The following is a 144,179-nucleotide window of genomic DNA, read 5'->3' on the forward strand; positions in this document are numbered from 1 at the left end:
ACTCTGCATTTTAATCCCACTGAATACAACAATAAAGTTCTTTTTCAAAAGTGGGTACTTGTCTACTGCAACTTTGTTCATGCATGTATGGCGCAAAATGCATTTTATCATTTTAAGTAAGCACAAGGGGGCTTGCTCTTGTCCCCACATTTGACCAGTCTATCAGTCATGCAGAATATTTTCGCTTCTGATCAAATTGGCAAATCAGCTATTTAAAAACTTATTGTTGCCAGTGTCATAATGTAGCTGACTGTTTCTGGTTTTGACACTAAGCACTGATTCTTGTGAATAATGCTGGATGTAATACAATGCAAGGAAAGTGTAGCTTGAATCTCTGTATACCCATGACTGTATTGCCACCCATGGCTCCAATCTGCTAATTTAATTTGCTGATGATACTACATTGATTAGCCTTATCTCAAATAATAATGAGGCAGCCTACAGAGAAGAAGTCATCACCCTGACAGTACATACACAATGCTGGAAGAACTCAGCAGGTCAGGCAGCATCCATGAGAAAAGAGTAGCCAACATTTCGGGCTGAGACCCTTCATCAGGGTCTGATTTCTGATGAATTCCTGATGAAGGGTCTTGGCCTGAAATGTTGGCTACTCTTTTCTCATGGATGCTGCCTGACTTGAGTTCTTCCAGCGTTGTGTATGTATTCTTTGACCCACAGCGTCTGTAGTTGTATTTTTGTGTTTATCACCCTGACAGTGCCATCAAGAAAACGTTTTTCCCTCAATGTCACAAAAACAAAGGAGCGGGTTGTGGACTACAGGAGGAATGGAGACAAGCTAACCCCTACTGACATCAATGGATCTGGGGTTGAGCGGGTGAACAGCTTTAAGTTCCTCGGCATCAACATCACCGAGGACCTCGAGTGGCCTGTACATACCAGCTGTGTGGTGAAAAAGGAACTTCACCTCAGACGGCTCAGCAAGTTTGGTATGGGCCTCCAAATCCTAAGAACTTTCTACAGGGGCACAATTGAGAGCATCCTGACTAGCTGCATCGCTGCCTGGTATGGGAACTGTACCTCCCTCTGCAGAGAGTGGTGCGGACAACCCAGCGCATCTGTAGATGTGAACTTCCCACTATTCAGGACATTTACAAAGACAGGTGTGTAAAAGGGGCCTAAAGGATCATTGGGGACCCGAGTCACCCCAACCACAAACTGTTCCAGCTGCTACCATCTGGGAAATGGTACCACAGCATAAAAGTCAGAACCCACAGGCTCCAAGATAGCTTCCACCAGGCCATCAGACTGATTAATTCATGCTAATACAACTGTATTTTTGTTATATTGACTGTCCTGTTGTACATACTATTTATTATGAATTGCACATTGCAGATTTAGGCAGAGATGTAACAAAGATTTTTACTCCTGTATATGAAGGATGTAAGTAATAAAGTCAATTCAATAATGTGTAATATTTGGGGCTATTATTCATGTAGGCTTAAGGTTCACCTTGCATCTCATTCACATATGGAGAGCTTAGTTGGCTGCTCATAAGGCAGTATTCTGCTTAAACTTTCCCCCGATAACCAGAATTGACATTTTGCTCTTGTCCCAGATTGTACTAGTCTAGATTTCTAATATTCAAACTTGACTATTGCAAACAGGTAGTTCTGTGCCTGTAAATGATCTCCCTGCCCCAGTTAAAATGCTTTCTGGCAAGTGTATTACACTTCCATATCAACTCCTAATTTGAACTTGTACCTGTGCTGATCTTCAACAAGGAAGAAATGGTATTGCTGATCTGCACTCTAGTTTCTTAATGAGCAAGTCAAGGACCTAGCTGCAGTTTAGTCTTGGTATATTGATGCAAGTGAATCTATGGGATATGAGAGGTGAGTCATGACTAGACTGAACTCCGGCCTCACCAAGGACCTGGACCCATTGCAATTTGCCTATCGCCACAATAGGTCAATGACTGATACAATCTCAATGGCTCACCACATGGCTTTAGACGACCTGGACAACACAAGCACCTATGTCAGGATGCTGTTCATTGACTATAGCTCAGCATTTAATACCATCATTCCCACAATCCTGATTGAGAAGATGCAGAACCTGAGCCTCTGTACCTCCCTCTGCAATTGGATCCTTGACTTCCTAACTGGAAGACTATAATCTATGTGGATTGGTCATAACATCTCCTCCTCACTGATGATTGACACTGGTGCACCTCAAGAGTGTGTGCTTAGCCCATTGCTCTACTCTCTCTATACCCATGACTGTGGTTAGGCATAGCTCAAATACCATCAATAAATTTGCTGATGATACAACTATTGTTAGTAGAATCTCAAATAGAGACGAGAGGGCATGCAGGAGTGAGATATGCCAACTAGTGAAATGGTGCCGCAACAGCAACCTGGCACTCAATGTCAATAAGATGAAAGAGCTGATTGTGGACTTCCGGAAGGGTAAGACGAGTGAGCACACACCAATCCTCATAGAGGGATCAGAAGTGGAGAGAGTGAGCAGCTTCAAGTTCCTGGGTGTCGATCTCTGAGGATCTAACCTGGTCCCAACATATCGATGTAGTCATAAAGAAGGCAAGACAGCAGCTATACTTTATTAGGAGTTTGAAGAGATCTGGCATGCCAACAAATACACTCAAAAACTTTTATAGATGTACCGTGGAGAGCATTCTGACAGGCTGTATCACTGTCTGGTATGGGGGTGGGGTGGGGAGGCTACTGCACAGGACTGAAAGAAGCTGCAGAGGATTGTAAATTTAGTTGGCTCCATCTTGGGTACTAGCCTACAAAGTACCCAGTACATCTTTACAGAGCAGTGTCTCAGAAAGGCAGCATCCATTATTAAGGACTCCCAGCACCCAGAGCATGCCCTTTTCTCACTGTTGCCATCAGTTAAGCGGTACAGAAGCCTGAAGGCACACACACAGCGATTCAGGAAGAGCTTCTTCCCCCTGCCATCTGATTCCTAAGCAGACATTGAACCTGTGAACACTACCTCACTTTTTATATAGATAATATTTCTGTTTTTTGCATGATTTTTCATCTATTCAATATACATATGCTGTAATTGATTATTCGAAAAATAGAAAACCTGCAGCATAATACAGGCCCTTCGGCCCAAGATGCAGTGCTGAACATGTACTTATTTTAGAAATTACCTAGGGTTACACATAGCCTTCTACTTTTCTAAGCTCCATGTACCTATCCAGGAGTCTCTTAAAAGACCCTATCATATCTGCCTCCACTGCCGCCGGCAGCCCATTCCATGCACTCACCACTCTGCATTAAAAAAAAACTTACCCCTGACATGTACCTACTTCCAAGCACCTTAAAACTGTACCTTCTCGTGTTAGCCATTTCAGCCCAAGGAAAAAGCTATCCACACGATCAATGCCTCTTAACATCTTATACACCTCTATCAGGTCACCTTTTATCCTCCGTCGCTCCAAGGAGAAAAGGCCAAGTTCACTCAACCTATTCTCATAGGGCATGCTCCCTAATCCAAGCAACATCCTTGTAAATCTCCTCTGCACCCTTTCTATAGTTTCCACATCCTTCCTGTAGTGAGGTGACCAGAACTGAGCACAGTCCTCCAAGTGGGGTCTGATCAGGGTCCTATATAGCTGCAACATTACCTCTCGACTCCTAAATTCAATTCCACAATTGATGAAGGCCAATGCACCACATGCTTTCTTAACCACAGAGTCAACCTGCGCAGCAGCTTTGTGTCCTATGGACTCGGACCCCAAGATCCCTCTGATCACTGCCAAGGGTCTTACCATCTATACTATATTCTGCCATCATATTTGACCTACCAAAATGAAATAATAATTATTATTTAATTTATGTTTTCTTCTTCTTCAATGTTAGGTATTGCATTGAACTGCTGCTGCTAAGTTAACAAATTTCACGACACATGCTGGTGATAAATCTGATTCTGATTATGATTATGGTTGAATAGTGATAAGCAACAAATATTTCGGTAAATTCTGGATTATTGATATAGAGAATGAGTTTAAATCTCACCAAGGCAGCTGAGTCATGAATTGAAATCAAGATCTTTTTTAAACTTTAAAAAGTTTGCTGTCAATAAGTGTAACCATAAGACTGGATTATTGTAAAAACCCATCTGGTTTGTTAAGGTTCTTCAGGAAACCTGCATTACTTAATTCCAGACCACTGGCTCCCTAGATATGACACAATTGGGGATAGGCAATATATGTCAGGATTTTCTAAGGTTAATTTTGTATGAACAAATAAGTAATACAATTTGTGCAAAGAGCTTGATTAGAATGATCCAACTTGAAACTGTGTAAAATTGAAACTAAATGTAATAAATGCCATTGCATAAATTTATTCTGTACTTTTAAAATCTTCAGGTTTGATTGCAGAGAACAATAATATCATCAGTTTCAAGCTTCCACAATATCCTTTTGTTTCAGTTGTTTTTGCACTCTGTGAGAGGCTGGGTTTTTGCCTATTTGAATGGCCTGGCACCGAAGGCCAACAAAGAATACCTTGTTTCTCTCTGCCCCTATAACTCTTGTTTATGAATAGATTCAGTATGCCATAATTTAAGCCACCATCTCTGCTGCAAATCTTTTGTTCAAGTTTCAAGTGACTTATTTCCTATCCATCTTTAAAGTGGTTGGCTTATATATGAGGTTGTTTAGGTGTAAGCTGCTTATGCTTGCATGAAGAATTTCTCTCCGTGTCAAACGTACTTGAGTATTGTATGTAAATGTTATCTATAAATCTATCCAGAGGTGGTACAATCATTGTCTTGCTCAGAGTGAAATGTACCAAAGATATAGTTGAAATTCTCAGTGTGGACTTTGGCCTCTTTATTCTATATTGTCATCCAGCTGATCACAGCAGAGTTCAGTTTCTATAAAGTGCTTTGCAAAGTAAATTAAGCACTGAATGTATATCAAGACCATGTACTGTATCTATATGATCTTTCTCCAACAAACTCTGCAGCTATGGCACAGTTAGAAGTTTATTTGCTTGAAATTTGCATCAGGGATTTGGAGCCTTTAATTTTGGATTAATACTGCAATTCAGGACTAAAGTTATGTACTCTGAAGCCATTTTTAAGGCATCAAAAATGTTGCCTTCTCAAAGATGGATATGCCCACTTTTGAACAACGGGGTGATGTCAAAAACCTAATTTGGTCATTAAGTGTCGCTGTTTGGGAGTGTGTGCGTGAATTGTCTTCTGTTTTCCTAAGACTTGCTGCAAAATTCTTAAATGGTGCAAGTCTCACACTCTTCAAAATGTCCAGGTCTGGTCATACTCTAGTTATGCAGACAGCTTAATATGTGGTTAAATTATATTGTAAGCTGCTTTCATACAGTGATATAAAATAGGCTTTGCAAATTGAAGGAGGAGCTCATTGTCACAACTATTTTAGGCTGTATGAAAACTGCAACTCTCCAAAAGGCAAGAAGTTCCCTAAAAGCTTTTACTCTGCATTGCTCCCCCTGGCTAATAGATTAAATGTCCATTATGCTTATTTTAAAAATGATTGAAACAGTTGCCTGTGTGGAAGTTGCTAAGTATTGTTACCCTGACTTCCCTTGGTCTCTCACTACTTCGAGAACCCAATTGTGTTTTAGAGAGCTTTTGCCCAGTTCACTTATCTGCTAAGCATTCCAGTTTTTCTGGAGAGAGTATCTTGGCTGGTAAGGTTGCCTTCCTTTCCCCCATCACATGCATCATGTCTAATGGATTAGGGCCTTAAAGTGGCAGAAAGTAAGGCACTGTGTTCTTCCTTTGAACTACAAGTCACCTTGGTTTCTGATGAACAGCTGATCACACAGCCATACATTGTTCTTGCTGAGGATAAATAACCTGATACTTTTAAAAACACTGAACAGAGGTGAATTTCTCAGGTTGAATAGCAATTAATTCAGACATAAGTATTTTTAATCCTACCCTGCCACTCTTTATTGATCCTACCCAATATCCTGGGTTCAACACTAAACATAGCAGTCTATGCTTTCCTTAAATATTTTTTAAAGGTCCAATTTTGTAGAGTTTTTTCATGTTTTTAAGTAGACTTCTGTAAGTGGGGCATATGTTTTGTAAATAATGATAGAGCTATGCTCACATATTTCTCAAGTGACTGACCATTTAACCTCCATGAGTTCAGGAATTGCTAATCAATTGAGTACGTACTGATACAATCCAGAAGTAGTAAGTGATAAACAGGTGCAGCACCACAATTGATGATAAGATGTGATCTTGGGTTATTCTGAGATGAGAGAGAATAAAATAGGCCAGAGATAAGTAAAGGTCATTCAGTACCTACCTCTTGTAAATTTATTCCTAAGCAAGGAGTCAGAGTAAGAAAGCCAATTGCAGAATTTGTTCTATTATTAAGCAGTTGCCTGGAAAATACATAACCTATTTTGGCAAATAATTATACCAGATCATCTCTGGTACAATATTTGCAAATGTCATTATACCAGTCATACCATGTTGTGTTTCAAATGGTCACTTTGTATCCCTTGGTGTTCATTGTGCCCCAGGTGAAGAGGACGGTGAAATTACCTACCATATAACTGGTCAGCACTGAGTTCCTGGCACTCTCCAGTTTGCCTATGCCCTTCCCTTCTATGGGAACAATGGCTCTACTCAAATGGACCAGTCAAGATTGAAGCATTAAGAAAGTAAAATCTGAGCCATGGTGTTACAGTATGGTACAATGCAGGATCTGATACCTTTTGACCATTACAATTTTATTATGAGATTCATTAAGAGTTGAAATGGTGGACTTTCACTATTTGCAACCAGAAGGTTGCACCAATATTTTTCATTTTCTGTATGTGATTTTCATCCTTCTAAAGAATTTGTGCGCAGGAGTTACTGTAATTCCCTAATATCCTTGTTGGGTTTTATGCGTGTTCACAAAATCCATTTTCAGTTCATGTGGGATTTATATGGTCACTCTATAACATAGTGAAACTTTGAGGGGAGTTTTAATGGAATTCACTGACTGGGAATCCCTTGGAGTTGAGGAGAGTGTTGCCTCAGTGAAGAGTAAAAAACGAATAGGGTGTTAAATTAACATTGCACCTGATTTTGTCCAGCTGCTGGGCGGGCAGGTTAAGTTGCAATTGAATCCTGTTTCTGTATCAAACTCCACCCTTGATGATTAAATCTTGTTGAATTTGGTGTGGAACTCCTCCAACACCAGGTAGTTGGTGATGGTGATACCCACCAAAGTTTCCTCCTGGTTTCTGCTAATGTGGCTGATATTTTCTTACAGGATACTTGGGGCACTGCAATTGTTTCAGTGGGATAACCAGTCGGTGTACAACAATTTGCTATTGCATCTCCAGTGAGGGAAAAGACAGCCAATGGGTTGACAAATGGAGATCCTCCCTCAGGGAGGGAAGGGCTGCTGACACCCAATGAGCTTTGGGTAGTGGAATTTAAAAAAAAGAAAAGTAGAGGGAAAATTTGGTCAGGATCTAAAAGGACCATGTCTCTTTTGGTCTGTCCTGGTAACAGCCCTGTTTGTAGGTCATGGTGAGTAACCTCTGATCAAAAAACAGCTGAAACCATGGTGGGTACTTTTTTAAATTAAGTTTTATTTGTGTTGTTTCATTTTTCTGTCATGAAATATCCCAGAATAGATAAACATTTTCAACAAAGATACATCATAGGATGGACGTAATACAAATTTAAAAAAAATCAAAACAAATGTGTTTTTAATAGAAAAGCTTTCTATCTTTATTGCTGTTGAGGGGTAGTGGGTTGAGAAAAAAAGTACAAAGTGACAGAAGCTTTTCACAAGAAACAAGATCATTAGTGTTGTGATGGGAATGTTCTAATCTACCATGCTTCAAACCAGTATTGCAAAATATTTAAAAACATTTGAACTATTTTACATATACAAAATAGTACATATCCTTGGTTTGTTTTGCCCCCCAAAAAGCCTACCTCTTTTTTTTCCCCTCCAGTTACAAGAAAAGTTACACAGAAGCTAGAGATGCATGGAGTTGGAGAAAATAAGTCATAGGAGGAAAAAAGAATTTATTTTATCCACATGCCTAACTTTGGAAAACATAGGGGAAAAATTCTGTGGTTTTTTTTTACAAGATTTGGTTAGAAATGAGATCACACATCATTCATTTTAGAATTTTTTTGCTGCAATACTGATTGTTACTTAGTAAAATGACTGGATGTTAAAGAGGTGTTACAAATTTTAACAGCAAATGGCAGCTTCAGAATTATTTTATTCAGCACCATCAAATCTTGACTGGATCCCTAGTTCACTAAACTGTCCCAGGAGGAGGAACAAGAAGCTTAAAAAAAGTACCCTTTTTCTGAATTAAACTGGATGTGGGAGAGTAATTTGGACTTGTCTTTAACTCCGCACCAGCTTCTGTTCCTACTACTGTGTGTTTAGTCCCTTCAAGATCATTAGTGTGAGGTAGCTTAAACTGGGGAAGTTCTAGGTTGTGTTTCAAACTTCCTTCATTTTGATAGAAAAAGAGGGCAGGCAAAGTTAGATACTGGAGTACTTAGAATCTCTTAAAAGTCTGCAAAAAAAAAAAGAAATCCACAAAAAAAACGCCCAGATCAACTTGTACTTTCCACATTTTTTATATCAATTGTTCTCCATGTTACAGACTGGTTTTACAACATAGCACCATTTTTATATTTTACACAGTCTCCTGCTAGTAACCTTTTTACAGACTGGTACGGCATGAATATTAGTAATACCTGTGCTGGTACAATCCAAGGGAGGGCCTTCAACAGATATCAGTAAACACTTTCGCCTGACCTGAAGATCTTACAGGAAAACAATAAATAAATTAACCGTTTTCACCGTCTGTCCAGCTAGGCCATGAAGTCCAAAATGTAAGCGTGTGGATGAATGGAGTGATGGATTGGATCAGCCATTCAGTGCAGAAGTCCTAGAAGTGATTGGAAAGTACTGAGGTCCTTATTATTTTACAAGAAGCAGACTGCGCCAATGTCAACACCAAATTCCTGATCTGAACCACCAATATCCAAAGGTGCGACATCCACAATAGGCAGACGGGTTGTTTTCTGTGATCTGTATTCAATGACTGTCTTGCCCCACTTCCCAGAATGTTTCTGAAAGAAAATACATATTTTTAGTTGTAGTCTACTTTTCTTTTTCAAGTATAACTTAACAATTATTCTCTGCTTCGTGTTTACTCTGGTTTATCTTTGTCGGTGTTTCTCCATCTGCCAAAGTGAGAGGAGATTCAGGGTCTTGGTCATCATTGCTTTATAGTAGTTAATATGCATGTATTTTGTAAATTAGTAGAATACCTAACTAATTTATTCCACATCATATCACTTTCAATTACTATTGTAATTATTTGCCATCATGAAACAATTCGTCTTACAACCTGTCCAAAGTGATGCATGATTTCCCCAGTATGGTGAGAGATTACATAGACTACATTCAGATGTAGTTCCCCTTCTATGAAAGCAATTGATGTAATATTTAATATTCTTTTTTTAATTAGATAAAATTCCAAAAACGTACCGTGCAGCCATCCTCCAGGACAGTGTATGTGAACCTGCTGTTTCCTTCAGCTCTGATTTCAATGTCATTGGAGCCTTGCAATAAGAGTGCCTTTTTCAGGTTGCCTGTAGCTCTGTCCATGTAAGCAATGCTGTTCTTGCAGTGATAGGTGATATTCTGGGAAGCCTCGGTGGACAGCAGACGCAAGAAAGTCATCTGGATGGCAGCAGTATTGGCTGTTAGACTGCCATCACCATAGCTGAACTATAAGAGACGGGAAAAGAAGGTTCAATACTCTGGAAAAATTACAAAAATGTTCATTATAAGAATGCTATATTAACTCAAAATACACAGATTGGGAAGGATTTAGATTATGTTTACTGTCTTATTTGCTGGCGGTCTCAGACAGAAGTATTGAAGCCACTACAGCTGATCCCAGTACCACCTGTATTCAAAAACGGAGAAACTCCCTTTCTAGAAAGTGAGAAAAAGTGGATTTTCTCCCTGTGTATGTATTGTATTATAGAAATGTGTTTGAAAATCTGTAGCTGCTAAAAGTAGAATTGAGTATTCTGAGGAAGCTTAGACCAAAGTTTTGGACAAATCTCCAAGTAACTGAATAGAGTTCAGCAAAGAATGTTGGAGAGAAGAGCATCTGGACATCAGGCTATCAGGAGTTGAAGTTGTGAGACATATTTGAATAAAATGAACTCCAGCCACTTTGTCCCACACTGATTAAAGGATATAAGGATACCCCAGTGCTGAAACTAGTGCTCATACTGAAATTGGGTAAATCAGCACAGACTTTGTTGGCTGTATCTGTGGTTTATTGGTTGACATTGCTAAACCATTCACCCACTACATTAACTAAACCGTTCAGTGACTTTAGCAGAGAATGAAGAATTGAATTGAGAAAGAGGTAGCGAGAGTTGAGGCAGCAAAAGTGGGACAATTGGCTTACTGTAGCTAAGTGGTTTAATGGTACCCTATTGTTGTACACATGATGAAATTGTTCAGCTGGTGTACAAGATCCTCTTTCAGTACAAGGGGGAGATACAAAATCTTTTGGTGATCTATATTCTTAATCTCTCATGTTTTTAGTTAATGATTATGAAGGAACTTACATGGAAACCACCGTTCATTGTCTCACCAAACCATACATGCTTCTTGTCTTTGCCCTTGCTTGTCCACCAGTTCTTTCGTGGAATACTTGCAGGGTTGGGATAGACGCAGGTCTCACCAGTTTCCATGTTGCAGAAGACTTTGATGGCATCAAGTGTGCAGCCCTGGTTAGGATCAATCCAGTAATCACCTGTGATAAAAATCAGAACAGACTTGCATGAACTACAGAACTCTGAAACATTGAAATTCCCACTTTTATTAAATAATGTTATTTTAGAAGGAGACATCTAGAAAATAAAGCTGAACAGATGTTCCAAAGAAACTGATGAACCAAAAATATACATAGAATAGCAATAGAAAAACACTAATGCAATGGTACACTCATTTGTTAAAGTATAGTAAATTGCTAACTTCAGCAAAGATTGAGCTGAAACAGAATTTTGGGTCTGTCAGACAGGAATGAATCTTCTTTTACCATGATACCATAGGCTAACATTCTAATGTCATCCTAATATTAATGTCTACCTACCACTCTTCCAGTCTGCATGACAAAGTTTCAGGTCTCGGCAAGTACGAGCTGGATTCTTCCTGCTTCCTTCTGGGCTACGAATGTTTTCAATTTGGTTGTTGAGGGATTTCAGAGTGGCATCAACCTCTGCGTCATGTTGACGAAGGAATGGAGCAGCCTGGTCAGCCCGGAAGTATCGGAGTGGATCAGGAGCTTTCTCGGGTTGTGACAGGCCAGCGAATGCAGACATATCAATGCCAGGGCCTGGTGGGCCAGGAGGACCAGGTGGACCAGCATTACCAGGAGGACCCTGTTGAGGAACATCCATTGCAGCATTATAATGCGTTACAGGTACTTAGGGAGAGATTCTAGAGGAGCTAGAGAAAGAAGGTCTTGATTTCAACAGCAAGGAGAAGGATGAGTGTAAACTTGGTTAAATTTAGTACTAATTCCCTTGCTACTTTTTAATGTGGACAGTTGGTAGATGGCATGATACTCACAGCTGGGCCGGTTTCACCAGAGCGACCACGTGGACCAGGTGGGCCAATGGGACCAGGTAGACCATTAGAGCCATCCTTACCAGCTGGCCCAACGGGACCAGGGGGACCCTGAAATGGGAAGCAACAAACACAGTTACAAACTAGCTCAAACTTTTATCTCTTTAAATCAAAACAAAATCATTAATAGATAAGCACCAACTCCTTGAAGAGAAGGATGTAGTAGGAAGGGGGAGAATCCATTTGTTGTGACCCAACATGGTGCCAATGGCAAAGGTAAATCTGCAAGTTTGAGGAGCTGGGATCAAAACTGAAACACACAGGATCACATTGGTGATGATCTTTGGATTACTTCTTTTGCCAACTACAAAACTGGTGAAGAATCAAAGTGTTGACTGTAAGGCTTAAACAATGGTGTAGAAGACAAAGGTTCCTAGTCATTGGCACTGTTACCAGCAGTAAGGCAGAGAGCTATTCCATACAGAGGCATTCTCTTAAACTGGGATGGCAGTTGGCTCATTATTTTATTTGCTCATTAAATTTTAAAAAGTGTGTGTGTTGGGGGGATGCTCAGTGTTGGTGGGGTTGGTGTGATGTAATATTAGGTTTAGAGGGTCAGAAACTTATAAATTTAAATAGGTCAAGAACAGTGAACAAAATAGCAATTTGGGTCATAGTAAGTGGGTGTGATAGTAAGGGGGAAGATAGAAAGTTTAAAAATCAAAATGTTTTGATAAATGAGGTTAAATCAAGGAAATATGTATGGTGATTAAAATGTTAGAACTAACTTCCAAGATCCTTGACAATTAGAAAGGGCAAACAAAACAGACAAGCTGGGAAGTTACTAGCACTGAGGAATGGCCTAACGTAAGTAATAAAGAATGATCCTGCATTGGTAGTACAATCAATACGTGAAGAATTAGACACAAGAAGTGACAAGAAGCTGTTTAGAAACTGGCTTACAAGGTAACCAATATCAACTGCACGGTTAGAGAGACTATTAATCAAGAAGTAACTGGCATCTTCAATAAAAGGTAATACAATAGTGAATGCATCATTAATTTTCATGAAATGGACAAAAGTAATATGGAAGGTAGGTTTACAGAATCTATTCAGGAGCTTCTGGAGGCAAAATGTCATGGAACCAGTTATGAAACAGGTAATTTTAGATCTTGTCTTGTGAAATTGTTTTATGTATGGTTGACTGATAATCAAACTTCAACTTGAAATGAGAGGGGTTAATTAGTAATCTCATAGTATGGGAATCTCTAGAGAAAGGGGAAACAAAATTATAATAGGGAATAAGAAAATGGTTGAGATTTTAAAATAATATTTCATCTTTGTCTTCATATTAGAAGGAATAAATAATATACTAGAACTCCTGGGTAACAAGGATCTAATGACAGCAAACAATGTTAGTGAAAGGGAAAGTATTGGAGAAGTTAAAGGGACTAAAAACGAACTAATCTCCTGGACTAGATGGACAGCATTTTAGAGTTGAAAGAAAAATTGCTGTAGTGATAACAGATGCACTTTTGGTAATCTTCCAAAATTCCCTGAAATCTGGAATAGCCCTAGTAGATTGGAAAGTGAAACAACTATTGTGAAAGGAGGAAGTGAGAAAATTGAGAACTCAAGGGCAGTCAACTCATCAGTTGTCAGGAAAACACTAGAATTTGTTGTTAAGAGATGGAAATAGATAGTTAGTAAATTGATTGTTATTATGCAGCATCAACTTGGTTTTATGAAAGGAAAATCAACTTGTGTTAATGGCTGAAATGAAAGGATAAAATCCTTTTATGCTCTCTGGTGATACAAACCTATGTATGATAGTAAACTGTGAGGAGAATAGAAGGCCTCGGCTGGAGAGTCTAGTTCTATTGGATAATGTCTAGCGATATAATGATACTATGTGGGACTCAGGTCAGGACAAGTTTCTTGGGGGCAAACTTTTGGAATTCTGTACATCAGGCAGCTGTGGATGGTGAATAGTTAAGTAAACTCATGGCAAGGTAGGATCAATAGATCTTTGAATACTAGGCACATTATAGGGATATGGGAATTGGATGAGAATGTAAACCTGAGGTAGAAATGTCCCAAAGGACTTAGTAGAAATATTGTCCAGCCTAAAATTTAATAGAAGACCACAGATACTAAGACAAAGGGTTGCCAAAAATAAATATTTAAATGGCTGAGATGGTAAGAAAGTAGTAAAGTTGAGTTTTAGAGAGAGTCTTGGAGTTTAGAGAACACAAGATATCAGACGCAAAGGAGCAAAAGAATTGTGAGGTTGAAGTCATATGTAATATATCGTATCTAATTATAGTATTTAGTACAATATAATGCAGATTGACCATCTTCAATATTTCTATGGGGTGAAGACCTAAACAATGGATTGTTGTTTTTAGGGTTTTGTTTGTATTGTTCTCATGTATTTGATACTGGTAAGACTGCCTTGCTCATCCCAAGTTGTCAATACTGATGACTTTTATAGTTGAGCCACTTCAAAGAACCTGAAGCGTACTCTGATACTAGAGTCACACATAGTTTCATCAGACCAAGTAGATGTGATATAATCCCAGTTATGATGTTGCAACAATTAGGCAGCGGTCATGGTGAATTTTCTTGATACCTGGTCACAAGTGACCAGATCTTAGTATCTGTCTTTGTGTACTTTGTATTTTCTCAGTACTTCATCTTTTAACTTGGCACTCTCACTAAGCTACCATATCTACTAAATAGTACAAGTTTGAAATACTATCAATTTTTAATCTGAAATGAGCCGAATTTGGAGAGTATTATTCACGTTGTGGTATTATATCCATAATTTCTGCTCTGGAAATTTTTTGCATGATGTTTTGCTTAATGAGAATTTAATACAAAATTGAGGTTAATACTCACTCTAGGACCAGAAGGACCAACAGCACCAACAGCACCTTGATCACCAGCAGGGCCCTGGAAAAGACAAAAAGAGCATAAATGTCACGTATTCAGAATAAATATATAAAAAATAGAATGAACTTCACGAACTGGTGAATACAGGTAAACAGCAAAACAGTTCTGAAATTCCTACACCTAAGAGGTTCAAATCTGCATAACCCAGCTGGGCAGTTGGGTAGGATTCAATTCATTGAAATTTACACTGCAGATGAGGACAAATGAAGAAGCCAATAAGATTAAGAGACAAATTGATATGTTTTGGAGGAAGGTTAAAGAGGTGGATGGGTATTGTTGATAGGGTTGATGTATTAAATAAGGGGTTGCTTTTATAATATTGAAGATGTTCCTTTTTTAAGAGTTCTTTTAAAATGAGAGACAAAATCATAAAAAAATTCAAAGTATCCTGGAAAAAACTTGCATCCAAAATTAGATGTTTGCAGATTTACAATCCACAGTAAGAAGAAGGCACATGTTTAGTTTGTCATCCATTCACATGGTATCACCGTGAAGATTAGGATTTAATGCAATCCCTCCCTAACTACCCTTGAACTAAGCTAAGCTTAGTTTAGGCCAGCTAAGCTCTTTTGGAGGACTGCACAGAATCAATTACATTATTGTGGGTGTTGGGTCACTGTGTAAGGACAGATCTTCCTCCCTAAGGTCTTCAGTGAACCAGAATGCTTTTGTTAAGACAATCTGGTACTTTCACAGTCAACACGACAGTAGGTTTGAACTTGTGTCCACCAACTATACTGATGAGTTGGAGTAGAATGTTCATTCAGTTCATTCAGTCGAGTAAATAGAAACTAATCCTGTGTTCCTAATAACTTTGGAGAAGAGGAGGATAGATACAGGTGATCACTGCTGTACGTGGAGGTGGAGGCCATTTCGAGATAATGAAATGCTAAAAGCTAAGTTATGTTAAATGAAGTATTAAGAATTCCTTTGCTTCCACAGTTGCTGCTCGACCCACTAGTTTCTTTCAGCAGTTTATGCTTTGCTCTAGATTCCAGCAGCTGCAGTCTCTTGTGCCTCGACACTAAACATATGCCAAACTTCACGTATTATATATATTCTTAACAACAATAATAATCAATGCCTTAATATTATCTTTTAATTTTGCCTCTTCCACCTCTTTGTTACAATATGTTTCTGTGGGTGAAGGATACCTCTGAACTTTTCAACTAGATACTTATCCTTGAAGCAGTAAAGTGATCATGGAGGGGTGAGGATGGGGTTAGGGGGATTCTCCAACAAACTCAATTATCTCTATAACTCACATCCAGACTTGAACTTGACTGTGTAGGATCTCAGGATGATATACAGGAGCTGGAACTTCAAATAAATCCCCCCCCCCCCACCTAAGGGACTAGATCTAGCTGTTGAGCCCCAGTTGCCACCACTACCATATAACTGAACTTCTATGCTGAAGGGTTGTGAAACTGGGTCTTCTGGTTTGGTTCTGTCAGGTGGATTTCAACTCCTTTTATCAGTTGGGCATAAAAATGGTGTTCTCACAGCTAAGTTGGTGTTTCTGCCTTATTAAAGTCAAAGCCATGCAAGCCTCTTCAGGATAGTACTAACCCTGCAGCACTATTGAAAGATAATCAGGAGAATTCTCCTGGTGTTCTAACGAATATCTCCAAAACAAGGTTTTTTATGGCTATAATTTTCATTTAATGTTGGTGGGATTTTGCTGGGTACATTTTGGTTGTCTAGCTTCAGTCACCTGCTTGGTTCACTGCAGTTCAAAATAATTCACTGAACATGAAGTGTTTTAAAGGGTTTCCAGTGTATGATGAGATGCAATATGAATGCAAATATGCATACAGATACAGTGATACATTACATTATATAATGTAAGATAATATAATAATATAAAGGACCCTCCACAAAATGAAATAGGTTCCAATAGGTTTACACTATGAACTGTATAGCCTGAACTGTGTTAAAAAATTTTGAACTGGGGTGCAGCTTAGGAGGACGATGGCACCTAACGGCAACTCCTTTGCTTTCATCTTTGGAAACAGCTCTATTTCTAGCTTTGATATCTCTTTTCTTCCCTCTCAGGGTTCTTTTGAAGACCCCGACCTGGAGTTACACGCTGACTTTGGTTCTTTGCAGAAATGGGACCCACTCTCGGTGTCTCATGACCAGCTGCTTTTTGATACGCCAAGGACGCGACCTAGAAGATTTGTGCGCCTTCAGGGTGCTGAATTTTCGTGACTCGGGAGGTGGGTAGACTCGAGGTCAGTGCCGCTGCCTGTTGTGTTGTCAGAGTAGACAGAAGGTCATAAGCAGCGAGCTGGCTGCTGGCTGTGTGCCCAGAGACCCGAGATCTTTGGGAACAGAGCTCGGAAAAAGCGACACAACAGACTTTTAACACCGTAAATCAGCAAGTTGTTTTGTTATGTGTCCCCTCTCACTGTGAAATGGGGACACCTCTTTTTCCCTTATTAGGGTGAAAGAGAGAGAGCCTGTGGTATGTTGAATACTGGGTGAACGAGTAGTCTTTGGGATACTGTAAGTCTGTGTCTTTATTGATACTTTGCTGCACGCTTGAGTGCTCAGTGGAGGGCACCAATGCTTTTTTTGCTGGTGGGGGGGTCGTTGCTTTCCTGCTGCTTATGCGTTGGAGGGAGGAGTGTGGGGGGGCTTTGGTGTTCTAACATTTAACTGTCATTCACTCTTTGGGGCACTCCTCTGTTTTCGTGGATGTTTGCGGAAAAAAATAATTTCAGTATGTATATTGTATACATTTCTCTGACATTAAAATGAAACCTAATTGAAGTACTCACAGGAGGTCCAGGGAGACCTTGCAGACCAGTGAAGCCTCTGTGACCTTTCTGTCCTCTTTCACCTGTTTCACCTGCTTCACCCTTATCACCACGAGGACCTTGAGGACCCTAAAGAGGAGATTAAGTTCAGGAGGTTAAAACAGGCTTGTCATCAAGTTTCACTGCTGGAATTCTCATTTTTGAACTAAGACTATCAAAACTAAACAGTATCATGTTGTCATTTCAGGAATATATGACAATGTGAGCTTCACATGTTTTTGTGAAACTGAATTGGGCATTATTTTAATCAAGGCATAAAAATAAGATATTATACTTGAATATTATTCCAAGCACATATATTTTAACGGCTATGTGCGCATATACTATCTAAACCTTGGTAAAGACTGTCTGGATATCAGGTAAAGGTAAGTAAAGCACTTACACCATTGGAGGTCTGGTGCTATCCTTTTGATAATGAAAAGATATATTCCATCTTCCCAAAATGTCTGTCTTTGAGACAATTCTGTGCTACTACTAAATTAGGAGTCTCTGAAATGCGACCTCATTTCTTCGGTAACTAGCATTACCTCAGCATGATGCAATAAGGTCGCTCTCTTATTAACACTAAATCTGAATTTTTAACCTAAGCTTTTACCAAATTCAACCTAGTCGAACAAACCCACCAGATTTGTACAAAATGTTAAATTACAAAGATTACTCACAGGCAAACCACGAGCACCAGCAGGGCCAGCAGGACCCATTGGACCTTGAGCACCCTAAATCAAAGGAAAATAGTGTTATCAGTTTGGTAATAAAATACAGCCAGGATAAACAGTCAATGCAAAGATTGCCAGTGATCAAAGTTACTTGCATAGCAGAAATACAGCAAAGTGTAAAAAAAAAATCAGTATTTAATATCTTTGTGATCTGTGCAGCCATTTTTGCATATTATTGAACAGCTGCTGTAAATTAAATAGTATAGATGTTCTGAAGCCACAGCTACTTACAGCTTCACCTCGGTTTCCTTGTTTGCCAGTTGGGCCAACAGGACCTGGAGCGCCAGGGGCACCAGGAGCACCAGGGGCACCAGCAGGACCAGTCTGACCTCGCTCACCCTGTTAGGAAGAAACACAAAGTCACCATGAACCAATCAATGGAGGAAAGCTTGAAACAAATCTGTTTTAGTGTGAGCTTTCATTTCCTCATGTCTGTTGGAATACGAAATGCTTTACCCTAATGAATGGTTGAAGGGAGAATACTTTTAAGGAACAAGTGGATAAATATTTGAAGCAGAGAAGGATCCAGGGAAGATGGGAGAAAGTAGGGAAGGGGAATTATTTATAGATGGTTACAGCAGGCAAAGACACAATAGTCCACATGGCCTTTCAATGCTTGATCCTACATGGCTCTAACACTTGATGCCACACAAAGACCCAATAAACATGTTTAAAATCTTGAATATTATTATTATGGATAAATACTGTAACTGTTAATGACCATTTGGCCCATCGAGCCCATTCTGATTTTCCATCATGGCTGATTTAATATCCTTCTCAGCCCCATTCTCCTGCCTTCTCCCTGTAACCTTTGACGCTCTGATTAATGAAGAACCTATCAACCTCCACCTTAAATATACCACATGACTTGGTCTGCACAGCCATCTGTGGCAAAGAATTCCATAGATTCACCACCCTCTGACTAAAGAAATTCCTCCTCATCTCTGTTCTAAATGGATGTCCCTTTATTCTGAGGCAGTACCCACTGGTCTTAGACTTCACCACTATAGGACACATCCTCTCCCCATCCACTCTGTCTAAGCTTTTCAATATTCGATATGTTTCAATGAGATCCCTCCTCATTCTAAACTCCAATGAGGACAGGCCCAGAGCCATCAAGCACTCCTTATATGTTAAACTTTTCACTCCTGAAATCATTCTTGTGAATCTCCTCTGGGCCCTCTTCAATGCCAACACATCCTTTATTAGATAAGGGGCCCAAAACAGCTCACAGTAGTCCAAGAGTGGTCTGATGAACGCCTTATAAAGCCTCAGCATTACATCCTTGCTTTTATATTCCATTCCTCAAAATGAATGCTAACATTGAATTTGCCTTCCTTACCACTGACTCAATCTGCAAGTTGACTTTTAGGGAATTTGGAACGAGGACTGCCAAGTCCCTTTTGCACCTCTGAGATTTGATTTTCTCCCCATTCTGAAAATAGTCTGCACCTTTCTACCTTCTACCAAAGGGCATGACCATACACTTGTATTCAATCTGCCACTTCTTTGCTGATTTTCCCAATCTGTTTAAGTCTTTCTGATGCCCTGTTTCCTGAATATTACCTGCTCCTCCACCTATCTTCGTATCATCCACAAATTTGACCACAAAGCCATCAATTCCATCACCTAAATCATTGACATATAATGTGAAAAGAAATGGTTTCAACACCGACCCCTGTGGAACACTGCTAGTCACTGGCAGCCAACCAGAAAAGGCCCCCTTTATTCCCACTCTTTGTCTCTTTAACTTGGGGGCTATGTCTAAGCCTCTGTGACTGGTAATAACTGGATACATTAATATTTGCCAAAAAGTGCCATAGTAACAGGACTTGTGCCAATCTTCTGTGATTGGTAGTACTTGGTGCATGTCCATCCTCCAGTGATAGGTAATAACAGAGTACATGCAAATCTCACTATAACTCATAATAACTGGTACATACCAAACTTCTTTTGTGAATGGTGGTTTCTGAAACACACCCATCTCTTTCTGTGACTGGTAATAGTTGGGAACATGCCCATCTCACTATGACTGATTAGTTTCCACAAATCCTAGTTTAATTAGAAATAACTGGTACACGAGTCATTGGTGATAACTATACATGCCCTTCTTTTCCAGACTGGTAATAACTGAGTACACACCCATTCCTTTCTGTCCTTGGTAATAACTGGGTAAACACCAATCTCTCTATGACTAATACTAATTGGGTAACCATAAATCCTTTTATTTCACTGGCACATATCCATCCCTTTGTAACTGATAATAACAGTATGTAGACCCACCCCTCTCTGTGACTGGCAGTAACTTGTAATATGACCATCCTACTCAATGGTAATAACTGGTACATCCCCAACTCTCTTTATGACTGGTAATAACTGAATACATGCCCATTCCATTCTTACTTGTAATAACTGGTAGACACACATGACTGGTAACAACCGTGTGTACGTCCATATCCATTTCCCTGTATCTCAGCACAAATATGTGGTCTGTGAACTATTTCTCTGCTTTGACATTAGTATTACCTATACATATTTATTAAAGTGAACTCAACAGATATCACAGTTAAATTCAATACAGTGAAGCAAAAGAATTTGAATATGTAAGTTCAGAAAATGTTAACAATGTTTATAGAAGATTACATTTTTTAATGAATAAACCACTTATTTCTCTATATCTTTTAATCTACTGTTTTATTATTTCACCTAATTGTTTATTGTAGGTTACCAGTTATTTGTTAATTTCTCTTAATTTTTCTTTTATTTTATTGACTTTGTTAGCAGTGCCTAACTTCATAGATTTTCATATTTTATTATATTTTCACACAGCATCAGGAGTTCTGTGGGTAATTGCAGTCCTTGGGTTGGAAGGAACAAGGATGCAACATTGTTTGTGTACATTCAATATTTAGGTGTTTGAGCATTTGAATTGAGGACATGGGTGACACAATATGTTAGTTTTTTTAAAAATCTTCATTCTTAGAGATTCAGGTTTCCACCACAGTGAGGACATGAAAATGTTTTACCTTTTGTGGAACATTAGGGACCTCTATAATATAATTTATAGATACACTCAAAATTATGCAGGATTATTTAGAAACAGCAGCATAGAAATAGGTTGCTTGGTCTAACCAATCCATCTTGGTTTTTAACCTTCACATGATTAGTAATTTTAATCTCATATGCCTTTACTTTCTCCACAATATCCTACCCTTCAATTACCTGGCGAGTTAAGTCTTAACTGTCGAGAGGCTCTCAGTTATAATTACCAAGTGTGATACAGACCAATGAAATACTGTTCTATTTAGATTCTATGTGACATTTGGCCCTAACCTCACCCAGCTGCATAGGAAGCTGCATTTCTGAAATTAGAATCCAGAAAGATCTTTCTTTCTGGAATTAGGATTCGGACAAAGGGAGCTCTATTTTGTAAACAGTGTTATTCTTGATCTTCAGTGAAGTGTTAAATTGAGCACTTACACTTTTGAATTTATTTATCAGTAACTTACTAATCCTCGTTAGTGTTAGTGTACAAATTATTCACCATACCTTCACGCCAGTTGCACCATCTCGGCCAGGAGGACCATCAGCACCAGGGTTGCCCTGTTAGAAGAACACAAAGCAGTCAGGATTGCTAAAGAACACACAAAAATATAATTATAGGTGTAGCATGAAAGATTTACAAACCTCACGTCCAGGTTCACCAGAAGGACCAGTAAGACCAGGTGGACCAACTGGGCCAGGGGGTCCTCTGTCACCAGCAGAACCAGGAGCTCCTTGCTTCCCAGGCTCACCCTAGAAGAAAAAGATAAATGGAGATTACAAATCAGTATCCTTGATGCACTATTTTTTTTCATTTACTTAAGTCTGGAAATGACTGATGATATCATTGTTACCATTCAACTCGTGGTGATAATTTCTGGACTGTGATGATATGAGATGGCTACTCAGCATTACAGCTCTGAATGCATGAGTAAACCTGGTTAAACTCCACAAAGTTTTTTTTACATACCATTTGTTGAGACAACCATTTCACATATGAAGTATCTTCCCACCACTATTTCATTTTACTAAGTTGCTACAGAACAGAGGTACAACTGCAGCTGTTTAGGTCAGCGTATATTGGAATCAGTGCAGTACCCAAACTTAATGAGCTGAGGAGGCGCAGTCTGGGATGCAGTATCGCCCCCAGAAAGAAAATTATTCTGGGTTATCAACCATTACCCAGAAACAATTGAACAGCAGCAATGTTGTCTGAGGGCTAAGACACAGCCAGCCGCTTCTCCTCAATGAGGACTTCTGGAATCATTCAACTATCCATGTTATGTTGTTAGTTACCATGAAAGTGTCCAAAGTCATCAAACTTTACATATTTTGTTCCTTCTAGTCAACAATTAGGTATATCTGAAGGGCAAGCATATTTGCTGATGTAGCTCTTGCACATCAACAAATACACATGTAATATTTAACAGAGTCAGCCAATTCATTACATTGGTTATGATTAACACCAGCGATGCAACAAACCATCAGAATTCTTTGTATCTGCTGGATTTCCAAGAACTCAGGAGGCAGTGATTGCATCTGTGTTTGGGCCCATGAAAACAAAATTGTGTACTAGGATAAATGGAAGGGTATTTTATTCTATTAAGAGCTCAGCTGGTGTGCAGCTCCAGCACCAAGTGATGTAGGTGAATTCCTGCTTCCTCAGCATCTTTCAAGATATCTTCACTTTAAGGCAATATCTTGTGCCATCTTTATCTGAAGTGGATGAGGGAATAACAGGATGGCTCCTGGAAGACCAAGACCCATGACATCCATGTACTAATATATACAACAGTTGAGTCACATACCTTGTTACAAGCCGGGAATCTTACAGAAAATACTATCTTAAGTTATCTTAAAATAGCATTTCAAATGTCTTAACTGATCAAGTGATAACTTATAATATTCCATGAATAACCAAAGAATACGACATGACTTTGCTCTCACACAAAATGCTGGTGGAACACAGCAGGCCAGCAGCGTTTTGTGTGTGTTGCTTGAATTTCCAGCATCTGCAGATTTCCTCGTGTTGACTTTGCTCTGGCAGCTTGGCTCAGATGATAGCATTCTGTTTTCTGAATCAGAAAAGCATGTCTATAAACATTAAATGTTTATAACCTAATTTGCCACTGGTTATTCTGGTGGGTGCTAAGAATCCATTCAACAAAAAGCATAGCGATGCCTTGGTTTCTTAGCCAATATTAATTCCAAGCAACCAGAGCAAAAGCAGATTAGGTGGTCATAATTCTCATTTGCCGCTTGTGCGATCATGCTGTATGCAAAATTGCCTGCCGCATTTGGTTATAAAACAACAGCGAGTCCATCTTAGAAATAATTTATTAGCAGTGAAGCAGTTGGGGACATGGAAGAGGACAGCATAAATGCAAGTTTCTTTTTCTTACTCTGCAAGTAAGAACAGAATGTCAAAACCATGGTAATATTATCAATCTGAGGTGCAGCCACAGAACTAGCTGGGCAGCAAGCAAACCTGGCATATAAACATGAATTCAAGGTGCTAGCTGGTGTTGCTCCATATAATAAAATTGCCATCCACATAAATTAGTGAGGCATCACTAAACCAACTGCAGTTGTACTCTCTAGTACGCAGATGTAATCTATTCCCAACCAGAATCCGGGACCATGTTTAACTTTAACTACAGACAAATAAACACACAGCAGAATGTGCAAATTAATTCCATTGATTTTATTCCAATCATTGTATAAAGAGTGAAAATTGTACTTTGTGCCTGTTTGTTGGGGTAGAACACCTGGCCTACCTCATCTCCTCCTTGTTGATTCCCTCTCAAAAGGAGTAATTAAACAGTCTGGTGGTGAGTTCCATAGTCAGGCTGCTGGAATTGTGGTGGCAAGCGACATGTCTGTGGAATGGACTCCAGGAGCTTGGCTTCAGTCTCAGTTATGTTCACCACTGCTTCTTGCACACCTACTGTTACTGATGTAGGGAATCTTCTCTTACTCATGTAGAGAATCTTGATAGTTTGGATCAGTATGACCAATCACCTCTTTGACTGCTACTTACCAATGTGCATTCTCTCAATGCCCACTAATGTGAGAATAGAGTTCAGGCATCTCTCACATCTGTAAATCCTTTAGGATTGTCTGCATCCAGTTTCCACAGTAACTGAGCCTTAGCTCTCTCTAGTGGTAGTATGAACATTCATGAGAAATGTCCCAAATGTGCCAGTGATCTGCACCCTGGGTGCACTCTGTCGAGCTCCAGCGCAACCACCCGTTCCTCCGTAACAGCACAGGTCCAGATCATGTACGCCTCTACAATCCTTTCACGATTTTGCAGAGAACATTTCACGTACATAAATGATTCCGGTGAACGGCTTGTTCAGACAGGTCCTTAAGCAGATCCTTTGAGTTCAGTATCCTCGTGTTGCATCAGAGCCGGTAACCACACTGGGCTTTTGTTTAGTAATTGGCCCTCTTGCTTCTCCTCATCCATGAACTGCGACTTACCCTGAAGTTCCTCCTAAACCTCACTATCTATGTTCCTGAAGTGTGTAGCTGTACTTGGTGTTTGACATAGTGATTGTGATACAAAGTGTTATGATTGTGGCCTTCCTTGCTGTTTTTCCATTTCTGTGAAAAGAGAAGATAATGTGTCATTCCATGGTATTACCTGCACGGTAACTTAGGTTAGCATGTGCCTGAATGACAGTTATTTAACAGATGAAAATGATACAACAAAAATATTATAATACTAGCCATGAACTTGTTGGAAGCTTCCAGCTTTGTCGTCCCCCACTCCCTCTATACTCTCCCTGTACATTATTTCCAAAGTGTCGTTCTCGAAAAGGGTAGGGGGCTCGAATTGGCTGGGTCCAATGTAGCACTGTTCTTGCTGATTGAAGGCCATCTTGTCCTGCAAGTAGAAGAACAGTATTGATATGTTGAATGCACTCAGAGCACGGACAGTTAGTTGTACATGCAGTTGCACAGTTCCTGTAGTTTACTAGATGTTTTCATTGAATGGGTATTGCCCTGCTAGATTCACTTCATTGTCTACATCCCGCATCAGCAATCCATAGCTTATATATAAATATCCCCATTCATGCTATCCATTCATTGCCCTTGTATGTCATGGCAGTGCTAGACAAATGAACTTCCAAATGCCAGTTTTCAGAGAAAAGCAGAAAAAAGTGAGAAGTTTGCCAGGCTGACTTTTTTGCATGCCGATTTATGGCAGGTGCATATGAATATTATTGACTTACCTTAGCCGATTTCTTGAGATCTCTCATCTTCTTTCTAACATCTTGTCAGGTTCGGCGAGTTCTGGAAGCAGCATTTATATGCTCCACGATTTCTTTTCAGACCCGCTGAGCCAGGTTTCTCTGAGGAGGAGCAGCCCTCCATGCAGCGTATGCTTGCTCACTTCTTTAATTAAAGCCTTTAGCGCCTTGTTGTCAAAGTGTTACTTGCTGTACCTGGTACACACCATTATCCAAGGAAAATTGCTGTGGAAATAGCTGCACTAGGCTGACAATGCTCAAGATCAATGCTTTCAGTAGTTGCTTAGCGCTCAGCCTACACCATCAAAAACAGGTTAACTGATCATTCATATCATTTGCAGTTTGCAGACTTGCTGCCGCATTTTGCGACACAACAACAATCACATCAGTTCAGAAATAATCCGTTGCCTCTTTGCGCTTTTGAAGTATTTCTGCATGACATGGTAAAGCACTACACAAACCTTTCTTTAAGCAATGTGCTGCCATCACGCTCAATGCTGCACTTTCATTGGATGCCGCATTTTGCGCTCGTTGTAGCGCATTGTAAAAAATTCAGCCAGATTGTGCATTACAACCCGAATAACTCTTATGCAGTCCTCCGCAATTTGCCATTAAACTTTATGTGTGCAAAAATAATTGCTTGCCTTTAAAATGCAACTCTAAATGACAAATAGGTACAGCCCTTGACCAGTTTCTGATGCACATGGCACAGAGCTGCCCCCTGCTATTTGTACACATGACAGGATTAGTCCAAGTTTTATGTTACTTACACATTTTAGCAGAATATATATCACGTTTAACAGTACATCATAAATATCGCAACAGTTTCCAAAATTCGTCCTGAATCAGTATCTTGAAAATGTTCAAAGCACCACAGATTGTAATCCAGTAACTACTCTGATAAAACGCTCAATAATGTGATTCAGTGCCCAATGGGATCCAATGATACAGTAAATGTGTGATCCAGTATACAATAATATGGTAATACAATTCAATCCAGTTCATATTGTAGTTCAGTGCAAGGTAAGATTAGGTGCACAATGTGATCCAGTGCACAGTGCAATCAAATACACTATGTGAGTCAGTACATCTCAGTTTTCTGAACTAGACATATTGTGACCTACAATGACACTGTTCTGAAATACTGCATACAGTATATTATAGGCTTGGTCCCATCTTTCTTTTGGATGCTTCAGGAGTAGATCAGATTCTATACATGGTACAGAGCAGCCCTCCTATTTGTACACACTAGAGATGGTCCTAAATATATAATTCTACATTGTATACAGCACTGGACTACTTCTTTTACTGAGTACACTGAAGGACTAGTCCCTATACTACATATGTGTATTTTGTTCCCTATACATTCATTTAAGTCATTTGCAATATATAGGTTCCACAGGAAACTCATCTCTGTCCATTTTATAGGATAAATATACAGTCCGTTCTATAGGACATGTGATACAGTGAAGATTTATGTAGATACTGTACATCCTACAGGGCTGATTCGTAAACAGTACATTCTGGAGGGTTCTTCTAAAATAATAAACATCCTAGAGTCTGGTACTATACAGACCTGACTTCTTTATGTACTGTGTATTATACAAGATTGCCCCCTACACAGTCCATTCCATTTGGGTGACCTCTGCACTGTCCAATCTACAGGATTGGCCCCTATACAAGGGTGTACATAGGTTAAATGAGTGAGCAAAGAATTTGTAAATGGAGTATCACATGAAAAAGTGAGATTATAGGTTTTGACAGGTAAAATAAGAAAATAAATATAAGTAAATAGGGAACAATTGCAAAGGGATCAGGTGTCCTACTGTATGATTCACAAGAGGCTAGTATAGAGGTATAGCAAGTAACTAGGAAAGATTATTTATTGAAGGGGAACTGAATGCAAAATTACGGAGGGTATACTTAATATGCATTATTGAGACCACATCTGGTGGATTCCTTATTTAAGGAATGATCCAATGTGTTGGAAGATGTTCAGAGAAAGTTACAGGATAGGTTATATAGTGTAGCTTCAAAGGATAGGTCTACACTGTACATTTCACAGGTATAATGCCCTTTCTATAATATTGCATACTGCAGGACTGATTGCTTTATTATGTATAATACAGACCTGATCTCTGAACAATCAATCTTAATGATTGGTCTCATAACTACACTCTGTGTGCTGGTCTCTGTATTGCACTTATTCAGTCCTGATCCTCCACTATATAAATCAGGCTGGTCCCTCATCAGTACATCGTGCAGGACTAATCACTCTGTTGGTCATTGTGCATGGCTGGACCCTTCACTGTACCCCATAAAGGTTTGAAGAAGTTGGTCCCTGTACTGCAGTTACAATAATTCCGATCTCTATACTGCGTCTTCTGTGGGGGGGGTCACCTCTATAGGGTACTCACTACAAACCTGGTTCCTATGTTGTACATTCTACAGTGTAGGTTTCTGTACTATAGAACTGGTCTCCATCCAGAATATTTTATGGGATTCACTTCTATATTGTTCAAACTATGCCTGGTTCCCATTTTGTATGGCCTACATAGTTGGTACTTGTACAGAACATATTTCAGGATCAATCCCTATCATGTACTTTCAACATGGTTGGTCCCTCTAAGGTACTTTATGAAGGATTTGTTTTTATACCATATGTCATTAGAGTCTGGTCATCTCTTTACTGCACACTCGACAAAGTAGATCTATATACTGTATTTACTCCAGTACTGGTTCCTATATTAGACGTGTAATGGTGCTTATCCCTACACTGTACAACTTATAAGACCAGGGCTATACTGTAGATTTTACAGGACTTGAGTCTATACTATGCATCCTATAGGCTTGATCTGTATACTGTAATTTTGCCAGGCTTCATCATCATACTTCCTACTGTTCTGTTCTATAAACAGTTCATTCTGCATAAATGATCCATTTCTGTACATTCTACTTGGCTGCTTTTTATACTGTACAATCAACACATGATTCTACTTCCTATACTGTACCTCTTATAGGTCTGCACATATATGTATGAAACCCTATTGTACTGACATTGTCTCTATTCTGTACAAACTAATTTTAATATTAGAGGTTTTGCTAATATTGTTGACTAGTGAATTGAGTCAAAGACCTCCTAGATCTTTCGAGTATAAATATTGTTGAATTTGATTAGATTTGACTGTTACTGAGAGCACAACATTAAGTGAAGCATTTCCCTCCATAAAGTTGGGACTAACTGTACAGAAGGTAAAGGGAGACAGTTTTATGTAATCTTGTGCTATACTTACAGCAGGACCAGGGAGACCTGGGAAACCTCTTTCTCCACGCTGACCAGGAAGACCTACAATACCACGCTGACCAGCCAGACCTTGTGGACCTGAAGGACCATCTGGACCCTACCAGAAAATAAAAGGACGCCTACATTTAATATGCATGATTTACTCCATGTTTCCTTATGACATAGAAAGAACTCCCCCAGATTCCAAAACCACGCTAGGAGCAATTTACAGCATCCAATTAACCATCCCACAGCAGCACACCCAGAAGAAACCCACTCAGTCACAGGGAGAACATGCAAATTCCACACAGGTAGCAGCAGAGGTCGGGATCGAACCAGCAGCTCTATTAGTTGCACCAAAAAATGAAGCAGAACATTGACTATAAATATAAAATAAAGCAGGCAGTTGTCAGTGCTTGATTTTCTCTTATGTTATACTTACAGGAGGACCATCTTCACCAGGTTCTCCTTTCTCACCAGCAGGACCAGCAGGGCCTTGAAGACCAGGGTCACCAGCACGGCCAGCTTGGCCAGGATCACCACGCAGACCTTTAGGACCATCTTTACCAGGAGCACCAGGAGGACCCACTGGACCAGGGTTGCCCTACATTAACAAATGAAATTTAATATCAAGAGTGATGAGAATAGAGCAAAAGATTCTCAGCTGAGACTTTAACTAATGTTGCAAAGAGACTGATTTCTTGAATTGCTGCGTAACTTAATTGATTTAAAATGGGTTATTTTATGCGCTTAAATTCATATCCATTTTTCTGAATTTATACTATGATGAGAATAGGAATTCTATATTTTTGTTTCAATTAAACTACCTCCAACTAATCTTCTGGTTTATCTAAATATTTGCAAGACAAACCAATATGTGATACACTGGGTGGGCCTATCACCGATCTATTCTCATGTGGCCTCACAGCCCAAACAGTATTACAATTAATTTCTGATATTTAAATTGTACATGTATTCAATCTTCTGTCAAAGTCAGTACTATATATAGCCAATCAAATATAGCACATTTTCGATTATTTGCCAAGTTCCATTATCTACCAGGGACGGGATTGTTAGTTGTACCCTCCATTTTGCTGACAACTACATTCAATTGTATAGTAGAATAATTTTTTTCTGAATCAGAATACATATATACATTGTACATATATAGAAGTTCCCCATCTTTTTCTGGGATCGTTGGCAGTTAGTCAGGGCTAGTAACCTTAGAAAGTATGGCAGACAAGCTGGATGCTGGTCTTATTTCATAAGGGTGAGCGGAGAAAATTCCTGACTAATTATCACCATCTTCCACAACAGCCCCAAGCAGTGAGCCCAATTGTTGTGCCCTATTGCCATTGCAGTCTTCTTAAAAAAAACAATGCTTCTTTTGTTTTTTCACTTACTTCCCAAGAATAACTTGTATCCATATATTTAAAAGAAAAGTCAATCTCGAGTTTTACTTACATTAGGACCAGGAGGACCAACTCTGCCAGCAGCACCAGGGAAACCAGTTGCACCCTAAGAAAGGAAATAAATAAAAAATCTGAAGGTGATACATCATTTTAATTTACACTAATGCTGAGTTAGCATACACTTTATGCATTGTGGCTTTAGTACCTGACTTATCTCTCTCTATATAATGAATAATACTACCACCACTGCTCCTATGTTCTTGTAATGCTTCACTAAGAGTAATAGACCACTCCAGCACAAAAACAGGCCCTTCAGCCTATCTAGTCCATGCCAAATGGTTGTACCATTGACCCGCACCCAGATCCAAAGCCCTCCATGCCCCTCCCATCCATGTACCTATCCAAACTTTTCTCAAATGTTGCATTTGAACCCACATCTACCACTTCTGCTGCCATCTCATTTCACACTCATGCCATCCTGAGTGAAGAAGATCCCCCTTAGGCCACCCTTAAATATTTCACTTTTACCCTTAACCTATGACCTCTAGTTCTAGTCTCACCCAACCTCAGTGGTTTCAGCCTGCCTGCATTTATCCTATCTATACCTTTATAATTTTGTATACAAAATTCTAATAGCACATTCCTCCATAAGGGGTTACTGTACTTGAAATGGAACATCTGGCCTTGGAACACGCATGGTCATCACTAGGATGGGTGTGGACTAAGATGATTAAATAAACCAGAAGACATGGTGCATCTCAGTTATAGGGGTCAGAAGAGGCTAAAACTTGGGCAGTCATTAAATGGGTGGAAAATGGGTGGCATGAGCATGGACTGTGAAAAGGGATTGAATGGATGTCCACCGTCCACAATAGAGTACAAAGTAGATGTGGTGTGGGCGAGGATTAAGTGGACAGATTGACCTATAATATGGCAGACCATACAAATGTTGTGAAAGGAGTTAAAATGGTAGATATGAAAGACAGTGCAATGGACGTTAAGAGGATTAAGGACGTTGATTTTCTGGTGGCAAGGGAGGTAGAGGGTGGGAGGACTGAATCTGATAAGATTCGGAAGAAGTTGTGGAATTAACCTAAAGGGGAAGCCACCTGAGTCAGGATCCCAGCCCCAGCCTGGTATGTGTTTTGTGAAGACTGCCTTTAATGATGATGATGACATTGATTCAGGCCTGAGAGGCCAGCGTCGGGCATTTTCATGCCTTACAAGATGCGGAATGAAAGACTGTGTGGTGCGTCACTCCTCACACAGACATTTCGCAGAATCTTCCTTTATTTTACAAGGTCTAGTTGTGAGCTCAACACTCAACCCGGCACGGAATATCCGGAAAATGCCTTTAAGTCATGCAGAAACCGCCTCCTCAGGCACATTGAAAGCATGCAGGTAATTGACAATGTGGACATCTTAGATGTCACAGATAATCCTGGAATGGTGTTCAACAGGTGAACACTATACTACACAATGAATGTCCTAATTTCCATTAACATTTGTAGAAATTGAATCAGGCACATGAAAATGGAATGCTGTGTGATTCAATTTCTCAACATGTATGGAGCAAATATCATGTTCCTACTTCCACATTTCAACATATTTAAGTTACACAGCTATGCAGGATAACGTAGCTGTGCCTGATCCGTAGGAACCTAAAGTTTAGAATAATAATCAAATTCAAGAAGCCAATCAAACTGTAAGTCTCAAAGGTTTTTATAAGTTTAAGTGCCAGTTGTTTGCTTCTGACTCCTGGAAATTTCTAGTATCTTTCTGTCTGGAACTGGTCTTGTTACCTAATGGTTCCCAGTAGTGCCTTAGGTTCAGTCTCCAGCAGTTAGCTGCTAGCTCCCGGCAAATTCTAGCCGATTCCAAATTTCAGCTCTCATTTCTTGGGACCAGAGTCCCAAATCTTAGCTGCCAGGTCCTCATGTTTGGCTGAACGCTTCTAGCTACTGGCCCTAAGAAACATTCCCCCTATTCTAGGCTCCCATCTTCTGGCTTTTGCCTCCAAAGTTGGGGTTTCCAGATTATGGGTAGCTTTTACCTCAGAATTACACTTCACATGAGCACCTAGTAACCTGCTCTTAGTTTCTAACACATGGTTTCCTGGATTCCAGTTCCAGAAACCACCTGGACCTTGTCTTCCACCCAGGCAAATTGGGATTCAACGTGAATTCAACAGTTTCAGACTATTGATCTCACTGCAACATTGTACAAGTCTTTTGTCGAGAGAAATTCTTATTTTCATTTTGGTTTAAAGCTCAGATTGAATAAAACCATACTCACAGGAGGGCCTTGGGCACCACGAGCACCTTTAGGTCCATTTACACCTGTTGGACCCTAAGATAAAGAAGAAAGTAATTTCAATGTGATCATCTGTGAAAGTTGAATCTCTGCTAATTTATAATGTATTTCTTGTCTTACCTGTGGACCAGGAGCACCTGATGGACCTTGAGGACCAGGAGCGCCAGCATCACCTTTTTGTCCAGTTTCGCCAGGTTCGCCCTTGGGACCAGCCTGACCATCTGAACCCTGTTGGCAAAGAAACATGGGAGTGTGAAAAATAGCCTAGAATAATTTTGAAATTGTGATTTTAGCTAACTCAAGAAAGTCCTTAACAAGATCCTACTTTTCTCAGCTAAAGCAAGGGTATGCGTTCGACCTGACTTCCACTGACCAGTAGCGGCATTAATACTCACTGCACCTCCAATTAGGGCATACAGGACATAATTTTTGCAACAGATGCAATAACTGTTGAAATGACATATGACCAAGTCAGTGGCTGTCCATGTGAATTAAATAACAATTGAATCGTATGAACTAACTAAATAAATAGCAAACAATAGGACCAATTCCATTCCTTCGTCAGCTCAGGCAAGGATCCTGGAGGGAGATCTGGTCTTCATCTGCGAGGGTGGGAATCTTATTGAAGATCTTGCCTCTAATGTAGGGATCCTAGAGAGACTGGCCTCTAACAGCTAAGGCAGGGAACCACAAGGAGGTCTGCCATTCATTTTGGAGCAGGGACCCCGAGAGAGAGCTTCCCTCATCAAGCCAACTGTGGGGCTGGAGGAGGGCAGGTGGTCCAACTTTCATGAGCCAATAGGGATTGTTTACTAGAAATGGGATTCAAAACTGATTGTAATTGAGTTTTGTTATCTTCCAATGTTTTATGTCACGTTTAACTCAGCACTGGAAATGTGGCTGCATTGTGCCAATCTTGATATTGGTTGACTTCAAATATATCACCTCATGGAGAGTGACAGGATCATATGGCATAGAAATGGGCCTGCATTAGGCCCATATCCTCCTATACCTTACTAGCAAAGCTTCTGTCCAATGCCTTTTAAATATTGTTACTGTATCTGCATCCACTAACTCCTTTGGTAACTTGTTCAAGGTATTCACCACCCTTTGTGTGAAGAACTGTAAATTTCTCCCTTCTCCTGTTAAACCAATGCCCTCTAACTTTAGACTCCCCTACCTTAAGGGAAAAACACAACTGACTATGCTTCTAATTTTATAAGTCTTTGTAAGGTCACCCTTGGTCTCCTATGCTCAGTGAGAAAAATCCCAGCCTACCAAATCTCTCCTTGTAACTCCAGTCCTCCATTCCAAGTGAATATGCATTTTCAGCAGGAAATTCAATCCTGGGACAAAGGTTAGTTGATGATAGGTGGCAATACTCTGAATAGCTATATTGTATTCATATAATACTGGAAGGGGCTCCCATACATGATCAGTACAGGCATCCAGTACCTTGCATGCATCCACCCACCCGGCCATCAACCCTTCCTTCAGTCAGCATTTAACCACCACCCCCACTACTCCCAGTTGCTTTCACTGCTACTCAGCTTGATGTTTTTTGCTGAGCACCCCTCAGCCCCTCATAATTGTAGCAAGCAGCACATTTTCAATTCTGAAAATGAACAATGCTCATTGGGTCACCATGAAGTTCCAAGACCTTCAGTATCATCCATATTATGAGGATGGATCCATAACCATCTAAATGATTGTAGCCCCACTGCATTACTCTGTATGCTGCTATAAAAGCATTCTCTAGTACCTAGATCACGCTTTCTCGCTCAGATCAGAAATTCTGAAGGTACTTTCAACCTCCACTATCTAGGAAGAGATATCATTCTCCAACGTCCATGATAGATATTGATCTCCATCAGACGAACACAATTGTACCTTCACCACCCAGAGATTCTGGAGGGAGGATCTTAGCACAATCATCCAGCAGTAAGTTGTACCCGATCACATTCAGCTGCTGGTTGAAATAGCAATAATTCTACTCAATTAGGGGATACTGATGCCATTAGTGTAAATAGAGCCACTGATTTTGCAGAGGACATGATGGCTGTTGAGGACAGTTTACTAGCCTGTGCATCTGAAGCAATAAATGTTCATATTAAATTGCATGGATAAAAACATTAAACTGAATACTATAAAGTAACAATATAAATATAATACATATAATTAAACAACACAAAGAAATAAATTGGACCCAAGTGTGTTTACATGTATCCACTCTATGTTTGCTATTTAATAGAAGATGCCTGCGTGTTTATATCCTATTATGAAATTGATCTCTGTGTAGTGTGCTAATATACATCTATAACTTATTCAGACAATTATTTGAATCTTTCTGTATCAATACTTACAGGGGGACCAGCAAAGCCAGCAGGACCAGGAGGGCCTGTCTCACCACGTTCACCCTGAAATACAAAGATAGTAGATTATGCATAAAGGTGACCCTAAATTGTCCAGTTGTTATGAAGGACACTGACCAATGAAGAATGTCATCCAAAGGACTTTTGTTTCTATTCAGCTTATTCATGAATAACTTATTGTTTCACATCTACAAAACTTGAAAGCTCACACAGAACATTAAGTTAAATCTGGGCTGAAAAGACTGAGCTTTTAACATTATGTATCTAGAACTAAACAAGATATATAAAATAATTGTTTCCCTTTTGCAGATCCTCATCATCAAGCCCTATTCTCATGTGAGGATGATTCAATTTGGTCCCCACTTTAAACTTAAAAAACATGCAATTTCTTAAAGCTATCCTGTACTTCAAGGAGTTAATTCACACAATCTATCATTATTTTATATTTTCTTTGTACAAATCAATGCTGCAATTAGCTTGGATTTTGGAATTTTAACATGGACATAATTCATAATCTGTTATAAAAGATACTGCTTTTGAATATTTTCAAATGACAAAATAATAAATGATATATGGCAGTTATTACAAAGCATACATAATATCCAAAGGTGATGAAAGTGGTTAGGTGATGTTGCAATAATGGTTGCAGCAACAATGCACAGCCCATATTAAAGGAACAAATTTTGATCCCAAAGGCCAAGAAGCATAAGAAATAACCCTTTCAGGTCTCCAACCCTAGAGCATTTCCTTCACATCCCAATTTCACACTGGCCAGTCCTCAAGTGATAAGGAACCATGCATCATATCTGGTGAGTGCAAATCAAAATTGATAACTTCAAATTGATCCATTCCAGGTTGACATTGACCTTGTACCTTTTTGCTCATGCATCTATTTATTTTTCTCTAAACTTGACTATTCCACACCACTCCTTGCTGCCAAAAGACCTACCTATGGTTCTGCACACTGCTCAGCTCTTTCTCTGAAACCTACAGTTACGGCCTTTCAAATGCTTAGTTAGATGCCTTTTAAATGCAGCAAGGTTCCTGCTGCACTATCTTTCAGGAAGCAAGTTCATGACCCCACCACCCTTCAGGTGAAAAACCATTTCCTCCCATTCTACCAATTACTTAATCTATATTCCCTAATTATCAACTGCACTGCCATGGGAAAGACATCATTCCTGTTCACCTGGACCATACTTCTCAGAATTTGACACATTAACTCTCTGCTTATCTTCCTTTGTTCTAAGACTACTCTGTCACTGTTCTTAACTATATATTTCTAAAACTGGTGACGCCCTTGTCAATCTCTACACCCCCTCTAGTGGAAACATCCCTCCACACTGTGCTGATCAAAACTGTACATATTACTCTGGCTGTGGTCTAATCAGCCAAGTAAGACATTGCCTAATGCTTTTCCTGAACGTATTAGATGTGGTACCCTCAACGCCCTTCCTCAAGATCTTCAATCAAGTTACTGACTTTCCTTGATTAATCTTTGCCACTTTAGGTACTGATTTATGTTGCCTCTCATAATTACATCCAACGGTTTGCCCACTGCCAATGTGAGGCTGACCTCACAGTTTATTCCCTTCTCTTTTATTGGATAACAGTTCAACATTAGTTGTTTTCCAACCCTGCTGCAGTATGCCAGTAGCTAAAAGGAACTGGAATAGTTAGGGACTGTATTATTTCTTCCTTGCTTCTTTTAAAAGCTTTGTATATATTTTATCCATGTTTGGCAATTGGTGCACTTTTAAAGATGCTATAACTCTTATTATAATATACACTCTTTGTTTAATTCCAATATTTTATTATACTTTCTGCTTCATGATGTGTCTATATTATCCACCCCTTCCATGAAATAAGGTACAAATTATTCATTTAGCACTATATGCATTTTCTGCCTTCAAACACACGGTTTTGGTATCTAATTGAACCTACACTTTCCTAATTACATCCTTTTCCTTCTTATGAAAATGTTACTCCTTTTTTCACTGTCATTTTCCATAACTATGTTAATTCTAACATATTATGATCACTGCCTCCAAAATGTTCTCCCCAGCCAGGGGAAATTTCCACCCCTGCATCTAACCCACTAAGCCCTGTATATTGTAAGTTTAGATCTCTCCATTTTCTAAACTATAGGGAATACAGGCTTGTCAACTCAATCTTTTGTTGAATGGCAAACTTGCCATCCATTGACCCAGTCCAGTGAATCTTTATCTCTCTTTGGCAAGCAAATCTTTTTTTTTAGGGTAAAGAGATCAACATTGTGCACAAAACTCCCAAGTGTAGTCTCACAAAAGTCATAAATAAATAAATGCAGCAATACATCTTTGCTCCTGGCTTCAGGTCTTCTTGCAATAAAGGCTAAAATATCTTTTTCTTTTCTACTCATCTGCCTCACTTACATGCTGAGTTTCAGTAACATATCCAAGCGCTTAAACATGAATTTAAAAATCTACAGTACATTCAATGACCTTGCAGACGAAAGGGAGATTGAAGAATGGATGGTATTTTGGAAAGACAGAGGATTGAAAGGCTTTGAGAAATGTGATGTAGCACTATGAAGGGGAAGTAGTTAGTACCTGAGAGACAGAACCATTAAAAGTATCAGTCAATAGGAAGCTAGGATTGATGCCAGTTTAATGGGATTAAGAGGTAGGTTTGATGAGCAAGATAGGTTTGGAGAGGGCACAGATGAAGATAAGAAAGAAACTACAGTAAGATATGACCGGAACTACAGCTAGAGACAATTTTATAAATTTTGAGCCATAAATCATGAGCATTAGTTACAGGTTGAAACTCTCTAGTCCAACAAATCTGTGATCTGGCATGACGTGAATTGATAGTACAGATCTGTACTAATTAAGTCATCCTAATTAAGATCTAACAATGACCTAAAATTAACTAAGGTCTGTACTAATCTGTACAGTATCTATTTAACCTATCAGTGCAACTTTAGCACTCTCAGTTGGCACATTTCCCAATTTAGGGAAATATCAGGTTATGGACAGTTCTTAGAAACTTATGGAATGCAGGAAGCATCTATACTTAAAATGAACAGTTCTCCTGCTCAGGGAAAGATGACTGGGGGCAATTTCTGTGGTCTGGTCAAGTGTAACAAGAGAGTTTCAACCTGTATTAAATTTGCAGGATGGAATTCTAGTATCTGCATAATTAGGCACTGAACAAGGTATGTTATCTTAACTCCCAAATTGGGTTTTTAAATTCAGTATAAATCCCAGAGTTCATGTGGAATTTTAAAAAATCTCATCAGCTATATTATTTTTGAAGTAAAGAAGAACATCTTTCACACTTACAGGAGCACCACGAGCACCTGCAGCACCTGTTGGACCACGAGGACCTGCCTCACCCTAAAGAAGACAGAAAAATAAGTATTATTAAGAAGTAGGGGGCAGCCAAAGTAATAAAGAGGAAAACATTGAAGCATTTCAATATATATATTTTGTTTATTTAAGGTGAGAAGCAACATATAAGTAACCTCTGCAAATATGATTTAAGAAGGTTTGTTAGCATTTTGTATAAAAGTAAAATTCAGTATTTTTACCTTCTCTCCATTGGGACCAGCCGGGCCAGGTGGACCAATTGGACCAGTTAAACCCTAGAAAGAGAAAGAGAATTAACAATCACACTAATTTCAAAGTGAAGTTATAACACATGGAACTTACCACTACGTGAACTGTTGTTGATAACACATTCATTATAGTCAGTAATACTGTATACTTGAAAGCAGAAGGAATGAGTTGAACTGACAGTGGAATTTCCAGGTGACAGTCAGCTGGGAGTTGGATTGCATTGAGCCAAATTTTTAGGTGCTATATGATTCAGTTTCAAGAATTAAAAAAAAAACATAAAGGAACATTGCATTCTCAGTGTGATCTTCAGAGCCTGTATGCTTCAGCTGGGCCTATTCATAGAGGAGCCCTGCCATGGGCAATGGCATCCAATGGTGATAGAAGTACACTTGAATGATTCTTCCGGGATTTTCATGCCAAAATAGACTTTCACAGAGATTGTGGAGTCTTGTGCTAAGAACTTGTCTAAGGAGGGAGCACCAATGCCTTTGAGTGGAAAATCCCACAAACCTTAGTAAATATATTTAAGATAAGGTTGGATAGATTTTTGCATAGTAGGGGAATTAAGGGTTTTGGGGAAAAGGCAGGTAGGTGGAGATGAGTCCATGGTCAGATCAGCCATGATCTTATTGAATGGCGGAGCAGGCTCGATGGGCCAGATGGCCTACTATTCCTTATGTTCTAAAAGGTGGTGGATTCAGCTCAGTACATCATGGGTAAAACCCTCCCAACCACTGAGCACATCTACATGAGACATTGCCGTAGAAAAGCAGCATCCATCATCAGAGATCCTCACCACCCAGGCCATGCTCTTTTCTCCCTGCTGTCATCAGGTAGAAGATACAGGTGCCTCAGGACTCGCACCACCAAATTCAAGAACAGTTGCTACCCCTCAACCATCAGGCTCTTGAACAAAAGAGGATAACTACACTCATTATATTTCTGGTGTTCCCCCAACTGGTGGTCTCACTTTAAGCAAAATACTTATATATGGCTCCCCTTTGGACATCCCATACACGTCCTTTCTGTTTATGGTGACAACTTCCACCACCCATTATTCCCTGCTACCAGCAAGCTCAGATCAACAGCTCCGTGATACTGCCTCCTCAGTATCTCTTTGCCATCTCCCCACCCCGACAGACCACTGACCTACCAACCATTGTTCCACCCACTTGACCCAAGCTGCCGACCATTGCCTCAGCAAAACAACTTCTGGCAGCTTATACCCCTCTATCAATCTCCCACCGTAACCTTCTCTCTACTCTCTCCTCTCAATGAACTTACTGATCCTGCAGACTGATTCAGGAAACTGACTCTTGCACCAACCTCCCCAATGACCTTATAATGATCTCCATCTCAACATCCTGTCTCAACTCCCCTTTCAAATCATGTCCACCTATACCCACTCCCTATCTCAGACCCCTGGGCCTCTTTCCTTCCTGACCCCACCCCAATCCGTAGACCCAGACCTGGATTTACCCAATTTGCTTTGGGCAGTCCACCATTATAAAGCAAAAGTGCTTCCCATTGTACAGACTATTCAACAGAGGGCAATATCTATAGTAGGTCCTACTAAATTTTGCAGTTGCCGAAGATTGCATTAGATTGGGTAACCATATCAAGTATGGGGTGTAAATACAGGCCAAAATCTTCTATGTTCACAGTGTATGTGGCGCAATCCAGAATGCCCATCTTCTTTAAGCGACCCATTAATGAACACATGTAAATTGAAAACAATGTTGAAAACGTGATTGTGGAGTGTTTTACTTACTCGTGCGCCATCTTTGCCAGGTGCGCCCTCAGGACCTTTCTCACCACTGTCACCCTGAGAAACAAATGAGAGGGAGAGGCAAATGAGTACTGCGCTAGTACAACAATGAAATTTTACTTACTTTACTTTCTGATCTCATAAACATTGTTCCTCCTACACCCCCCAATCATCAAACTTTATGTAAAATAGAAGAATTTTTGTTCATTACAAATATGGCACTACTAGCGCTCAAAGAACTAAACCAGGTCTCAACAGTATGAACATTGGAGAACGTGAGAAATTTAACACGCTATTAGGCCCTAAAAGTCTGCACTTTTTGATTGATCAACCCCAGTCTGCTTGCTGCCTTCTTAATATTTTTTCTGGCTAGGTGAATATCCAGTGGCTCACTGAACCTGCTGATGTTGTCTGCTTCGATTGCCTTTCTGGTAACTTGTTCCGCCCCATATTGTCCTTTGTGCAAATAGTTTGTGTAACTCATAATCTTATTATTTTTTGTGCCTGTTCCGAAGAAGTTCACATGATCAGCTTTGGCAATTCCTGTCTTAATCTTAAAGCCCTCAGCCAGCTTGTGAAAAAGTCCTTTTTCTAAGGAAAAGATTTAGGAACTCAGGCTAGAGTAAGAAATAGCATACTGATGCCAACAAACGAGAACAACCTGTAGAATACATGATCTATTGGTGTCACACATTTAATTAGGGTAGGAAGGGCTAAGGTAGGAAACTTACTCTGTCGCCTTTTGGGCCAGGAATTCCAGCAGTCCCCCTTTCACCTGGCATACCCTGGAGACCTGGAGGACCTTGAGCACCGTTGGGACCAGAAGGACCAGCTGCACCCTGTGAAATGAAACAAGAGCCTAGTTAGAGAAAGGTCTTCATAAATGCTTAAACAAAATGGTAGTTTTCATAAGAGTAAAGGTAGAATCCTACCTTAGGACCATCAGCACCAGGAGTACCTGGAAGTCCACGGGGACCCTGCAGACCCTGAGAACCTGGAGATCCACGTTCACCTGGGAAACCACGTTCGCCCTGAGGACAAGGATGGGCATATCACTTAACAGGGATTTGAACAAAAGTAAAGCCAAAGCACAACTTGGATAAGCTTAGATAGAACAAGAAAATGAATATAATAGGGTATGTTACATGATATGAAATTATACCATAAATAGAATGCATAATGCAAGGTAGGGTGTATGCTAAACTCAGAGTGTTTAACCACAATGGGATGTGGTGATTAGTGCCAGGAATATACAAGCATACTGGGTATGTAACAGTATTTTAAAAAACAATTTATTCAGTTTTTGGGATCTGAGCATCACAGGCAAGATTACATTCATTGACCATAGCTAAATACCCTCAAGAAGGCAATGGTATGCCACTGCAGCCCCTCTAGTGTTGTTGAGGAGGGAGTTTCATAATTTTGATCTTAACAGCAGTGAATGGCTGGTGATATTTCCAAATCAGGATAGTGGTGACTTGGAGGGGGAACCTATGGGTGCTGGTGTTCCATTGGGCCTGCTGTCCTTGTCCTTCTTTGTAGCAGAGGCAATGGAGTATCCTGAGTGTGTGAGTGCAGTGTATATTGTAGATAGTACTCACTGCACCCACTGTGCACTGATGGTGGAGGGAATGCATATTAGAGTGTTGGATGGTGTGTCAATCAAGTAGGCTGTGTTGTTTTGGATGGTATTGGGCTTCCTGAGAGCTAATGGGATTGGGTAAGTAGAGAGCATTCCATCACACTCCTGACTTGTGCCTTGTGGATGGTGGAGAGTGTATGGGGTGTCAGGAGGTGAACCAGCATTCCCAGCCTCTTCCCTGCACTGTAGCCACAGCAACTCTGGGGCTGGTCCATTAAAGTTTTGAGTCAATGGTAACCCCCAGGAACATCGACGGTTGAATCAGTAAAAGTATAGGGAGATATTACATGAGAGGAATGTGAAGCAGGATAGGAGCATATAGCAGGATACGGATATGTAACAAGATATGGATATAAAACCGTAGAGTATGTAGTAGCAGAGAAGAATGTACAAAAACACAGTTATCTGTAAAGCTATAGGTGGCTGTAAAAATACAGGCACTCCCATGTTAGGGAGGGGTTGCATTCCAAAACAATGTCCATACTGTGGTTTACTGTAATGCAAAGCAGGATCAACTGTGCATGTCAAGAAACACAAGTTGAACGAAAAAAAAAGAGTTCAATTCTAAACTCCTTTTTTCTTGAATTCCATGTTAGCGCATTTTATTCCGTATCCCAAATTTTTCGGTTGAGTTTTGTGAATTCTGAAAGGGCAAATTTCTGTAACCTGAACAGCTATAAATTCGAGTGCCATCTATATAGGAGACCTGTGTCAGTATGAAGCCTATAACATGATATACAGTAGATGTATAACTGTATAGAGATGTGTAATAGTGCAGGTGTCTGCACCAATAAGGGGATGTGTGTAGCACAATAGATTTTGGACAACATGGGTATTGTAGCACTGTGAGGATATAACAGCCTAAGGAAATCTAACTTTTTACAGATCTGCAAAAGAATGTGCAAAGTGATCTGTAATACTACTCGGATATGTAAAATTAAAAGTTTGTGTAACAATATGGTAGGTTCTGTATCAGCATGTGTATTTGTAACACTGGATTTTGTATCAATATGGGATGGACTGGGATGTCATAATGTTTAGCACCATAGGGGCCTGTAACAGTATGAGTGTGGTTCTGTAAAAGTAGTGTTATTTAATGGCAAATGGCTATATTATACAACGGCAGCCTATAACAGTGTTATTGGGGATATGAATCAACAATACAGGAGGATAGTAATAGTACAGATATATGTAGCACTACATGTTTTTGTAGCAGCAGAGAAATCTGTAACAGGACAAGAGGTACTGTATATAACATTATATATAGAGATTTGTAACAATATAGATGTATGTAACTCTACAGGGATTGGCAATATCATGGGGGTCAATAACTTTATAACATTATAGCTATGAGTCATACAATCGGTTGTATGCAAAAGTAAAAGAACTTGTAACTCTATTCAGCAGGGGAAGGGAAGAATTTGTAAAAGTATAATGGTTTGTAACACCAACAAAGTCGTAACAGAGTAGGAGCAACTGTAACAGTTTGAGTGGGTAGGGAGCCAGTCTGTAACAAAATGGTAGCATTGTAAAATAATTGAGATGCAAAACACTTTTAAACCGCATAAGGAAAGTTATTGCATCGGGACATATGACATTAGAAGGGTCTGCAAGATGAAAAGAGGTCTACAACTATGCAAGAATACATAACTCAACAGGGGACTAACAGTTTAGGGATATGTACTGGTACAGAGATCCGAAACATTACAGAGGTTAGCAAAGGTATGGGAGAACTGAAACAGTATGGGGGAGGATCTGTAACAGTAAAATAATCTAAAATAGTACAGGGGTTTGAATTAAGCAGTAGAAAGTAGATGGATATGTAACACCATGCATGCCTAAAACAGTACGGGGGTGTCTAACTGCATGGGGATTTCAGTAACTGCATAGGGAAGGAGCAGGAGTATAACTGGATAATGTGAAATCATGGGCATCAGTAACAGTAAATAAAGTGTCTGTAACATTATAGGGATCTTTAACACTGCAAAAGTCTATAACTGTATAGTGGTATGAAACAGCATAAAGAGTCAGTAACGTTTTCGGGATGTAAAGTACCCTCTGCGTTTGTAACAAATCCAACTGTACATAAAGGGAATCTAACAAAACAGGTCTGTAACAGAAAAAGTAACATCAGGGGACTGGGGTAGTAGTATACAGATATATAACAGTACAGGTATTCCTGAACATCTGATTTATGAAGTTTTTTGCTATGACATCATTGACTCTTTGAAATACGTCTTCAATTTATGAAGCCACTTTTTGCTTTTAACAAATAGCACCTACTATTTGTGAATGGAGTGCACTGCATAAAATTTCTCATAATTCAATTTCCATACTGTTTTCAATTTATCAAATTTTGTTTAGTGAAATGCTTCCCATGAATGCACCACTTACATAAATTGAGGAAAGGCTATACAGAGATCAATAATGGTACAGGGGGAGTGCCTGTAACATTATGTGGATAAATAAGACTGTTGGTATACATAACAGTGTAAGAGTCATAAACAGCAATGGGGGCTTGTTATACAGTAGGGATGTGTAATACCATAGCGATCATTGACACATATAGGGCAGAGTATTATAGGAATATATAACAATATAAGTGCCTGTAACTGTGTGTTTGTAACTATGAAGATGGAATGGGGCTGTAATGACAATGGAACAGTCTTTATAGAAGGCAACATAATATCATTGGGGTCTGAAATGTGCAAACCAGTGTACAGACATGTAATACTGCAGGAGCCTGTAGCATTTCAGGAATCTGTACTTTGACAGTAATGTGTATGTAAAGGGGCAAAGTTTGCAATGATATATGGATGTATAACATTGCAAAGCTCTGCAACGTTATGGAAAAACAAGAGGTGGCAGTCTGTACAGTGAGAGCTTAGTGAGAGGTGGTAGTCTGTATCCTTGCAGGTATATGTAAAACTTAGGGGTCTGCAAAGGGTCTGAAGAAGTCCAGGGAGTACAGAGTATCACCACCAGGGTGTGTAACAGTATTAGGGAAATATAATGCCACAAAAGTGTGTAACAGTGAAGAGTTCTAAGAAAGTAAAGGGATCAGAAAAGTACAGGGATTTGTAACACAAGTGGATGATACAGCGTGATGGTGGGCTATTACAGCATCGTGTAACATTGCAGAGATCTGTATGTAACAGCATGCAGGTGGCCATTATAGCACAGTGTTACACAGCAGTGGTCTGCATGTATAAGGGCCTGTGACAGAATGAGATCTATAATTGTACATAAGTATCTGCAATAGCATTGGATAGTTGGGGGGGTGTGGGGGAAGGAGTATTGACATAGGCATATATAAAATTTAGAGAGAATTATAACATTGTGAGGTGAGGGGACTCTGTAAGACTACAGGAGTGTTCAGTAATTGATTGAGAATACTAACTGCATGGGAATGCATCTGTAATAGTTCAGGGATAGATAAAACCACAGGGATCTATAGCAACATAGGGGTCTGAGAAAGTAATGAGGTCTGTAACATTATATGGATGTTTAGTACTATGGAGACTGTTAAAAAGATATGGGTGTCTAACAGTGCAGGGGAACTTTTAAAAAAAGGAATACTCAACACTAAAGGGGTCTGTAACAACACTGTTGTCTTAATTATACAGGTAACAACAGTTCAGGGCCTGCAACAGTGCAGGAATTTGAAGCACTACAGGCATTTAGAACAGTATAGGGGATGCCAGTGAGAGTCTATTAGATTGTAAGAATATAGGCATCTGTAAAAGTAAATATAACACTGAATGAATGTGTAACCCCGCAAAGTTAGAGAAGTCTACATATCAAAAGGGAGGTATAGCAATATAGAGAAGTGTAACATTATAGGGATTAGTACCTATAGTGAGTTTGTAACATGGTTGGGATGCGTAGGGGTATAGCAATTTCTAACACTACAAGGGTTCTGAAATACTGTAGGGATATGCATCGATATAGGGTTATATAATACTTCAGAGAGGTATAGTGATATCTAATACTGCAGGAGTCTAAAACTACATTCTGTGGTGAAGAACACATACAATGCATTGGCCTTTATCAATCGTGGGATTGAGTTTAGGAGCCGAGAGGTAATGTTACAGCTTATATAGGATCCTGGTCAGACCCCACTTGGAGTACTGTGCTCAGTTCCGGTTGCCTCACTACAGGAAGAATGTGGAAGCCATAGAAAGGGTGCAGAGGAGATTTACAATGATGTTGCCTGGATTGGGGAGCATGCCTTATGAGAATAGGTTGAGTGAACTCGGCCTTTTCTGCTTGGAGCGGAGGAGGATGAGAGGTGACCCGATAGAGGTGTATAAGATGATGAGAGGCATTGATCATGTGGATAGTCAGAGGCTTTTCCCCAGGGCTGAAATGGCTAGCACAAGAGGGCACAGTTTTATGGTGCTTGGAAGTAGGTACAAAGGAGATGTCAGGGGTCAGTTTTTTTTTACACAGAGAGTGGTGAGTGTGTGGAATGGGCTGCCAGCAATGGTGGTGGAGGTGGAAACGATAGGGTCTTTTAAGAGACTCCTGGATAGGTACATGGAGCTTAGAAAAATAGAGGGCTGTGGGTAACCGTAGGTAATTTCTAAGTAAGGACATGTTCGCCACAGCTTTGTGGGCCGAAGCACCTGTATTGTGCTGCAGGTTTTCTATGTTTCTGCAGGGACTTTTACCTATAGAGTGGTCTGTAACATTACAAGGAACTGTAACAGGACTGAGATAGGGCAACACAGCTAGTAGAGCCATTGCCTCATAGTGCCAGAAATCCAGGCTCATTCTTGGCTGTGGGTCTGTGTGGAGTCTGCAGGTTCTCCCCGCGACTGTGTGGGTTTCATCTGTGTGCTCCAGCTTCCTTCCACATCCCGAAGGTGTGCAGGTTAGAAGGTTAATTGGCTGCTGTAATTCGCTGCCAGTGCGTAGATGGGGGAAGGGTAGAATCTGGGGGGAGTTGATGGGACTGTGAGGAGAATAATAAAATTTTGGATTAGTGTAGGATCAGTGAAAATGGATGATTGATGGTCGACACAGATTCAGTAGGCTGCAGGGCCTCTTTCTACATTGCATCTCTCTCTAACTCCAAGATATGTGATTCTGCAGAGATCTCTGAGTGTTTATAACACAGATAGGGGATCTGTAACAGTATGGGGAGAGAATCTAACAGCAATATACAGAGGCACCTGGCAATATAGGGATTTAGCAGCACTGCAAAGGGTCTGTAAAAGTAAAGGTGTATTTGTAAAGTTTAGGGAGGTAAAACAATGCATAAGTGATTGGTTACAGAGAGCTTGTAATGTTAAAGGGAGGTGTAACACTATAAGTGCTTGTAACATTGAAAGGATATGTAACGCATGATTTGTAAAATTGCAATGGCTCTGTAATATTGTGCGATATGGAGCAGCTTAAGAATCTGTAACACTGTAGGGATTTGTAATAGTTTAGGCAAATGCAACCTGGCAGATCATGGTAGCACTTTGTGATATTATAGAACTGTCTAAGAGTTGATAGTGAAGGTTGGCACACTAAGGCGGGTAACTTTGTTGTTGATGTATCTATTTATATATTTAAGGAAGAATGTGATACTTACTCTTGGACCAGTCGGACCTGCTGCTCCAGCCTCACCTGGGACACCCTGTTCAAGAATGAGAAAGCACAGGTAAGTGATTACAGACGGTAACCATTGCACCCTTTGCCCTTATACATAGGAGCATAAAGGTTGAGTCATTTCAGTCACTCCATGGGGTCATGGGGGTCTGCAGCTCACTGTTTGAGAGGGTGCCTTCCCATATTTAAATAGCACTTCTATGTAAAGGGCGCTGAACTGCAGTGCTGGAAAGTGGGGAGTTCTTTTACAAATAGGACAGACAAAACAGCCTGCAAGGCCTCATTCTGAGACATGAATTTTCTATCATGCGATGATTTCAAACCTGTATGAAAGCAGCCTGTTTGAAGCATGGCCAATACTAATTCTACAACATTGTATTTGGGTCTTCTTTACAAAATTCAATTACAAGCTGGACAGTTAGTCTCAACGTAGCAAAGACCAATACTGTTACCACCTCAGAGAGGCCTGGTCACAATTAATTCTCTCTCACTTCGGTTTCTAAATATCATTTGTTTTTGGAAATTTTTCTGCCTCTATTTTATCCAGACTACTTAGCAATTGTGCTCAGAATATTTTCTCTTTGCTCCTCCTAAACTAAATTACCCTTCATCCCCTTCTTCATTCCCGAATCATGATTCCATTGTAATCAAGATGCATCCATATTATTTAGAATTGTTCAATGAATCAATAAACAAGCAACAAAAATAAAACATTAGCTCATTTTAGATGTTGGTTGGTTTATTTTTTGATTAATTTTAATGAAGCAAAACCAGAAGTGTAAAAGCACCTTCTGTTTTGCCCACCAAAATCTAAATTACCTCCTTTATTTCTTGAGACCCAAAATAATGTCTCTCCAGTGCTTCTTCACTAATATAATCTTATAAAGGCCATATGTAGTGCCAGGTAACAGTAGCCGGTGGCACAGCTAGTAGAGTGGCTGCTCACAGTTCTAGAAACGTAGGTTCAATTCTGACATCCTCCCTTTTTCCATGTGGGTTTCCTCCAGCTAGTGTGGCGCATGGCCAAGTGGTTAAGGTGTTGGACTAGCAATCTGAGGGTTGTGAGTTCAAGCCCCAGCCGAGATATCATGTTATGAGCAAAGCACTTAACACTGTTCCAGTCCACCCAGCTGAAAATGGGTACTGGCAAAATGCTGGAGGTCACGGAAACCAGCATAAGTACCAGCCTGATGAGCCTATCAGGCTCAGGACAGACTTTAACCTTTTCCTCCGGCTGCTCCAATTTCCTCCCACATCCCAAAGATGTGGGTTGGTGGGTTAATCGGCCACTGTAAGTTATTCCCTAGTGTTTCGGGGGAGTTGATGGAAAGAATAAAACTGGGCCTATTGTGAATGGTTGCTTGAAGGGCTGGTTTCTGTGCTGTATGAGTCATAGATTCATTGATTATTAATAACCTACTGTATGAAACACATTGATGTGTTTTGACAAGCTATACATTGCTACTGCTGATTTCTACCTATCTACCCTATCCTACTAGCTCTGTCTTTAACATTGACCTAATATATATAAGTATAATAATATAAGTATAATATATAAGTATATTTAAGTAATATCTAAGTATAAGTATAATATATATAATAAACAAAAGGCTAAATCTGAAAAGATGGATATTTAGCTATTAAAGGAAGCATTGCCTGTGATCAATGGATTACATACCTGGTCACCTGGCTTGCCACCCTCACCGGGAGGACCTGGGGGACCTGGCAGACCCTGAAATAAAAGTAAAACAGATTGATTAGTACAGGAAAATCTAAAACTAAAGATTTGATAATACTTAATAATAAACGGAAACAAAAGAAGTAGATTCACTGTTCTTGTTCAATAAATATAACATAGTTATATGTATAAAAATGTAACTTTAGGCTGCAATAGATTTAGAATCTTAAAGTATTTAGAATTCAAAACAGTGTGCTAATTCTCTATCACAAATTTAAAGCAGCTCTGTTTTAATTGGCTTCTGTAAAACATTGTCCCTTGTGTCACAAACAAGCGAAAATCTGCAGATACTGGAAATCCGAGCAACACACACACAAAATGCTTGAGGAACTCAAGCTCATTGTCCCTCGTGTGTTGGTGAGAAATAAAATCTGGTGGGAGGGGGAAAACGATGCCGACTTGGGTGGAATAAAGTGGAATCAGGGTTGGTATAAAGGTGCTTGATGGTTGGCACAGACTCAGAGGGCTGAAGCGTCTGTATCTGCGCTCTATATCTAACTGTGAGTATGATTTAAAATAGAGGGCTATAGGTAAGCCTATTAATTTCTGAGGTAGGGACATGTTCAGCACAACTTTGTGGGCCGAAGGGCCTGTATTGTGCTGTAGGTTTTCTATGTTTCTAAGTGTTTCAGTAATATGAGACACAAGAGGCAGCAGATGCTTGATTTGCTGATTACCTTCAGCTCCTTAGCGTGATGCTTAAATGATATTAAACAAATTTTATCTTAAATACCTGGAAGCCAGGAGGACCGGGTGGACCTTGTTCACCTCTCTCACCAGCAGGACCCTGTAAAATGAAACAAGAGCAATGTCAGGAGTGAGCAATACTTTGGCTTTTAACACAGTATTGAATCAAAATTATAGTGATGTGTTAAAATGGATCAAATGAGGTCAAAATTCAGTTCCAACTGAACCTGAGGTCTTGGTTGTAAGAGCATGGGTGTTGCACACTTGTATAATCAAATGTGCAGTGGTAATGATGGAGGAGTGTCCTAAAGCTATTCACAAGTAATTAACCTACTCTTTAAATGTGTGTGCTGTGGGAGTAAGTCTACATTATTCCAGGAGCGTCCCAGGACAGGAGCCTCTTGGATATTATTGGCTAAGTATTCAATGTTCCAGAAAAAGTGGGGAGAAGATCATTTTGTGCACACTTGTATGGAAAATGTGGGCCATAGCAGGATGGCCTGGTCAACTATTCTGAGTGATGCAAAATTATCTGGAAAAAATGTTATTATGTTCCATATGTGGAAAACTCAATTTCCAGTTGCATAACACTGAAAATATTTCCAGGCACACACTTTTCATGAAAGTATTAGTGGCCACATTGAAATATGTTGATTGAAATAGCATTTGTAAAGTATAAAATAATGAAAACAGCACTTGAAATACTGAAATGTTTTAGAGTCGGTCCTTATTTTACTTAATTGAAAGTTACTGAATTTAATGAATTTTGTAGCTGAATTTTGATGTCAGATTAAAATATGATGATATTTAAATGGGTGTTTGATGGTGCTGACTCAGTCCGCCAAAGGGCCTGTTCCCATGCTATATGGAACCATGACTCTCTGTGGCAGTCCATGGAGCCTGTGTCAGTATAGAGGACTGTGACAACTGATGTAAAGACATTACACATTTTTAAATGAAATATGTCTGCTCATACAACAAATTATCCAAAGTATTTCAACTCACAGATGGACCAGAAGGACCTTGAGCGCCTGTCTCCCCATCTTTGCCAGGCAGACCCTATTAAGAATCAAGAATATCCTTTAGTATGCAGTGAAGGAATTAGCAAATAGATTTTAAGAGTATTCTTTCGATCCTGTGAGTGCAGCACTTTAAAACTATTACATGTTATTATGCTATAACATACAGTATTATTCATACATTGCATATTGTGATGTTCCCTATTGCCAATATAGTTCCCTACATATGTTATATTATATAATGCTGTGGATGATATTTGCATATGGGTATATTGCACTCCCAATTCACTCTTACACAATGTAATGTGAATTACATTCAGTTCCAACTGCAAATATCCGATAATAAATCTGTCAGATTTAATATAATTTGGTGTTCTTTTGATCTGAATATTGTGGATTGTTTGTAAAATAATATGAAATATGGTAAATATACATACTACATTATAACTGAAATTTGTAGCACTTCAGATATATATGTATATTGCACATATAGTATACTGTAATAGACTAAGACAACTGTGCTACTCCAAAGAGCGCTATATGAGGTCATTTTTACCCTTGACCATTAGGCTCTATAATGAGTCAACATATAGCAGGGGAAGTGATTACCTCTCCTGTTAGACTGTTTGTGGTAACTTACTTTTTTATTGTTTCTTACTTCTCTTCTAATATTTGTTTATCTCTGCACTTGTAATGCTACTGTGACACTGTAATTTCCTTTTGGATCAATAAAGTATCCATCTATCTCTGTAATACAAAATACACACTACTCATAACAGGAATGACATATGTTATAGATTATATTTGGTGAGACCAATGAATCGGTTACTATTGCTGGTTTGTGTTATGAAGACTTGCAGAATGTCTGAAGTGAGTTAGCTAAACCCACATTCCCATAATGGAGAATGCTCAAGTAACTGGTAATGGCAATAAAAGTGTGGCAGCACAAGTGTCAGTTTTCTAATCCATGCTTTGCTTAAACTCAGCCCTGGTAATTGAAAATCACGGATCTTACGTGTAATATTCGACACTTGCTTGTATCTTGCTTTACGATACTATATAAAAACGGTATTAAATCATAGCATTTTATTATGCTACTCTGTACTGAGGCAAATCACACTATAATTTTGATGGTCAATCCATTAGGTAATATTTCAGTATACTATTGCAAGATCTCCCAGTGTAATAACAACTTCATTTTGATATCAGTGGCAATTGACTATATTTACTGTATTTCCATAAATTTACATATAGTTAGGCCACTTGCTTCAGGATATTAACATCTGTAAAAGAAGACTATATGGTAAGATAGGCTGGGTACTCAATGTGTCCGCTCATCACAACAAAATACTCAGAAGACATCCTGCATTAAGGAATCATTTCTAATGAACAATGTGTCTTGCTGTTTCCAATTACGTATCCTCTGTTCGCAATGTTTCTATCAGATGCCTCAGAAAATTATATTACGGCCAATATATCGTACATAGATGCTGTATTTAGTCAAGACGTACATTAACGGTGACCATGGCATGATTCTATGAAGTGTGGTCAATCATGATTGATAGCCTTCACTTGTTGAATTACAATTGTTCTGAAAAATATAGGGTTACCTACCCTCAACCCAGGAGCACCAGGGATACCCTTCTCACCAGCCTTGCCAGGCTCACCCTAGTGAAAAGAAAGAAACAAAATAAGTTTACATTTAATCTTGGCAGAACATTGGATCAATCAAATTGTTTTGTTTTATCTTTACAAGAAATCTATTGAAAGTACTAGGGAGTACAACACAAGACATACCGAAAGCAGAATACAAGGTAGAAGCAGAAATGAAAGTAAGTGAAGTGTTTTTCTTACATTTCCACCCTTTGGTCCGGGGAAACCCATAATACCAGGTTGGCCTCTAGCACCCTGTGGACCAGGTGGACCAGGACGACCATCTTCACCAGGAACACCCTTCAGACAAGAGAGAAAGGTTAATCTGCTACCTGTCATACAGCAGTTAATGTTGATTACATTTATTCTGCATTAACCTGAACACTAATAAATTATAAAAAAGCAACAACACAGTGAAGCTTAAATCATTCTTAGAAATTTTCTTGATGATTGCACATTACCCCTATCTTCCTGAAGACTGATTACTTGAGGAACAGCTTAGTCTATCATACTCTCATTTCACTAGGAAATGGTGATCTGAATGTTTTGCATGTCCAAGAAAATGCTCAGCACCCATATTTTTTTATTACTTAGCATAAATGGAAGTCTGAAAGGATTGGCAAGAATACCCTTGATTACCTTTGACAGATTGTCTGAATGCTTGAAACATGTACCCTCCCTTCCTAAGATGGGGTGAATGCTGTGGAACATATACCGTCTCTTATAGATTTGAATGCGATGCTCCAAGTCTGGGTACATATACTCTTCTCCACCTAAGATATGGTATGAAGACTTCAAGGCCTGCAGATTCTATGACCCAGGAGAATGTAATGATTTGATATTTTCCTCATCGTATACAGGTATTTTAATCTTGGAAGGTTGTAGGACATTTCTAAAGGTTAGTTAGCGAAGTATGTGGGATTGCGGGCTTCTTAAATAGAGGCATTGGGTTCAAAAGCTGAGAAGTCGTGCTGATCTTTGATAAAACTCTAATTAGGCCACAATCAATTGGTTGCATCCAGTTCCGATCAGGAGGAGGTCTTTGTCCTTGGGAGGTTGCAGAGGAGCTATGCCAGAATGGCACTAGGGATGAGGGTTTTAGCTTCAAGGTTAATTTGGAGGAATGAGGCTTGTTGTCCTTGGAGCAAAGGAGACTGAGGGGAGGCATTGTAGAAATGCACAAGATAATAATAAATTAAAATAAGGGAGGCAAAGATAAGTTGTTTCCATCTCATGCTACAGAGAGTGGGGGTGGGGAGCACAGAATTAAGGCTTTGAACTGTAAAGGAAGAGCATTTTTTTTAATGTATTGACCTGGAATTTGCTACCCACAGATGTGACGGAAGCAGACATGATGACTGATTGCAAAAAGAAACTGGACAGGCACTTGAGGAAAATAAACTTGCAGGGCTATTGATATAGAAGGGTGAAATGTGACCCAATGCAGACTCAATGGGTCAAATAACCTGACTCTGTGGCCTCTGTGTATCCTCTGTTATTTTTTGCTCTTCAGCTGAAACAACAGAACAGTCCATGCTGAGACTGTCTCTACATCGCAGTCAAAGTTACCTATTTTTATAGTATCGTAGAGATAACAGGTCAGCAACAGGCCCTTTAGCCCAGCTCGTCCATGCTGACCAAAATGCCTTCCTGAGCTAGTCCCACTCGCCTGGATTTAGCTCAACTCCTCATTAAACATTAAATAGGGAAACCCTAGAAAGTGACAATAAAATTCAGGAAACCTTTAATTGAACTAATTGAACTTACAGGAGCTCCAACTTTTCCTTGAGGACCAGCATCTCCAGGGCGACCTGTAAGACCCTGAACAAAACATAACACAAATAAAAACTCAAAAATCAGTAAAACCCAAACATCCATGTTCTTCATTCATTAGTCAGAGATTTTTTTTTGTCAGTGACTGACAGTCCCATTAAGAACCTCCAATGTCACTTCTGGCAAATTACTCTTTTGGGAGAAACAGAAGAGCTGACATTAGGGTTTAAAAGATTCATTAATTATGTCTTTTAAAGTTAGCACATTTATCAACTGTTAAAATGATATTCCATTATTGGGAATTTCTACTGTGTTTGGCAATACTGAAAGACATTTATACGTGACTTCTCAATATAAAGGCTGAATGAACTAAGCCAAAAAACACCAAATCATTGGTGATAAGTTATGATCTACCATTAATGTGTGTTAAAACATCTTTCTACCGCCAAATTTCCTTTAGGTCAATGAATCTGTGAAATTAATGTGCCATGTGATCTGCAAGAGTACATAGATCATATAGTTGTGTTTAGAATATAGCCAGTCTGGTCAGGGGACCAATTGTTGGTCAGTCTCCCTGCCCTCTCACCTCTTCAGAACCCCATCACCTCTCCCCAATTTTTAAAGTGAACAGAGTTTATGTTATTTGGGGGATTCACTAATGACTGGGCTGGAATTCAGTACCCTCTTTTGCTGTCCAGTGTCCAATGATACTTTGGATCATGGTGTGAAAGCTGTCGGAGCAATGCAAGTTCTTCCCTCATATAGAATGGTGTTTCCTTTTAAAGCAAGCTTGGCACATGGGCAGCAAGAATTGGCTGGTATTGTAAATGTTTACCAAAACTAAGGATAATAGGGAAAAAAAATCTGAATGCACAATGCATATGAAGAGGACTATCTCACTCAGGGCTCAAAATGCTCCACAGGTTGAGCATAGGTAGTTTTATCAATTATTTACCAAGTTCAGGAACACTGAGTACTGATAGTGAATTCAAGGACCCAGTTTCAACACCACACCCTATTCCAAAAATGTACCTTAGTCCCAGAGGTGAGAGAAATCTAGTGTTCCACTCAGTTTCTGAAATAGTTATCTCATGATTGTGAAGCTCATACTTTGAATGGTGAAGGAGTATGTTTAAAAAGAAGCTTTGAAGAAATTAACAAAGGTAAGAAATAAAATATTGTGTTGTGCATCTAATTGGCAAATGTTCCCTCAAAATATTCTCTACTAAGCGGTTATTAAGAACATCTTGTGTAAATTTTAAGTATGAAAGTTTGCTTCTGTAAAATTCCTGCTTACTCTTGCACCCGGAAGACCAGATTCACCTGGGCGGCCAGGATCTCCATTAGCACCTTTAGGCCCAGAAACACCGGGAGCACCACGCTCACCAGGGGCACCCTGCAATTGGAAGCAAAATAAAGTTTAGTTCATTTTTTTTTAAAAAAAGCATTATCAAGCCTATTTGGAACATAGCCATTTTTAATCACCTTGGTTAGTCAAGGCACCTCGGTGCCTTGGTGTGGTGAACTATGTGCCTGTCGGGACACGCCCCTGCTGACTGCTCCTGTGGCTCCTCCCACAGGCCCTGTATAAAGGAGGTCTGAGGCCTGACGCTCGGCCTCAGTCTCCAGGACATTGTATGATAGACACTCACTCCTGGTTCCTTCTTCCAGTCAATAAAAGCTGATATCTTGCCTTACGTCTCAGTGCGAGTTATTGATGGTGCATCACTTGGTTAGTCCAAAGCCACTGCTTCCATATTTGGGAAATTCTTCTTCCTTTCCATGTTATAAACTTTATTCCCTTGCTCAAAATTATTATTGCTGCTCTGAACAAAAGCCTTTGAGTCCTGATGTGGTGTCTCAACCAAAAAATGTCAATTATCTTTCTGCCTCTAGTTACTGCTTGACATGCTGAGTTCCTTCAGAAGTTAGCTGTTTTATTCCAGATCCCAGTATCTCCTGTGACTTCGAAAGACATTGATTATCTTTTATCCTCCTCAGCTCCAAATGCATTGCCCTACAAATTGTCCTTAGATCCTGTTCCACAAATTACTGCACTTCAAAAGTACTTCAATGGCTGTAAAGCACTTTGGTCATTGGTCCTTAAGTTATGAAAATTGCTGCATAAATGTAAGTCTTTGTTTCGTATCCCTACTAAGTTGAAACAAGTTGAATTGCAATGTGTCCAAGACTCCTATCAAGCAGAGCTTCAAACTGCTTGCTCCCTACTTCATCTTCACCCACTTCTGACGCTGACTCTCTGGAGCTTTCTTCAATATCCTTCCGGGATATTGCATCACCTGACCATTACGTCTCCATACACCCTGATGTCTTTCCAATTTTTTCAGTCACAATAGTGCCCTCCCCTTTGGCACGGTCCTTCGAGCCGATTTTACATTCAAAGAAAAACTAATATTTAACATCAGTTAGTAATTATCATTTGGAATTTACACAGGAATTTTTCAGTGAAGATTACTGCTCCTGCCCCTGTAGCAATTCCATTCATCTCTTGAAAAAGGCAAGATTCAAGGTAAGATCAATTTGCAGAATATGACGCTGGCTATATAATATTCTCATTACATTACTGTAAAATGTAATTTTAAAGGAACTGAAAATCAGTTCAAGTTAGAGATTGAATTTTGTGAGGGGTGGTGGATTTTGGTTGCCCAAGAACCTTCCACTTCAAAGAACCAATTTTGGGTCATGATGTACTGAATCTTATGTGCATAATAATTAAGTAATTAAATAATTATTTGTGTTCTTTTAATTTTACAGGCAAGTAGCTGACCTTAAACAATGGAACATTTTACCTACCTTTGGACCGGCAAGACCATCCTGACCTGGGAAACCACGGTTACCAGGAGCACCCTAACAATGGAAACAAAAGAATTAAAGAGTATATTAAGATCTCATCACAGTACCAATAAAATTAGTCTTTTCATTAATCTTATTCATCAGTGATCTCACTGAAATATGTAACATTCTCAGGAAGTCTGACAGTGTAGGTGCCTTAAATATGTTTTCCCTTGCAGTCTAGTGTCAGGATTAGGGGGTCTTCCATTTAAGACAAAGATGAGAAGGAATCTCTTTCTCCTTGAGCATTGTGAATTTTTGAAAATCTCTGTTAAGAGAACTATGGATGCTGAATATCATTCAATATCTGCACACCGTTATTTTTGCAGATGTTGAGGGACAAAGAAGCTGACTTTCCAAACCTGTGATGTGCCCTGTGAAGCAATAAGGGCTCCATCGATGAAAAGGCCTTGGGCAACACATCCATCCCTGGAACTTCCATGTGATCTTTAAAAGGTCACTGCTGTCAACAGCTTTGCAACAAATTTTAAGTATCTCTGATAATGAGATTTAACTAATTAAAAAAGTGCAATGAAATACTAAAATACAATTTTAATATTTCATTGTACTTGCTGCTCCTCCATCTTGCTGCTGCCGATGTGCAGGCAGAAGCTAAAACAAGAGGTGGCCATCGTTAAAACTGCCCACTGTTGGACTGACAAATCCGCCTCCATGCTACAGGACAGCTTTGATGACGTCAACTGGAACGTCTTCCATGATGAGTATGTCTCCGAGTTCATGGATGGGGTCACGAGTTTCATCCAGAAGTGCATTGAGGATGTTGTCCCCCAGAAATCGATCAGGGTCGATCCAAACCAGAAACCCTGGATCAACAGTTCCATGCGAGCAGCATTTACCACGCGACACAGAACTTACGTTGCCAGTGACCAACAGGAACTCAAGAAATGTAGCTAAGATCTGCATAAAGTCATCAAGGTAGTGAAACAACAATACAGGGACAAGATTCAGACTCAGCTCTCCACCAACAATACACGCAGCTTAAGGCAAGGTCTGCACACCATCGCAGACTTCAAAGCTAAACGCAGTGGAGTTTCCTACATCGCTGCCTCTCTCGCAGATGAGCTAAATCTTTTTTTACACTCGATTCATTGTTACTAACACTGAGCCCCTGAGGAGAGTTGCCGAAGAGACCTGCACCTTGGTCATCTCCGAGGCTGAAGTACGCAGGTCGCAAGGCTGTGGGACCAGGCAGCATCCCAGGGTGGGTGCACGGCACAACTGGCAGGTGTGTTTACAGACATTTTTACTCTCTCTCTCTCCCAGTGTAGAGTGCCCTCTTGCTTCAAAACATCCACCATTGTCCCTGTACCGGAAAAGACCAAGGTAACATGTCTGAACAACTGGCGTCCTGTCACACTCACCTCGATAATAAGCAAATGCTTTGAGAGGCTGGTCAAGGACTACATCTGCAGCACGCTACCCCCACACTAGACCCCTACAATTCACCTACTGACACAACCAATCGACAGAAGACGCAATAGCCACAGCTCCACACCCCGTCCTTACACACCTGGAAAAGAAGGATGCTTATGTGAGAATGCTGTCCTTGGACTACAGTTCAGCATTCAACACCATAATTCCCTCTGGGCTCAACAAGAAGCTCAGAAACCTTGACCTTCACCTTGCCTTGTGTAGCTGGATCCTGGACTTCCTGTCAGATTGCTGGCAGGTAGTAAGAATGGGCTCCCTCACCTCTGCCCCTCAACACAGGTGCCCTCAGGGCTGTGTACTAAGCCCCTTCCTTTACTCTCTGTGTACCCATGACTGTGTTGCCACCCACAGCTCCAGTCTGCTAATTAAATTTGCTGAAGACACTACATTGATTGGCCTAATCTCAAATAATAATGAGGCAGCCTACAGAGAAGAAGTCATCACCTTGACACAGTGGTGTCAAGAAAACAACCTCTCCCTCAACGTTGCAAAAACAAAGGAGCTGGTTGTGGATTACAGGAGGAATGGAGACAGGCTAACCCCTACTGACATCAATGGATCTGGGGTTGAGCGGGTGAACAGCTTTAAGTTCCTCAGCATAAACATCACCGAGGATCTCACATGGTCTGTACATACCGGCTGTGAGATGAAAAAGGCACAACAGCGCCTCTTTCACCTCAGACAGTTGAGGAAGTTTGGTATGGGCCCCCAAATCCTAAGAACTTTCTACAGAGGCACAATTGAGAGCATCCTGACTAGCTGCAATGGGAACTGTACTTCCCTCAATCACAGGACTCAGCAGAGAGTAGTGTGTTCAGCGTAGATGTGAACTTCCCACTATTCAGGAGATTTACAAAGATAGGTGTGTAAAAAGGACCTGAAGGATCATTGGAGATATGAGTCACCCCAACCAGAAATTGTTCCGGCCGTTACCATTCAGGAAATGGTACCGCAGCATAAAAGCCAAGATCCATAGGCTCCGGGACAGCTTCTTCCACCAGGCCATCAGACTGATTAATTAATGCTGATACAATTGTATTTCTATGTTATATTGACTGTACTGTTGTACATGCTATTTATTACAAATTACTATAAATTGCACATTGCACATTTAGACAGAGATTAAGACTTTTACTCCTCGTGTATATGTAGGATGTAAGTAATAAAGTCAATTCCATTCCAACATTAAAAGTAAATAAAGTAAAATAATTCAGAAGTTCATATCTTTGAACAGGCTTAACACTATTCAAATGAATAGAGTTGCTGTTTTCATGCCTTAGGCATTATGCAGAGGAGTCGATGCAAGTGGCATTCGTATCCTCTATGCAGCTTGATGGTAGGTCCAGTAGCAGAACAGGTCAGGTAAACCAGCACTTCCACAGTTCAAAATGCAGAAGTACGAGACACAATGGAGGGCAAATTTCTAACAGTCAGCAGTGCTGCAGGTAAGCATAATTTGATCTATTAGGCATACTCCAGGCTGAGATTCTTGAACTATAAAGCGAGGAGCAATATGGTCTACTCCTGCAACTATTGCTTAAGCATTTCTGTTTCAATATAAACCTGTACAGCTTATATGATCAAAGTAAGGAACAAATCACTTAATAAAATGGGTTCCGCTTATTATAATTAGAGTAATACACAGCCTTGTGTAAGTATTGATTGCTTTTATCTTTGATTATAATGGATAGAGTACAGAACTGATGGTTGAGATATCTATTGTGCTGCATATTGTCAGTGTAAGTTTAAGTTTGGGAAACTCACTCTCTCGCCAGGGGGACCATTTGGACCAGCAGCACCAGGTTCACCACGAGGGCCTCTCTTGCCTTCTTCACCAGCAGGTCCAGGAGCTCCTTGAGGCCCAACAGGGCCCTACAGAAACAACAGAAAAGGAATATCAGATGCAATCACAGAGTGAGCATGCTCTATTTATGCAAAATATATTTCAATTGTACAACAATTGTTCAAAAGAGGAGACCTAATAGATAAGTTGAAACTTTTAATGAGATATTACTGTATGCTTCCTATCATGAGCTGCTGATTTGATAAGGAACTGGGCAAGGCCAGGATCATAAGACCATAAGAGATGGGTGCAGATTAGGCTATTTGGTCCATGTAGTCTGCTCTGCCATTTCATCATGGCTGATCCATTTTCCTCTCAGCTCTAATCTCTTGCCTTCCCCTGTATCACTTCATGCCTTGACCAATCAAGAATCTATCAACCCCTGCCTTATTTATTCTTCCACACCATCTAATCTTCTCAATATATCATCTCCTTTTAAGAATATATTTGCTAATCATTTCAGTCTAATTTAATGTCTATACTAATTCTTTCCCTTGATTACTCACTGCAAAAGGTCTTTACTTGTGCTCCAAAATTCCACCCAACTTCTCTAAATTACTTATTTTTGTTTGTATATATGATTTGAACTAATAAGGGGTACCTCTTCTTTTGAAAACAGAACTATAAAACAAAAATCATTTTAAATACTTACAATCTCTCCTTTTGGACCTGTTTCTCCCTTAAATCCTGGAGCTCCGGGTTCACCCTATCAGACAAGACAATAGCAGGGTTAAAACTTGGAGCATGGAAGCACTCATGTAGCAGCAAGATATCAAATTGGTGTAGATTAGATTAGTGGCCTTTGATAGACTTGCTAATCATATTGAAGACCTGGCCCTTGGCAAAGGATCCCCTTAGAGGTATTTTTCAATTCAGTGCAATGCCAGCTGTGAGAAATTTCCACATGATCCACTTAAATTGGAAAAACTCAGAAGAAGTATTCCTATTCAACTCTTCCAAACTTGTTAAACTTGAGGGCAACATTCAGAGGTTCATAGAACTTTGTTGGTAGTTAAAGGTCTGATTCTGGTGGAATAGTAATTTAACAAAAAATAAAAAAAATAATATATAAATGCATTGCGCACCAGCACAATTATTTGGTTTATATGTGATCTTGTGACATTATATGCCAAAAGGACAGTGATAACACTCTTTCTCATTCTATGGCAAAGGCAGGCAGGAAAATGCAAAATTATTCCAGCTTCTCTACAGTGATCAAAATGGCCCTTAAAATAGAAATATTTACCAATTCTACCTTCTCTTCCTGTAGGGAAGTGCTTGGCCTCTATTTGGAAACTGACAATAATAATGTGATAGAGACCAGGTGCTTCATGCTGTAAAGTACTACAAAAGCAAATCTCTTGCTTTTTTCTCCCCCTCCATAATAACATACTGTTAGTGACCCTTGTGAAAGGTAGAGGTTGACAATGTGAAGTTTAGTAAAGCATTGGGTAGTGGACAGAAATCCAAAAAAAAAACCTGCAGATGCTGGAAATCTGAAATAAAAACAGAAAATGGAGGAAACACGGTTATAGGGCAGCATCTGTAGAAAGTGAAAGAGAGATCACATTTCTGGTCAAAGATTCTACATTGGAATGATCATTGTGTAGTGAAGTTTGACAGTAATAGGATACTTGGCCCAATTTTGATGTGGTATAATTTGGTACAGTTTAGCATTATGAAGTTCAGTGTAGTATAACAATGGGTAATTTCATGAAAGTTTAGCATGTGTGTTACCATTCTATAGAGAAGATATAAAGTTTGGGGGAGTTTTCTAATAATGCAGTTTGTTATATTTTATATCATTTTTCAGTATGTAATTTCAACATGGGTTAGCAAAATGAAATATGGTGTAGTTTAAAAATGTCTAATTTAGCATTTAAGTCATATCACATAGTTTAATTGTAGTGGTGACATTTAACATATTGTGATGCAGTATGTTTAATTAACATTATACATCTTGGTTGAATTTAATGCTATTTGTTGATAATGATCAGAGTAGCACAGAAAAACTCCACTGAAAGCGAAGAAAGCTCAAAAGATTCCAACTCAGCCCGAAACGTCGACAGTGCTTCTCCCTATAGATGCTGCCTGGCCTGCTGTGTTCCACCAGCATTTTGTGTGCGTTGCTTGAATTTCCAGCATCTGCAGATTTCCTCGTGTTTGCTCTCCAAAAGATTCCAGTTGGGAACGTGCTCTAGCTCTCACTCTAGGTTAAATCAGTTTGAAACTACACATTTTGTTTCATTTCATGACGATTCCAAAAGAAGTCAAGGAAAATCAAATATATTTGCTTACTTGTTGACCTTTAGGACCAAGTGGGCCTGTAGCACCCTGTGGGCCTGGAGGTCCACGTGGACCAGGGAACCCAGGAGCGCCAGCAATACCAGGAGCACCCTTTGAGAATAAAACAAGAGAAGTTAACATGAAGTGGTTGATGGTGCACTAGTAAGAAGATACAAGGCCTTGTCAGCACCAACATTTAACAAATAGGTAATAAGTGCAGGCTTGATATCCGTGATCATGCTCATTTAATTTAAGATGATGAGCAAACAGATGTATGATGGCAGAATTTGGCTTTAATAAGGATATATAAAGGCGTTAAAACTAAGAGCAGTGCTGAGTTCAGAGCAGGAAAAGATATGATAGTTATATCATGATAAAATTTTTCACACAGAGAATGGTGGGTGCGTGGAATTCACTGCCAGAGAAGGTGGTAGAGGCAGATCTTTTAAGAGACTCTTTGATAGGTACATGGAGCTTAGAAAAATAGAGGGCTATGCAATAAGGAAATTCTAGGCAGTTTCTAGAGTAGGTTACATGGTCGGCACAACATTATGTGCCGAAGGGTCTGTAATGTGCTGTAGATTTCTAAGTTTCTATGTTTTCTATGTTAAAATTAGAATGATATGCACCAATTTTCATAAAATGTGTGCAAATTCCACTTTTCTGAATCAATTGATTGGATTTGGTTATTACTTAATCAGGGAGAATTTCTCATTAAGTAAATGCCAAAATGGCCAGATCTTGAAAATGTGCATGTAAAGTACTTTGCACAGGTAAAAGCGAAGTGGCTGCTCTGCAATGTTTACTCCTGATATCATTTTATGCAATGGCATTATTCTCATTTTGCACCTAAGACTTAGAAGAATGCACTGGAAAGCAATGATCAAAAGATCAATATTTGGTTTGCAGAACACATATCATGAACTAAAAGTGTTTTGCCTTACTAGGTGTATCACAAACCTAGAATTATCCAGAGACTTTAAAATCAGCTTGGGTTAAATCATTGCTAGATGAGCAAATTCAAATCTACTTTGATCCTTAGGAATTTGGATTTATTTTATGTTTAAAAATTAGCAGAAGTGAGAAGATATTCGAGCCATACTTACAGCTGAACCTTTCGCTCCAGGAATACCATCAGTACCAGGATTGCCCTATAAAACAAGAGATACAAATCACTGTAACTCAGCAATATTAAACAGCACGAGAAAAAGTGAGGGCATATTTCCATAACAATGTTGTATAATGGTTGCAGGAGGTTACTGTACTTTCTTGAAGACCAGGCTGTTGCACATTAGTAGTTAGGATTCTGTAGAGTACAATATTAAGGATAAGAATTGAGAGGCATTGATTGTGCGGATAGTCAGAAGCTTTTCCCCAGGGCTGAAATGGCTAGAACGAGAGGACGTAGTTTTAAGGTGCTGGGGAGTAGGTGCAGAGATGTCAGGGGTAAGTTTTTTACTCAGAGGGTGGTGAGCGCGTGGAATGGGCTGCCGGCAGCAGCGGTGGAGGCAGATATGATAGGGTCTTTTAAGAGACTCCTGGATGGCTAAATGGAGCTTAGAAAAATAAGTAAAGTCTAGGTAGTTCTAAAGGAGGGACATGTTTGGCACAGCTTTGTGGGCCATGGGCCTGTATTGTGCTATAGGTTTTCTATGTTTCTAAGAACTCTACAGATATATTTGGAAGTACAGATTTGCCCAGGAAAGTAAATTACTTAAATTGAACTCGTTCTCTGTGAGTTAGAGTGGAAAAAAAATCTAGCTAACTACAGTGAGGATAGAATCAACTTAAGTCTGATATTTTGCAATGGCCAAGTAGCCTGAAGGCATTTAACAAATAGAGACAGGCTGTTTGCTACTTAATTTATGATTGACAACTTCTACAAAGAATTGTGGTACTATATTCCTACATTTGGTAACAAAAATGATAAACTATACCCAGGATAATCCGTTTGTAACTTACAGGAGCTCCAGCGGGACCTGGGGATCCGGGGCTTCCTGACTCTCCTCTTGAGCCCTGGGCACCCTCAGGGCCTCGAGCACCAGTTGGGCCAGCTTCCCCCTGTAGGAATAAAAAGAAAACAGGCTTTAGTTCAATATGCAGGAATCTTAAAAGATATTATGACTTTCTCTGCCATAATCCAAAATTATGACAAATACAATTAGTGTTAAGGTAATGCTGAATTGTGCTCCTCCGTGTCAAATTTGCCATTGGAAAGAATAAATATTTATCTCCATGGTGCTTATGAAGAAAGGTTTAGGTAATGGGGAAGCTGCAAATTGATGTACCTAGTTATGGAGAACACCTGTTAAGGTCATAATGGTCCATATTTTGAGCAATGGAAATATTATATATCAAATCATAATAATTCTCAATTACCAATGAACGTTTGACTCACTCTTGCCAATCCCTAGACCTTGGTTAATAATAAGAAGCCACTCCCATGTTAAATTATTGGACATTGATAAGACCAATCTCATAATAAATTATGCATTAGAACATGAGTAGTTCCATAGATAAACGCCACACCTAGTGATAGGAACAAAAGTCATGTCTGCATCACCATAAGTTGTAAGTCATGGTTGAGGATAATAATCTATGTTATTTATTCATTCATAGAAAGGGGACTTTGTTAGCAGGGCTGCCAATATCGTCCATCATTACTTTCCTCTGAATCTGAAAAGGCAGCAAAGAGTCAACCAGATTCATAAGTCTGGGAACGCAGAGGGGTTAGATGGGGTAAAGATAGCAGATTTCCTCCTCTGAAAGGCACAAGTAAACCAAATTGATTTTTCCAACAATCTGGTAGTTTTGAGGTTAGTTATTTGCTTTTTCTATTAAATTGTGAATTTTAAAGTATTACTTGCATTTAAATTGAAGTGAGTTCTGAACTTGTTTCTGAATGTCCAGAATTCAAGTTGCTTTTCCAGAGGTGCTGGTGTGGGACATGTCCAAAAATGCAGATATAGTTGTATCCCATGGTTTTGGATACTGCCAGTGACTTATGTATCATAATGTTCAGTTGTGCTTGTATGCAATGTGCCCAATATTTTGGGTTAAGCTGTTCCCAGTGGAATTGGCATACAGTACATCGAGTGATTTGGATGAGGCAGTGCCAGTAGATTGGGTTCTGGAATACCTCCAGTTCTAAGCATGGCTATGTGTTGTTCTATATGAAGTGTGCCAAGTATTTTGGTGTAGCTTTTCCAAGCAGTTTTGATATGGACCGTGTACTCATTCATATTAAAATAGAAAAGATCATCAGTTTGGGTATGGCTGAGCTCAGTAGTATGACTATGAAGTATATCCAGTAATCTGGGAAAAGGTTCTGATGAAAATTAATAAAAGATCATGACCATTGGTAAACTCTCAATGCAAGCATTTTAAGGAAATGCTAAAAAAACTGCATTCTCAGAAATTTAAGACATTATAAGGACATATACGGCAGACAAAGGATTTACAGAACTTGCTAAATAAATACATAAAGCAGAACATATTAATGGGAAAATATTAAGAACAATTTTAAGGAGCAGGAAAGGACCATTAAATACTAGAGGGATGTATTATTTTTCGTTTTTCAGTTTCACCCATAAGCCTTCCAATCCAGTCCCATGGTTCTTCCCTCGAAAAGGGTTATCGATTTATTTTTGTAACTTTGAATCCTTTGATTAGATCATTTTAAAGTCTTCTCTTTCCTAAAGAAAATTATTCAAACTTGCCTAACCTTTCTTCATAATTTAAATGCTCAAATAGTTTTTATTGATGGTAGTTAATGCCTCTTTGCAGCGTATTAAAGGCAATGTTGTTTGGTTACATCATCTAAACTATACACTGTGTAATTATAGTATTCTCACTGGTAACTTTACAAAGCAACAATGCATCTGTCAAGCTTCATAAACACCCACATGAAGTGTGAACACAGCAGTCGTTCAAAGAACAATCAGCTGGGTGTTCAGGAACATTGAATCAAATCAAGTGGGTGGTTGGTTAATGTTGATATCAAATCTAACACTAGAGCAATACAAATGCTGAATTTAAGACACAATCACTGGAATGATGGGTGAACAGTACTTTGAACAAATTAGGATTCAGGCCAGTAGAGTTTTGGCTAACCTAACTTGTTAAAGGATAGAACAAAGAAGTGTGGTCATGAGTGCATTGGGTCAAGAACTCATAAAGCTTGGGGTGTGTTTCAGGTGAAGGTGTGCTGAGGTGGGACAGACCAGATGACGTCTCAGGGTGGAAATAAGCATTTTTTTTCCAGTGATTGTGCTGATACAAGATCCAAAGATCACCTTGAGGTCAAACTTGTCAGCAAGGTTGAGTCTAATTCAGTTTCAGACAGATAACAATGAGAATAGGGAGTCAGGATGGATATAGAATAGTTTGTGATAGGGAACAAAGATATTCTAAAGCAGCAACACAACCTGCATCTCGTGGCTTTGTGGATACTAAATGCAAAGTGCACCGCCATAGCTGACTCCTTAGCAATGTGCATTTGCATGTTTTGAATTGTAGGAGAGTGATAGCTGACTGCAAGGTCATTAACACTATCTAGCTACCTCATTTTGTCAGCAAAATTGGAACAACATAATGGAACTATTATTTGTAATTATCTTTGTGTTGAAACAATGGGACAAAGGTTTAAATGCATATTATACAATGAGACATTCTCTTCACTTTTCCTTGCTTTTAATAACATTCCCCGCTACATAAGCTTGTTTTATCTCAACAGTATGAAGTGAATGATGAGACATCTCACAATGTGTATTTTAATACAGTTTTCTTAACTTTACTGTGTCAGGATGAGTGGAAGGAGGGGCATTTGGTGTAAGTGGAATGGCACAGGATTATATCTCTTTTGTCTATTTAAATCTATTGTGCTTTCCCTGACTTTTATTACTTGCTTCCATTCTCTCTCTCAATATGCCCAGGTACCTATAAAACTGGTTGAACTTTCTGTGCTACAAATCAACTCACTTGTCTTTTGACAATGTATGCTCACTTGTGCCTCAAATGTCAAATGCATCTTATTTTTGCTGGAGCTTTGTTTTGAGTTTTACCCAAGTTCCTTGCACACAGCACCAAAAATTTTATCTAACTAGATAATTTTGTGAGGAATATTTCTAAGAGCATTTTAAATAGCTGCTATTTTAGCATGATACATTTTAAGACATGATGTTATCTACAGACAAGACAGAGAAAAAGGCAAGGCAGGGATTTTGTTCAAGTTAAGCAAAATAGGCCATTTCTGTATGTATATAACCTTGCTCACTGGCCCAGGTTAAAAGATAATGGATAAGTTATCTGATGGAAAAATACCATCTTGTTTCAGGCTTGAGTGTTTGATCAGCATTTCAGTGTAACAGCTTCTTTAAAGTCTTTCAAACAGCATAGGGATTTAAAACCTTTAAGTCCAGGCCCAGTCAAGTATTCCAAATGCCTATCCTGCAGGTGGATCTAAGTAAATCTCCTACCTCATGCCTTACCGTCCCTTGAGTGTCACAAACTGGAGAAACAATGTTGCCTGTGGCCTCAAATTCTTTCTGTGCAGCTCTTATTGACTCCCCAGCTCAAAGGCTTGCTTTATTTAATCAGCTTGTGGCTCACGGAACCTGGAATTCCTGCCCTTTGCTTATCCTGCCAAGTCTCTCTCTTTCTCTCTCTTTTTCTGTCTGTCTGTCTCTCTCTCTCTCCCCCTCCCTCCCTCCCTCCCTCATTCTTTCTCTGTTCTGAACCATAAAACAGAGGGCTGGTGCAGGGAAAGAAGGGGCCCCGACAAATTTTAGTATTCAGACTAACTCTCACAGAGGAATGTCTCACAGAGTGCTGCTGTCTGTCAGCAGTAATTAATAGGGTGTCAGCAGTAATTAATAGGCTGAGCGATTATCTCCTGCTGCCTCCACTCACCTTAGATCCTGGAGCACCTGGGAAACCGGGAGAACCAGCAGGACCTACTGGACCCTGAAGGGAAAAGACATGGGAATCAATTACAAAACAGAGACAAAAATATATCGTCTGAATAGAATTAGCAATAGTAAGAAACAACACGAAAATAATTACTTCTTATCTTTAGTGATCCAAAGGTAACTGGACGCTATTGGATTTGAATGCTCCAATTTAGAGAAACTGGAGTTGGGGGCAGGCTGATGGAGAGGGGAGAGCTAATTTAACATTCTTCATTTTTTAACCTATTCATTTCTGGAGTGCTATATTTTATTGTTTGAGTTGACTAAAGCTTCTATTACATATTGTATTGTCATGACTGAAGCTTAACAATTGAACAAATAATTTGATACTAACAATACAAAGTTCCACCTTTATGAAAGAAAGTTGGTAAAATTGGTCTAGATAATAATTTTAGTAAACAGTACAAAACAGTATTTGTACTTGGTTAAATTGTTGACTGTAGTAGATACTGGACATGTATCTATTGGAGTTCAGGAAACTAAAGGGGGTCACCCCTGAAGGATCTTGATAGGGTAGGTAACAAAGAGGATGTTTCCTCTTGTTGTGAGAATCTGGAACTAGGGGTCACTGTGTACAAATAAATGACCACCAGTTTAAACCAGAAATTAGGCATTTTTTTGTCTTTCAGAACGTCATGAATCTTTGGAACTCTCTTAAAGGGTGGTGGATGCAGAGTGTTTGATTCTTTTTCTGAGGAGGGGTGGATCGATTTTTATTAAGTAAATGAATGAAAGGTTACCATGTTACAAAAGAATGCGGAGTCAAGGTTAAAGTCACATCAGTTCATGATCTTATTATCATGTTCCTATATCCATATCTAAGATACTCACGGGAGGACCAGCTGGACCAGGCAGACCATCATTGCCACGTGCCCCCTGTGAAACAAAAGGTAGGGTCAACATCACAGATCAGTTTTGATGCAAGAGCACATTGGTGAATTACCTTAAAGTCCAAAATAGTTGTAAAATTTAAAAGATTTGATTAAGTATGAAATAGAAGTAGCAATCATTTCTATCAACTGTAAAAGAAATGGAGATAATTCCTGTGTTTATTACGTTAACTTGTAACTACCAAATTTCACACAATTTAACCTAACATGCTAGAGCTGGCTTTTTGAAACAGCTCTCCTCTTATTCCCATTTAACCGGCCCTTCCTCAGTTGACCTTCTTCTCTTACCCTGTTCTATATATACCCTTAGTTCTGCTTCCTTGTTTCTTCTCCTTCTTGGGTTAACTATGGTTTCAAAACAGGGCAATATGTTTGGACAGATTTAAACCTATGAAATTTGTGACATGTACTGATTGATGTAAGTTGCATGCACACTGTGTGAATTGGACTTTATGGTCCAGTATTTATACTCAAGTAGTTGTACTTACAGCTGAACCAGGTGCCCCAGGACGACCTCTCTCACCAGGTAGACCACGTGGACCCTGTCAAGAAAAGAAAGCATCTTCTTTGAGCTCTACAGTAAAAATTTCCTGCTAGTAAAGTAAGTGATGCTGTTTTAATGTTGATGCAAATTATGACATTTTTATAAAATAAAAATTAGCATTTGGAGTTATCACAATAAATCATGCAAGAAGTTCAAAATTAGTTGCCTTATGGTTTTATATAATAAAAATATTCCCGCGGTTAAAAGGAAAACAGACACTTACCATGGGACCAGGAGATCCGTTCTCCCCTGGAGCACCAGCTTCACCCTGTATGGAGAAAAGTTATTAATTTCAGAATGATTAATGGTAATAATGCAGCTAAAAACAGAATATTAAGCATCATTCAAAAATGTTGATCCCATTATTACAGGAAGGTTGCCTGACATTAAGCACACAATTGGCACTAATTAATTTACGATTTCGACTTTCATCCCAATATGATTCTCAAGATAGATAAATCCAACCCACTATACCTCACACTTGAACTAACTCTTCAAAATGAAACTAGTTATGATCCACTTCTCTCCTTACTTGTTCTGGAGCACCACCCTTTTTGCCACTCAAGATGCACCAACTTCACTCACGATATGGCTCCAACAACCTTGGAAAGCCCATCTCAAGTGTTTTATAATTTATGTTAGTTCATAAAGCATAATTAGCTTCAGGGACAGAGATTTTTCAGACTAGTATACTTAATTAATCTGAAAGCAATTACTTTTTCCAGTCTGCACAATACCTTTGGTTCTGTACTGCAGATTAAAAGGGTGACATTTATGAAAGGACTGAGCTTGATTTTTGTGTATTACCATTAATTCATGACTCTGAAGCACTTAGGTCTGTGATCATTTAAATTGAAGTACATAGTTTTCCTTTTATGTGTTTAAAAGTCATTTTATGAATGTTTTTATGAATAGTTGTGCTAGAACTTATATCCAGTGGGAATCTGGGCTGGGCACTTTAAAGTACAACTTCCCTTAGTGCTGCTGATCCTAGTATGACATCATCAATGTGCACAACAATCTCTGTCTAACAAGCAGAAGTTGGAACAATAATATGTAATGCATGTCTTTCATTTTTTGCAAGCTGCAAGTCAGAAAGAAGGCATCAATTTAGGAGGAGATGGCATCCGTCGGTCTCGAGAGACCATGGATCTGCGCCTGGAGTTTCCAGGACGCAGGCCTGGGCAGGGTTGTACGGGAGACCGGCAGCTGCCCAAGCTGCAGGCCTTCCCCTCTCCACGCCACCGATGTTGTCCAAGGGAAGGGCACTAGAACACATGCAGCTTGGCACCAGTGTCGTCGCAGAGCAATGTGTTGTTAAGTGCCTTGCTCAAGGCCACAAACACGCTGCCTCAGCTGAGGCTCGAACCAGTGACCTTCAGGTTACTTTAGGACCATCTATATATTTATATATTTAGTTCATTTAGGACCTTTATATAATCTGCATCTGCCTACAGAGTTTTTAATTGTCTGTTGATTTCACATATCATTGTTGTGTCTCACAATACATATTGCAGCTATGCACTGCAGATATACGTGCTGCTCTCTTTAAGTGATGAACCCGGGGCACCATGGTTTGGGGCCATGATAATGCATTTTGTTAAAAGGAACAATAGTGTGGACTATTATCTAAATGGGGTGAAGGTTCAAACATCAGAGGTGCAGAGGTGCTTAGGAATCCTCATGCAAGACTCCCAGAAGGTTAAGTTACAGGATGAGCCTGTGGTAAAGAAGACAAATTAAACGTTGGCATTTATTTCAAAGGGAATAGAATATAAAAGCAAGGAGATAATGCAGAGCCTTTATAAGACAGTAGTCAGGCCAGACTTGGAGAATTGTCAACAGTTTTGGGCCCCATATCTCAGAAAGGATGTGTTGTAATTGAAGAGAGTCCAGAGGAGGTTCACGAGGTTGATTCCAGGAATGAAAGGGCTAATAAATGAGAAGTGTTTGGCAGCTTTGGGCCTGTACTCACTGGAATTTAGAAAAATGCGTGAGGATCTCATTGAAACCTACTGAATGTTGAAAGGACTAGATAAGGTGGATGTGGAGAGAATATTTCCTATGGTGGGGATATCCAGAACTAGAGGGCACAGCCTCAAAATTGAGGGGCGACCCTTTAGGACAGAGGTAAGGAGGAATTTTGTTTTAGACAGAGAGTAGTAAATCCGTGGAATGCTCTGCCACAGAGGAGGTGAGGCCAAGTCCGTGGGTATATTTAAGGTGGAAGTTGATAGTTTCCTGATTGGTCAGAGCATCAAAGGATATGGTGAGAAGGCAGGTGTATGGGGTTGAGTGGTATCCGGGATCTGCCATGATGGAATGGGCTGAATGACCTAATTCTGCTCCTGTGTCTTATGGTCTAAGGCTTGATCTATGCCGGTTATTGGGGTAGGGCATGGTGAAGCTCCTGGTGGAGAGGGGAAGGAAGGGGATGTTACATGCACAAGTCAAATCTGATTTCTGTGGAGTCTGTTAGTTTAGACTTTGGTGCACTGACTCATGTCTCAAGATTCTGAGTGGCAAATAACAAACAGCATCTTAAAATTCTCGGTCCGCTGGAGTTGGGAACTGTTCAGGTTGTACATTATTGCAGGAATCTGGGTGAAAATGACCTCAACAATGTTTAAAAAGTAAGTTTTCCTAATTTCAGAATTTTTGGAGTCCTCTGAGTGTTCAGGCTAAAGGTATGACTGACTATTGAGTACACTAAATAAGGGTGACACTCAGTTTCTAAGCTGAATTCCTTTAGGATGTCCACCTGGGAGGAATGTTGCAATGATGCATGCTTCACTTGCTGCAAGCAGTGGAAAACTGTGCCCACTGCTAAAGTGACAGAGGGCCTACACAGACTAGATCAGAACACACTGATGTAATTTAATACTGAAATATCCCATAAAGGGATGTTCAGTCACAAGCCTATCCTGGAATAAAACATTGCATCATAGACTTATTCCAGACTGGGAATAATATCAGTCACGATGGCTGAGTGGTTAAGGCATTGGACTTGAAATCCAATGGGGACTCCCTGCACAGGTTTGAATCCTGTTTGTGACAAGGCATTGATTTCGTTTAAACATAAACTACCACAATTGACGTTTGGCTCATGTTTCACTAAACTACTAGAGATACATCTTCTGAACCTTATATTTCATATTGTCCTATCTCAGAATTTTTTTTTAACACTTTGTTACTCCATAAACAAAACTGGGCTAGATTCAAACATATTTGTATATAGTAAGATCCATCCCATATTTGACCTGCCCTATCCAAAAATGGCACATTTCTGTACCAGCCTTTCCCAAATTGGAATCAGCTCTGTCTCAAACAGGCTCATTCTCAGCAGGCCTATTGAGTGTGGAACATCTTAGCTCAGAGAAGAATTCAAGAAGATAGAAGCTTCAGAATACCAAATCTGACAGTAAAGTTACACTTTAATGAAATACTGTGTATTTTTTTGTACCTTTGCACCTACAGCACCGGTTTCACCCTTTGCACCATCGAGACCTGAGTAACCCTGTAGGGTAAAATAATAAAATGACATATATAAGCCAAAATTATTTTTATTTAATGAATAAAGGTAGTATTATATCTGGCTTTGAAACATAGGTTTTTACTTAATTGATTACTGATTTTGTAAAAAAAAAAAGAGATTAACGTGTTACATGCTTAACATTTTCGGATCTCCCAACTAGCAATGATGACTGAGTTACTGACCCTGTGACCTTTGACTCCTGGAAGACCTGGAGTTCCTGGGAAACCACGAGCACCCTGGTAAAATAAACAAGAAAAGTAAACGGTGAGTTAGAAGTTCAGCAAATTAAAGCTATTCATTATGGAAATCAGTTTGTTTGGACACTTAATATTCCCTACTGTAATGTTTTTTAATAAGAAGGAAACCAATGTTCAGAGCATAAAATAATTGATTCCTTTTGGAACAAAATATTCCCAATACTTATTTTTATTTATGATTAATAAATGAAGCAGTTTGGCCCAATAATGCCCTTTGGTAACACTAAGACCTAAACAGAATGACGTGCTTAGTATACTGGTTTAGTAGCCAAAAGATTCTTGCCTATGTTATGTGCTAAGTATATACAACATGCAAATGCCTTCATGTAGACAATGCACTGGAGGTATTGAATAACTACTCATGGGAATGCTTTTTATTTAGAGACACAGCATGGAAAAGGCCCCTCCAGGCCAATGAGCAGCCCATCAACCCACCACATTTAATCCCAGTCTAATCACAGGACAATTGATAATGACTAATTAACCTACTAACTGGTATGTCTTTGGACTGTGGCAGGAAGCCAGAGCATCCCGAAGAAACCCATGCACTCATGGGAAGGACATACGGGCTCCTTACAGATGACACCAGAATTGAACTCTGAACCCTGACACCCCGAGCTGTAATAGTGTCATGCTAACCACTACGCTACCATGGCACCCCAACACTGGCCTATCTTACTATGAGTACTGTAATATTGCTTTGTAAATTATTAGCATACCTAGGCATGTAGTAACTAAGATGACTTTAATGAGATTTTGAAATATGAAATAGAGATATAACTGGGAATGAAAAATACACATTGGAGACAGTAAATGGGAAAGAAATGTTTGCCTAGATAATAGAGGAAAGAGTAAAATAGCTCGACCTGTGGGGTCAGTACTTTCAGTGGGATTAGCACAATCTGAAGAGCTCAAGTTAGATACTATGGTTACGTCAGTCTTCCTAGATTCCAGAAATGGATCAGCCTTGACTCACTTGAATTTCTATCACATGGACAAACACACCTGTGAGCTGGTTTAGCGCAGTGATATCTGCACAGTTTGAAATTTAGATCTCAATGCCACTGTACCTGTGGCCCTGGGGGTCCACGTTCACCTGGTTTTCCGGGTTTGCCAGCCTCACCCTGTGGGATAAATGGAATCACATTGTTAGTCCTCCTGTGCGAAACCCTGAAGAGCTGTCCAAACCAAATGAAAAATCTGACAATTAAATCAAATGCTTACATCATCACCAGGTTTACCAGAGGGTCCGGGAGGACCACGGGGACCCATTGGACCCTGTAATAAAGAAACAGTCATTTACAAGAGGGAATCATATAAAGATATTAACCTAGGACCAAGACATGACAGCTCCCTGCCCCACCTCACAAATGATAAAGATCACATGCAAACTCAATCAACAGCCAAAGATACATTTAACATATGTAAATTTACTATTCCACTCATTTCCCATTATTAACTACAGATCCCTAACAGCTATTCCCATTACACTACCCATTTCCCATGGCATGGGATTTTGCAGGGATCTTCCTAGCCTGTATTGCTTAGTTGCTCATGGGACAACATTTCAGAGTTCTCAGCAGACACAACAGATTTTATTTCCTTGGAAATAAGTTAATACATTTCAAACTTCAAAGTTATCCCATAGTAAAGAGGCAGTTACTTCCCCTTTTACTTAAGCACACTCCTTAAATCTGAAGAAAAAACTAATCCAATCAATGTTATCTGGGATACTTACAGCAGCACCAGATTCACCAGGTTCTCCAGGAGCTCCTTGGAAACCTTGAGGACCCTGTCAAAATAATAAACTCATTAGTGACAAATATCATGAAAACTAAAATGCAATATATTTTAAATCTAATTGCTTTGAAGTAGTCCCACATTTTTAATTCGGCAATTATACACCAATTACAAAATAGGGTCAGAACATCAATACTTACGGGAGCACCTGTGGGTCCTGGGGGTCCTCGGGGTCCCATGGGGCCCTGCAAGTGAAAGGCAGAATTAGTTAATAAAGACATAAGTCCATAATTTTGCATAATATACAGTGCCACTCACTATTATATGCTATTATAGTTGCACTACTCTGGAAAGAACAGAAGGGATGGTGAAACTCATCCTTGATTTGATGCCCTTAATGCATGATGCAATAATAATTTATTGATAACTGCTTCTGAAATTTGTTTCATACAGGATGAATTCCCACCTGTGCGCTATGGTGTGCATTTGAGTGTCAGGTCATATGATATGATAACCATTTTAACCACGTTTCAGAGATTACTGGTGTTCTTCTAACAAGATAACTTTAGTGAAATTGTAAGTTGCTAAACATCGTTCAGTTTCAAATACTAGCGACAAATTATAAAGACGACGCTATCATAACAGATAGTGGTAAAAAGCCACGGCATCACTGGCGTGAATGCTAAAGTAGTGCGAGAAGGGTCTGCAAATGTGATACAGACTGGCAATGTCGAGGGAGGTTACATACATGAAAAGAACACAAAGTACAAAAATGACTGAAAGCATTCCTGAGGCAGACTACAATTTAAAGTACAACAGCTCCAGTCACACCAGAAACAAAATAAAAGCTCAGGAATGTCAGCAAAGCATGGCTTTGTTACCAATGTCTTAAAAAGGTTCACATAAAGAGGAATGTTGTGGGACTAAAGCACAGACTGAAGAATTTAAAAAGGATACAGAAAAAGAGAAAATGCTGAGGCAACTAGGAATAGTGCTTGAATCAAAATAGCTTTAAAGGCGTAATTAGGTCAGGATGTAGTAAAGGTGAAACAAAGAAGCCACTCAAGGAAAGTCAGGTAAATACTAACAGAAATGTTTCATCATGCATAGAAAGTGCTGTGAACAAAATTATTCAATTATCTCAAAGGACACATTTTATTTCTGGACTTGGACAAGTCCCACCAATAAAATCAAGAATATGGTTACAAGACTTCAGGCTGAACTAGAACGGATGAAAGAGAAACTAGGCACGTTGGTAGTAGAAGTAAAAGAAGGCATTGTATAACTATATCCCATGGCCCAGGTGAGACACGATGATCCTCATTCAATGATCCCTGTGGGATTTTGCTTATCTCTCACTGAGGGTCACCACTCTAACTGTATTCATCAATCTCACTGGGACAGTATTCATCTTTGACTCATAAATCAAAGGGGCACTGTTGCAACTCTCTCCCATGATACCAGTGAAACTTTGCTAGTCTCTATCTTACGGTACAAGTGACACACTGGTGATTCTATCCCATGACCTTAAGGGATAATCATTGCTTACCAATATCCCATGATCTCACTGGCACACAGATAATGCCTTTCCTATGACTGCTGAACCTAATTCCATGATCTCTATTCTATGATCCCAGAGGGATTCTTGATGATTCCTATTCCATGATCCCAGTGGGAGATATGATCTTTGTCCCATGATGTCTGTGGGACATATTTAATCTCTATCCCATATTCACATGGGACACTGATAATCCTTGTCTAATGCTCTATCAGATTTAGTAAAACCCTAACAACACACACAAAATGCTGGTGGAACACAGCAGGCCAGGCAGCATCTATAAGGAGAAGCACTGTCGACGTTTTGGGCCTAGACCCTTTGTCAGGACGAAGGGTCTCAGCCTGAAACGTCGAAAATGCTTCTCCTTATAGATGCGGCCTGGCCTGCTGCATTCCACCAGCATTTTGTGTGTGTTGTTTGAATTTCCAGCATCTGCAGATTTCCTCGTATTGCTTAGTAAAACCCTATCCCAGAATCCTGGAGGAACATGATTAATTCTTATCCCATGATTCCTTTGGGATGTTGTTGAACCCAAGCCCATGTTTTGAGTGAGTTAATGATTGCAGTGAGGTACAGCTGATTCCAGTGACATGTTTCTAGAGGAGTGTTGCAAATCCCTGCCCATGATCTCAGGAAGACACTGCTGGCCATAATGTAATTGTCCCAGTGAGACACTGGTGACTCCTATCACTTAGAGAACAGAGCCACCCAGCTCCAGAGACTTGCGTTCAGTCCTGACCTCCAGCCCTGGCTGAGTGCAGTTTGCATATTCTCCCTGTGAATGAGTGGGTTTCCCCTGGATGCTTCAGTTTCCTCCCACTTCCTAAAGGCGTGTGGGTTGGTAGGCAATTGGTCACTGTGTCTAACCTAGTGTAAGTGCATGACAGGAAAATCAGAGCATGTAAGAGAGAATAAGTTTCAGGTAAATAGCTGAGGGAATGGGACTGATGGAATTCCCTGAGAGCCAGCAAGACTTCAATGGGTTGAATGGCCTCCTTCTATGCCATATTAATCCCAATGAACCACAGCTGATCTCTATCCCTTGATTCCTGTGGGACATTGCTGATCATTGCTACTTGACCTTGTGAGACACCGTTCTTCCTACTTTGATATTGTAGTGAGATACTGTTGATCCCAGTCTCATGACTCCAGTGGGACATAAAGATCCCCATCCTAAGGTGCCAGAAATAAATTGTTAAGAGTGATCCTACTGCAACTTAGCTGATCTTTTTAGTGAAAATCTTCCTATTTCAATTTCTCAGTAGGATATTGCCTATCCCTGTCCCATAATCCCACTAGTACTTTGCTGATCCCTATCCCATGATCCCAGTGGAGCAATTTATTACCTCTATGATTGCTGTGGGACATAGATGACTCATGTGATCCTAGTATAACCCTGCTGAATCTTCCCCATGATAATAAAGTAACAGTGATACACCATATCCCCAATCCCAGTGGAATATTGCTCAGGCCTATTTCATCGTTGCAATGGAACATTCTTGATCTCCATCCTATAATCCCAATAGTACAATGCTTATTTGTATCCTTTCAGATCAGTGGTACTTTCAGATCTCCAACCCATGATTCCAGTGGAACAATGTTCATCCTTATTCTCTGACACTAGTAGAACACCATTTCAACCCAATCCCATGATCCTAGCAGCACATTGGTGAACCATGTCTGTGATCTCGGAGGCATAATCTCTTTCCAAGGTCACAGTGCTCATTACTTGTCTCTTTCCTGTCCATGCAGTGTGACATTACTGACCCACACCCTATGATTCTAAGGGACATCAGTGAAAATGGGTAAGTGATCTCAGTCAGACATTGCTTGTCTTATTCAATGATCCCAGCAAGATAATACTGAATCCTATCCCAGGATGCCAGTGGGTCAGTGTTGCTTCCTACCCCATAATTCTAAGGGGAGCTTAATGGAAAATTATTTTCCTATCCCATCAATCCCAAGGGGACACCTTTGATTTGTATCCCAATTTGTATTACTAATACCTAGTCCAGAATTGGAGTGGGACAACCTTGATCTCTATCCCATGATCCAAGTGGAAAATCACTGATCCCTATTCTATGATCCCAGTAGGACTTTGCTGATCCTTATCCCATGGTACCAATGGAGAAGCACCGATCTCTATGATATTATCCAAGAGGGTCATTGCTGATGACTATTCTATGATCCCAGTGAGACATTACTGAATCCTAGTCCACTATCCCAATCAGTTATTATCAATCCCTACCTTGAGCTTGTTGTGAGACACCATCTAGCTCTATCTCATCATCTTGGTGGGAAATGTGTCCCTTTATCATGATTCCAATGGGACATTGATCTCTATTCCATGGTCCAAATGGAATATTGTTAATTCCTATCATCAAAATGGGATCCCAGTTCAACATTTATACTGGTCTCTGAATGTATTAGAATAGCATTAAATCTGAGCCAATGATTCCAGTAGGATATTGCTATGAATCCTATCCCAAGATCACATGGGTCTTTGTGATCCCTATACCATGATCGCATCAGCACATTGCTCATCCCTTTTCCCCTGAACCCTGTGGAAAGTTCCTGTAATCCCATCCTCGATTATCACGGAGCATTGCTGTAACCCCATCTAGGATCCCCATCCCTCTGCTAAAGAAGTTAGCTTACTGAAATTATTCTATTCTAAGAATATTTTTTACAAGTTGGAAAGATAAATAATAACAAATAGTAGTTATTATAGCCAAACAATACAATCACCAGGAAAGCTAAGGATCAGAATAGGCATATTTAGATACACTGGCAATAACAACATTTAATCAAATTAGATTAAGCAATGTAAGAGTCAATTGATAACCTGATTTGATTGTGTTAAATATATCCTGAATTGTTTTTAATGGGCAGACTGGAGAAATTTGTTGGACTCAAATTCAGTGGAAAACCAAAATGTCTGTGAATCTTAAGCTGCACTGAAGGTCCCCCCAAAACTGACAGTTTATTGAACTGTTTGAAAATAGATCTAGTAGACAGAATATATAGATATATAACATGAGAAAGGAGAAATAATGGTAACATTCAGCAAAACGTATAAATTCCAAAAGAGGCATTTGAACTTTTGTGTAACTTTAAGACGAATAAATGGCCGATTATTTCTATGTCATATGCAATTATAAAATATTTACACCTCTGCTTTCCTCTCAAATTTATTTACATGTTGCTGAATGTAAAATCTGCCTGAAATTAGCACAATAAGGAATTTTTTTTAAAACTGAGTAAGCTGATTTTGAATAGGTGAAAATTATTTTAAAGCCAATGCAGAAATTTACCAGTACACATTACCATACATTTATTAGCAATTTAGTAAGTTAAGAAAAACTTCTAAAATGCACCCAAAATATGGATGAAATTTAAAACCCTCTTTGAAGGCCTGTAAATGTCACAATTAGCTGAAACTTGCAACAGTAATTAATATAATCTAGGATTAAGCTACTTTTGTGCTGGTGTTAGCATTTAGCATAATGTTTTTTTCCATCTAGCTGAAAATTCTACTGAAACTCCACTTGCTCAAAATATGTATCTCTCGTGTGTCATATGTACTTATGACACAGGAGGCTATTTGGCCCATTGAATCTATGCTGACTGTCAGAGCAATCTCATCAAGAATATCTCCCCACTTACTTTGAATTTAATTTTTCAATCCCTTGCTGATTTTGGGTGAGTTATGCTGAAAGTAGTCAGTGTAATCAAGCAGAAACTCCTGAACCTTGTATGTGGCCAAAAGCACTGCGGTGGATATGAAAATTAAAGCTTCTGTGATGTAAGGTGACAGAATGTGTTTGAGCTTTGATTGCAGATAGAAATCAGAAAATAGTTGCACAAGGAATCCGTGACTGGGTCTGTCAATTAGCACAGGAAGCTGCAATCCTCAGGATAATGAGTAACCACAGGGTAAACTGTTTGCTTGATACTACCCAGGAAAGCAAAAGGCAATAAAGTGTGATTGGGTAATGAGGGGTAAAGAAGTGGATGCAAGATATGTACATAAACCAGCAGAAGGAAAAGCCGAAGAAATGGATGGGTTGATCGATCTATCTATCTATAAATAGAAATATATATGGGGGGGAGAGGGAGAGAGAGAGGGAGAAAGAAAGAAAGAGGGAGAGATTGGGATATGAATATAAATGAAATTAGAAGTATACAGTATGTACATATAGGGAGATATAGGACTATGTATGACAGGAAGATATGAGGTATAGGAATTGATGGATGCACACAAAATAGGTACCAGTTTAACATTGCATATACCATTTTATTATATAGCTGGATTTGGATACCTAGCCTTATATGCATGGAAATACTGATTGCTTTATAAAACCTGTATATTTCATTACAATCAACAGAGACCTGATGAATACAATTTTGACACTCTTTGAATATTGCTAGGAGGCAAATGCCTGTCTTACCATTGGTCCTTGCATAACACCCATCTGAGCGCCTCCTGCTTTCTCATCAAACCCTGGCAATATCTGAGAAGCAAAGTTCTGTTGAAGTAAAATAAAATTCACATTAGTTAGATGACTGTGTTTCATCGCCTTAAAATGATTATCTTATGCAGAAACACAAGAATGAAAAATCTTAAACCTTAGGTCCATATGCATAACATCACAGCAATGCTGCAAAATCTAAACTCATAGTTTGGGGGTATTTATTATGGAAATAGTGATTCTAGTGAATTTGCATTTTATTCTTTAGCCACAGGGAATCTGGCTTCCAATCTGGACAGTTGAGACCAAGTTTCCCACTCTGTATTGGGTCTGATATAATATACATTGTGTAGTTCCAATCATTTTTTAGTGTATGTGAGCCTAGTTTGCAAAATAATCCCTAAAATGGTGGAAATTGGCATTCGTGCCACACAAAGTGGGGAGTCAGAAGCTGAGGCACTTTGTCAGGCAGAACAGAGGAAGGTGCTCATTTTATTTACAAAGAAAGAGTTAACGTATATTAAAGTGGAGGTGGAGAGGATGTTTCCAATGGCAGGGAGTCTAAGACCAGAGGACACACCCCAGAATAGAGGGACGTCCATTTAGAACGAAGACGGGAAAGAATTTCTGAGTGGAGAATGTGTGGAATTCTTTGCCCCAGGTGGCTGTGGAGGCCAAGTCATTGGGTAAATTTAAGGCAGAGGTAGATATATTCTTGATTAGTCAGGGCATGAAGGGATACAAGGAGGAAGCAGGAGATTGGGGCTGAGAGGGAAATTGGATCAGCCATGATGAAATGGCAGAACAGATTTGATGGGCCAAATGGCCTAATTCTGCTCCTATATCTGATGGACTCAATTATGTCACAGCCAGTAACATAATGAGAAAACCATCTCTTCTGTTATTGTACCCTTACCCCAGCCACTCATCAATTTGTAGTTTATTTTATGAGTCAAGAACACTAGAGTGTCACTTTCAAAGTTTGTGTCATACAGAGAAAATTTGAAGCATGTCTCTCACAATAACAATCTCGCCATTAGACAGATTTTTTTTAGTTCTTGTGTGTTTTCTTAACATTGGTAATTCATTGTACACTAAGTATTTTGAGACGTTACTAACAAGTCTGAGATAAACGGAAATTTGTCTTTTGGATTCTTCCTTTGACATTTAACATTTTTAAAGCTGGCTGATTTAATTGTCAAAATAGCTCATTTTTCAGATAATTAATGGAAGAAGAGAATCTGTTCACATCTCGCATTTCTATCTCTGTTGTCTCTTTATAAAGCTGTTACAGGTTCAGCTAATTCATATTTCTCTAATTTCATTACTCTTAATCTCATGAGTGGGAAGTCCCTATCATATGTACTGTGTAGACTTCTAAAACAGAGCATTTGGAGCTGATACTCCAGTATCCCAGTATAAGAAATTGTTTAATCTTGTTAAGGAAAAACACCTGTGGCCAAAAAAATTAGGTATACAATTAATAAAAGGCAATCATTATTAGAAAATATTTCTAATGTTTCCACTTTGACAACCTCAGTTTGAAATAAAATGACCTGTCATGTTTGAAAGAGATTGGGAGGTTAAGAACCTGAAAAGAAGATGCATTCAACAGACAGATTCAGATATATAGATAGCTCAGAATCTTATGTTAGGCTTGTGATGCACTTCTGGGTAATTGCATTTGATCAGCTGAAAATGAACGGCTCTGGTTCTTTTCCTTGGCTGTGCTGAGTTAGTTCATCTCAGCTTGTAAGTGAGTTCCTAATGGTCTCTTTGTCCGTGGGATACATAAGTGGAAACTTTCAATCAAATAATTATCTGTTGATTCCAGTTGGGGAGACTGTATGTGTATGAATGTGGAATGGCTTAAATTTGATTCCTCCAACAAGACAAATAAATTCCTAAAATAAAGTTGTGGTATGCAGGCACAAAGTGCAGAAGTTCTACCATTTAAAGGTGGAAAAGATTTGATAGAAAACCTGGGCTTTGGCTCTCTTTTTTCCTTTACATGTTCATGGAGTGCTGAGGCAGCTTCACACCCACAAAAGACTGGACATAAAACTGGATGATAGAGAATCACAAAGCCCCAAATTGGACTCAATGGATGTGCCCATTTTATCTTAAGTTGTTTTCTAATTAAAATACAAATTTTAAATATTAAAGAGAGAGAACATATGGAATGCTTAAATGCATCTGTGATATAAATTGGACCAGAGCAGCAGAGGGACTGCGCTGCACATTGAAGAACAGGTTAACTTCTTATTGGTTGAGAGTACTTACTCCGCCAAAGCCAGCCATGCCAGATGTTCCAGGTGGGCCAGCTAGTCCAGGGTTGCCAGGTGTTCCAGGGTCTCCATCTTTACCACGGGGACCAGGTACACCCTAAAATCAGATAAAAATACCTCCAGATTAGAAAAGAAAATGAAAATCATGCATGGGACTACCGAAAATATATCAGAATGTGCTATTATTTGGATAAGCGCTTTCTCTATTTTTTTAATTTTGAGATAATGTTAGAGATTATTTAGCCTTAACATCCACTTGATAGTGCTGATAATCTTAGAGACTTCCTTTTGCTGAATCCTGCTGCACTCTAAGTAGCATTAGATACTGAATTTATCAAAGTTATTATATTACATAAAACTAGTTAAAAAGAAAATCCACTCACTGCTTCACCCTTTACTCCACGTAATCCTCTTGTTCCCTGTACCCCAGCTGGTCCCTAAGGACGAAACAAAGAAGAATAATTAAGAGATTCAAAATACCTCTTAAAACTCTAATAGCTGATGTTAAATTTGGAAGGAGTCTTTAAATATAATACTCACTTGTAGGCCTGGATTTCCTTTTGGACCTATAATCTGGAAAATAGAAAAAAAAATCAAGATTTGCAATCATCAATCCTACTCAATTAATAATTAAGAAAGGTTGCAAATCTTGTTAAGTAAATATTACAAATTCACATTTGAGTTGTTCAAAATAGTTAAGTGTTATCATTAATTATTATTTAGATCAATCTGACAATTATTCAGAGATATTGGGACAAGTCTTCAATGCCTTCATGTAAATCTTTTTAGTTCGTGTTTTGATCTTATAAATTCTGCAGCAAGTAATTAAAAAAAACATATACAACTATTTCCTTCAGATTGAGTTAATGCAACAGTTAGTGTGGTAAAAGAATGTAAATCAGAGAAATTAATAGAATTTTCAATAACACTTAAAAACATGAATTTAACTTACATCTTTGATGTCCCCTGGTTCACCCTTCTGTCCCTAAAAATAATTTAGGAAAATAGAAAAGATCTGAAATATTAGCGTAAAATGCCGGAAATACTCCAAAAAAAGGAGTGAATGTTTCAACCTGAAATGTTATTTCCTTTTTTCTCTCTCCCTGCATCTGCTGAATATTTTATTATTTTGTTTCTAATAAAGCTCATTTCATTGAGTTAGTGAGTATTTTAGTGCAGGATTTACATGTTCATGCATTGCACAATTTTCCATTTTAATCTATTTCCAGGAGCACATAATTTTTTTGTATTAATTACACAATAGCTGGAACACATTACAGGTACTATGGCAGCTATTTTAAGAACAGGTGGCAGAAAAGAGTAGGGTCACGGAAGCTTTCTTCAGGGGTTGTTGGAATGGGTATACCTCTTCCTTTTGAGAAATACATTGAGAGCAGTGTCAATAGTTGTATGTAAGACAAAAAAACAACAGCAATTAGATTCAAGGCAATTCTACACAAGGTACTATCTTGTGACTACACTAAGTTCAGGGCTATTATGGGCTCAAAATAGGGGAACTGACATTAATGAGGACTGTTTTAGAGAGTGTTATAGAAACGGCATCAATGACTGCACCTGAGCAAGGTCAAAAACAGTACTAGGAGCAATGTTATTGAAAGAGTTGAGACATTCAGGACCATGACCAATGGAAAGGGAAAATACACTTCAAAAAGACAAGGTCAATGACAATGGGCAGTAAAGGTGATTCATTTAACTCTCAACACAGATCAGTGTCTAAGGTTATTATAAGAAAATTGAGACCCCTCTGGGCAGAGTAAATAGTGCAACGCATGAAAAGCACAAGAACACTACTTAGGGCAGTGTCAACAGCCATATTCAGATCAATATTAGTAAAAAAAAAGTCAAGATAGGGTAAGACTTTGAGGCAGGTTGAGATTATTGACAGTATTCAAGGCAGAGTTGGTGACCATGGTCGGAGCAAGAGTATAATGTATACTTTGGGTAGGTCAGTGCATGTAGAAAGGGCAGGGGTAGTGAGTGCAGAGAAAACAGAGACAGGGAGTGTGGTCAGGGCAGGGGGACAAGTGTCATGAGGGCAAGGTCCGTGAATGTGGTCAGGGCAGGGTCAGTGGCTGTTTTCGAGCCAGAATCAGTGAACATATTCAGGGCAGGATCATGAATGTAGTCAGGGCAGTATTGCTATTATCAAGAAATGGCACAGAACAGCACAGTGGAACTTGCTAGTAGAGCTCCTGGCTCACAGCTCCAGAGATCCAGGCTCCAGCCTGACCTCTGATACCGTGTGTGGACTTTACTGTGACTATTTGTGCTTACTTCAGGTTCTCCGGTTTCCTCTCGTATCTTAAAGAGTTGTAGGTTAGTTGACCATTGTGAATTTGTCCTAGAGTTTAGGTGAGTGGTAGAGTCTGGTGTGGGGATGTTAATGGGAACATGGGAGTTTAAGTTACAGGAACAATTTGTGTGAGAATGAGCAATCTCTGTGAGCTGGTATGGCCGATTGGCAGAATTACTATTTTACTCCTCGCAACGCCAATCATTTAATAATTGCAAGATCAATAGAAGTAGGAAATTATACTAAAGACTGCATTCTGAGAAAAGTTTGTGGCCTTCCGTGGGTTAGGGCCGATAGCTGGATTGTGCAAAAGGTTGGTGACATTCCTCAGGCTAGGTTCAATCAATGTCAATGACTTTACTCAGGTGTGGATCAGTAATTGCTTAAATATTGACTCAGTATTTGTACCCAGGCTTGTGCTAGGGACTTTTCTTGGCCCATTGTCAAGGACTGTTCTCAGGTAAGTGTAGGATGTTCTGATGGAATTGTATTACACTCGAATGTTCATTTGTTCAAAAAGTTGTTTGAAAAGCAATGAAATGAGTTAATGAGCATCATTATATTGTACTAACTCCTGCAGCTACTTTCTGATTCTGCTTCAAGACAATGTGATAGTCTGTCCTTTGCATTGCACTTCACCAGAGGCAAATATCAGTCAGTCAGTTAGCATTCCACCTATGCTCTTTCCAATTTTGTGCAATAAACTTGTTGCTCACCCTTCATACTAAGTAGCAATCACTATAAATTTGTCAATCAACAATGATTAATGTTCTTCTGCGCTGAACCAGATAAAGGATTTCATGTAGGATCCAAAGTGCAAATATATTCACTTCTATAGGGTCAGGTTGTGGTATCAATACTAAGGACTTTGTTCATTGAATCATTCGCTCTAGATCATATTTCTATATGCCTGGCTTGGGCAACTAAGCTGTGCTTTAGGGTGATGCAACAGGATGTTATTTTAATTCTACAGTTACAATTCTCTCTTGTACATTTGATGTTTAAGTCAATCTAAACATGAGATTATTAATAGTGAGATCTTACCTTCATACGATTTATTGTCTCTGTGTATGATGGGGAAAGAAAAAAAATTAAATAGTATCTTAAATCAGAGCTCTTTTGATATTTACATAATGTGCCACTCACAGGCTGACAGGTACTACACTAGCTAAATGGGAGGTATTTATAAAAACCCAGCCTTGTTTACCAGTAAAAGTGAGAAGCAATGCCATGCACAGAGGATGTGTCCTAACATCTGAGGTATGACTGCAATATCCGCCTATCCAAATAAGAAATATTTATCTCTGCAAACATCAGATCAATGTCTGTTTAGTATGCATAATTCAATGCAATAAAACAGCAAGCATAAATCAGAATGTCAAAGTATCTGCTAGCAAAATGACCTGTTAAGTGCAAATTATCAAGTAATGATTAATCCTCGTGCAGAGTTTGTTTATTTAATAAGGGAAAAAGCTTCTAAAAGTCAGCATTTTTGGCAGAACAAGATTGTTTTGTTGACATTAAAGTTTGACTAGATGATAAGCACAAATAAGAATCTATCTTTAAACATTTGCAGCAAATAGTTCTTTACAAAAAAAGGTATAATCTGATTCAAAAGAATCTTATACTTCACTTTTGCTTCTTTTATTCACAGGTGCAAGCAGTAAGAAATGTTCAGAGTTGTGCCTGAATTTGTCTTATTTGGTACAGGTGACCAACAGTAGGCAGCTCATCTGAGGGAAAGTGGAACAGCTGCACATTTGGCATTTATATAGAGATTTGTGATTTCCACACACACACACATATATATAGAAGCAAAGTCCCCAATTTTAAGCTTGTGGCCAATTGGACTTTACTGTGTAGAAGTTATGGAGTATTTTACAGCTACACGGATTGAATCACGGGAGTTGTTGACGTTAATCTCAGGTTGCAGCTATTTGCATATTGACATGCTACAAGAATTAAGATCTGCATATTTATTCTGCTGAGTTCAGGCACTCTGTATTTGGTGTTTTGGTAGTCACATTTCAGATATAGCTGCAATTTGATGGAATTGGCTTTGGAAAAAGTAAAGCAACTGATGGATCTGGATTCCTTTGAAACATGGCTTTTATTTGAGGACTGCGTTCTGTGGGTATACATGGGGCACTGATAGACAGCAATTGGAGAAATTAGGTTAATTGCAAAATTATCGATTTCTAAATACCCTGTATTGATCAGGGATATCTTTCAAAACTCAGACTTTCTTGACCTTACTGCAGCAGTGAATAAAAACACAACAAAATAGAAAGTACAAGAAAAATACAGATTTCACCTTTTTGCCTAAAAACATAGCAGCCACTAATGGACAAATCTTTCCAGGGGGACCCTGGCGGTTGTGTCCATAAATGGGAAATTTACGGTAATTTATTTATGTAGGAATAAAATAAATAAATTACGATCGATAGGAGGAGCTCGGTCGTTCTGACAGACAGGGCAGCATTCTCCAAAAGGAATCTCAGGATTAACACAATCCTTAAGGTCTTCGCAGATTATCTCGTCGCAGAGGATAACCCCATTGTCACAGACACAGATACTACAAGGCTCGGGTTTCCACACATCTTTGTCAAAATATGTATGCCCGTCTTGAGTGCACTTCACTTGCACGTCTTCTGTAAGTGAATGACGGACGGAGAGGAGAAAAGATAAATAGAACACATAGTAAAACATTTACCAGTTTCTGCACACCTCTGTTGGATTTAAACATTTTATTTGTAAAACAACTTCTCGTTGAATGCTGATTATTTTGGAACAGAACAATATTTAAGACTATGGAAAGTCAACATAGTTAAAATATTTGAAGATACATAATAAATATCGTATATAAATGTCCGTATTTGATGATAAATGATCTTAATTAGAATTTTAAAAACTGAATTTATTGTCTAAATATATACACAATTTAAATTATCTCAATATGATAAAAATACTGTAGCTTCAAGGAAGTGCGCACAATTACCACCAGATGGCCCCATTGAATTACTCTCCCCTGTCTCCACAACACCTAACCCTAACAATCAAATCGCGGTGTAAAGCGGGTTTTACAATTACGCTGTTGAAACCACTACATTTATTTCGATGTTCTAGTTACAAAGCTCGACTAATTGAAGTGCGATTGAGCAGTGTGTTTTTTTATATATTGTGAATGAAGCTAAGAACGGGATTTTAGGCATATAAGAATATTAAACGTGGATATATGAATATGCAAAACGGTTTAAAATTAGTAACAATGCCTTTCAAGCCGTAATGCATCAATATTCGAAACATGTCAATGTAAAGTAGTAATTGCCGTCCAGGCATAACAGGGGTCCGCCTCTTAGTGTATCTCAATTAGTCGTTTTGAATTCGGTTCACTCCATGTGAGAGCCCGCTAGACCCTCAGATTGAATGAATAGATTTCATTCTCAATTGACACAGAGTTGCCGAATCACAGTTTACTGTCGGGACCAGTTTAAATAAATAATAAGGAGACTGCAATCAATCCAACACACACACACTCACACAACTCCCAGTCTCTCCTAGGCAAACAACAGACACAAAAGCATCATTCATAACCTGCTCACATCCAGATTTTGTTTGCATTCCAATGCATAGCTTAAATGCAGTCCAACTACCAGAAACAAATAACCGAATTTATAGTACCTTACGTTCAAATTATTTCCAAATATTTGCACTTAATATGAATATATATGAAAAATAATGAGCAACTTTAATGTATTGTCCATTTCCAAAATAGTGGAACCTTTCCTTGCACAAATTACAAGCTCACTTTCAGAAGGTTTGGTTTAGGGGCCCCGAAGTGTACCAAGGTGTGGTTAGTTTGCAGGACTTTCTCTATATTACTGTTTACTAGCTCCGCTTTTTGAAGTGTTCCTTGTATTCCTGGGCTGAAGAGACAGAAGTTTAGTAACTGACTCTGGTGTTTTCTCGCCACGCTATAATATATAGAGCTTTTAAAAGAGGGGATAGTCTTTTATGTATTTCCAAATCCATCTGAACTGCAATTCTAATTAATTTTGAGAATCAAATTTACAAAGATTTGTTTTCTTTCTCTGCTTTCATATGAGCTCCACGTCTGCTTACAAATTGAAGCCTCTAATCTTACAACCAAAGATCAGACGCATTGCATCCTGCTCATCCTGGCCAGGTGTTTAAAACTTTCAGAGTTATCAGAGATGTCTGGAGCCCTCGGGGCGCTGATTGGTTATAAAATGACAGTGACTGACTTCGCCCGAAGTGCGAACCAACGGGGTAGAAAGACAGACCGTATCAAGTAGCATAGAAACCCGTCCTTTCTTCTTAATTTTTATTACAAAATACTGGACTTTTTACTGCTGTTGCTGAGTTTAGACAAAAGCATTTAACTTCAAAATACTTGTGGGATTCGTCTAAATTCTGCGATAGATACAGAATCAGGTTAAAGGAAGTAGCAAATGGAATAAAACATAAATTTATGACTTTAGCTACTATTCGTGGCTAAAATATTGGTGAATTGAGTTGAATTAAACAACTCCGATGTGATCTGATTTCCTTTCTCCGGAGGTTTATGTTACCGTGAATAGCAGTCTGTCAGAGTCTTGGGTAAGTTTGATCGATCCCGAGTCTGGGCCTCTCTGGAGGAGCCCCCCTTCCCGCCCCTTCACCCTCTTACCAGCCCTCTCCAGCCTAGCCAACTATCAATCTGCTTTAGAGTTTCTATCTATCCTAACGCCATCCCACCGTAAAAGTTTTTTAACTTTCCCCTCGTTCGCCTCCACTGCCTGTGTTATGGGGTTGTCTGCCAAAACTTGACACAGGAGCCGTTCCTTTCCCCTTCTCTCAGTCGAGATTTTTTTTTCATTTGTCTTGATTTCAGCATCAGCAGCCTCGCTGGGGAATTCAAACAATTCCTCCCAAGATGAAATACTCGCCCAGATCCTCGCATGCTCAAAATAGTTTAAGGACGTTTCAACGTATTTTCTTTTCCAAGTGTTCAATTTATTTTATCCATCTAATATATCCTGCTGATTTTGTATTCCAACCCACTGCTTGCTCCTAACCGAAAGTGACAGAAGTTGCAAGTTGAAGATTAAAAACATCATTTTTGAATGTCGATTAACGTGACTGTGTGTGTGTGGGGGGGGGGGGGGGGGGGAGATCCTGATCGTCAGTTCTATCTAGTAATTACTGATTCACATCATTCCACTCTAGATTGATTCACACTTTGACACTGCTCCTGACTCTCAGAATCCACTCTCATCCCTGCCTCATTCACTTCAGCAAGAGAGGAAAAAAAACATTCAACCCTTTCTTTTAACTTCACAAAGTGTCAAGATTTCACATCGGTACCACATCTCAAGGAAATTAATAATTTTCACAGAGGGCTTCCCCTTTGTATTTAAAGCTCCGCAAACGTTTTAAATATAAAGCTAAATTATCTCAATAGTTATCTTCTCACTCTGAATATCTAACTGAAAAAGTTTTCCCCCAGAACTAACCATGCTTTTACTTTATATGAATTCTCCGATACATGCAAAACTGTCATTTTTTTAAGAATAAAAATACTTACTGCGTAATCTGGGTTCACATTTGACAACAGATAATAGAATGGCTTGCGTTGCTGCAAGCAGCACTAACGTTCGGGAGTCCACAAACCTGAACATATCTAAATATTAGACATGCAGAGTTGTTATGTGGATGGAGAGGAGAGGAGTCCCACGATTATCGAGCCGTCATAAAGTCAATCTTGAACGGGTGAAAAAGGGTATCCAGTACCGGGCCCCAGCAGAAACTCAGCGCTCTCTGCTCTGGGCCGGGTACCGCAGTTTTAAGTGCGCTCACTCTTCAATGACTGCGTATATCCCCACTGTTTGTGAATTCGACCCACCCCTTGCCCCCCAGCCGAGCTGTAACCCGAGACTCTCCAATCCTTTGCTTGCTCTCCCCATTCACCAAGGCCCCTCCTTCCAGCCAAGCCAGCAGCCCCCTAAATAGTTTGTTTTACTAACTTACTAAAAAACCTTGGGTGAACTTTAGCATTTTGCTAAAGAATATTTATGGTTAAGTCAATTATAACGCATGCCTCTTTAAACAAAATGTTCATTTTGAACTAGTCTAGGAGAAACAGGCGTTTTGTTGTATACCTCGTGCAGTTTTAAGAAGGCTTTTCGAGAGTGGATTGCATGAACTTGTGTTTCGAAGTTTAAGAGTTCCTTAGTCTCTCTGATTTCTACCTATCCCTGGGTGAGATATGGCTAAAGCGGTCACAAACTCAAGGCTTCTTAAGAAATGGAGACGATTTACAATCGCAAACTTTGACCGATTCTAATCAAAGATTTGCGTCAGTAAGAAAGTTTCTCAAATGCTTTCTCTTTTCCCGTTTCAGTTCTCGGGGCTTTAGGAAGCTTCACCTTCAGAACATTTTTTTTTGCAACATTGCGGCGCAAGCTCAGACTAGAACAGGAATCTATTGCTGTGAATAACGTTACTTTGTGTTTGTAAATTCCGTTCGAATCTGAAGTTACGGTACTTTAGAAGACCTGCCAGGATCTAAAGATAACGTTTCTTTATGTTTCGTTTCTAGATGGGAGACATGTAGATAACATAACGCCTTTCTGGCTAACATCGGTTACTTTAAATCGAGTCTTTTTAAAGCGTCGCATAATCGACCTTTCACTTATTCACTATTTTGAATAGGAGAAATGTGAGTAATTGTAGAGCACAGTTCATTCTCGCAGTTTATTACTTGGAAAGAATCACGACGTATTTGATACTTTATTCACCTGTCGCAACATTGGGTTTCAAATACAGGGGAATGAATGTATGAAGTGTATTCAATGATAGGATTCTGGCACACGCGGAGACCCCGATTTTAAAATGATCCCACCGCTTTTAGTTGCTCCTGTGCGGTCCGAAGTGCTGCCGGTTGGACGTAGGAACCCCGATACAATGTATAGAAATGGGCTAGTTAATTGGCCAATGTTAACGAACACAATTAAGTCACATATCGTTGATGCCGGGAGCACAGTAAACGTTCAATTCCCTACAGTGACGGAAATACTGGGGCAACGGTGTGCATGAATTGACGCTGGGGTTTAGTTGCGGATGTCTTCAATCCAGACATTCAATCCAGTCCACTTTTCTTTGTTTCGTCGTTCGCGTCGCATTGTAAGTGTTGTTCCCAAGATTCTACCCCTCCTCCCCCCCCCATTTGCGCCAGTTCTCCAATCTCAGCCTAATTGACCTTCTCCAACCAACTTTAGCTTTCGTCTGTCGCCACACTTGACAATCTTATATTGAAACTGTTTTAACGCATTTTTTAGATAGAAATGAACGGAGTGTAACATTTGGAAAAGATTTTTTTTGCTGCCGGAACCCTCCCCCAATAAACTTCTTCCTGTGGATTTTCTTGGGGGGGGGGGGCTGTTGGAAGGCTGCTTCCATAAAGAACAGCTATTTGATGAATGAACGTTACAGAAAGTCTAACCAATGGGAATAAAAAGAACGAAACCATACCCTAAGGTGATTGGTCCAGGTGTTAAAGAGGGCGGGGAACCGTTGTCACGTGATGCAGGCAGCACAATGGAAAAGCCAGCCAGCGCAAAGGATAAAGAGAAAACTACCCGGTCTATGGAGGGTGGTATGTCTATAAGATGCAGCAGGCTGGATAAACGGGCAAGTCAAATTTTCAGAACAGAAGACTGAAGATGAATCTGAAACACAAGAGCATATGGGGTATATTTTTTTCCAGACAAGCCAAGAAATTTGCTGCCTGGAAGGGGACACGAGAGTGCAGATGCTGGAATCTGGAGGAAACACAAACTGCTGGAGAAACTCAGTGAGCTCGGCAGCATCTGTGGAGGCAAAGGGATGGCGTTACCTGATACACTGAGTTCCTCCAGCAGTTTGAAACTTACTGTCTATTCTTCTTTTTAGACAGAGCCTCAGGATCAGGGATGATTTGTTTCCCCTCCGGCTCTGTGGGTTCTGAGGTGGATAGAGAGGCCCATGTGGTAACCACAGATTCTTCCACAGACGGAGCAGGAGGTGGATAAAGGAGAGGGTGGGTTTGCATGGACTTGACTTTCTCAATTTAACCAAATGTACCTCCACATTGAATGGGCCTGAGGTTCCCAGGAGTCAGTGAAGATGTTACATTTCTTTTTCTATGTTCCCCCTGATAATTTCCTCCCATGACAGAGTTTAGAATAGATCTGTTTCAGCGGCAAGCAAACTGTCAGAAGAACTCAGCAGGTCAAGCATCATCTGTGGAGGGAAATGGACAGTCAACATTCTTGGTTGAAATGCTTCATCTGGACAGATGTCAATTGTCCATTTCCCCTCACGCATGCTGAGTTTCTTCAGCAATTTGCTGCTCCTGGTTCCAGCATCTGTGGGCGTTTGTGTCAGTTTCAGGAGTCTGATGTCATACAGGAGAAGAACATGACCAACTCAATGAAGGTAATTAGGGCCTCAGTCTGGCCTAGCAGAGGGCACTGTGTATTCCAAGGGTTTTGTGGAGACTGCATTATTGGTAGTTTTCCAGGGCTTTAGGTAATCCTGGTCTCAGAAAAGCTGTTCACTGCTGTCCAACAGTCTGTGAGTTCTGTTTCAGGACTTGATCTTGAAATATCCTTTTATTCAAAGATTGTGCTGACACATTAGATGAAAGTGTGTACTTCCATAAAATTATGAGTTCAATGCTGTGATTTCTTGAGTTGTACTTTGCTCACCACTGAGAATTCTGGGAGGCAGAATTATTTTTAATATGGCAAGCCAGCTGATTCTGGCCTTGCACAGATCTCATTGAGTGACGTACTCAGATCTGGACAGAGCCTAACACTTCAGAGTCTGGCCTTTTAGGAATGAAGTTAAGACAGATTTCTGTCAGGCAAGGGTTGAAGAAGTTTGAAATTCTCTTCCACAGATTGATACAAAGTAAATTATTAATCTTAAGCCTGAAATTGATAGATTTTCATTAACCAGAAGTATTAAGAGATATGGGATAAAAAGCAGGCACATAGGATGAAGTTCCAGATTCGCTATAATCACAGTGAATGGTTAAATAACTTTGAGGAGCTTCTACCCCAGAGCTGTGGCCTCCATCACACCACACCCGCAGAACAATGACTGAAACAGGGAGCACACACAAGGACTCAAAAACTTGCACTAACGGCACTTTGTGCATTACTGTGACATTCTGGTGCTGCTGCAACTCATTATCTGCCACTTATCTAATACTGTTTCTCTATTACTGTCTTGTTTTTATCTACCGCTTTATTTAATTGCTCGAGAGGAAGCCAAACAGAGTTTCATTGTATCTATGTATAATGACAATAAGGATCATTCATTCATTATGTTCATATTACATAATAGAGTTTTAACAGTCAATATGGGAGGAAGTAAAAGGCAGGAAAATTAAAGTAAACTCTGAAACAACTTGTAAATAAGTATACATTTATGATAGAAAAGTTTATTAAAAGCCCAAAAAGGAAGCTTCATGTAGATAGGGGATGATGGGTGTGGTGATCCACTTTCCAGTGCACTTGAACCGGCTCACAAAGTGACATGCGCTGGCAGAGAGGCCGGTCCGAAAAAGGGCGCCAGGCCTTCTTCACCAGCAAGGGGAAAAGCCCGTGCGCAGGAAGGGACTGTGAATATGCGCCCCCTACAGCATTCCCGCCCAGGGAGGGCAGAAACGGGAAGGCTTAAAAGAGAGGCTGCGAAGTTTGAATAAACCTTTTACGCAACTGCAACTCACCGTCTCCATGTCGTTATTCCAGCGCTATGTGTGCACACCGCTACAATGGTTCAAATATTAAATAAGTACATCTTTTTGCACAAAAGAATAACTTGAATTTTACACTGAATGAGAAGGAATTTATTGACAGGATAGGGAAAAATAGATTATTCAGAAAAGAGGTTTGCACTGCTGGAAGTTGATGGTCAACTGGTCCAGATGGATTGCATGCCATGCTGATGATAGGTACGAGGTAGAAATAGCAGAGACATTGAATATTGAAATGTTGTGACCACTGTATACTGGACTAAAGTCAGAATACTGGAATATAGCTAATATTGCAGCATTACTCAGGATAGAGAAGAGGATAAACTAGTAATGTGCTGGCATGAAGGCCCAGTACTGGTGATAGAGAAGTTAGAAGTTATATGAAACTCATTAAGGTTAAATAAAGCTAACATGAATTTGTTAAAGGCAGATATTTTTTGACTAACTTTACCAACCCGACAAAAAATGCTACAAGATAGTACAGTAAACATACAGTATAGTATATATGTGGACTTTTAGAAGGCACGGGCTAATTGTCACACAGGAAGCTAATTTAGAAACTGGAAGCTCAGAATTAAGTGGTGTTATGGTACAGAATTAATTTAGTGACAAGAAGTAAGGTGGTAGGTTGATAGTTTTCACACTGGCAGGTGATCGTGTTCCTCAGAGCCAGTTTTGAAAATGAAGTTTCATAGAGCATGGTTATGCACTATAAAGTTTACATGTGATACAAAACTTGATATAGTACTGCATTGTGATGTGAGTGATTCTTGGCTTTCTCAAATGTACGGAAGCATGGCAGATGAAGTTCAATGCAAAGAAAAATATAGTGAGGCAATTTTGGAGGATTAATATGGAAACACTGAATAGTATAAATAGAAAAGAAATGGAAAAAGACAAATGTAGATAAGCAGCACATTAAACACATACCAACTTTTGTGCAATTAACTGCACTGAAATATTATGTTGGATTTTTTCCTCATATTAAATCTGGCTTCACTTCATGTAATGGGGGATCTTATTTTAGAATTTTTTTCTCCTTAAGAGGTTTCAATTAAAGAAAAGGCTGTTAGGTAGGATTTTTGGTAGCTATATACCATATAGCTGGACAAGAGATTAGTTGTAGCCTCATTACATATATTATAATTGTTCAATGATTTTAAATCTACACTATATTCTGTCTTCTGCTTTTTTTTAACTACCTCAATGTAATAATGAATGGCATAATCTGTCTGGATGGCTCAAAAAACAAGCTTTTCACCATGCCTCTAGATGTATGACAATAATAAAATAAAATGTTAAAAGGCAAATGGGCTTTTTGTTCAAGATATTCATTAATGATTTGTTTTTGCTGTTCAAAACATCACTGATGATTTGTTGAGGATATTAATGAAATGCTTCAAAAGTTTGAAGATAATGTGAATATGTACATTGAGTTGGGGAAGGAGACAAAAAATGATAGATTGATTACTGCAGATAGATTCAGATAATGTGACAGGTATTTTTTAACATGCAAAAGTTCCACCTTGTACACTGATGTTAGGTAGCTTCTGGTGTATTTAAAATAAAAACAGAAAATATTTGAAACACTGCATCAGGCAGCATCTGCAGAAAGGTCCGTCAATATGAAACATGAACTTTCTTTCCACAGATACTGCCCTACCTGATCTGTTGAATGTTTTCAGCATTTTCTGTTTTTGTTTCAGATTACAGGTCTATTTGATTTTCAATAACTGGTACATTTAATGTTTGAGCATTCAATTAAAAGTTAGAAAGCAAAAGAGGACCAGAGGCAATAAGTAATAATGTTATTGGGACATGCAATAGGATTTTGGCTAATATCAAGAAAAGTAATCTGAATAGATTGAAACGTAGGACTTTTAATTTTCAGAGAAAGATTTTGGTTGTTATTAATATTTATATTAGAATAAAGAAAGCAGGTTTATGGGAAATATGATTGAGGTGATTGAAAAGATGAAGGTACGAGACTTTGACCAGTTAGATTATTGGAGACAGATAGTTTAGGGATAAACAAAAGGGGCATACTTTGGCAAGGAGTTATGACATTGAGTCCACAATGGTAATGCAACTGAATGTCAAAGGTAGGTGGTGAGATTATCGTTTATTGGTTACTGCCACCTATATGCCCATGCTTGAATGTTATCTTGATTCGCCTGCATGTGGGCATGGATTTCTTCATTTGTTAAAGAGTTGCGAATGGAAATGAACATTCTGCAACCATCAACAAGCATCCCTTATGATGGAATAAAAATAATTGATGAAGTAGCTGAAGATGCGGATCATTGGATACTGCCCTGAAAAAGTCCTGCAGTAATGTTCATTGACTAGGATAAATGACCTCCAACAACACCACCATTGTTCTTTGTGTAAGGAATGACCCTAATCACTGGAGTATTTTTCCTTTGATGTCCATTGAGCAAGGCTCCTTGATGTCACAATTGGTCAACTTCCACCTTGATGAGAGGCTGGTACCACCCAATTGTCTTCCACACCTATTTCAACTGAATTTGCACACTCTGTATGATTGGTACCTTGGTTCATTCTCCAACGTGTCACTGGTGTGTGATTTGTTAGAATCATGGGTTACAGCAAAGGAGGTGGCTATTTGGTTCAATATGTCCACACCGGCTTTCTCTCAGAACATCTTACACTTCCACCCGGCAGCCTTTTCTCCATAACCTTGCAAAATTGTTCTCACCAATTTACATATTTTATCATCTTTTTTCTTAGTCTTTTCAAAGAAAGTGCTACCAACTACTCTGATCTATCCTTATAGCCACTCATCTCAGAATTGAATTGAATTGACTTTATTTCTTACATCCTTCACATACATGAGGAGTAAAAATCTTTACGTGACGTCTCCGTCTGAATGTGCAATGTGCAATTTGTAGTAATTTGTAATAAATAGTATGTTTATTCAACAGGAAAGTAAGTATAGCATAGAAATACAACTGTGTCAGCATGAGTTAATCAGTCTGATGGCCTGGTGGAAGAAGCTGTCCCGGAGCCTGTTGGTCCTGGCTTTTATGCTGTGGTACCGTTTCCCAGATGGTAGCAGCTGGAACAGTTTGTGGTTGGGGTGACTTGGGTCCCCAATGATCCTTCGGGCCCTTTTTATGCACCTGTCTCTGCAAATGTCTTGAATAGTGGAAAGTTCACATCTACAGATCCTTTCTCATAAATCTTTTCTAGATCTTCCCTCACACCCTCTCATCCTTCCTATAATGTGACCATTAGGATTGAATACAATATTTTAGTTGAGATCAGACCAGTGGTTCAGTGTGACTTCTATGCTTTGATATCACCAGACAGTGGAGGCATACAAAGCTCTTTGGCATTTGTCCTCACCGATCCACTGTCCCCTTTACCGTCAGGTCAGACTACATGAAGGTGCTGGGATTCTGGTATGCAGGTACCACAAGAATTGTCCGGAGTGGATTAGGAAGGTAAAACAGAGATTGGGACAGTGGAGAGGATGCTTCCTCTCAATAACTATGAAGAACTTGGTCATCAGGTATGAGATGCTCTCAGGGCTGTTGTACTCACCATTACTGTATTTTTTAAAATTTAGAGATTCAACATGGAATAGACCATCCTGGCCTATCGAACTGTGATGCCCAGTATCCCACCAATTTAACTCTAGCCTAATCACAGGGCAATTTATAATGACCAATTAACCTACTAACCTATACGTTTTTAGACTGTGGGAGGAAAACGGAGCACCAGGGGTAAACCCATGCTTTCCAGGGGGGAAACGTAAAAACTCCTTACAGAGAATGTTGGGATTCAAATCCTAGCTCTGATCCCCCCCCCCCCCCCCCGAAGCTGCTTCAGTGGTACCCTAGTATCATATACATGCTGCACTTTTCCCACTCCTCCAACTTGGAAATCACCTCATCTGTCTTCAGTTCATCTGGGGATCCAAGATCAAGTAAGTCAGATGGGTCACAATGCACAAGTCCCTGGAAACCGGGGGGGGGGGGGGGTAAAACATACCCAATGTTGCCCTCACCCTGATGACCACCTTCTTGTGTGGCTGCATTTAGAACCTAAGTATATGGGCACCAAGTACCACTATGTGCCAAGGCCCTACCTGTGCCTGGTGTTGAGAAGGATGTGACTGACCACCATACCATGCTACGTTCCAGTCAGCAGGATGGTGCTGCACTACCTGTCCTTCACTGAAGCTTTCTTTGACCACAAGTCCATCAGGCAGTGGTTAGCATGGAACATCCCGCAGGACATCAGCGGAGCGTTATTCTGAGCAAACTGTCCATTTGGCAGAATGACTCATTGCCACATCTCCCCAACAGGCACAAAGACCCTGCTTGGCTGGCAGTGAAAGGAGCCCTCCCAGTCAGATCCTTCCCGGATGCCCTGAGCGAGCTGACTGCAGTGGGGAAGAATGGATGTTCACCTCCTTGTAGAGTGTGGGTTTGCAAAAAGGGAATGGGGAAAGGTGCAAGTTCCTGTGTGATAATTCATCTTGAGCAGCTGAATGACAGAGGACTCTGATCCAGGAGCTGTTCCTGGGCCACACAGATGGTCATTAAGTGCGACTGGAAGACAATCAACTCAGTGACAGATGTCTGTGGAGGAACTCTGCCGAGGCTACACGACTACGAGCTGAGGGATACGATTAAGCATGGTGTAGCCACCATAAGGGGAAGGACCATAGAAACATAGAATATAGGTGCAGGAGTAGGCCATTCAGCCCTTTGAGCCTGCACCACCATTCAATATGATCATGGCTGATCATCCAACTCAGAACCCTGTACCTGCTTTCTCTCCATACCCCTGATCCCTTTAGCCACAAGGGCAATATCTAACTTCCTCTTAAATATAGCCAATGAACCGGCCTCAACTGTTTCCTGTGGCAGAGAATTCCACAGATTCACCACTCTCTGTGTGAAGAAGTTTTTCTTCATCTCGGTCCTAAAAGGCGTCCCCTTTATCCTTAAACTGTGACCCCTCATTCTGGATTTCCCCAACATCGGAAACAATCTTCCTGCATTTAGCCTGTCCAATCCCTTTAGAATTTTATACATGTCAATAAGATCCCCCCTTAATCTTCTAAATTCCAGTGAGTATAAGCCTAGTTGATCCAGTCTTTCTTGATATGAAAGTCCTGCTATCCCAGGAATCAATCTGGTGAACCTTCTCTGTACTCCCTCTATGGCAAGAATGTCTTTCTTCAGATTAGGGGACCAAAACTGCACACAATATTCTAGGTGCGGTCTCACCGAGGCCTTGGACAACTGCAGTAGAACCTCCCTGCTCCTGTACTCAAATCCTTTTGCTATGAATGCCAACATACCATTTGCCTTTTTCACCGTCTGCTGTACCTGCATGCCCACCTTCAATGACTGGTGTACAATGACACCCAGGTCCAGTTGCATCTCCCCTTTTCCTAGTCGGCCACCGCTCAGATAATAATCTGTTTTCCTGTTCTTGCAACCAAAGTGGATAACCTCACATTTATCCACATTAAATTGAATCTGCCATGAATTTGCCCACTCACCTAACCTATCCAAGTCACCCTGCATTCTCCTCACAGCTAACACCGCCGCCCAGCTTCGTGTCATCCACAAACTTGGAGATGCTGCATTTAATTCCCTCATCTAAATCATTAATATATATTGTAAACAACTGGGGTCCCAGCACTGAGCCTTGTGGTACCCCACTAGTCACTGCCTGCCATTCTGAAAAGGTCCCGTTTACTCCCACTCTTTGCTTCCTGTCTGCCAACCAATTCTCTATCCACATCAATACCATACCCCCAATACCGTGTGCTTTAAGTTTGCACACTAATCTCCTGTGTGGGACCTTGTCAAAAGCCTTTTGAAAATCTAAATATACCACATCCACTGGCTCTCTCCTATCCACTCTACTAGTTACATCTTCAAAAAATTCTATAAGATTCGTCAGACATGATTTTCCTTTCACAAATCCGTGCTGACTTTGTCTGATGATTTCACCTCTTTCCAAATGTGCTGTTATCACATCTTTGATAACCGACTCTAGCATTTTCCCCACCACCGATGTCAGACTAACCGGTCTATAATTCCCTGGTTTCTCTCTCCCTCCTTTTTTAAAAAGTGTGGTTACATTAGCCACCCTCCAATCCTCAGAAACTAATCCAGAATCTGAGGAGTTTTGAAAAATTATCACTAATGCATCCACTATTTATTGGGCTACTTCCTTAAGCACTCTGGGATGCAGACCATCTGGCCCTGGGGATTTGTCTGCCTTTAATCCCTTCAATTTACCTAACACCACTTCCCTACTAACCTGTATTTCCCTCAGTTCCTCCATCTCACTAGACCCTCGGTTCCTTACTATTTCCGGAAGATTATTTATGTCCTCCTTAGTGAAGACAGAACCAAAGTAGTTATTCAATTGATCTGCCATGTCTTTGTTCCCTGTGATCAATTCACCTGTTTCTGACTGTAAAGGACCTACATTTGTCTTGACCAATCTTTTTCTTTTCACGTATCTATAAAAGCTTTTACAGTCAGTTTTTATGTTCCCTACCAGCTTTCTCTCATAATCTTTTTTCCCTTTCCTAATTAAGCCCTTTGTCCTCCTCTGTTGGTCTCTGAATCTCTCCCAGTCCTCAGGTGTGCTGCTTTTTTTTTTGCTAATTTATATGTTTCTTCTTTGGACTTGATACTATCCCTAATTTCCCTGGTCAGCCACGGGTGCACTACCTTCCCTGGTTTATTCTTTTGCCAAACTGGGATGAACAATTGTTGTAGTTCATCCATGTGATCTTTAAATGCTTGCCATTGTATATCCACCGTCAATGCTTTAAGTATCATTTGCCAGTCTATCTTAGTTAATTCACGTCTCATACCTTCAAAGTTACCCTTCTTTAAGTTCAGAACCTTTGTTTCGGAATTAACTATGTCACTCTCCATCTTAATGAAGAATTCCACCATATTATGGTCACTCTTACCCAAGGGGCCTCGCACGACAAGATTGCTAACTAACCCTTCCTCATTGCTCAATACCCAATCTAGAAAGGCCTGCTCTCTAGTTGGTCCCTCGACATGTTGGTTCAGAAAACCATCCTGCATACATTCCAAGAAATCCTCTTCCTCAGCACCCTTACCAATTTGGTTCACCCAATCTATATGTAGATTGAAGTCACCCATTATAACTACTGTTCCTTTATTGCACGCATTTCTAATTTCCTGTTTAATGCCATCCCCAACCTCACTACTACTGTTAGGTGGCCTGTACACAACTCCCACCAGCGTTTTCTGCCCCTTAGTGTTATGCAGCTCTACCCATATCGATTCCACATCCTCCAGGCTAATGTCCTTCCTTTCTATTACGTTAAACTCCTCTCTAACCAGCAATGCTGCTCCACCTCCTTTTCTTTCCTGTCTATCCCTCCTGAATATTGAATATCCCTGGATGTTGAGCTCCCATCCTTGGTCACCCTGGAGCCACGTCTCTGTGATCCGAACTATATCATATTCATTAATAACTATCTGCACATTCAATTCATCCACCTCGTTACGAATGCTCCTCGCATTGACACTCAAAGCCTTCGGGCTTGTTTTTACAACACTCTTAGCCCTTATACAATTATGTTGAAAAGTGGCTCTTTTTGCTTTTTGCCCTGGATTTGCCTGCCTGCCACTTTTACCTTTCACCTTACTACTTTTTGCTTCTACCCTCATTTTACACCCCTCTGTCTCTCTGCACTTGTTCCCATCCCCCTGCCACATTAGTTTAAAGCCTCCTGAACAGCAGTAGCAAACGCTCCCCCTAGGACATTGGTTCCAGTCCAGCCCAGGTGCAGACCGTCCTGTTTATACCGGTCCCACCTCCCCCAGACTGGTTCCAATGCCCCAGAAATTTGAATCCCTCCCCCTTGCGCCATTTTTCAAGCCACATATTCATCTGAAATATCCTCCTATTTCTACTCTGACTAGCACGTGGCACTGGTAGTAATCCAGAGATTATTACCTTTGTGGTCCTACTTTTTAGTTTATCTCCTAACTCCCTAAATTCACCTTGTAGGACCTCATCCCGTTCTTTACCTATATCGTTGGTACCTATGCGCACCACGACCACTGGCTGTTCACCGTCCCATTCCAGAATGTCCTGCAGCCGCTCAGAGACATCCTTGACCCTTGCACCAGGGAGGCAACATACCATCCTGGAGTCTCGTTTGCAGCTGCAAAAACGCCTATCTATTCCCCTTACAATCGAATCCCCTATCACTATAGCTCTCCCACTCCTTTTCCTTCCCTCCTGTGCCGCAGAGCCACCCATGGTGCAATGAATTCAGCTGCTGCTGCCTTCCCCTGATGAGACATCTCCCCCAACAGTATCCAATACAGTATATCTGTTTAGGAGGGAGATGACCTCAGGGGACTCCTACACTACCTGCCTACTGCTACGCTGTCTAGTGGCCACCCCTTCCCTTTCTGCCTTTGTAGCCTTTACCTGCGGTGTGGCCAACTCACTGAACGTGCTATTCACGACTTTCTCAGCATCGCGGATGCTCCAGTATGAATCCAATCGCAGCTCCAGATGCTCAATGCGGTCTGCCAGAAGCTCCAGTTGGACACATTTCCTGCACACGTAGTCGTCAGGGACACTGGAAGTATCCCTGATTTCCCACATGCTGCAGGATGAACAAACCACCGGGCCGATCTCAGCTGCCATGACCTACCCAATACTTGCCTCAACTTTTGAAACTTTCTCCTTTGAAAGGAACTTACCCGGCCTTACCTCACTTGGAGTGAAGTTCGTCCTCAGCCTCTCGAGTCAAAGCCTCAAATCTCCACTCCTTCACTGGCCGTTTTCCACAGGTATAGGTTACCCCAGGGGGCCACATGAGTGGTAGCAATCCTATTGGTTTTAAGAACATGCATTGTTTATGAATGTTAAAAAGAAAAGTTTATTCTTGTACATCTATTGGTTTTAAGAACATGCATTGTTTATGAATGTTAAAAAGAAAAGTTTATTCTTGTACATCTCAAAATTCTGAATAAACTTTATTTTGATTAAAATAAAAGTGGAGCACACAAGTCAAACACTCCCTTACATGGAATTGTTGTTGTCTTCTGCTTGGATCCACTGTTAGTTTGCAGATTGATCAGCACCTATGACTAGTTTGAGTTGGCATCAGGGGCCAGAGTCAACTGCAGGAAGATCAAGGCCTTGTTCTTTAAAAATTGGCCCAACCACTTGAATATACTCTTGACCTTCAGGTCAAATTAACCGAAGGTGCTGGGGATCTAGTTTGGAGGAACTGAGGCACGTAACATGAACTGTTTGCAGCAGATTGAGAAGGACAAACAAAAATGTGCTTGTGGAACGGCGCTGGGAAGAACTTGGTCATTCAGTGCGATGTGCTCTCATGGCTGCTGTACTTGGCAAGGGTGTGGCTTGTTCCTCATTCCTCTGCCTCAGTAATCACCTGGGATATCTTCCCGTTTAACTGGGGGTCCAAGTTGGAGAGGATCCAACAGGTCACAATGCACATTCCCTGAGAATGGTGGCAAAAGTGTATCCAGTGTTGCCCTCAACCTGATGACCACCTTCGTTTGTGGCTGTATCAGTTGGTGTTTTGGCACAAAGTCTGTGCACACCAAATTCCCTATCTACTGAGGTTCTCACAGTCCCCGGTGTTGTGGAAGAATGGTTTGGCCCCTTTACCACACAATGCCTACCTTTAACCACAAGTCCATCAGGCAATGGTAAGAGTGGGATGTACTGCAGACACGGTGGGACTGGGATACTCTGGATTCTATAGGTTTGTTCTCTGAGTAAATGGTGAATTATGATGGTATTAAGTAGGAACCTGGGAGCATAAACTGGTAACAGATGTACTCAGGGAAATGTGCAATGGATATGTGGAGGTTGTTTAGGGAGTCCTTGCATGAAGCTATCGATAGGCCCCACTAAGGGGAGAACTGGAGGATGACCTGAATGAGGGCAGGACCAAACAGGGATAAAAGAGGAAACGTGTCTAGAGTAGGTGAGGTCCTTAATGAATAATTTGCTTCAGGTTTCACCAGTGAGAAGGACGTTTGTGAGGACAGCATCAAACAGAGTGATATCTTAACATATTGATGTTAAGATAAAGGATGTGCTGGAACTTTTGAAAGTCGTTAGGATAGATAAAGGCCCCGAGGCTGAACAAGCTATGCCTGAGGTTACTACAGGAAACCAGGGAAGAGATTGCTGTGCCTTTGTCAATGACCTTTGCATTTTCATTGAACACAGGAATAGTACCAGAAGATTGGAGGGTGGCAAATGACATTCCTTTGTTTAAGAAAGGCAATAGGGATAATCCTGGGAATTACAAACGAGTGAGTTTTACTTCAGTGGTGGGCAAACTATGAGAGAGAATTCTTAAAGACAGGATTGACTAGCACTTGGATTAAGTTGATAAAGGTTAGTCAGCATGGCTTTGTGAGGAGCAGATTATGCCATGTGAGCCTGATTAAATACTTTGAGAAAGTGGCAAAACAAATTGATGAGGCTAGAGCAGTGGATGATCTGTATATGGATTTTAGTAATGACAAGGTTCCCCATGGTAGGCACCTTCAGAAAGTCAAGAAGCATATGATCCAGGGAAACTTCGGTGTGAGGATACAGATGGTGGTTGTAGATGGAGCTTATTCTGCCTGGAGGTCAGCGACCAGTGGTGTTCTGCAAGGATCTGTTCTAGAATACCCTCCTCTTTGTTATTTTTATAAATGGCTTGGATGAGGATATGGAAGGGTGGGTTAGTAAGTTTGCAGATGACACAACGGTTGATGCTGGTGCGGATAGTGCAGAAGGTTGTTGTAGGTTACAACAGGACATTGATAGGAAGCAGTGCTGGGCTGAGAAGTGGCAGATGAAATTAAATACAGAAAATTGTGATGTGGTACACTTTGGAAGCTTGAACTTGAATGCAGAATACAGGGTTAATGACAGGATTCTTAGCAGTGTGGATTGTCAGAGGGATCCTGGGGTTCACATCCACTGATCTCTCAAATTGCTACGCAGGCTTATAGGGTGTTTAAGAAGGAGTATGGTGTGTTTCATCAGTTGGGGGATTGAGTTCAAGAGCTATGAAGTAATGTTGCAGCTCTATAAAACTCCGGTTTGACCACAGATGGAAACTTGTGTTCCATTCTGGTCAGGTCATTTATTGGAAGAATGTGGAAGCATTAACAAGGGTGCAGAGGAAATTTACCAAGATACTGCTTGGATTAGAGAGCATCAAAGGTGAGTGAGCTAGGGCTTTTCTCTTTGGAATGAAAGAGGATGAGAGGTGACTCAATAGAAGTGTATGACAAAGACGAGAGGGCATAATTTTAAGGTGATTGAAGGAAAGTATAGGGGAGTGTCAGAGACAGCACAGTGAGTAGTGGGGGTACATGGAACACCCTACTAGGGATGGTGGTAGAGGCAGATCCAACAGAGATATTTAAGAGACTCTTATATAGGCACAAAGATAAAAGAAAAACGGAGCGCTATGCAAAAGTGAAGCGTTAGATTGATTTTGGAGTTGGTTAAAAGGTCGGCACAAGATTATGGGCTGAAGGGTGTATACTGTTCTGTACTTCGTGTTCATATGGGAGAATGACTCATCACCAGATCTGATCAACAAGCACCAAGATCTCATGTCCTCCCAGTCAGAGCTTTCTTCTACAGATGACATATACCCCAAAAGTATGCTGCCCTTGGGATGACTGCGGTGGGGAAAAGATGGTCACCCATCTTTTTGCGGAACGTGGACTTACAAAGAGGGTGTGGAGATGAATGCAAGGGCCCATTTACCAGTTCATCCCCAGCATGTGCATAATAGAGAGCTCTCTGACCTATGGGTTGTTCCCAGGACTCAACGAAGACAGGCATCAAGTGCTGCTGGTTTGTCATCATCTCAGTGAAGGACACCATTTGGTCTGCCAAAAAACCTGTTGGTCTTCCAGCACAGCCAGATGTCTGTAAGAGGATGCTGCTGGCTGGCTCAGTTCAGGCTGGAGGAGTACATGCTGAAGGATGCACTGAAACACGGAGCAACCAATGCTAAGTCTCTCTGGGAATAGACCGGAGTCTCAGCTATAGCACATGAAGGGCCAGAGTTGAGCGGGGAAGCCCCGCAAACAATCGAAGGGTGTATCACCTCAGGGAGCCACAGGAGTGGCAATGGTGCTATGATTGTTTAGTTTACTACTAAATTTGTAGAATTCCTATGCTATGGCTTTTTAGAGCAGCTTGTGGTTGAGCCGACAGGGGATCAGCTATTCTGGATTGGGTGTTGTGTAATGAATTGGATTTGATTAGGGAGCTTAAGCCAAAGGAACCCTTAGGAGACAATGATCATAATATGATAAAATTCACCCCACAAGTTGAGAGGGAGAAGCTTTAGTCAGATATATCAGTATTACTGAGGAGGAAAGGGAATTACAGAGGCATGAGAGAGAAGTTGATCAAATTTGATTGGAAGGGGACACTAGCAGGGATGTCAGCAGAACAGTAGCAGCTGGAGCTTCTGGGAATGATCTGGAAGGCGCAGGTTAGATGCATTCCAAAGATGATGAAGAATTCTAACGGAAGGCAAGTCAGCCAATAATAGCAAAGTGGACACCAAAAGTTTTTTTCAGATATATAAAGAGTGAAATAGAGGCCAGAGTAGATACCAGATGACTGGAAAATGACACTGGAGAGGTAGTAAAGAGAGACAAGGAAATGCTGGATGAAGTGAATAAGTGTTTTGCATAAATCTTCACTGTAGAAGACACTAGCAGTATGCCGGAAGTTGGAGAGCGTCAGTGGGCAGAAGAGAGTGCAGTTGCTATTTACCAGGGAGACAGTGCTTGGGAAGCTGAAAGGTCTGAAGGTAGATGAGTTACCTGGACCAGATCACCTACACCCCACGGTTCTGAAAGAATTGGCTGAATAGATTGTAGAGGCATTAGTAACAGTCTTTCAAGAATCACAAGAATCAGACATGATTCTGGAGGACTGGAAAATAGCAAATGTCATTCCACTCTTCAAGAAGGGAGAGAAGTAAAAGAAAGGAAAATATAGGCCACTTAGCTAGACCTGAGTGGCTGGGAAGATTTGGAAGTTGATTATTAAGGTTGAGGTTTCAGGGTATTTGGAGGCTCATGATAAAATGAGCCAAAGTCAGCATGGTTTTCTTAAGGGAAAATCTTGCCTGAAAAATCTGTTGGAATTATTTGAGGAATTAAGAAGGATAGACAAAGTGGATGTTGTGTACCTGGATTTTCAGAAGGCCTTTGACAAGGTGCTGCACATAAGGCTGCTTAACAAGATAAGAGTCAATAGTACCACAGGAAAGATCCTAACGTGGATAGAACTTTGGCTGATTAGCAGGAGGCAAAGAATGGGAATAAAGGAAGCCATTTCTGATTGACTGCCTGTGACTAGTGGTGCTCCTGAGGGGTCGGTACTGGAATTGTGTATTCTTGCAGTATATAGTACTGATTTACTTTGTAGATGACAGAATTGATGGCTTTGTGACCAAATTTGCGGACAATGCAAAGATGAGTGGAGGGGCAGAAAACAGGGAGGTTGAAGGAGGACTTAGACAGATTAGAGTGGTCAAAGAAGTGGCAGGTGGAATACAGTGTATGCACTCTGGTAGAAAGAATAAAAGTGTAGATTATTTTCTTACTGGGGAGAAAATTCAAAAATCAGAGGTGTAAAGGGATTTGGGAGTCCTTGTGCAGGATTCCCTAAAGGTTAATTTGCAGGTTGGGTCTGTGGTGAGGAAGGCAAATGCAATGTTAGCGTTCATTTCGAGAGGACTAGAATATAAAAGCAAAGGTGTAATGTTGAGGCTTTATAAGGCATTGTTGAGGCCTCACTTGGAGTGTTGTGAACAGTTTTGGGCCGCTTATCCAAGAAAGAATGTGTTAACATTGGACAGTGTTCAAAAGAGGTTCTCAAAAATAATTCCATGAATGAAAGGGTTATACTATGAAGAGTATTTGATGGCCCTGGGCTTGTACTTGCTGGAGTATAGAAGAATGGGTGGGTGGGGGTGTGCGTGGAATTTCATTGAAATCTTTTGAATGTTGAATGGCCCAGGTAGAATAGATGTGGCGAAGAGGGAGTCTAGGACCAGAGGGCACTGCCTCAGAATAGAGGGACATCTGTTAGAATGGAGATGAGGAGGAATTTCTTTAGCCAGAGGGTGGTGAATCTGTGGAATTTGTTGCCACTGGCAGCTGTGGAGGCCAAGTCATTGGGTATATTTAAGGCAGAGGCTGATAAATTCTTGATTAGTCAGTTAGTGAAAAGTTACGGGGAGAAGGCAGGAGAACAGGGTTGAGAGAGAAATCAATCAGCCATGATCAAATGGCGGACCAGACTTGATGGACCAAATAGCCTAAGTCTGCTCCTATATCTTATGGTCTTATGGTTTACACTACTGAATGCACTAACCACAAACTGTAATGTTTTTGCACTGTTCCTTCCTGTGTATATATTTTTATCATGAATAAAGTCTATTTCTGAAATAAAAAAGTGCCTCTGTTGATTGAACCTAGGAATGTGTGTGCCTTATTAATTGCTTTTCAATATATCCTGCCACTATGTACATCCATAGCTCTAGGTTCCTCTGCTCCTGTACCAATTCTAGAAAAGAATGTTTTATTTTATATTGCCTCTCCTCATTCTCCCTCCCAGATTGCACCACATAGCATTTTCCAGCATTAACCCTCACCTGCTGTGCCTCTGCCCATTTTACCTGCCTGTTTATATCCCACTGCAATTTAGCACTGACCTCTTTGCAGCTCACAAAACTGTCAAGGTTTGCATTATCTACAAATTTAGGAAATGTGTACTTCTACATCCAAGTCATTAATATTGGTCAAATTAGCAATGGTCCTGTCATTGATTCCTGGGGAATGGCACAATTCAACTTACTACATTCTGCAAAAACAATCACATTACTTTGCCAACTTCATATCCATAGTATTAACGTCTATTTTACACCATGTTCTTCCATTTTGCTGATAATCTTCTTAGGTGGCGTCACACACAAAATGGTGGAGGAACTCAGCAGGCCAGGCAGCAGCTCTGGAAAAAAGCACAGTTAACATTTTGGGCTAAAAACCCATGCCGCCTGGCCTGCTGACTTCCTCCAGCATTTTGTGCATGTTGCTTGGACTTCCAGCATCTGCAGATTTTCTTCTGCCCTTATGTGGCACGTTATCAAAAGCTTTTTGGAGTCAGACGCAATAGTAGCGTAGTGGTTAACATGACGCAATTACTGCTCGGGACGTCAGAGTTGGGAGCTAATTTCCAGTGCTGTTTGTAAGGAGCCTCTGTACATCCTCCACACGAGATGTGTGGGTTTTCCTCGGGTGTTCTGGTGCCCTCCCACAGTTCAAAGATGTACCCGGTAAGTTAATTGGTCGTTGTAAATTGTCTCATGATTAGGTTATGGTTAATTGGTGTTGCTGGGGTGCTGTGGCTCGAAAGGCCAGAAGGGCCTAATCTGCACTGTATTGCTAAATAAATAAATAAACAAACAAATAAGCTCCCATACCCACATCAACTATATTACCCTCAGCGATTCTTTGTTACTTCATCAAAAAAATTGGCTAAACAAGTTAAACATGATTTCCCCTTGATAAATAAGTTGGCTTCCCTTAATTAATTAAATTTCTTCCTGGTGACTATCAATCTTGTGCTGGATCAATGTTTCTAAAAGCTTTGCCACCACTGAGATTGAACTAGATGACCTGCAGTTTCTGCACTTGTCTTTACTTCCTTTTTTGAATTGGGAGTAATATTTGCTATGGTCCAGTTTTCTGGCACCGCCCCTCCGATCCAAAATGCTTTGAAAGATTTTGGCCAGCACTCTTGGGGTTTCTTCCCACACTTCCCTCAAAATACTTGGATGCATTCCCATCCCAGCATCTCCATCTTCATTAATTCATTGGAAGCATCCTCTTCCCTGGTGAAAGTAGATGCAAAATACACATTTTGTATCTTAAGAAGTCTCTGAGTATTTTGTTCTTAATAGGCTCCAGTTCTCCATGTGCTACTCTTCTCTCGTACACTGTCATTAGCTCTCATCTTAATTTCCACTTCAGCTCTGATTCTTTTGCAACTAGCTAGGTTCTCACTGGTATTTAGAATTTCACACTTGTCATACCCATTTAATTTTTAACTTTATCTTCTTCTGTATCTCTTTCATCATCCAGAAAGCTCTGGGGTTGTTTGTTTTATTGCCCTCACATCGAATGTGCCTCAACTGCACTTGAACCATCCTTAGAGAAAGCCCACTGTTCAGTTACAAGTGTTTTCCCATATGAGACATGAGTTCCCTTTCATAAATCCAGGTTGCTTCTGCTCAATGATATTACCTTTCATGTATCTTGATATCACATCCTTTATATCAGATACCAGTATTTTCTCAACTGCTGATCTCAGGCTGATTGGACAATAGTTCCAGTTTCCTTCTCCCTCCTTTTCTCAAGTAGTGTGGTTGCATTTGCTACTTTCCAATCTATGTAACTGTTCCAGGATCTATTGGCTTTTGGAAGTTGATACTAATGGTCAGTACTTTTGAAACTCTGGGATGTTGATTATCATGTCTATGACATCTATCAGGTTTCAGTCCCATTACCTTCCTTCGTGGTATTTCTTTACTATTTTCTTTTATTTCCAAACTTGCCCTCAGTTCTCCAGTATTTCTAGATTTTTATGTCTTCCATGAAGATAGAAGCAAAATATTTGTTCAATTCTTCCATTTCCTTATTTCCTACTATAAATTCTGCCTATACCTGTCTTGTGATTGTAAAAATCATATTTAAAAAAGGCAATAACACTTTTGGTTGGATCCAGAGAGGCTTCTGCATCTGAGTGTGCCAGCACCTTACCAGAATGAGTGGCAGTTCTGTGGGTTTTTGCCGCTCATTTGATCTTTTGTTTTTGTTTTTCACACCATTCTCTCTAAACTTTAGAGACTGTTGTGTGTGAAAATCTCAGGAGATCAGCAGTTTCTGAGATACTCAAACCACCCCATCTGGCACCAATGATCATTCCATGGTTAACATCATTTAGATCACATTTCCTCCCCATTCTGATGATTGGTCTGAACAACTGGACCTCTTGAGCATGACTGCATGCTTTTATCCATTGAACTGCTGCCACACGACTGGCTGGTTAGATACTTGCATGAATGAGCAGGCATACAGGTGTACCTAATAAAGCGGCCACTGAGTGTATGTGTGTTGACTCTCTACTATCACGGCCTTAAATGTAGATTCTCAGCTGATCACAGCCATTCTGTTCCCTCAGGCTTTGTTTAGACTGAAAACCTTGGTGTCAGATTGAACCACACCACATTTAATGCAAGGTAAAAATTCTGCTATATTATGGTCATTTTCCCCATAACAAGATTATTAGTTAACCCTACATAATAATGAATATTATTAAATAGAGTGCTTGCTAACCAATTAAACATTTTGACTGCAATCCTGCATGCATTCCAAAGGAAAACAGTATTTGTGTGTGTGTGTGTGTGAGAGAGAGAGAGACCTTCTCACACTCAAACTATGTATTCTTTGTACAGCATACTTGCAAAGAGTAAATCAGGTTTACTCTATGTCCTTTGGCGAAGTTGTAATACTAAAATGGTGTGTGTGGGTGTTTGTTGATCATTATGAGTTTATTTTTATTTTCCTGGTCATTGAATGGCGGTAGGAAATATAAAATCAACTATACAAATATGAAATACATTTAACTTTTTTGTTTAAAATATTTCCTACTAATATTAGAACATGTGGCCTAAAGTGGTTTCACACATGCTACTGATGTGGTTAAAGTAAGAGCTTAGGATAATGACAAACAGGAAAAGTTCTACTGACCTATCTGGCCATCTAACACAAATACAATGTCTTGTACATATACGTCCTACCTTTATATATAGCCATATAAAATATTGGGAGGTGGAAAAATAAATACAACCCAGGTCTATCAGAGAAATCCTTCAGGTAGCCTGATTATAGCATCTATCTTTTACAGGATGTAATGTCCTCTTATTCAGAAGCAGGCCCGACCCTTGTTTAAAATCGATGCTATTGCATGAGACTACAGCCTATGTCAACATGCATAATAATTTTTCTCTTGAAGACAATGGAATCAAATATGTGGAGGTGAATACAACTGGTGGAAGGAGTTTGTTTTCAAGGCTCTGTGTAAAAAGGCCAGGGACGTGGTCGGCTGGTGAAGGACATCTCCAGTCCAGGAGGCAAGAAGCCCAGAGTTCGGGGCCAATACTGAAGGTTAGAGCCCGAAGGTTGATCAGTGGTCTAGAAGTTGAAGCCTGGAGACTTAAGTTTGGAGGCCTGTCCTGGAGTTGAAGGCCTGTCTGTGTGAGTGGGTGGGATGGAGGAATGGGGCTTGTTTGGCTGTTTATTTGTTGCCTCTTGTGTTCTGTGTTGTTCTGCTGAGCATTGTGAGCATGCTATGTTGACGCTGGAATGTGTGGTGACACTTGTGGGTTACCTTCAGAACGTCCTTAGGTTGTTAACACAAACAATGTTTGTTTCCACGTACCTGTGATAAATAAATAGATAAATCTGAATCTGAATCAGTCACGTTGAGCAGCAATGGCCAAGTGCAAGTTGCTCTCTGTTATTTTCACTGAAGGGAAATCATGACCTATATCCTCCAGATATCACTTGTCTGAACTGCAGCCTTGAGGAAGCTATGGCTCTGGAGGGTTTAAGGACCCCATGCTGACTTATATTCCCAGAGTTATGAAAAAAACCTTCCCCCGCTTCATAGTTCCAGTTACCACACTGTATCTGACTATGAATGTATGAACTGTTTGGCAGGAATATCTCACCTACAGCTAGAACGCTCCAAGGTCAGAACTTAGATGACTCTGTTGCAAATGCATCCCCTTACCCCCTGCAGGCAATCCTTTCATGTGTCCTCTTCTACTTTGTGCACAACAGTCCCCGGTGCCAAGCACGGGCATGAAAAATAACTTTTCGGTACCAGAATAAATAGAGCAGTGAGTGAAATATTTCCTCAGAGTAATCAACTTGAAACACTGTTAAGTTTTACATCTCTGGGCATCGGAGTTCAGTGTTCAATTAAGGATTGTAAGAAGTTCCTGTGAGCACGTGGGTTTCCTCCAGGTGCTCCAGTTTCCTCTCACAGTTCAAAGACTTATTGGTTAGTAGGTTAATTGGTTATTCTAAATTGTTCCATTATTTAGGCTAGAGTTAAATCGGTAGGTTGCTGAGCTATGCAGCTGGTTGGCCTGAAAGGGCTTGTTCCACGATGTATCTCTGAATAAAAATAAAATAAATAACATTGTAAAATTTAATAGTCATTGTTCAGTGAGGCCACATAATAACTTGTTCCTAAGGGGAACCCTTCAAAATATAGACCTAAGTTGCGGAGACAATAACCTTCCAAGTTAAAAAAGACCATGAACCCATTTCTGTTTTCAGAGAACTACTCAATATACTGACTTGATATGATACCTCTGTACAATCCCACCCCTGCATTGCCCCACATCTCCAGTGTTCACCCTCCATCCTTACCACAAAATAGTGCACCCCCTCCATGATAGGTTAATGGAAATAAGTAGGGAAATAGGAATGATGGGATTACTCTGAAAGCTGGTCTAGGCTCGATTGGCCAATTGACATCCTATGCTGGAAGGAAATACTAAATATGAAATGGCTTTCCTTTTCCAATGTTACAGCAACCACTGAACAACCTTACCCCACCCAGAGCTTTGACACACTGGAAGGTCTGAGTATATGCCACATGCTTCTCCTATAAAAATATCTAAACTCTATCAAGCAAAATAGTTGCTCAGTTGACAAGTGAGGGCTTAACGTTACTGATGTTGTGGCACATCAGTCTGTTGAATTATGCAAGAAGCTGGAGAAGGAAGATTCTCTCTGGTGCAGGAAGAACTATTAACAGCAAGCACTCAGCAGAAAAGTCCTAAACTTTCCTGCATTGGCATGGGTCAGAAAGAGCCTGCTGCTACTGGTCAGGCCAGAGGATCTCAGTTGGTGACACATGATCAGCTGAGGCTGGGACTAAAGTCCTCATCTGGGATATAGGGAAGTGTGTGGATTTACCATGAGAATTACATACAACACCTCCTTCAAAGAGTCATTTCAGAGTCTAGATACTGCTTGAGTAGCTCATCCAAGGGAATCCATGAAACATTCCAAGCCACAGATATGCAGCAGGGATACTTGTTCAACATTTCAGCAAAGAACCTTTGTTCATTTGGTGGTCCAGGCAAAATCAAGCTTAAACTAGGTGCAGCTTCAGGAGTGTAAAAATCAGGAACTTTAATGAAGGATCAATCTCAATTTTATGCATCACTTAGGATTTAGATTTTGGCATTTGGAATTTAACAGTTAAATTGATGATCAGGTACAACTGATTGCCTAAATAAGTGGTTGTTATAGTCAATAAAAGCTGAATAATTACTTTGGAAATGTGGATGGGCTTGTCTAAATGAATCAACCTTTCTAAACTCTCATAAAGAGACTTTTATTGACTATTAAAAATAATTAATCCCTGCTTCAACCTGATGGAACATTATTTACACCATACCTTCCCATTATATTGCTTATCATTAACCACATTACTACACTGCAGTATAACTTCATTTCTTTTAATTTAATTTCTAAACTTCCTTTTCGCAGAACTCAATAATTCATATCCGCTATCATTTCCCCCCACCTACAGTGCCCAGTGAATTGAAACCTACTGTACTTATTTCCATATTTCCCCCACCTACTTTTATTGGCCACACATTCAACTGCTAATATGTAGAAGTCCCAAATAATGAACATGGCCTCAAAGGTAGTAATCTCAGGATGATTGCCTGTTCCACACTACAGTGAGTATAGGAATAGAATGAGGCGGAGTATAAATGAGTGGCTGAAGGATTGGAGCAGGGAGTAGGGATTCAGATTTTTGATTCATTGGGACTTTTTCTGGGGCAGGAGTGACCTGTACATAAAGGACAGGTTGCACTTGAATCTGAGGGGGACCAATATCCTGGTGGGGAAGTTTGCTAATGCTATTGGGGAGGGGTTAAACTAGATTTGCAGGGGGGGGTGGGAACTGAAGTAAAGAGACAGAGGTTGGAGCACAAGTAGAGGCAGCTGGTCATCATCTTCCAACAAATGGTTGGAAGATGATGAAGGTTGCACGGATAGTGGATGTTTTGTTTGATAATTTTTCAAAGTTCAAGATTCGAGAACATTCCCAGTTTATTGGGAAGTGGCAAGTGAAATGCCACTGGTCAAGAAAGGAGAAGTACACAGAAGGGAACAAACTTAAGCTAATTTGTCTAACTTTTGGCAGGATCAACATGGTTTTGTGAAAAAGAACATTTTTGACACACTTCTGGTTTGAGGATGCACATAGTAGGATTGGTAAGTGGAAACAATTGGATGTACTGTAGTTGAATTTCCAAAATATGCCTGGTAAAATATAACCTAAAAGAGCACTTTATTTTAAATGCATGAGCCTTTATTTTATAATATATTAGCATGAGTGGAGAATTTGATAACTTTTGTAGAAGAGTAGGGATAAATGGGTCTTTTTCACATTGGCAATTTGTAACTAGAGGTGTTCTATAGGGATTGATGCTGAGGTCTCAACTGCAATCTATATTAATGACTTGAATGAAGAGAGAATGTATTTACATAGGTAGGAGAGTTTGTTGGAGGAGGATATAGAAATCTTGCGCAGGGATATAGATAGATCGAGCAAGAAGTATAATGTGGAGGAAATATACTATTATTCACTTTTGCACAAGGATTAGAAATGCAAAATGTAATTTAAATGACATAGAAACTAGTGAATCGTTATTCTGATGCAAGCAATGTTAGCACATAGATATAGAAAGTAATTAGGGAGGCCACACCTAGAGCAGTGCATACTTTTAGTCCCCTACTTTATGGAAGGATATGCTTGTCTTCAAGGCAATGGAAAGAAGATTCAGTAAATTGATTTGTGGTATGAAGGGTTAATTTCATGGGGAATGAAAGAGGTGCTGCAGCCTATGTTATCTACCATTTAGCATAATGAGATGCAATCTTCCTGAGACAAAGTTCTGAGGAAGCTTCCCCTGGTGAAATCAGAACCTCATGATATGATTCATCCTCTGCAAGCTTAGAATTTGAAATCAGAATCAGGTTTAATATCACTGGCAACAGATTTCAAATCCTGTCTCAGCAGAGTTGGCTTTCTTGCCTGCAGTAGCTGTTGAAATACTACAGCTCTCTTCAATGACATTTTTCTTAAAAGTTACTTTATCAGGGTTCATGATCTATCCAGTGCTGCAGCTGTAAAGTGCAGGTGTTGCTATCTGATAAGAATGCACTCAGCCCTGAGCCTTCCTGTAATCAAATAGCAAAGTTCACGTGTGCATTCAAAGAATGGATATTAGAGTAAAGCTGGAGGGTGGTGAGTAACACTAGGGATTCTGAGGAGAGCAGTACTAAGATTTCAGGTTGAGACAAGTGAAGAGGTCAGAATCCACCCTGTATCAGTATGCTTGCCTGTGCAGAAAGTACAGCACCTTACTGCACCAAACTTTATTAGTAAGCAATGTCCATTAAGGTCACCCACAACCCAATTATGTATTCAATTTGCTCTCTAGTATCAAGCCATGCCACTTTGACCTCACTCTACATCAAAGTCATGGAACCTTCCACTGACTGACTGGTCCTGGATTTCTTAGCAATGTTGCAACTTATCTCCAACAAATTTTCTGTGGGAATCAAGCTGCTCTTCACCAGTAAAGGGAAACCATTCAACCTAGTGACTCTTCACCAGAATCAAGGTCATCAAAAGCTTTGAGCTGCAATAATCAGAGGATAGGAAAAGAAAGAAGAGTGTCTGCAAGTCCGATATTACTGGACAACAAAGATTTTACCTCCTGAATACCTTTAGGTGTACCTTATGAATTTTGGGCTACTGATCATGAAAATCACCATGAAATTTCCCTATCACGCACCATTTTAAAATAAACATGTTTATTATTTCAATTCATAATTCAAGTCAATTAAAGTGTTGCCTACAATGTAAGCTGGAAAGTTTCCTATCTTGTCCAGGCATGCTTGTGCATGCTTAGGCCGTGCAGCTGCTGCACGTTTTAGTAATAGTAAGTAAATAAATAGTAACTTTTCAACCGATCTTCTTTCCCTTCTACTTAACATTCTGAAATGTTAGCAGTGTGTTCATTTCCTTGCCTTGATTAGCTTGCAACCTCCTATTTGTAATGGTTGTTAGATTCACGGCCATTTCTTTCTTTGCCATCAATTCATATCTTGTTATAACTGGTTTTAGTCATCCTTTTACCATTTTTCCCTATTCTCAGGTACACTGTTAGGCTCGTAGCTGTTGTCTTTTCCAACGTTTGTATGCTCTGTCTGGTCTTGTTTATACTTGTTTATATATTATTTTTCATATTGCTACCATGTACTTACATATTGGCCTTTTCTCTTTAGCTTCCTAACTTTTCAAATGCATTACTTTAAAGTCATTTTCACTATCCTTGTGATTTTCATTTTAGAATACCTTGCTGAAAATGCTGCTTTACAGATTGTTCCTTTGTTCCTCCTGGTGTTGCAAGCACAGGCCCTGAGTGAAATTTGAGATTGTAATGGAATTTCAGACACTGAAATCCTCATGTTTTAAATTAAAACAACATTACTGTGTGTCCAGCCAAACCTACTTAAAGGTATGGGTTGGGAACTAAGAAACTACATCACAACGGTAAGACAAACTTGAACGACTACTTCTTGATTTCTGGCATCCGCAGCACCAGTAATGAGAATTTGCTCAGTGCTTCCATGCATTCTAAATAAAAAAAAGTGGGATTTGGGCATTATGAATGGTCTGGCTTCTCTTATTTAACATCACCTTCATCTATGGTTCTCCAATTTGCTCATGCCCATTGCTGGGTTTATCTGTAGAATATATAAAAAAACAAGTACTTGAGGGAAAGATGGAGCAATGTTGTAACAAAACATTATTTTTTCTATTATTTTAACCTCTTAAAACAATGCACAAGTTTTATTTAACACTGGTCTGTTATCTTGCTGCATAACCTTTCATCTTCAAATTTATCAGTGAATGTGTTAAAAGGCAGCAGACTGTTAAATAAGCATATTTACCATGCAATAATTGTGTTTGTGAAGGACTAAGCTGAAGTGAGGGGCCTGATCCAAACAATAATGACTTAAACAAATGGATCTTTTGTCAGTTTGGAGCCACAGTTGAGAGTGAAAACTTACAATCAAGCAACAAATCAAAGCGCTCTCTCGTTTGTGGTACATATGTTAACAAAAACATGCTGAGAACTGGTAATAAAAAAAATCTATGCTCCATTCAACCATATTACAAAGTCTCTGTAGCTCAGATTTAATTCTCTGTCTGCTTTGCTCCTTGTTGGTGGGGATGGGTGGTGAGGTGGCATCAAATTTTGCTAATTTGCAAATAATTTTATTCAGCCCTCAGACTTAATAGAGTTAAAAGTGAGCCAACTGCCCAGCATCTCCTCTGATATCTTGACAGTACACTATACACCTCAATTCCTGCAGGCCTGTCCTACTAGACAACATTACATCCTTTTCCCGCACGTTCCTGCCAATCATCTAATCAGAGTATGTCAATTTCCTGCTCTGGTCCACAGGCAGGCACCTCCCAGTCTCCACCCAGTTAAGAGGAGTCACCTGCCACTTGTTTCCAGCATATCACCTAGAGCCTAGTTAACCAAGCTCTCATCCACAGTTTTTGTTCATTCATTGAAACGGCCAGCATCAACTAGTTGCTCCTCGCCTTCAGTTACATTTTTGTCTTGTCATGTTAAGTATCTGTTCTCTCTTGTTTTGTGGTTCCTCATGGCTTATTATTGTGCAGTTTATTAGTAAAATATAATTTAGTGCTAAATCGTCTCTGCTGCTCTGCTTTTGGGCTAAGCCTTCTGACAGAATGAATGATCCAAAGATTGACTCCAGAGTTTGCTACCCTAAAAGATGTCATCAGTTGACATGAGCACACAATCCAGGATGAGCAGGAAACTACTGGCCATCTGCTCGTTACTCTCAACAAACTCTCTGTCTCGATACAGCAACAACACACCAGTCAACCTCCTCCCTCAGAGCCCTGGATTTGGGTGCCTGAATGCTTCAATGGATTCCCAACCCAGTCCTGCAACTTCCTGTCCCAGTGCATCTTACACTTTGGGCTCCAGCCATCTCTATATGTTACGGGGTGAGCCAAGACCACTTTCATTATCTCTCTCTTGACTGGGCAAGCTCTGACCTGGGCTGCCACTCACTGGGACGATAAAACCACCATTTGCCATAAGCATTGAGGAATTTACCACTGAGGTGTCTTAGGTTTTCAGCCTGACCCACTCCCTCTGTCCTTTTCCTTTCCCTTCTGCATCACAGCCATTAGGGCCTAGGATGGTCAGAGTGTACACATGAGCATCAACAAGCGCTGTGAGTCCATCCAATTCCCCCCTGTTGGCTCACCCAACACTACTCTTACTCCCCTGACTCTCCATTCATGACCCTCGCTATGCCTGGTCATGTGGTTCACTGCTGAATTGGGGACCCATCTGCCTGCAACTTCAGTTGATTTCACCCTGTAAACCTATGGAGATGGTGGAAACCCTCGACCTCTCTGAACTCCCACAGAAATACCACGGCTTAGCCATCGCCTTCAGTAAAAGGGAAGCCAGTATCCTGCAGCCTCACAGGCCACAAGACTGCATGATCGACCTCCCCCTCGGTGGCATCCCTCCCCAAGGTTGTCTGTTCACCCTCTCCCCTCCTGAGACCCAAGCCATGACTGACTACAACCTTGAAATGCAACAGCACAGCTTCTTTCAACCATCCCTGTCTCCAGCCAGTGCAGGACCCATCTATGTCAAAAAGTAAGATGGGTTCTCCATCCTTGCATTGATTACCATGGACTCAACAAAATCACCATTCAGAAATGATACCCTCTTTCCTTGATGGATTGTGCATTCGAAGCACCCCATGAGGCCCAGTTCTTCCACAAACAGGATCTATCCACATCCACCACAGAGTTGAACGGAAGTTGGTGTTCATGGCTGCCAATAGCCACAATGAATACTTAGTGATGGTTTTTGGACTTTCAAAACAGTCCAGCTGTTTTCCAAACCTTCATTAACAAGATCCTCCAAGATATGCTACATAGATACGTGTTCATCTACCTCAATACCACCCTTACCTTCTCCAAGAACCCCCAAGACCATGTCTGTCACATCCAATTAGTCCTTCAGGATCTCCTTAAAAAGCAACTGTACTGCATGTTAGAAAAATGCCAGCCCCATACCCCAGTCATTTCCTTTCTGGGTTACATCCTTTCTCCCCACTGCATAACCATGGACCCTGAGAAGGTGCGCACCATTGTTGAATGACCCCAACTGCACTCCTTCAAACAGCTACAGCACTTCTTGAGCTTCTCCAACTTCCACCGTGTTTCATCAGGGACTACAGCCAAATCGCCGCTCACCTCCCTCACTAAATCACCAACCTCGCGGATAACTTGGTCTGATGCCACAGACCCTGCTTTTGAGGAGCTCAAGAGATGCTTCACCACTTCTCTCATTCTCCACCAATGGAACCACTCCAGATCTTTTATGGTACAGGTAGACACATCTGATGTGGGCACTGGGGCCATTCTCTCTGAGGACCAGATGGGAAGACATGCTCTTGTGCCTTCTTCTCATGCAAGCACACTGCTACACAGCACCATTATGGGGAAGGAAGCTGGGATCTGCATCAAATTACCTTGGAGGAGTGGAGACATTGGCTGATGAGGAACACTGAGCCCTTCCTGATCTGGACTGACCACCAGAATCTCAAATCCACAGAACAGACCCACCAACTCAACCCACGTCAGCCTTGCTGGGCCCTCTTCTTCAAGCAATTCAACTTCACCATCTCCTACTGACCTGGCTCCAAGAGCACTAAGACAGACACCCTGTCATGTCAGTTCAACCCAGATGAAACAGAGATCGACCCTCAGCCCATCATTCCATCCTCGCAGATAACTCGCCCCAGTCGTCTGGGATCTTGAAAAACAGATCTGCCAGCCCTTCAGCAAGACACCCCTGACAAACATATGTACATGCCGATGGCCATGCACTCTGAGGCACTCCAGTGCCTCAATTCCTCAATTCCTCAATTCTGTCTGGTGATCCAGGCACAAGATGGACTCTGGATTTTCTGCAATGCTGGTTCTGGCGGCCCACCAAAATCACAGATGTACATCAGTTTGTCACTGCCAGCTCTCAATGTGCCCAGTCCAATTCCTCCAACCAATGGCCCTTTGGGGTCCTGCAGCCCTTACTGGACCCCTGATGCCCATGGTCCCATGTTGCCATGGATCTGATCACAGATTTTCCACTTTCTGATGGGGCCATGGTGATCATGACAGTGGTGGACCAGCTCTCAAAGGTGGCCCACTTCATTGCCCTTTACAAACTGTACAAACTTTACAAACTTTTACAAAAGGCCTGGTTCTCCAACATGTAGCTTGTCTCCACTTTTTACCTCAGGACATTGTGTTGAACTGGGGTCCACAATTCTTCCCCCACTTCTGGTGATCCTCCTCCACACCTCTTTGAGTTTGTCCTCTGATTCATACACAGACCAACAGTCAGTCAGAAAGAGACAATCAGCAATTGGAGAAGTTTCTTGAGCAATACTGGTCATGGTCCGGTCCGTGACGTCTGCGTTCCAGTTCATGGTCTGGTCCGTGGACTCCAGACTCTGGGTCTTCCGGCTGTCCCTTGTTTCAGTTGGGCTTAATCATAGGCACCTGATGCTCATCTTGGGGCCGGGAATATAAGTGGCCCTGGGTTCGAGTGTAGGTGTTGGTTTGTCTTGTTGGTATCCTGTCCTTGCCTCTGTGGGGTAAGTCAGGCTGTCTTTGCCATTACCCTGTGGTTGGATCTGTCCCTTTCTGTCCTTGCCTCCGTTGAGTAAGCCGGGCCGTCTTTGCTGTAACCCTGAGGCTGGATTGTTCCCTTCCCCTTCCTCTGTAGCCCTTGGCTGCAGCCTCGCCTGCTACCCTCTTGCCTGGAGCCTTGCCTATTCTCGCCGTCAAGTTCTACCATCGGAGCAAGATCAGCGCCTTGCTGTGTCTAGATAAGGAATTGTCTTTCATTGTTTGGAACTGTCTTTGTGTCCTCGCCTTCGCTAGGTAGGTCTGGCTGTTTGCTGCTACCTAGTGTTGGAACTGTCTCGTCGTGTTCAACTTTCTGTGTACGAGTCCCGGCCCTACATCCTGTTCCCAAGTAGGGGTCCTGGCTCTGTGTTCCGTGTTCCTGTCTCCCAAGACCAAGGCTCTGTGTTCCCCATTCCTGTCTCCCAAGGCTCTGTGTTCTGGTCTCCCAAGTCCAAGTCTGAGCTTCATGTCCTTGTCCAGCCCAGGAGTCCTGCGTCCTGCCCCCACGTCCAGTCCTGTTGCCTAGCCACGTCTTGTCCTTGCCTGGATCCAGAGTCCGAGCCCGAGTCAAGAGCCAGGTTCCAGGTCCCTGTCCGGACTCTGGCTCAGAGTCCTTGTCCAGGTTCCTAGTTCCTAGTTCCTCGTCCAGGTCCCGCTTTCCTAGTCTAGCCCTAGCCCTGGCCCTGTATCCTACTCTCGTCCAAGGCCCGTGTCTTGTCCAGCGTCATCTCTTCCCCACTTCCCTTGCTTTCTTGACAAACTTAGTCCTGTTCCTAGTACTTCAGTGTCTGTGTCTTGCACTTGGGTCTGTTCCCAACGCCCACCTTATGGCAATGCTTCACCGACTCTAACACTTCCACTTAGAAAAAGTATCTGCTCTGGGCTGAGCTGTCCCACAATCTACACACAATACCTCCTCTGCCACAGGTATATCACCCTTGGAAGTGCTTCATGACTACCACCCTCCGTTGTCCCCACGGAGGAACCAATGGTGGAGGTCCTATCCGGCAGGGCCCTGGGTTTCCAATGTCAGAATGTTTGGAAGAGGGCTGAAGTGCCACCCTAGCTGTCAATCATGCCTACTGCCACCAGGCTAACTGTCATCAGTGCTCAGTCAGATTACTCTCGTCTGGGGACCGTGTCTGGCTGTCCACCTGAGATCTGCCCCTGCACCTGATTCCCACAAGCTCTCACCCCAATTCATTGGTCCCTTCAAGATTACCCATTACATAAATACAATCACTTACTGTCTCCACTGTCACCGTCCCTCAGGATCACACCTATCTTCCACATGCCCTGCCTCAAGACCATTGTCCATGGACCACTTGACCCACCTGAGCCTGAACCTCTGGAACCAAGAATGGTGGAGGGTGTTCCAGTGTATAGGGTTCCCCCATTGATGGATTCACGGTATTGTGGATGGGGTGTGCAGTACCTGGTCAACTGGGAAGGGTACAGCCTGCAGGAGAGGGCTTGGGTGCTGTCCATTTTCATCTTGGATCCATCGCTCATCGAGGAGTTCCACTGGACCCATCCAGATCATCCTGGGCCATCAAGTGCTCATTTTAGGAGGTGAGGATCCTGTCAGGCCTGCAGAGCCAGGCACCTCCTAGCTCCTCCCAGCTAACAGGAGTCACCTGCCACTCATTTCCAACTCATCACCTGCAGCCTATTTAAACCCAGCTCTCATCCACATTCCTTGTTCATTCATTGAACCTGTCAGCCTGAACCAGTTGTTCCTAGCTCTCAGTTAACTTGTTGCCTAGTGATGTTAAGTACCTATGCTCTCTTGTTTTGTGGCCCCTCGTGGCTTGTTACTTTGCAGTTTATTAGTAAAATATCATTTACTGCTAATTTGTCTCCTCTGCTCAGCAAGCCTCCCCTACAATTCCTGACAGCTCTCCACAGTCAGGTTTAGACTCTTGAAGGCATCGTAACTTCTGCCTCTGTAATATTTGGTTGAAACATCATTTTATCAGAAAGTAAAAAAAGTTACATCTGGGAAACAAGCTGTTGGCACTTCACATTGAAGAAAACCTGTGCAAAACACAAAAGTTAGGACAAAATAGAAAGATTGATAAAGGAAGAAAATGTGAAGCCAGCAGCATTGTGGTGAGCTTCTCAGAAACTAAATCCAGGGAGCACTGACAAAAGTCCCTATTAAGGGACACAGAGAATAAATCCACAATCTACTTGCACCAAGATACCAGCATCATCGCTACCAAGAGGTACATTCCATTCAAATCTATTATTTCATATACGACGTCCATCAAGCCTACACCGACTCTTAGAACAACCTGATTTCCTTTTGTATCATCTAGGTTTGATGTCGTAATGCCAGTGAGCCTTGTACATGTTGTAATTGTGTTTGTAATCAAAGAGATTGACTTTGTCATTGGTCCTTTGTTTAGTCACTTAGCATAAATGGTCACTGAATTTTTCCAGAGTCCGTGGTCCATAAATTAGGTGGTGGTGGTGGTGGTGGTGGTGTGTGTGTGTATATAACCTCTAAATTTTACTGACATTGGAAGACTAATTCTAGAGCCCAATTAAACTAAGAGAAAAACAGGGAAGTACAGTTATAAGGTTAGGGCTGTTTTCTTCAGCGAAGGCAGAGGGGAGATCTGACTAATGAGGGATCTGGACAGAGTTGGTAATGGGGGGTGGGGGGCTATTACTTTTGGTGTAAGTGTTGAGGACTGGAGGCCACAGGTGCAAAGTAAAGGGCAAGTGCTTTGGTAGTGACATGAGGATGGTTTTTATATACAGCATATGGTTGGAATCTGGAATACATTGCCTGCAGATGTGATGGAGGTAGGTTTCATTGTTGCCTTCAACAGAGAATTAGATAAATACTCTATATAGTGAAGGAAAATTTGGAATGCTGGTGGTTGGAACTAGAGAGTTACTCTGGTAGGGAGTTGGCTGAATGGTCTCCTGTACTATAATCATAGTTCAAAGTAAATTAATTATCTAAGTACATTTATGTTACCATATACAAGCCTGGGATTCATTTTCTTGTGGACGCACTCAATAAATCCGTAATAGTATAATAACCATAGTAATAATCGTTATATAGTTCCATGTTTGCCTTGGCGGCTTGTGCAGATTGAAAAGTCGGTGGTGAGCTGCGAGCTTCAGATGGAGAGTGAAGTGCCGGGGCAGATAGAAAAGAACAAGGTGTCGGGGCCCGAGGCAAGTATGGGCCAATTAAGATCACTGCCCCATGACATTTACTCAGCTTTGCGCTGGACTATGGGTCTCGGATTTTCTTTGTGGTCTTCAGTTCAGAAACACTATTTGCTTGTGGTTACTGTTTGCATAATGTCTTTTTTCCCCATTACCATAGAACACTACAGCACAGTACAGGCCCTTCAGCATGTTGTACTGACCCATATAATCCTTAACAAAAGTACTAAACCCACACTACCTCATAACCCTCCATTTTTCTTTCATCCATGTGCCTGTCCAAGAGGCTCTTAAATACCCCTAATGTTTTAGCCTCCACCACCATCCCTGACAAGTCATTCCAGGCACTCACAACCCTCTGTGTTTTTAAAAAAACTTACCCCTGATGTCTCCCCTAAACTTCCCTCCCTTAATTTTGTACATATGCCCTCTGGTGTTTGCTATTGGTGCCCTGGGACACAGGTACTGACTATCCATCCTATCTATGCCTCTCATAATCTTGTAGACCTCTATCAAGTCCCCTCTCATTCTTCTACGCTCCAAAGAGAAAAATCCCAGCTTTGATAACCTTGCTTCATATGACTTGTTCTCCAAACCAGGCACCATCCTGGTAAATCTCCTTTGCACCCTCTCCATAGCTTCCACATCCTTCCTATAATTGGGTGACCAGAATTGAACACAATACTCTAAGTGCGGTCTCACCAGAGATTTGTAGAGTTGCAACATGACCTCTCTACTCTTGAACTCAATCCCCCTGTTAATGAAGCCTAGTCTCCCATAGGCCTTCTTAACTACCCTATCAACCTATGCAGAGACCTTGAGGGATGTATGAATTTGAACCCCAAGGTCCCTTTGTTCATCCACACTCTTAAGTAACTGACCATTAATCCTGTACTCAGTCTTCTGGTTTGTTCTTCCAAAATGCATTATCTCACACTTGTCGGGATTGAACTCCATCTGCCATTTTTCTGCCCAACTCTGTAGCCTGTCTATATCTTCTTATAACCTTCGACCACCTACAGCTCCATCTACAACTCCTCCAATCTTCATGTCACCCGCAAACTTACTCATCCATCCTTCCGCCTCTACATCCAGGTCATTTATAAAAATAACAAATAGCAGGGGTCCTAGGACAGATCCCTGCAGCACTCCACTAGTCACCGACCTCCAGGCAGAATACTTTCCTTCCACAACTACCCTCTGCTTTCTTTAAGCCAATTTTTTTTATCCAAACAGCCAAGGTTCCACTTATCCCATGCCTCATGACTTTCTGGATGAGTCTCTCATGAGGGACCTTGTCAAATGCTTTGCTAAAGTCCATGTAGACCACATCCACTGCCCTACCCTCATCAATTTCTTTTGTTACCTCTTCAAAAAACTCAATTAGGCTCGTGAGGCACGATCTTCCCTTCACAAAGCCATGTTGACTATCCATGAGTTGACTGTACTTCTCCAAATGCTCGTAGATCCTATCCTTAAGAATCCTTTCCAGCAGTTTGCAGAACACCAACGTAAGACTCACCAGTCTATAGTTCCCAGGTTTCTCCCTATTACCTTTTTTAAACAAGGGAACTACATTTGCCGTTCTCCAGTCCTCCGGCACTTCCCCTGCAGCCAAAGAGGATTCAAAGATCATAGCTAATGCTCCCATTACCCCAATTATCCCATTACGCACTGGCTGTTTGAAGGTCTTTTTTATGGGTTATTTTATTCTTTTATTTTTTTAGGGACATGATGTGTTTTTTTAATTCTCTGCACATTTGGTGTTAGATGGTCTTTCTTCTTATATATGAGGTATGGTTTTCAGTTTTTTGTGCCTGTTAGGAGACAAATCTCAAGGTTGTGTACTGTATACATACTTTGATAATGTATTTTGAACTTTGAATCTTTGTTTATTTAATTTAATGGAGTTCTTTGAGGATGTACCTCGTAGTATAGATTAGAGGAACCAGCAGATGTGGTGTATTTTGATTTTCAGAATGTTTCCTGTAAGATTCCACTCAAGAGGTTGATGAACAAGGTTTGAACACGTGGTATTAGGGGTGATATATTAATGTGGATTGAGAGTTGGGTAAAAGATAGAGGACAGAGAGTAGAAATAAATGGATCTGTCTCAGGTGGCTAGTTGTGATAAGTGAGGTACCACATTGATTGGCATTCAACAATTCACAATCTACACTGGTATCCTATTTAATACTGTCCTGCAAAGTGCTGATTCATTATAGTGAACTTGGTCTTCCAGTCCAAACACGTGCAGGTATTTACAGCCCTGTACCTCTTCTTAAAAAAAACAGCATCTGCTTGGAATGTATGTTGCCAATAATTGGGCTCTATACTGTTGAAAAGTCTCTGCACCGGGAAGAGCTGTACAGTCAAACAGAAAGAGATGGAAACAACAGTTTCCATCACATCCAACAGGCGGTGATGAAGGAAACTAGGATCTGTGCAATCCGTCAACACGTGGAGCGGGTACTGTCAGTCCCCGGCTATAGTTGCAGTCTTGACTCTCACAGCTCAGCATCTGCCCCACTCACCCCAGTCCTTACAGTAGCCTCTCTGCACCAAGCTAAAGAGTAATTCTTTGCTCATGGTAGCGTTAGCGGATGGCGAGGATTTGCATCACATTTCCGGCACAGCAGTATCACTAACTCGTTTCTCCATATATAATGCTTGGAGCGAACTCAGCTCCTGCAAGGATGAATCTCCCCTACTGTTACATGGCAGGAGATTATGCAGACAAGGTGCAATGATAGTAGATTGAGGGAAGTGTGTGCTGGCACTTGGAGCACTCTGTTAGTACATGGCTGGTGAACTACTGAAGAATACATTTTAATAAAGCAGAATTTGTGCTTATTACAGATTGTATTTTCAACCACTTCATCTCCCCTTCATGCTTACAGTTGCTGTTCTTTATATCATAGCTCACTATTTCCTCTTGTTCTTCTATCTGGGTTAAGTATTTCTATCTGGTCTTTTCCATCATGACCTTCTGGGAGACCCAAGTTGGCATGCCCTTATCTTTGACTGCAAAATATTTTCCCTTTTAAGAAAGCAGAGAATGTGAAGACCTTCTCTATGTCATCATATGGAATGCAGCTCAGGTGCCAGAATGGGAATAAGAACAGATGAAAGAAATCAGATAACATAGATGATGTGAGTCGTCTACGGCTTTCAAACGTGTTTGGTTATGAGTAAAGGACAGTGAGTTTAATAAAAGGTAAGGGACTTCCTGCATGTTACCGATGAACAGCAGATAATGTTCAACAGTGAATGGAATGTACTTAAACTCAAGAAGCCCACATTTGTGGAGTACTGGGAAATTCTGAGATGAAAATGCCGTCCATAGCTACTGCAGGGCACTGCATTTTTATAACAGCAAGATGTTAAATGCAACCTACACCTGGAAATGTCTGTCTTCAATAGAAATAGCAACTGCACAGGTTGATTCTGTGGTTAAGAAGGCGTATGGTGTGTTGGCCTTCATCAATCGTGGAATTGAATTTAGGAGCCGAGAGGTAATGTTGCAGCTATGTAGGATCCTGGTCAGACTCCACTTGGAGTACTGTGCTCAGTTCCGGTTGCCTCACTACAGGAAGGATGTGGAAACCATAGAAAGGGTGCAGAGGAGATTTACAATTATGTTGCCTGGATTGGGGAACATGTCTTATGAGAATAGGTTGAGTGAACTCGGCCTTTTCTCCTTGGAGCGACGGAGGATGAGAGGTGACCTGATAGAGGTGTATAAGATGATGAGAGGCATTGATCGTGTGGATAGTCAGAGGCTTTTTCCCAGGACTGAAGTGGTTGCCACAAGAGGACACAGGTTTAAGGTGCTGGGGAGTAGGTACAAAGGAGATGTCAGGGGTCAGTTTTTCACTCAGAGAGTGGTGAGTGCGTGAAATGGGCTGCCGGCAACAGTGGTGGAGGTGGATATGATAGGGTCTTTTAAGAGGCTTTTAGATAAGTACATAGAGCTTAGTAAAATAGAGGGTTGTAGGTAGCCTAGAAATTTCTAAGGTAGGGACATGTTCGGCACAACTTTGTGGGCCGAAGGGCCTGTGTTGTGCTGTAGGTTTTCTATGTTTCTAAATGAAAGTAAGGAGAGATGCGAAAGTGAGCGAAAGTGCCATTGTAGTGTTAAATCCTACTCCATAGGTTCATACCTTTCTCTGAAACCAGCTACGGAGATTTATTAAACTGCAGTGGTTCAAGAACATTGTTTGTTTATTGTCTTCTCAAAGCATTGAGGATCAATGCTGGCCTCACCAACATTGTCATGAAAATTAATTTTTAACAAGTGCAAGTCCAGTGATAAACCTATCATAAAGGAAACTTAATTCTAATTTTACGGAAGTTTGGAAATGTCTCCATGACCAGTAAATTCAGATGCTGCTTGGAATTTCTTGCTGGGATTTACCCAAGCTTTTCCCACTCCACAATCATATCTTTGGCAATAGGTTATTGGAAACCCTGTCTATGTTTGTAAATGAGGGGGTTGCTCAACTGTTTTTTTTAAAAAAAAGGTTGTGAACAGAGTAGAAGGAGCCTCTGGAAAATTATGTTAGCAATAGATATCTCTGCAGAAAGGGTTAAAAAATGCAATTGCTCTAGCCAAAATTAACCTGATACTATAAAACTGCAAAATAAAATTATGGCTAAAAATTGACAGTCATTTTCAGAGCTTAATCTTTTATGAAGCTTTACTCAGGCTCATTTCCAAGTGGAATCCTTCCCCTGGCCAATTAAGTGGAAAATTGCCATAGGCCTTATTTGAATGTATTATTATATTTTAATTGGAGTCACCCACCTATTTCGGTTGAAGTAAGTCTAGAAGGCAGCTTACCCAGATCTGGCTTTATGGATTTTGGTTTTAAGTCAAAATACTCATTTACCTTGATGCTCGTGGCTTGAGTTATGGAATAGATTTTTCCGTTCCGCTTGTCTGTATACATCAGATAGATTGTCAGGCATGAGGGAGTACATCCCTGTAAAGGAGACCGTCAGATTTTCAGTCCTTTTAAAATGGTGAATTGGGTAGTTTGTTTTAGGAGCCTGAAATCTTCTCAGCTGATTTTCTTGCAGTCCAGACAATCCAGCAGCCCCTGCGGGAAGAAAAGGAACATTGAGACTTTTGTGCCAATCTACAGTATATCACTGGGTTTTGTGTCAGTAGGTTGTACTGCATTACTTGGCCACTAGAGGTTGCTGCCTCGCACAGCTAATTGGAAAATAGACAGAAGTTACCAAAATGAATATTACATCTTGTATAAAAAGGCTGACGTTAATAAGAAGTCCCATTACTGGGTGTGTCTTCTCAATAAAAGGTAGTTATGTTTTTTTTATGCCCATGACTTGTTACTTTCTCTGCACTGAGTCCATTAAAAAATGACCACACATTGCATGCTGGCAGAATGCCATTGACTTTTAAAAAATCAATGATGTGTGATGCCAAAAAGTGGGTATATTCCAGGATTCCACACAAGCCTGTTTGGAGAGAAGTATGAATTATACACTTTTTTGATCATCTGGGTGCTATTGCAGGGCCAAATTAACTTTTCATTTCAAGACAAACAAGTAAATTATCAGCTGACTTAGTAGAGTGTTTCAGTAAATAATTTTGATTACAGTTTGGCCACTAGCTTTAGTTGACAGGTTACCCCCCCCCCCCCACTCATAACAATGTGCAGGATGGGTGCCCACAGTTTACCAAAGGACAAAATACAGTGATAACAATACTTAGTAATAACAGATTGGTGTAGTATAGACTATATAGAGTACCAATGGCCAGAAGTAGCGGCAGTTCCGCAAATTAATAACAAACAGGAGCAATGCAACAGTAACAATGGCCAGGAGTAGTGGTAATACTGCATAGTAACAATGTTGATTCAACTAAAAATTATGGGTCCAAGCAGTGCAAACCTCTACAGCAATAATGAGAAGGGCAATAGTGTGCAAGGCCTGCTCTCCCCAGTAGCTGAGCAGGTGCAGTGCCAGCATGTCATTGTAAAAATTGTTGGCAGCATTGTCCGTAAAGCACAGTGCCAACATTCATTAGTAACAGTGGAAAGGAGAAGTGTCAACATTCCACAGTAGCAATGGGCAAGAGCGGAGCCAGCAATCCATAGTAACAGTGCTACACTCAGCCAACAAAGGAAAAGCACACAGTAATGAAGCAGTTAGCGTAACACTTTACAGCACCAGCGATGGAGGTTCAATTCCTGCCACTGTCTGTAGGGAGTTTATACCCTCTCCCTGTGACCGCGTGGCTTTCCTTTGGGTGCTCCAGTTTCCTCCCGCATTCCAAAGACGTATGGATTAGTAGGGGTTAGTATGTTGGCAGTGGAAACATGATGACAATTGTGGACTGTCCGCAGCACATCCTCCGACTGTGTTGGTTGTTAACGCAAAATGAAGCATTTCACTGTATGTTCCGATGTACATGTGACAAATAAAGCTGATCTTTAAATATCTTTTAAAATCTTTAATTGGTTGACTATCAGAAATATTTCCTTGTACTCCTTCCTCTACACCCAGCTTCTTATTCTAGCTTCTGCCCCTTCCTTTCCTGATGGCGGGTCTTGGTCCAAAATGTCAACTGTTTATTCCCCATCCATAGATGCTGAATGACTTGCTGAGTTCTTCTAACATCTTGTCTGTGTTGCAGAAGTATTCGCTACGTTTTTAAAATTGCTACTTTAGAGCATTACCATGCTCCACCTCTGTCTCTAAGTTCTCCTTAGTGTCCACTCCAGTTTTGTAGGTCCTAAGGTGGCTAAAGAAGCTAATGTCAGACCTGCAGACTCTTCCAAAGTTGGTAAGATGTACTCCTTCTGCCGTTTAAGCAGAGCTCTTGTGTGCCCCCAATGTATTGATTTGAGGTTCTTAATACCATCCCAAGTGCTTCTCCACAGCTGCATTTCTTCAAGGTGTCACTGAGTACACTCTATATTTTTTCCCTCTGTCTGGTAATTTCTTCCCATGAAAACAATCAGGATCAAATGCATTGTGGTGAGTCTGGTGTTGGGTATGCAAATAATAATAAAAATGTACCGTGGAGAGCATTCTGCCTGGCCGCATCACCAATTGCTGTGGAGGCTCCATTGAGCAGGATTGAAAAAAGACTGTAGAGCGTTATAAACTCAGTCAGCTCCATCACGGGCACAACCCTCCCCACCATCGAGGACATCTTCAAGAGGAGATGCCTCAAAAAGAATCATTCAGGAACCTCATCATCCAGGACATGCCCTCTTCTCATTACTACCATCAGGGAGGAGGTACAAGAGGTTGAAGAACCCACACCCAATGCTTTAGGAACAGCCTCTTCTCCTCCACTATCTGATATCTCAATGGTCCATGAACACCACTTCACTATTTTGTTTTTGTATTATTTATTTGTTTATTTATGTTTCTTCCGGTACCAATATTAATTTTTTTATGTGTACTTTGTGCCACTGCCACAAGGTAACAAATTTCACAACATATGATATTGATTATAAACCTGATTCTGATTCTACTCAGTGGAGCTGACTGAATGTAACTAAGGCTTTAACGTTGGGGATGTAGGCCTGGGAAAGGACGTTGATGTTGATTTATTTATCCTGTCAGTAAATCTAAAGGTTTTTGCAGTGACAACACTGGTGGTATTTTTCTATTGCTTTAAGGTACTTACTGTAGGTAGTCCAGGCTCTGAACTACCTATATAGAAGGGCAGAAATCACTGTAGTCCTGTAGACCATGAGTTTTGTGATGTCTGAGATCTTGACCTTCAAACATCCTTTTCTTCAATTGATTAAAGGATGTGCTGATGTTTTGAAGGAGGTGGTGAATTTCATCGTCAATGTCTGCCTTCATTGAGCATTCATCGCTCCTAAGGTATGGGGAGTGGTCCATGCTTTCCTTGAGCCTTTATCATTTGAGTGATTGAGTGCAGAACAGAGTGATCTAGGAATAATAGTGCTTAGTTCCCTGAAGGTGGAATTTCATGTGGATAGGGTGGTGAAGAAAGCTTTTGGTATGCTGGCCTTTATAAATCAGAGCATTGAGTATAGGAGTTGGGATGTAATGTTAAAATTGTACAAGGCATTGGTGCGGCCAAATTTGGAGTATTGTGTACAGTTCTGGTCACTGAACGATAGGAAAGATGTCAACAAAATAGAGAGAGTACAGAGAAGATTTACTAGAATGTAACCTAGGTTTCAGCACCTAAATTACAGAGAAAGGTTGAACAAGTTAGGTCTTTATTCTTTGGAGCGTAGAAGGTTGAGGGGGAACTTGGTAAAGGTATTTAAAATTATGAGGGGGATAGATAGAGTTGACGTGGATAGGTTTTTTCCATTGAGAGTAGGGAGAATTCAAACAAGAGGACATGAGTTGAGAGTTAAGGGGCAAAAGTTTAGGGGTAACACAAGGGGGAACTTCTTTACTCAGAGAGTGGTAGCTGTGTGGAAAGAGCTTCCAGTAGAAGTGGTAGAGGCAGGTTCAGTATTGTCATTTAAAAAAAATTGGATAGGTATATGGACAGGAAAGGAATGGAGGGTCAGTGGGACTAGGTGAGAGCAAGCGTTTGGCACGGACTAGAAGGGCTGAGATGGCCTGTTTCCGTGCTGTAATTGTTATATGGAGTGCACTGGTGTGCAACAGGAGCACGTTGGCAGAACACATTTGTCTGTAAGACCTATCCTGCTGCATTCTTCAGAGAACAAGTTGGTGATTGGCGTCTGAGAGCACGTGCACAAACCTAATCATGGTCATTCGGGTGACCTTGGTTCAAAAGTTAATCCTGTAGGTTGAACGGTTTTCCTTTAGTTCTGAAGAATAACTCCTTCACCACGGGTTGTTCATTGGAGGTGAGGTGCAGTAGAGTGATAAAAGTGATTGAGAATATGTTAAGATAGTGACATTGCCTTATTTGACACTGGTTCACTGAGATTGCCATTGGTTAATATCATGACATCATGAAACCAATGAATGAATGAGATGGCTCTCTAAGGGCAAGCAAATTAAAGAAGAATTCTCACAGACCCTGTGCGCTGCTCTCTGCATTTCTCTTGGATTTGTTGGGTGCTGAAGATCATGCCCTTTGCACCTCTAGTTGAGCAGAATCCACACTGTGATTCAAAGAGTACCTCTTTGGCCACTGTGAGGTGATTGAGGAGGACCCAGTTTAAAAATATTTCCTGAGTCAAACAGCACAGTTGGACTTACTCTCCTAACTTGGAGATGATCAAGATTATGGTATGTCAGTGTCCCTTGATGTATCTTCCTCTTCCCAAATTTTGTTCATGAAATTGTGAAGTAGATGAAAGATAAAGGGAGAGATGACCTCCAGGTGGAACTAGGTAGGGGAGGGAATAGGAAATTTGAACCAAGGGAGAAGAACTCTAGGTGGATAGGTATGTGGGTGATTGGCAGATGGGACAAGGTGGGTGAGAGTAACATGTTGTTGAGGGGAAGGGGGTGGAAAGGTGCACAAAGGGAAAGAGAACCTAAGTGGACTGATGGGATTGGGAGAGGAACATAGGGAAAATGGGTTACCTGAAATTGGAAAATTCATTGCTTGTAGGTTATGATTTGTTAGGTTAGTGATATGAAAGGTGAAGTCCTAGGAGACTCTATCTCTACCCTGTTTGGGGAAAGGTGGAGGGGAGTGGGGTTAAGATCAAGCACGCATGAAATGAAGGAAATATAAGCGAGAGGGGCTAGAGCAGAGGGGATGCCTCCTTTCTGGAAGAAGGGGGACATTTCAGAAGTGTTTATGCTGAAAGGTTATTGCTGGTTCCACTTTGATTCATAGCTCATTTGCCTATTAGGTTTAATTTTTAGTTTTTAGAAAAATGCACTTAATAAACAAATAATTTGTTCTAAATGTACTTGCTGTCATAAAAGAGGACAATGAGTTTGGATTTTAGAAAAAGGAACATTATATCATTAGGAACATATGCATTGATAAACATCAAAACAGAAGATTATGGAAACTCTTGGACTGTTTCAGGTCAAAGATGTTGTCTGACCTATTGAGTGCCTCCAGTGTTTTCTATTTCTTTTTCAGATTTTCACCATTTGCAGTTATTTGATCCGCATGAAAATCACCAGATTCATCTAGTTTATATGTTGTTGTCCTCATAGATATATGATACAAAGACAATTGAATTACTAACTAACTATAGAATGCAATTTGCACTAAAGGTTAAATGATGAAGTTGTATGAGACGTGTGATTGGGCGACAGTTAAGTTACTGTAGTTTGCTGTTTTAAGCATCCTTCTTTAGGACAGTTATTAAAGTCATACATAAAAATTAACCATGCAAGAACACCTCAGAGTTCAGAGGCTATAGGATTCAAAGTGTGCTCCTGGACATGGCACCTTGGAGTGTCTATGGATGAAGTGCACTTGAACAATCATCTTCCAAAAAATCACTTCTCAGAGATATTTGTCTGCAATGGAAGGCTTTTGTGTTGACTCAGGCTGCCTGTTCCCCTCCGATGAAGGGTCTCAGATCTGAACTATTATCTCATTTACTCTTTCCACAGATGCTGCCTGACCCACTAAGCATTCCCAGCATCTTCAATTTTCATATATCAGAAGAAATCCCATGATCCCCCAGTCTGTTTAGTGCCAAGGATCTGAAAGAGAATTTCATTTTCCTATGGTGTCTTATTAGTGCCCAGTAAGATAGCTCAGTGCCCTCCCATATAGTGCTGAAGGCAGACTAGTTAGTCCTGAAGGAATTTTGGGAGCTGGGGACAAGAGAGTAACAGCAGATACAGTCTATGCCTTAATCTTGTGATGCAAAGAACTCACTTCCATTGGTACCAGGGCAGAGTTAGTGTTGCCGCAGCAACTATTTGATATATTCAACATCATTTCCCAGACTACTGTTCTGCTGCCCACCTTAGCAAGGAGAACAGTGGCACAAGGAATATTGAATAACTTTAAAAAATTATTCATGCATTCATGGGAAATGGATGTCACAGGCATTGCAGGCATTTATTGTCTATCTCTAAGTACCCCTGAACTGAGGAGGCAATTAAGAGTCAATCACATTGTTGGTTCTAGAACTACTTATAGGCTAGACTGGGTAAAGAGGTTTCTTTCCTTGAAGGGCATTTGTGAACCAGATTGGTTTTCATAATAATCTAGTAGTTTTGTGCTTGCTGTTACAAAAATTATTTTGTTTTAAATTCCAGATTTATCAAATTGTCCAGTAAATTATCAATCATGCTAAATTGCCGGACTCATGCAGAGAAAAGGGATAAATTGTGAAGGTATTGTCAAGATGAAGTCTGGATTACTGGATCTGTGAGGCAGCAGCTGTATCAGGTGCACCACCCTAACTATACTTGAGTAACTATACACGCTGCTACTTGTGATGGTATGAGACCATATTCGGTAAGATGTCAATTAAGCACTGGCAGGGTACTCTCAGAATCAGAATCAGCTTTAATTTCACTGGCATATGGTGTGAAATAAGTTGTTTTGCAGCAGCAACACATGATAAAAAACTATAAATTACAATAAGCAATAAATATATTTTATAAAGTAAGTAAGTTGTGCAAAAAAGAGGGGGAGAAAAAGAAAAAATATAGTGAGGTAGTGTACATGGGTTCACTGTCCATTCAGAAATCTGATGGTGGACGGGAAGAAACTATTCCTAAAATGTTCAGTTTGTCTCTTCAGGCTCCTGTCACTCCTCTTTGATGGTAGCAAAGAGAAGAGGGCATGTTCCAAGTGATGGAGGTCCTCGAAGACAGATGTTACCTTTTTGAGGCATCGATTTTTGAAGATATCTTTGATGCTGGAGAGGCAAGCATCCATGACGGAGCTGGCTGTGTTTGCTGCATCCTGCAACTTTTCTGATCCTGTGCAGTGGCCCCTCCATAGCAGAAGGCGATGCAACTATTTAGAATGCTCTCCACAGTACACCTGTAGAAGTTTACAGGAGTCTTTTGTGACATAGCAAGTCTTTTCAAACTCCAAATTAAGTATAGCTACTGTTGTGTCTTCATTGTAATTGCATCAATATGTTGGGCCCTTCCGGTCAAGATGGCACCTGTGTACAACACTTCTTTGGTCGACATCTTCTGGATAGATGATGAAACCAGCTTTTTCACTTTTTTATGTCTTTTACGTTTGTTTCTCACCATAAATGTGATTCTGGAACTGTTGGAACCTGTTTGGAGCGTTTGTGTGTTCCGGGAGACAGAGACAGCCTGAACAAACTTCGCGGGGAGAAGGCTGCAGGATGGCACACAAGCCGATGTTTGCCCCAGTCTGGCTGATTTTAGCTTCCATTGTTCACCGAGCGATGAGGGAGACTGAAATATCGAAGCGCTGACTGCTTGCCTTTTGATCTGTTCCTGAGGGGAGAACCTGCCGCTGCACCCAGAGAGTGTTGCCCAGGTTTTTTCTGCATTTTGGATGTGAGTTGGAATGTAGACTCTCTTTTTTAGTCTTATACTTTTAATGTTCTGTGTTTTTCTTGCCAGATCTTCTCTTTTTTTTGTGTGGGGAGGGGGATTTGGGACCATCCGCCCTGCTCTGCTGGGTGAGAAGCTGACAGTGATGCAGGTGGATGCTTCCCTGGTGTCATGGATTATTGATTACCTGACTGGCAGACCACAGTACGTGCGCTTGCAACACTGTGTGTCAGACAGAGTGGTCAGCAGCACTGGGGCTCCACAGGGGACTGTCCTGTCTCCCTTTCTCTTCACCATCTACACCTCGGACTTCAACTACTGCACAGAGTCTTGCCATCTTCAGAAGTTTTCTGATGACTCTGCCATAGTTGGATGCATCAGCAAGGGAGATGAGGCTGAGTACAGGGCTACGGTGGGAAACTTTGTCACATGGTGCGAGCAGAATCATCCGCAGCTTAATGTGAAAAAGACTAAGGAGCTGGTGGTGGACCCAAGGAGTGCTAAGGCACCGGTGACCCCTGTTTCCATCCAAGGGGTCAGTGTGGACATGGTGGAGGATTACAAATACCTGGGGATACAAATGGACAATAAACTGGACTGGTCAAAGAACACTGAGGCCGTCTCCAAGAAGGGTCAGAGCCGTCTCTATTTCCTGAGGAGACTGAGGTCCTTTAACATCTGCCGGACGATGCTGAGGATGTTCTATGAGGCTGTGGTGGCCAGTGCTATCATGTTTGCTGTTGTGTGCTGGGGCAGCAGGCTGAGGGTAGCAGACACCAACAGAATCAACAAACTCATTCATAAGGCCAGTGATGTTGTGGGGGTGGAACTGGACTCTCTGACGGTGGTGTCTGAAAAGAGGATGCTGTCCAAGTTGCATGCCTTCTTGGACAATGTCTCCCATCCACTCCATAATGTACTGGTTAGGCACAGGAGTACATTCAGCCAGAGACTCATTCCACCGAGATGCAACACTGAGCATCATAGGAAGTCATTCCTGCCTGTGGCCATCAAACTTTACAACTCCTCCCTCGGAGTGTCAGACACCCTGAGCCAATAGGCTGGCCCTGGACTTATTTCCACTTGGCATGATTAACTTATTATTATTTAATTATTTATGGGTTTTTTATTGCTATATTTCTTCACTATTCTTGGTTAGTGCGGCTGTAATGAAACCCAATTTCCCTCAGGATCAATAAAGTATGTCTGTCTGTCCGTCGATATGCCTGATCCATTTTGCTTGGTTTTTGTGTGGGCAGAGGGATTTGAGGGTCAATGTGCCTATTCTCAAGACATACAAAAAGGCTGGATGAACTCAGCAGGTCGGGCAGCATCCGTTGAAAGAAGCAGTCAATGTTTTAGGTCGAAACCGTCAGGTTACTGGTGACTTAAAAACAGTTGCTTTGGGCGGATGGGGCTCATCAGTCATGGTTGGCAGTTCATTTAGGAGAAGGAAAACTCTGACCTCAAACCTCCACTACCTTATGGCTGTACCCCCTCGCGGACAAGGCTTCAGGAGTAAACCCTGAGGAAAGATCCAGAGCTGGAGTCCCTAAGACAGTCCTATGTTGAGTTTAACACTGACTGGCAACCCCTGCGATGCCACTGGTGCCAAACTGTATCGGGCTCTGCCGTTCCGTTGGATTCTTCAGCTGCGTGGAGAGGGGGAGCCTGCTTCATGGGCAACAGCTTGCTCTTCACATTGTACTGTCCAGGCTTGTGCATCACGTAGACTGCCGCAACACAATATCCACGGTCAACCCCGAACGACGGAGGGACTCAGTAGAGTTCATGCTGGCGATTTCTGTAAACAAATGAGAAAATGGATTGGGGCTTTTCCAGATATGGAGTAACGATGCTGCCTTGCTGAGTCTGATTACCAAAGAAAGACATTTTACTGCACCTCTCCATCAGATATTCTTGCACTCACTGTTTCCTAAGGTTGTACCCACATCTTACTTTGTTCTTGGAGCCACATTTAATCAAGTGCTATTTGTCCCTTTAATAAAGTATACTTTAGAACAAAATACTCACTCAAGTGAAAATAAAGTACCTTTGTTAAATGCTTAATATAGAAGCCACAGTTTCCGACTCAGTCCAGATTTTGAGTAAGTGAGTAAGTTACTTTTCTCTTAACAAATTATGTGAAATAATATAAAGCTTGTATTTGTATGTGAACTTGGATAACAATAGTATTGCTTGTTCATGGGCATATCCATGTTCACTTCATTTGGAACAGAGCACTCACTGCAGAAGAAGATGGATATATTTAACTTAGGTGGCTCTTTATACAAGGAACCACATAAGTGCTGGATGCTAATGGTTGGATATTGCACTTCACTTAATATATTTCCACTGACAAATCCCATCAGCTGACTTTACATAGTGATGCCTCTAAATCTGAATAACAAGTCAACAATTAGAAAGCAGAAAGTATGGGTGAAAGGTTGTTATTCACATTGAAGTAAGGTTGAAAGAGCTGTTCAACAAGGATTAGTGCTGGGGGCACTGTTATTAATGATTTATAATGAGCTGGAGAAGAATAAGCAACTCGATTGTGAAGTTTGATGATGACTTTGAACCAGGGATAACGGCTAAGACTCAGAAGTTCAAAATCATAAAAAGAAGACAACAGAAGTTGCCCAGTTAAGTTTAAAAATACAATTTAATGTTGATAATGCACTCTGTTAAGAAATAATATTTACATGTTAGGCAGCAAGAAATGGAATTGAATAAAAGAACCCAGCCATTGAAGGAATCAATTAACAAATCAATTAACATTGAAGGACCAAGGACTGGGATTCATTTCTTGAGGTAAATGATTTATCAATGAAGCTTGTTAAACTTACATAAGACCAGGTCTATGTTGGAGAACCCTACACAGTTATGATTTTCAGAAAACAGTGCGGGAAGTTTTATAAATAATACTTCCAAAAAGAGCCCCTGAATTGTGAAATAACAACCATCAGGAATAGGCTGCATTTTATTCACTTTCTGCAGGACTGGTAGATGGTGAAGGAATTGCTCAGTATTTCATTCGTGCCATTGGAGGTATCTGAGGGATAATTGTACGGTCTGCCACAGCAAAAATGAGCAACTCCTTAGACTCACGGTATCATCTGCTGCAGAGTAGGCATTACACACTTGCTTTTGCACATTGTGCCATTGCAGCTGTGCAAAAGAATTTATTCGGTAAGTCTGGTGTCAAAGGCAGATTTGGGGTGGGGGGGGCTTGGCGGTGCGGTTTGTAGAAGAGAGAGAGCTGGCATTTTGGGGGCCTTGAGTTGAGTTCTTGCCTTATTTGGGAGAGGGGCAGAATCAAGTAATGTCAAGAGAATTGGGGGGCAATAAGAGTATGTGTAGGAGGGAAAGTTATGGGGTGAGATTGGTGGAATAGGGATCATCAACTAAGTTTAGAGGGACAGAAGGATGGCTGGAGGCAAGGAGTTAAATGAGGGAGCGAAAGTGAGTGAGTTCCCAGGTCGAATTGGAGATGTATTTTGAGAATGTTCAAAGACTGGCAAGAGCATGTGAAACAAAATCATATAGTCAAAGCAAGTGTGATTTATGACCAGATAACTTCAAGACTATCATGATTCAGCCTGTACATCAGCATAATTTCCATTTTTTAAGTGTGTAGCTCGAATGCTTATAAATTTCTAGGCCATTGCTTCCATTTGCAGGAAATCTAAAATTAGTGCTTGTAAATCCAAGACATTTACAAAAAATATAAAGTGGAAAAATGAGAAATAACTAGAATGTAGTACCTGTTCCTCTGGAATTATCTGAGGTAAGTAGTACAGACATTCTTGAAAGGAAACTGATGTTTGAGATTTGAGGTAGATAGAATTTGAATTAGATGATTCATGTAGGGTAGCAACATTCAGTCCAGATCAGTTTAGGAAAATTAAGGATCACAGTCTGTTTATCTAATATGACTCTGTTCCTGACTTCCAAAGGATAAAAAAATCACATACGTGATACACCTTTTACTTTGTGATTTAAGAGTTGGAATTCTCAATTTCTTGATGCATTGCTTTTTTTTCTTCTTGCCCAGAGTCCCATGAAAGAAGCAAGGTCTCTCTCTCACACTCTCTCACACACACACACACACACCTGCAGATGCTGGAAATCAAAATAATACACACAAAATGCAGGAGGAACTCAGCAGGCCAGGCAGCATCTATGGAAAAGAGTAAACAGTCGACAGGCCTTGGCCCAAAACATCAACTGTTTACTCTTTTCCATAGATGCTGCCTGGCCTGCTGAGTTCCTCCAGCGTTTTGTGTGTCTTACACACACCAGCCCCCCAAGAGAGGCAGAGAAATTTGAGGGTTGTTTTGAGCCCAGATGACATTCGTGTCAAGTTGCCCACCTCCTTATTTCAAAGCTATTTGTTATGCAGGGAACTAAAAGGGATACGCTTTCATGACAAATCATGAATAACAAATGATGACTAGA

At 40.5% G+C, this 144,179-nt stretch overlaps 1 protein-coding gene across 3 annotated transcripts; it reads right to left on the reverse strand.

The window, feature by feature from the left end:
- Positions 1 to 7,579: 7,579 nt before the first annotated feature.
- Positions 7,580 to 104,909, reverse strand: LOC132384708 (collagen alpha-1(II) chain). Of its 3 annotated transcripts, none has more exons than XM_059956082.1 (54): positions 104,865 to 104,909; positions 88,726 to 88,938; positions 87,332 to 87,351; positions 84,926 to 84,958; positions 84,514 to 84,546; positions 84,357 to 84,410; positions 83,969 to 84,070; positions 81,665 to 81,742; positions 75,856 to 75,900; positions 75,654 to 75,707; positions 75,140 to 75,193; positions 74,986 to 75,039; positions 73,841 to 73,894; positions 73,587 to 73,640; positions 70,347 to 70,391; positions 70,068 to 70,121; positions 69,521 to 69,565; positions 68,631 to 68,684; positions 64,683 to 64,781; positions 63,827 to 63,871; positions 62,733 to 62,831; positions 61,087 to 61,140; positions 60,356 to 60,463; positions 57,101 to 57,154; positions 55,584 to 55,682; positions 54,281 to 54,334; positions 52,715 to 52,813; positions 52,475 to 52,528; positions 50,847 to 50,900; positions 49,888 to 49,941; positions 49,095 to 49,148; positions 47,400 to 47,444; positions 41,106 to 41,204; positions 40,905 to 41,012; positions 40,177 to 40,230; positions 38,378 to 38,431; positions 38,130 to 38,183; positions 34,795 to 34,848; positions 32,552 to 32,659; positions 32,414 to 32,467; positions 30,171 to 30,224; positions 29,149 to 29,310; positions 28,717 to 28,824; positions 21,810 to 21,917; positions 21,672 to 21,725; positions 18,354 to 18,461; positions 18,069 to 18,122; positions 17,368 to 17,475; positions 14,531 to 14,584; positions 11,633 to 11,740; positions 11,154 to 11,442; positions 10,627 to 10,814; positions 9,524 to 9,766; positions 7,580 to 9,102 (listed from the first exon to the last, which is right to left on the reverse strand). In XM_059956082.1, the coding sequence occupies exons 3-54, from the start codon at positions 87,335 to 87,337 to the stop codon at positions 8,956 to 8,958; spliced, it is 4,161 nt and encodes a 1,386-aa protein (XP_059812065.1). In that variant the 5' UTR covers positions 87,338 to 87,351; positions 88,726 to 88,938; positions 104,865 to 104,909; the 3' UTR covers positions 7,580 to 8,955. The 3 variants fall into 3 exon arrangements, with proteins under 3 accessions (XP_059812065.1, XP_059812063.1, XP_059812064.1); XM_059956080.1 differs by lacking the exon at positions 104,865 to 104,909 and adding an exon at positions 91,875 to 92,146; XM_059956081.1 differs by lacking the exons at positions 88,726 to 88,938; positions 104,865 to 104,909 and adding an exon at positions 91,875 to 92,146.
- Positions 104,910 to 144,179: the final 39,270 nt, after the last annotated feature.

This window comes from Hypanus sabinus, chromosome X1, assembly GCF_030144855.1.
Source record: "Hypanus sabinus isolate sHypSab1 chromosome X1, sHypSab1.hap1, whole genome shotgun sequence".
In the NCBI taxonomy this organism is placed as follows: Eukaryota; Metazoa; Chordata; class Chondrichthyes; order Myliobatiformes; family Dasyatidae; genus Hypanus; species Hypanus sabinus.

Coding starts and splice junctions, on each gene's coding strand:
- LOC132384708 (XM_059956080.1), bottom strand. CDS start 91,968: ATGTTCAGGTTTGTGGACTCCCGAACGTTAGTGCTGCTTGCAGCAACG. Junction 69,566..70,067: donor CTGGGGCACCTGGTTCAGCT/GTAAGTACAACT, acceptor TTTGTTTCACAG/GGGGCACGTGGCAATGATGG. Junction 30,225..32,413: donor GTGGTGCCCAAGGCCCTCCT/GTGAGTATGGTT, acceptor TTCCTTTCTTAG/GGTGCAACTGGTTTCCCTGG.